Source organism: Leguminivora glycinivorella, chromosome 16 (genome assembly GCF_023078275.1).
Source record: "Leguminivora glycinivorella isolate SPB_JAAS2020 chromosome 16, LegGlyc_1.1, whole genome shotgun sequence".
Lineage (NCBI taxonomy): Eukaryota > Metazoa > Arthropoda > Insecta > Lepidoptera > Tortricidae > Leguminivora > Leguminivora glycinivorella.
This window is the reverse complement of record NC_062986.1, coordinates 19,581,038-19,725,216: the sequence shown is the minus strand read 5'-3', so window position 1 is coordinate 19,725,216 and position 144,179 is coordinate 19,581,038. Positions and strand designations below refer to the sequence as shown.

General features: G+C 38.6%; 6 protein-coding genes across 16 annotated transcripts; 4 read left to right on the top strand and 2 right to left on the bottom strand.

The window, feature by feature from the left end:
* Positions 1 to 2,708: 2,708 nt before the first annotated feature.
* On the bottom strand, positions 2,709 to 20,839 carry LOC125234615 (3-ketoacyl-CoA thiolase, mitochondrial). The gene is made up of 8 exons (XM_048140939.1): positions 20,702 to 20,839; positions 18,787 to 18,953; positions 18,411 to 18,542; positions 9,720 to 9,984; positions 6,399 to 6,574; positions 5,674 to 5,868; positions 5,052 to 5,206; positions 2,709 to 3,403 (listed from the first exon to the last, which is right to left on the bottom strand). The coding sequence occupies exons 1-8, from the start codon at positions 20,718 to 20,720 to the stop codon at positions 3,322 to 3,324; spliced, it is 1,191 nt and encodes a 396-aa protein (XP_047996896.1). The 5' UTR covers positions 20,721 to 20,839; the 3' UTR covers positions 2,709 to 3,321.
* A 668-nt stretch (positions 20,840 to 21,507) lies between these two features.
* LOC125234600 (probable methyltransferase-like protein 23) lies at positions 21,508 to 22,424 on the top strand. The gene has a single exon (XM_048140913.1). The coding sequence runs from the start codon at positions 21,586 to 21,588 to the stop codon at positions 22,279 to 22,281; it is 696 nt and encodes a 231-aa protein (XP_047996870.1). The 5' UTR covers positions 21,508 to 21,585; the 3' UTR covers positions 22,282 to 22,424.
* Positions 22,425 to 22,565: 141 nt separating this feature from the next.
* Positions 22,566 to 23,412, top strand: LOC125234598 (acyl-CoA-binding domain-containing protein 6-like). Its single transcript, XM_048140911.1, has one exon. It carries the CDS (start codon positions 22,576 to 22,578, stop codon positions 23,332 to 23,334), a length of 759 nt encoding a protein of 252 aa, XP_047996868.1. The 5' UTR covers positions 22,566 to 22,575; the 3' UTR covers positions 23,335 to 23,412.
* Positions 23,413 to 24,463: 1,051 nt separating this feature from the next.
* Positions 24,464 to 52,282, bottom strand: LOC125234597 (CCR4-NOT transcription complex subunit 11). Of its 3 annotated transcripts, none has more exons than XM_048140910.1 (10): positions 52,079 to 52,282; positions 51,912 to 52,003; positions 49,001 to 49,224; positions 48,141 to 48,301; positions 46,983 to 47,124; positions 44,999 to 45,112; positions 44,295 to 44,483; positions 42,860 to 42,999; positions 37,544 to 37,709; positions 24,464 to 25,158 (listed from the first exon to the last, which is right to left on the bottom strand). In XM_048140910.1, the coding sequence occupies exons 1-10, from the start codon at positions 52,120 to 52,122 to the stop codon at positions 25,030 to 25,032; spliced, it is 1,401 nt and encodes a 466-aa protein (XP_047996867.1). In that variant the 5' UTR covers positions 52,123 to 52,282; the 3' UTR covers positions 24,464 to 25,029. The 3 variants fall into 3 exon arrangements, with proteins under 3 accessions (XP_047996867.1, XP_047996866.1, XP_047996865.1); XM_048140909.1 differs by lacking the exon at positions 42,860 to 42,999 and adding an exon at positions 42,242 to 42,381 and having other exon boundaries at positions 46,983 to 47,127; positions 52,079 to 52,280; XM_048140908.1 differs by having other exon boundaries at positions 46,983 to 47,127; positions 52,079 to 52,271.
* A 5,044-nt stretch (positions 52,283 to 57,326) lies between these two features.
* LOC125234596 (nose resistant to fluoxetine protein 6-like) lies at positions 57,327 to 70,366 on the top strand. 3 transcript variants are annotated; one of them, XM_048140907.1, is made up of 12 exons: positions 57,327 to 57,557; positions 58,114 to 58,253; positions 58,741 to 58,995; positions 59,344 to 59,446; positions 59,563 to 59,650; positions 60,297 to 60,463; positions 60,812 to 60,991; positions 65,263 to 65,442; positions 65,911 to 66,061; positions 66,961 to 67,141; positions 69,659 to 69,801; positions 70,058 to 70,366. In XM_048140907.1, exons 4-12 carry the CDS (start codon positions 59,358 to 59,360, stop codon positions 70,214 to 70,216), a joined length of 1,338 nt encoding a protein of 445 aa, XP_047996864.1. In that variant the 5' UTR covers positions 57,327 to 57,557; positions 58,114 to 58,253; positions 58,741 to 58,995; positions 59,344 to 59,357; the 3' UTR covers positions 70,217 to 70,366. The 3 variants fall into 3 exon arrangements, with proteins under 3 accessions (XP_047996864.1, XP_047996862.1, XP_047996863.1); XM_048140905.1 differs by having other exon boundaries at positions 58,677 to 58,995; XM_048140906.1 differs by lacking the exon at positions 57,327 to 57,557 and adding an exon at positions 57,965 to 58,042 and having other exon boundaries at positions 58,677 to 58,995.
* Positions 70,367 to 70,903: 537 nt separating this feature from the next.
* On the top strand, positions 70,904 to 128,216 carry LOC125234595 (E3 ubiquitin-protein ligase NEDD4). 7 transcript variants are annotated; one of them, XM_048140898.1, is made up of 19 exons: positions 70,904 to 71,230; positions 82,052 to 82,131; positions 86,719 to 86,800; positions 88,152 to 88,354; positions 90,008 to 90,140; positions 94,400 to 94,521; positions 95,207 to 95,318; positions 97,609 to 98,355; positions 103,196 to 103,277; positions 104,356 to 104,454; positions 108,634 to 108,756; positions 111,378 to 111,502; positions 112,072 to 112,213; positions 113,249 to 113,458; positions 115,566 to 115,672; positions 116,936 to 117,069; positions 117,738 to 117,966; positions 126,393 to 126,562; positions 127,045 to 128,216. In XM_048140898.1, the coding sequence occupies exons 1-19, from the start codon at positions 71,066 to 71,068 to the stop codon at positions 127,145 to 127,147; spliced, it is 3,168 nt and encodes a 1,055-aa protein (XP_047996855.1). In that variant the 5' UTR covers positions 70,904 to 71,065; the 3' UTR covers positions 127,148 to 128,216. The 7 variants fall into 7 exon arrangements, with proteins under 7 accessions (XP_047996855.1, XP_047996854.1, XP_047996861.1 ...); XM_048140897.1 differs by having other exon boundaries at positions 88,152 to 88,360; XM_048140899.1 differs by lacking the exon at positions 70,904 to 71,230 and adding an exon at positions 77,379 to 77,536 and having other exon boundaries at positions 88,152 to 88,360.
* The last annotated feature ends 15,963 nt before the right edge of the window (positions 128,217 to 144,179 follow it).

Genomic DNA, 144,179 nt, shown 5'->3' with positions numbered 1-144,179 from the left:
ATAGAAACAGACAATACCGAAAATTATGATTTGATGGGTGAAATGAAATAAAAATATGAACTCGCTTTTAGAAATAAGATTTAATCTTATAACTTGATTCACATTGATTTATTAAAAATACAGTATTCACAAAAATAGTAACATGTATCACTGCAGATTCCACTTAGTTGGTTAAATTGAAATGATTCACCCACACACGCAGATTATTAAGTGCACTAGTTGTTTCCACCAGTTTCACTAATGATGAGGAATTAATCACATTGGCGTTATGCTGGCCACCAGGCGGTCACAGACAGGTCTCAAATATAATAAAATAGGCTTCAAATAACGGTAGGAAGCTTAATAGCAGCGTTTTACCTTACAATAAAACGCATATTAAGCGAAGTACCTTATTTGAAGCCTATAGTTTTTAGGCCGCCAGTGGCTAAAGTACTCCGTTGCAATACACCACTTTACTTTTATTACACCCATGGAGGGTAGGTTTAACTCACTAATGTATTTTATCACCTTCACCATTCAGGTTGCAAAATCCAACACCTATACACTCCAATGTATACTGATATGTCCCTGTTTTTATTTAAAATGTACATAATTAAAATAATTATTGCAACCTTTTTAGTAAATTGTACACTTATTGCAACTTTGTTTTGGTTATAATTTGAGAACCAATGAGGCAAACGGCGCCCGTAGGCGCCACCGCCCGGTGGTGAGGGGATAAAACTGGAAGGGTAAAACTGGTGGTGGGGATAATGGCGACTACTGTCAGCTAATATGTGAACCGCTACGTCATCTGTTAACAGGATTGCTCTCTCAAATATAATAAAATAGGCTTCAAATAAGGTACTTCGCTTAATATGCGTTTTATTGTAAGGTAAAACGCTGCTATTAACTCATTGGTAATCGATAAATGTCGTTTTTATAAATGTGACACCATAAAAATCTAATATAATGTCATAAATAACTTGATGATACTTCGCGGTTGCCGTCTTGCCGCGATTTTGCGTGCACTGCTGACATACGAAATTTGCGACAGTAATGAATTAATTTTCTACCAATTAAAACAATACATAGCTACAATTTGAATCGAAAGAAAAATAAACAAAGATGAAAATGTGACCAGTAGATTTTTTTGAAATGTATGTTCGCCACAGCGAACACTGTCCAATTAAGGGTTAAACTCCTTTGACCAGCGTGCCACTGTAGAATACGGCGGAGCGGACTCCCCCAGTGTTCCCACTAATTCAGCGTATATATCTTTAGTACACATTTTTTTCAAACAGAAGTATTTAATAACCGCTCTCACCTCAGTTTTCTCCATTTTTGCGATATTGTTCCGACTGCTCGTGAAAAAACAAATGCAACTCTCTGACAGATACATATTTTTTATTTTTATTTTTTTTTATTTACTAAGGAGTCTTTGTGGACAGTAACGGCATACCTATTTATTTTAATCCGATGCAAAAAGTATTCAGTTATCATTACTTTTGGATCACCCCTCGTAGATGTGCCAGTATTCCGAATAACATTTACTTTTTATGTGAAATTACTTCCAAAAAAACTAAAAAAAAAAAATTCCTCAAAAAAGTATTTTTGGCGAAATTTGGTTGACGTCATATAACATTTTTATCTTTATTTTGACCTCAGAAATGCGTAGATAAAATCTTTCGGTTTCCTTATGTTACATACCTACCGTGTATAGCACGTTTGCGGCACGAAGAAATTACCTCGCTCTGTGTGGATCCTATTGAGAGTGAAGCTAGGAACATACTACGCGGACGTCCGTCGTAAATCGACCGCGACCGCGACCGATCAGTGTGCACGGAACAAAACATCCAGCGAGCCAGATTTCGATCGGACGTCCATGCGCTCAAGGCCACGTCCACGTCCGTCGACCGATAGTTTGCACGGTTATGTGTAATTTCATTGTCCAGATTCCCGTCCGCGGTCGATTTACGACGGACGTCCGCGTAGTATGTTCCTAGCTTGATGGCTATTTAGGTAGGTAGTAGCGTCATGTCTTATATTCTTGCTAAGGATGGTCTAAAACCAAATGTGCGACATTTTATCATTGAACTATGAGCAATAATTGTATTCTCAAATGACAAATATGTATGTCTGAAACACTTTGCCTTCCCCTTTTCTAGTTTTGTATTGGAAATTTCTAATATGTTAACTCGTTAATAAGTAAAATGAATAACTATATCTCAGAGCATATGTTGTGTTAACTACAAGTGGAAACTGTTCTGGCCGTTGTGTTAACTACATTTGTTAAACTGTATGTGTATGCTGTTTATGCTGTGTGATGTTTCCCTGTGCAATAAATTAAATTGATTATTCCATATAAATTTATCTCTAAGAAAAAAAAAACAATGTAATAAAATAGTTTTATATGATAAAGCCCGACAACAGTTATTTGGGATTAGTTATATCCACCGCAGGTGGCTTTGGCATCCAGAGGTGAGAATTGCTGATAAGATAAATAACTACATGAATATTTGCCATAACAAAATCATAAATAAAACTAGACAGGTACTGTTGGAGATATGGCGTTTATTATTTGGCGGCAAACACATTTTTATGTGTATACCTAGTTTTTATCTGATATTTTAAATAAGCATTTTGTAGTAGATATATATCTCTATATCTCTAAATAAGACTGAGATACAACTTATAAAAATATGTCCATAAAGATAAAATAAAACAAGGCATTTAAAATAGTTGATTTATTAGTGATGTAAATTGTACACACAATAACAATTTAAAATATAGAAATACTTCCAAATCTCGTAAAACAGCGTATTAAAAATATAGCTTAATTTACAATATGATATAACTTTGATTTCAGCCAATTTATACATTTGCAGGCAGTGAAACATTTATACAATATTATTAGGTACCTTTTATTCTTAACAGTTTAAGTATACTTACTTATTAAGATATAATTCCAACTTAACCCTATGAACGTCATACCTCTTATTTCTTGTCATCGTAAACGAATGAACTCGCTTCAATGGTACATGACGTGTGCAACGTGGGGCGTAAACATTGCAAAAAAAGAGGCTTGCAGGAGCGATTTAAAGACTCGAGTTTGCAATATTCTTAAGTGCCGAGTTACCACACAATATTTCTCATCACTTAATAAAAAAAAATAAGTTAATATTGGTACCAGGAATTTCATAACTATCTATTACGTTCGTACAATCACACACTTAGTGAGCCAGAGTGATGAAAAGAAGGTCATTGGCAGTAAAAGGGTATAAAAGTAGTAGGTAATTTTCACTCATTTGTTACTGCACTATTTTATCAGTCTCATGGAACAGTTTAGACGGTCTCGATGAGGAGAGCGATGCCTTGACCTCCGCCGATGCAAGCGGAGCCGATGCCGCGCTTCAGGCCGCGGCGTCTGGAAGCAAAAGTTCTATAAATATTGATAGTATTCATAAAGCATTCAAAAAACATATTAAACATGTAAAATCGGGTATAGTATGAATTTTCTGAAATGGTTTTTTGGCTTTTGCCGTAATCTGTTAAACAAAAGCCTTTGTTTCTATTATTCACGGCTAGCTCCCGTTTAAACGGCACGCGCTAAAGTCTCAGTGTAGTTAAAAAGCAACTATCATGATAGTAATAAGGTTCAACTCCATAAAAAAGCCCTTTCGAAGATAACACGTTTTGTCATCTTCAAAAAAAGTTACCTGCATGCTGCGAACTGTTTCATAAATTTGAACCTTCAATTCTAATTAACACAAGTCAAATTATGTATATATTTATTTTCGGTTTTAATTTGAACTTTATCGCTATCATGATAGTTGCTTTTTTAACTACGGAGACTTTAGCGCGTGCCGTTTAAACGGGAGCTAGCCGCCGTGAATAATAGAAACAAAGGCTTTTGTTTAACAGATTACGGCAAAAGCCAAAAAACCATCTCAGAAAATTCATACTACAACTCACGTAAAATTGTCGCTCGACATGTTTCGCTCCTTAACGAGGAGCATTTTTATTGAGCACACGCAAAGAGTACGGGAGGCCATTGAAATTAGTCGTCATCCGAATTTTAATCGTGATTGTGGTTGGTCAGTGCCGCCTAGCTGGAAGACGGTATTACGTACTACGCCGATAGTCCGTGTGGATGAGCCCTTAGCGAATGACGTAGTGAGTGTAGTTTACAACCCAACAAATAACAATTAAGCCGAAAGTGAGGGTAGTTTCGGACCGCCCCTGCAGACGCCGACCCCCGCGCTGAGTCAACGGTCGCAGAGAGCTGCGGCCCGCAGTCTGCGTCGAGATACCATCGGCATCGCAAGTGCTCAATGAAAGCGAAACATGTCGAGCGACCTTCGACAATTTTACATGTTTAACATGTCATTGTCTCACGGTAGTTTATTATTAAAATAGCATTCAAAGAACTTACTTAAAAACCCTGATATCTATCGAGAGTATATCGAGTACCAAACCGGAATGTTTTGAGAACTGACTGTTTGAAATCGATTACCAAGACGCTGCGAATTAGGTGTGGCCTGAATGGTCAAAAAACTTACTTGAGCACCCCGAAAATCTTAACATGGACTACTAACCCAGAATGGTCTAACTTACTTGATTCATGTACATACTAAATGCCACAGAAAATATAGGACTACGCACAAAATCCTCAGTCATTTCTAATGCCCTATTCTGAGCTAGCATTCTATTCCGAAAATCCCGAAATTCCTATCCGAAAACCTAAAATCGAATTCCACGTCGGTAAGAATTTACTGGGTTGGATAGTCTAAGAACTTATTTTAACAGTTAACACTCCGAAAATCTTCAAATCGTCTTCCAAGCCAGAATGGTCTTACTTGAGGCCACGCACTAAGCGCCACAGAATATATAGATTACAACAAAATTCTCTGTCATTTCCAATGTCCTATAATGAGTTAGCATTCTAAAATTCCGAAAACCTATAAATCGACTTCCACGTCGATACGAATTTAACTTACTTTAATACCCCGAAAACCTTCATATTGACTCCCACGTACAATTTTTCAAGAAACAGTGATTCTTGTCTAACTTACTTGAGTTCATGTACTAAGTGCGCCGTGATGCGGGACCCGGAGGCGCCGAGAGGGTGTCCCAGGGCCGTGGCTCCGCCGTTCACGTTCAACTTGGAGGGGTCCAGTTTAAGGGCCTTGGCGCAAGACAGGGTCTGAGCGCAGAAGGCTTCGTTGATCTGGTTAAACATAAATAAACGTATTTCGTTTTAAATTTGGACCAAGATAACGTAGAACTTATTTTTTGAAACATTTTAACCAGTCCAGTATACCGGGGTGTGTCTTAAAGAATCACGAGCGTAACAAATTGTTCTACTCACCTCAACTAGGTCGACATCGTTAAGGCTTAATCCTGTGGCCTTGAGCACGCCCTCAAGAGCGGGCAAAGGGCCAATACCCATGATGGAGGGGTCGACACCAACGAAGACCCAGCCCTATATCCTGGCGTGGATCTCACAAGAACATCCAGCAAAACTAATGGTTCTCACCTCAACTAGGTCGATATCGTTGGCAGTCCTGTGACCTTGAGCACGCCTTCAATAGCGGGCACAGGGCCAATACCCATGATGGTTAAATCTAAACCAACTTAGGACCTACTCAGTGTCCTGTAACCGATCTCATAACAATAATAAATGGTTCTACTCACCTCAACCAGGTCGATATCGTTAAGGCTTAATCCTGTGGCCTTGAGCACGCCTTCAATAGCGGGTACAGGGCCAATGCCCATGATGGAGGGGTCAACACCAACGTAGGACCAGCCCACGAGACGAGCGAGGGGCTTAAGCCCCTTGGCGGCTTCTTCGCTAGCGAGGACAATGGCGCCCGCACCGTCGCTGATACCCTAGCGAGATAAATTTAAATCATCATTGGCTTTGTCCATCTACTATGTAGGTCAAAATTTTTTTTTTCGAAAATTTCGTTATTTTTTTTTTTCTATTTGGACATTATTGTACTTTTTTTACTCAGAATCATGAGTTCTGAGCGATTCATGAGCAATCCTGATGGGAGACAAGTGTCCCATCATACAATTTTTAACTTTTCCCGGAGTTACGGCCAATACACAAGTTCTATGACAAATTTTAGCTCAAGTGGATAAAATGTAAGATCATTTTTTCTCGTGAAAAATTGAAAGAACTCATGATTTTGGGTAGAAAAAGTATTACATTCCCACATTAAAAAAAAAAGTAAAACGGGCAACAAAATAATAATCTGTCCAGCAGACAAAAAAAATAGTGTACTACGTCAGAAACCGGTCGTAATCTACATCCGCCCGCTTATATGGCGACAACCCGCCCAGCGGGTTCTCCGGCATCTGAGCAAAGTTCACGAGTGCCCACAAGGCGGGTTCTTGTTTTCAAAATGTCAACTTACAGAAGCAGTACCAGCAGTGACAAGCCCCTCCTTCTTAAACACAGGGGGCAACTTCTTGAGACCCTCGATAGTGGTCTGAGGTCTTGGGTGCTCGTCAGTGTCGATCTTGACCTCCTTGCGCTTGATGGTCAGGGTCACGGGTTCAATTTCGGCCTTGAACACTCCTGCGTCGTGGGCTGGGGACAAAGAATTTGATTGGGAACTTTTAGCACAATAGGCTTGTGTAGGACCAGAGATGGGCATCAATCGATTGATTTTTTAGTTAACTAATCAATCGACTAAAAATATCAATCGTCATTATTCAATCGCGATTGATTTAGTTGCGATTAAATTAGTTGTGGGAATGTTCGACTAACAACTAAATTAGTTTTAGTTTCAATCGACTAAATTCCACGAATAAATCATTAAAACTACACAGTCGGCCGTTTTTGCATTTATATCTTATTTGTAACTACAAGTAGGTATGTATATAACATTGGAGAATGCACAGGAGAATTTTGTGGATTATTTTGAAGTAGATATATTCGACCGATTGAGCTAAAATTACGTATACACGTTTAATTTGTAATGCTTGAATGACAATGCAATATTATAACGATATATCGGTAACGAAAAATAGCGAAAAACTGCAGTGTTCACAAGTAGCAAACAAAACAATTAAGTATGTTATTGCAATACTTTAAATTATACGATACTGAGTAAATCTTAGACATAGAAATTACCAGTATTTTGCTGTCTCTGTCGATAGTAAAACTCTTTTTAGTGGCACGTGGTGACAAAACATTGGGCTAAATGACTAATCCTACTTACCTAGAAATAATTTCATTTTGGTGCAAGGGCCGACGCATCTTCTAAAAATAAGACGTTCTATTGAATCAAACATCTGCATATTGTTTATCTATTATCTACGCGCACTATTTTGTTGTCATTAAAATATTTAAACCTCTTTGTAATGTAAAGAACTCTCAGCGTTAATTATTGTTCATCTTCCTTGCGGCATTCTACATTCAAATTTATATAATGGCAACAACGAATTTCACGATATTTGGTATATACTATACACCATGTTTTTATTGAATTCCGTTAATTTTAAGGGAAGGTTCCGTAGGTCAAATACAATGAATTGCTCTAAAAAACTAGCGACTTAACTCTTACGGTTGTAGAATCATTCAAAAAATAAATCAAACATTTTTTTTTTTTGGAAATGTATTTAAACCAGTCAACCGGGTACTTTTATTGTGTTTTTTTAATGTTATTTTACTAATGCACAAACAAAGTACCCATTTTTTATTTACCCTTAGATAAGAGAAATTTAATCCAATTTCAAAGTGACTGTAGTAGCAAAATAATAGTTAGAACACCGATCTAACTCCTTAGAAATGGTTAAAATATCTTAAGTAGGTAATACATGATGATATGTTTAAACATTCGTTAAGATGTCCTAATCAGTCTGTCAACATTAGTTGCGAGAAATAAGTCTAACTAATTAGTCGATTACAAAATTTAGTTGTCCGAAATCAATCGGCAACTAATTTAGTTGCAACTAAATTAGTCGCGCTCTATACAACTAAGATTGATCATTCGTGGTTTTCAATCGTCAGTCGCAATTAAATCTTGTAATTTTAATCGTTAATCGTTAGTCGATTACATTTTGCCCATCTCTGTGTAGGACATGTACTAATAGTACAAAAGACACGATTCCCTGCACTGTAGATACTATTTAGACCGAACGACTCCCAAATGATTCTGCTCTCTAGGACATTTAGTACACTCACACACGCGCAATAGAATGGGAACGAAAGGAGCAAAGAGCCGAGGAGTGACAATGACAGCAAAGCGATCCGTGTGATCCGACCGCAACCGAACTAAAACCGACTGACTCGGACCGAGAGCGCGCGAAAACGGCCGATCAGCTCTCGGCTAGTACGAGCGAGCGTTACGTCTCAGCCACGACATTGGTCTAAGCGCGACAGCGGTGAGCGGCGGCCATACATTGGAGCGAGACACAGCGATGGGACTTTTCATTCACACGTATGGCTGCCGCTCACCGCTGTCGCGCTTAGACCAATGTCGTGGCTGAGCCGTTACTGTACGCCATATGCACAATTTGTCTTTCGCTCTCTCGGTGTACTACTGTCCTAAATGTCCTAAAAGAACGAACTAGTACACTTCGGAGATCGTACTAGTTGGGAGCGATCTTTTCAGTGAACGAGCAGGCACAACTCTTAGCACAAGTAGCAAGCTATAGAGAGATGAACAGAATTCTTAACTCTGTAAGTTATTTTTTACTAGTTAGGAGGAAGCTATACTCAATATTGCAAATGGGAAAGCGTGTCTTTTTTTTTTTCAATACTACGTCGGTGGCAAACAAGCATACGTCCCGCCTGATGTAAAGCGGTCACCGTAACCTATGGACGCCTGCAACTCAAACAGTGTCACATGCGCGTTGCCACCCCATTAGAAACTTGTACACTCCCTTTTGCTAAATACACAGCAAAAAGGAGTGTACAAGTTCCAAGGAGGGATCGGGTTGCCAACGACGCAAAGGACAATAAATCTCTGTCTATTTCTTTGTCCTTCTTTCACAGCCAAATGGAGCGACGAATTGACGTGATTTTTTAAGTTGAAGACATGGAAAGTTACATAGGCTACTTTTTGTCTCTTTCTAACTCTCCGCTTCCCTAAAATGGGGGGGTGGAAGTTTGCATGGAGCATTCGGCAATTTTAGAATTTAAAGCGAGCGAAGCCGCGGGTAAAAGCTAGTATTTCATAAATAAATAAATAAATATTATAGGACATTCTTACACAGATTGACTGAGGCCCACGGTAAGCTCAAGAAGGCTTGTGTTGCAGGTACTCAGACAACGATATATATATAATATATAAATACTTATATACATAGAAAACATCCATGACTCAGGAACAAATATCTGTGCTCATCACACAAATAAATGCCCTTACCGGGATTCGAACCCGGGACCGCGGCGTAGCAGGCAGGGTCACTACCGACTGCGCCAGACCGGTCGTCAAGACATGGAACTGGTAAAAATCTTGTCTAGTAGTATTTAACCTAGGCTCGTCTTAAGAATTCAACATGGCACCCATCAAATACTAACCTTTCTTCCACCTTTGTTGTGACTCCAAAGCAAATTTCCACTTCATCTCTGGTGACTTTAAACTGAGCTCCAAGTTTCTCAGCAGTCACCCCCATTAGGTAACCCACAGAAAGAGTCAGTTAGACCATCCCAGTGTATCTTCGAAGACATGGCATTGATAACATGATGCTAGAAGAGTTTAACCTTTTTACCAACAAAAACTAACCTTTCTTCCATCTCTGCTGTGACTCCAAAGCAAAGTTGTCCACTTCATCCCTGGTGACCTTGAACTGAGCTCCAAGCTTCTCAGCAGTCATTCCCATAGGCAGTCCGCAGTAGGAGTCAGTCAGACCAGCCCAAAGAGTGTCTTCGAAGACATGGGATTGTCCCAGCATGGTCCCGAAGCGAATGTTGCGGACGGCGAAGGGGGCTTGTGACATGTTTTCCACGCCGCCAGCGAGAGAGATCTTGGCTGCGCCAGTCATGATATCCTGGTAGAAACGGTGGTATCATCAGAACGAATTAGTGCATTTTCACATTATCCGATCCGATATCGGATGCAGGACCGATATCCCATACATTACAGGCGCCATCTTGGATTTTTTCCATTGAAATCCTTCCGACATCCGATATCGGATCGGATAATGTGAAAACGTACTTGGGCCATTTTTTTCAAAGTTGTCCACCCCACTTTTTTTTGGATTTGGAATTTTTTATGTGGTTTCCACTCAGAATCGCGGGCTCTTTCAATTCTAATGGGAGAAAAAAAGTGTCCCAAGGTTTTTTCCCATTCCGTTAAAACAACTACCATTTTCCATTTTTCCATACATTTTGTATGGCGGTAACGGAATGGAAGGTTCGAAAAAATGTATGGAAATCTTGGGACATTTTTTTTCTCCTATCAGGATTGAAAGAGCTCGCGATTCTGAGTATTAATCGCGTAAAAAATACCCATGTTACAAAAAAAGTGGGGTGGACAACTTTGAAAAAAAATGGCCCACTTATATAACGAGCGATTTTTGATCGGCGAAAGACAATTCGGTGTCGATGGATTTGGGGAGACCCTTAATCATCACAAGTTATAATTCATATTCCGAAAACGGCTAGGAGGAGATGATGATAATTCATATGGCGTAAGAATGGTAGTCTATTACTATTGATTAAGTCTAGTCATCATCAGGTACATCTGAGCAGACAGGGTGCGCAAAAATACCTGAACACATCTTATTGCCTTGGCAATAGAGGCATTTTCAGATATTTGTGAGCAACTATACTTGTAGTTTCTCTTCTTATCGTAACTATAATCATAATCTTAGTTTATTAGTTTATAGTCATCATAATCTTAGTTTATTAGTTTATGTGTTTCCCTTGATGTGTCGTGACTATAAAATAAAATCATGTTGTTACCATGAAACACAATAAAACTAAGTTCAAGAAATATTTTACACATTGACATGACTGCTTTTTAAATTCATAAGATTAGATTCCCTAGTTCATAAATGTAATCATGTTTCAAATATTATCTACTTCTGATAACAGTTGGAAAAATAATCCCTCGACCATAAATAACATTATTTTTAATCAGTCTTAGACTAACTTTCTCAATCCAGTAGTCCTAACACACGAATGGGGCGATAGACTATCTGTCCCTCTTTAAGAGCGTTATAACATTTCGGCGTCGGGCGAAATTAGGTATTTTACCCGCCGCGCGAGCCCAATATGCCGACCCTTTCTAGCACGTCTTATCACTCGCTCGCACTACAATAATGGACAAAACAATCTTGATCCTTTCTATGGAATTTTGATAACAACCACAATCTACTATCTCGATATAAACTTTTGGTTTCTAATAAACATTATTTTGTACGAAAATACGAGAATATAGCGCGAAATAATATCAATTATGTTAAAATTTATTTAAAAAATTAAAGTAATAATTATAAAAGTAGATCCCATCCCAAATATTTGCTTTTGTTATATGATAAGTATTAGAGTAAAGTATATATTAATATGATGATAAAATAAGACAAATACAATTCTAATTACTTCAAGATGGTGCTCAGGGTCTGATGATGGAGCCAGATGGTGGTCACCAATACCAATGAACAATATGACTATACAACTTCGTGGTTTACATGTCATTCTAGCATTTTCACTTTCACATTTCAAGTGCATATACCACGAGTATAGGTTTTCGGGTGTGCTGATTTAAAAATTAATGACCGATTTGGAATCTGACATTGCTGACTGTCACTTTGACACAAAAGTCATCATGGGTGTCGTAAAATAGGTTTTAGGGGTGCTGATTCCAAAATTAATGACCAATGTGGAATCTGACATTGCTGACTGTCACTTTGACACAAAAGTCGTCATGGGTGTCGTCAAATAGGTTTGCGGGGGTGCTGATTCCAAAATTAATGAACAATGTGGAATCTGACATTGCTGACTGTCACTTTGACACAAAAGTCGTCATGGGTGTCGTAAAATTGGTTTTAGGGGGTGCTGATTCCAAAATTAATGACCAATGTGGAATCTGACATTGTTGACTGTCACTTTGACACAAAAGTCGTCATGGGTGTCGTCAAATAGGTTTGCGGGGGTGCTGATTCCAAAATTAATGAACAATGTGGAATCTGACATTGCTGACTGTCACTTTGACACAAAAGTCGTCATGGGTGTCGTAAAATAGGTTTTAGGGGGTGCTGATTCCAAAATTAATGACCAATGTGGAATCTGACATTGCTGACTGTCACTTTGACACAAAAATCGTCATGGGTGTCGTCAAATAGGTTTGCGGGGGTGCTGATTCCAAAATTAATGAACAATGTGGAATCTGACATTGCTGACTGTCACTTTGACACAAAAGTCGTCATGGGTGTCGTAAAATTGGTTTTAGGGGTGCTGATTCCAAAATTAATGACCAATGTGGAATCTGACATTGCTGACTGTCACTTTGACACAAAAGTCGTCATGGGTGTCGTCAAATAGGTTTGCGGGGGTGCTGATTCCAAAATTAATGAACAATGTGGAATCTGACATTGCTGACTGTCACTTTGACACAAAAGTCGTCATGGGTGTCGTAAAATTGGTTTTAGGGGGTGCTGATTCCAAAAATAATGACCAATGTGGAATCTAACATTGCTGACTGCCACTTTGACACAAAAGTCATCATGGGTGTCGTAAAATAGGTTTTAGGGGGTGCTGATTCCAAAAATAATGACCAATGTGGAATCTAACATTGCTGACTGTCACTTTGACACAAAAGTCATCATGGGTGTCGTCAAATAGGTTTCCGGAGGTGCTGATTTGAAAATTAATGACCGATTTGGAATCTTGACATTGCTGACTGTCACTTTGACACAAAAGTCGTCATGGGTGTCGTCAAAAAGGTTTCCGGGGGTGCTGATTCCAAAATTTTGGAATCTCACAGTGCTAATTGTCATTTTGACACAAAAGGAATCATGGGTGTAGTCAAATAGTTTTTAGGGGGTACTGATTCCAAAATTAATGAAATGATTTAAAAAGTAATGACCGATTTGGAACCTGACATTGCACAGTACCCCTGGAAACCTATTTGACGACACCCATAACGACTTTTATGTCAAAGTGACAGTCAGCAATGTCAGATTCCAAATTGATCATTAATATTGAGATCAGTCAGTACCCATGAAAACCTATTTGAAGACACCCATGATCACTTTTGTGTCAAAGTGACAGTCAACAGTGTCAGATTCCAAATTGGTCATTAGTTTTCAAACACCTCCGGATACCTATTTGACGACACCCATGACGACTTTTGTGTCAAAGTGACAGTCAGCAATGTCAGATTCCAAAGTGGTCACTAATTTTGGAATCAGCACCCCCTAAAACCTATTTTACGACACCCATGACGACTTTTGTGTCAAAGTGACAGTCAGAAATGTCAGATTGAACATTGGTCATTAATTTTGGAATCAGCACCCCTAAAACCTATTTTACGACACCCATGACGACTTTTGTGTCAGAGTGACAGTCAGCAATGTCAGATTGAACATTGGTCATTAATTTTGGAATCAGCACCCCTAAAACCTATTTTACGACACCCATGACGACTTTTGTGTCAAAGTGACAGTCAGCAATGTCAGATTCCAAATTGGTCATTAATTTTGGAATCAGCACCCCTAAAACCTATTTTACGACACCCATGACGACTTTTGTGTCAGAGTGACAGTCAGCAATGTCAGATTGAACATTGGTCATTAATTTTGGAATCAGCACCTCCTAAAACCTATTTTACGACACCCATGACGACTTTTGTGTCAAAGTGATAGTCAGCAATGTCAGATTCCACATTGGTCATTAATTTTGGAATCAGCACCCCCTAAAAGCTATTTTACGACACCCATGACGACTTTTGTGTCAAAGTGACAGTCAGCAATGTCAGATTCCAAATTGGTCATTCATTTTGTAATCAGCACCCCCTAAAACCTATTTTACGACACCCATGACGACTTTTGTGTCAGAGTGACAGTCAGCAATGTCAGATTGAACATTGGTCATTAATTTTGGAATCAGGACCCCCTAAAACCTATTTTACGACACCCATGACGACTTTTGTGTCAAAGTGACAGTCAGCAATGTCAGATTCCACATTGGTCACTAATTTTGGAATCAGCACCCCCTAAAACCTATTTTACGACACCCATGACGACTTTTGTGTCAAAGTGACAGTCAGAAATGTCAGATTGAACATTGGTCATTAATTTTGGAATCAGCACCCCCTAAAACCTATTTTACGACACCCATGACGACTTTTGTGTCAGAGTGACAGTCAGCAATGTCAGATTGAACATTGGTCATTAATTTTGGAATCAGCACCCCCTAAAACCTATTTTACGACACCCATGACGACTTTTGTGTCAAAGTGACAGTCTGAAATGTCAGATTCCAAATTGGTCATTAATTTTGGAATCAGCACCCCCTAAAACCTATTTTACGACACCCATGACGACTTTTGTGTCAGAGTGACAGTCAGCAATGTCAGATTGAACATTGGTCATTAATTTTGGAATCAGCACCTCCTAAAACCTATTTTACGACACCCATGACGACTTTTGTGTCAAAGTGACAGTCAGCAATGTCAGATTCCACATTGGTCATTAATTTTGGAATCAGCACCCCCTAAAACCTATTTTACGACACCCATGACGACTTTTGTATCAAAGTGACAGTCAGCAATGTCAGATTCCAAATTGGTCATTCATTTTGTAATCAGCACCCCCTAAAACCTATTTTACGACACCCATGACGACTTTTGTGTCAGAGTGACAGTCAGCAATGTCAGATTGAACATTGGTCATTAATTTTGGAATCAGCACCCCCTAAAACCTATTTTACGACACCCATGACGACTTTTGTGTCAAAGTGACAGTCAGCAATGTCAGATTCCACATTGGTCATTAATTTTGGAATCAGAATAGAATAGAAGTGTTTATTTGCTAGAATACGTCACAATATAGGTCTTAAAAAATAGATACAGAATCAGTATTCAGTCGACATATAGCCAACATGCAAAGTGTTTACATTGTATATTACATTCCGTAACGGTACATCAGGTACATGCATATCATTAATAGCCTAGATCCTAATATATAAAACAATTTCATAGTCATTATAAATAAAATAAAATATTAACTTACACATGAATTATTGCACATTACAAATTAGAAATAAAATCAAATAGTTAAAAAATAAATAAATTATATATTACAATTTGAAATTTAAATAATCCTTAATACTATAAAAGCAGTGGTCTTGTAGCCATTTAGTCAGTGCTTTCTTAAATTCATTTCCATTCAACATTCTTAATTCAAGCGGAAGGTTATTAAACAACACTATACACATATTATAAGCATTTTTCCTATAAATATCAGATTTACAAGCTGGCTGGTATATCATATTTGTGTACTGGGCACGTAGCTCTCTTGCAAACATTTCTTCTCGCTTTTTAAAATATTCTGGATGGCTTTTGGTAAATAGGCATGCCTTTAGGATGTACATACAAGCTAAGGGAAGAATTCTGAATTTAAGGAATAAAGGTCTGCAACTGTCATCAAATCGAACACCGCCTATTTCTCGTAAACATCTTTTCTGGATAATAAATACCCTCTGAACGTCAACGGAATTTCCCCAAAGCAAGAGTCCGTAATTAAGGGTGGATGCCACATATCCATGGTAAGCAGTTAACGCCGCCCTAACAGAAACTGAATCCTTTAGTCTTCTTAATGCGAAAACAAACCTCGATAATTTGGAGCAAACTTGGTCAACATGGTCTTTCCAATTTAAATATTTGTCGATAACTAAACCTAAAAATCTAGACGTTTGAGTTTCTTCAACAGATGTATTGTGAACGTTAACATTTATGTGTACTGGATTTGAGTTATATGAATGGAATTGTAAGAATGCAGTCTTATTTAAATTAATTTTGAGGTCATTATTTTCTATCCATGTGTTAACATCGGTCAGTGCTTGATTTATGTTCGATTCATACATGCTTTTGTCAGTTCCTTTTATTATTAATGTTGTGTCGTCTGCGAATAATATACACTTTTGCGATGTTGCTTGCGGCAGGTCGTTGATATAAAGCAAAAACAATAAGGGACCTAGATTACTCCCTTGAGGTACACCTGAGCCATTAACACGACCCTGAGACCTGAACTTCTCCATTATAAGTTTATTCTCCACAGTAACTGTTCTTGAGATTTCAGTACATTGAGTCCGATTAACTAAGTAACTTCTCATCCAGTCAAGGGCATTACCCCTAATACCATAGTGACTAAGTTTGGAAATGAGCTTCGAGTGGTTAACACAGTCAAAAGCCTTGCTTAAGTCGAGGAATATTGATGTCACTGGTAATTTTTCATTGACAGCTTCTGTTACATCTTTAACAAAGTCAAAGCAAGCTAGTTCAGTGGAGCGCGACTTTCGAAAGCCAAATTGTTCAGCCAATAGGATGTTATGCAAACTTAAATAATCGATTAGTCTTACGAACATGGCCTTCTCAAAAACTTTTGATAAAACTGGGACTAAAGTAATGGGTCTATAATTATTGGGGTCCTTCCGGTCTCCTTTTTTAAAAAGCGGCTTGACAATAGAAAATTTAAGCTGTTCAGGAAAAACACCTTGTATAAACGATAGATTTATCAAGTGTGCCATAGGACGACATAGGAATGAAGCATTATTTTTAAGTAAAATCGTTGATATATCGTCATAGCCACAAGATTTACTACTTTTTAGTGACATTATTAACTTAAAAACTTCATTTTCATCAACGGGTCTCAAAAATATAGATTGTACTTGAGAGTTGAGCACCCCCTAAAACCTATTTTACGACACCCATGATGACTTTTGTGTCAAAGTGACAGTCAGCAATCTGAGGTACTACATATTCGTAATCTGAAAGTAATCAAGTCAATAATTTCAGTTATTTTGAATCGACTATGATTCCGAATTATTGGTAATAGTAATGATTGTATAGATAATTAGTGATTCCTTTACATGTAATGGTAATTTACCGTTTCACTTGATTACATTACAAGTAATCTGACACCCAGTAGTGTCAGATTACAAAGTAAAATCAAGTAATCGTGTAATCCGGAATCGATTACGATTTCCCCATCTCTGGGTTTAGTTATATGGTTCATTGGTACTGGTGACCACCATCTGGCTCCATCATCAGACCCTGAGTACCACCTCTTGTCAAAGGTCTTGTTGAGACGAACCCAACGAGCCTAAACACGAAGTCGTTTACTTACATGGTTCACTGGTACTGGTGACCACCTTCTGGCTCCATCATCAGATCCCGAGTACCATCTTGATGTGTCTTATCATCTTGACCGTATTGGAATTTAAATTGTAATACTTTAACATTCAAACATAACAAAGTATTACAAAAGCAAATATTTACGGGTCTAGGATCAAATTCGTTGGTCGCTGTTTACACACACACAATGCGAGGATAGCCCGTGTAGAAACAAGGCGTCCGACCCACACAACAATAAATATTCTCGACGTTTGCGATGAAAACTCGGAGACCAAAGCGACATACGTCTTACCTGCTCGAGCTCCGGCGCGGCACTGAAATCGCAGGCGTCCGTCGCCGGTAAAATAGCGACAGGAAGGCTAGTTTTCAAAAAATTGGCAAAAAATCATGATAAAATATTATAACGACAAATGGATAACAGCAGTTTAAGCACATTGTGCAGATTATTTATATACTAAAATAACTTCGATAACATGTAGATTTTCGGAGAAATGATCACTTGTTTCGATGTATTTTCAAGACAAAATTGAGTTCGTTTTACTTTCAATTTCTCAATTTCAAAGGATTAAATGATAAATATTGTTTAATGGGCCTTAAGTACAAGATATTTGGAACTTAAATTTACCTCATTTATGAGAGTGATCTTATCAAATTGTACATAATAAGAGCTCCGAATTCTCTGCTTCACGCGGTTTTTCCTAAACGAGCATCAGAAAAACAATCATTACTAATTGAAAAAGCTTTTTTTTTCATATGTTTTTTATTTAACCGACAGTTAATAAGATGTTCTAACTGAAACAAGTACTTTCACTGTCTTTTAGTATGAGTAAAGTGTACAATTTTGTCGATAAATATTGTGCATTTTACAATATATCGCCTTTTTTTGTCATAGCGCTCTTAATCAATACAGTTAAAATGTGAACATTTCTAGTAAAACGTCCCACTTTGTCGATTGCTATAAAGCCGCTGTTTCAGTTTATTCAATATAAAGATAGAATCTCGTCTTTATGGTTTTACTACACAAATAGACAACTACTGTTGCGTACATACTATACGATCTAAGTCTCACTCAAGAGTACGCTCACGCCTTGCGTCCATGTTACTCCAATGGCTTACCTGGGCACTGTTAACAACGGACTGGAATCCGGAGCCACATAGCCTGTTGATGCCAAGAGCGGGCTTCTCCTGAGGAATGCCGGCCTTCAGCGCCGCGTGACGGGGAGTGTAGATGCCGTCTGTTTGGGATGCCTACAAAAATAAAAAGAGTTAGTTTTAGGGACTATCTACACACAGGCGACGCACGTCGTAAGACGCGGAACGGACGCCGCGCCGCCCGAGTGTAATTTAAAAAACGTCTCCTCAGTACATTTTGTATAGGAAAGACGTAAGACGCGCCCCAAGCGACGCGGCGCACGCCAGGGCAAAACAGATTCTACATTTAATTAAAAAAATGGAGAAACTGCACAATTATTTAGTAATATTTCTCACTTACCGACATGACCTGTCCGACTACAACCGAGTCAACCTGCGCAGGGGCAACACCGGCCTCCTTCAATGCAGCATTGAATGCATGTGTCTGCAGTTCTGTGGCCGATGTGTTCTTGAATACACCGCCGAATGTGCCGAATGCTGTGCGTTTAGCACCAACAATGAAGATACCTGTGGAGTAAGAAAATGGTGCTATTGGTGAAATGTTAAACAATGAAATAGTAAAACATTATTATACATAGTATGATATGTTACGCCGTGTCTTGCGTGGGCGACGGTCGCGCGACCGTCGCGCGACCATCGTCGTCACGTCTCATACTTCCATATCGATAAGGTTTGATTTCATGCGCGGATCCAGGGGGGGGGTCATGGGGGTCATGATCCCCCCCTGGAGCCTAAGTTGGCCATACAAATAGACCACGTGACCCCCTCCTGGGGCCCCGGGCCTTTACCACGTGACCCCCCCCTGGGCACGAAGCTGGATCCGCGCTTGTTTGATTTCGTATGTGTCGCATCGCCGTCGCGCGACCATCGCGCGACCGTCGCCCACGCAAGCCACGGCGTTAGAATTAAGGTATTATGCAATCTTGATGTGTATCCATACTAATATTATAAATGGGAAAGTGTGTGTGTCTGTTTGTTTGTCCATCTTTCACGGCAAAACGGAGCGACGAATTGTCGTGATTTTTTAAGTGGAGATACTTGAAGGGATGGAGAGTGACATAGACTACCTTTTGTCTCTTATTAACGCGAGCGAAGCCGCGGGCAAAAGCTAGTTTTAAATGTTTGAAATATAAACATAGCAAATATGAAACAATTTTAAACAATATGCAATTTTAAATGGTAGGTAAGGCACAATTGAAATAGGTTAAAATGTCTCTAAGGCCTTGACAATAAAGGTTTGTTAAAGGTGTGTGTGTGTGTGTGTGTTTGTGTGTGTGTGTGTGTATTTGTGGGAGCCTTGACTGCTCTAATATACCTGATGGTAGGTCTGATAGTACCTATTACTCATTTGCTTCAAACAGTAACAGATGCAAATTAAAAACGTTTTCCATATTGCTTTCTTTCTAACGGGGTGTCATTATTTTGACGTGTCTGTCTGTGTGTGTGTGTGTCTGTCTGTGGTATCGTAGCTCCCGAACAGATGAACCGATTTGGATTTAGTTTTTTTGTCTGAAAGCTAAGTCGGGAGTGAACACTAGCTATGTTTCATGAAAATCGGTCTACTAGGTCACGGTCGGGTAGGTTTTTTCAAAATTTTAATTTTGTGGTTAGGTTATTACCACAATGACTCTAAGGAAGTGAAGGAACCTGTGTGAAAAAATGAAAAATGAAAAATATTTATTACACTAGGTTATACATTTATACATGATTAGCTTTAGTACCCGCACTAGGCAAGCCTGTATCGCGAGGACCAAAAAACATAGAACTTATATTATTTTTTCTGTTGATATTAATATGCTCCAGTAGATAAGCAGATAAAAATTACTTGAAAATCACATCCCCTGATCGAAATTGTACCAATTAGGCCTTGACCTATGAATTTAACAAGGTTCCAAACTTGGCACTGGCTGCAACTAAGTATTTCTTCCCATAATTGCAGCCAAGCGTGACTCTGTTATATGTATAGTATAACAGTAAAAAGTATATTCAAATATTTATTACTAATTTTAATTAGCGCGATTAAAACTTTCTCAATACTACCTACGTAATACTACAGGGTAGAGAATCTTAAAAATTGACGAATACAAGTTTCCTTTAGATAAATATGATGTAGCAGAAAGTTTAAAACTTAAGTTTAAAGAAAAACAAAGTAAATTACAACTCGATGAAAGTTTGGAGTTTGACCCCGCACCGGCCAAGTAAACAAGTCATTCAGTTTTAAGGTAATACGACAAAAGTACACAGTAATTGCTTACCTTTCGTTGCTACAGACATGGTGTATTACACTAAATATTAAACGGTTCTAAAATAATATATTTCGAATCTAAAAAACAGTTTTTAGCAACGCGGCACTGTGCACTCCGCTGAACAACTCGGAAGAGTGGAAATGAGTGGAAAAAAAAAGTTTTTTCATTGTGAGCGAATGAATGAAACAGAAAGAACGGAATGAAGTAATAAAATTTCTGGCAGGCTGTTTAGGATATTATTTATGACGCTGAATGTCTTTGTGGTGTACAAGTGAATAGCTGATAAAAGTTTTATTATAAATATGTACTTTATTATTAAGGCTCCCCACAGACAGTCTTAAAAATTCATAATCTTAAAAAAAACTTGTATGCAATCTGACAGTTCAGATCTGTCAGTGTCTTGTCAGTGTCAGTTTGAACTGTCAGATTGCATACAAGTTTTTTTAAGATTATGAATTTTTAAGACTGTCTGTGGGGAGCCTAAAACGATGTGTATTTTTACAGTATAAACATTTATGTAATGTATAAAAACTATAAAAAGATCTGTGCTTGCCTCAAATTTGTGTTTACCTGTAGCTCAAACAGCTTTATGCCCTGATATTGCCCATGCAAAAAAAATGTGTACATAAGGGAAATTTTTTCCGAGTTATCATAAATTGAAGCCAATGGTCTTGTTTATAGATTTAGCATTATACATTTTGCTAAGTCAAACATGGATGACAGAAACTTTTGGCTTGCCAAAACAATTTTATGTGTTGCATAGCTCCAGAAATAAAAACTATCATAGGGACTTTCATATTCATTTGTGTGGCAACACAAAATTTGACAGCTAAAAATTCTCAAGTCTCGCGTTGTCGGAAAAATCCTGTGTTTTCGTTGGAAATGCTTATGCAATGAGCGATGCCTGTCCTGTTAACGGCCAATTGAAGAAATTCGTATTTCGTGGCAAATCCAACACTAACGGCGATACCCGAGGTGAATACTTGGAGATAGTAATACCGGAGCTTCTGTCCGCTGGCTACTCGTTCTACACGTGGCCATCTGCGCCGCTATTGGCTTGGTATTTGTGGACGCAGAGGCGGCATTTGCGCGATCTGAGAGTGCTAGAGTTAGGCTGCGGAACGGGGTTGCCTGGTATATTAGCTGCCAAGTGCGGGGCACAGGTTACGTTAACCGATAGCGTTGCACTGCCGCGATCTTTGCGTCATCTATCCGCTTGTTGCGAAGCCAACGGGTTAGTTCCCGGGCGTGACGTGCAGCTTCTCGGGCTCGCTTGGGGCTTGTTCCTAGCCGACGTCCATTCCCTTCGCCCTGTAGACCTGCTCCTAGCGTCCGACTGTTTCTATGAGCCGTCACAATTTGAAGAAGTCCTGTCCACTGTAGCTTATCTCTTGGACGGCACTGACGCTAGATTTTTGTGTGCTTACCAGGAACGCAGCGCGGACTGGTCCATTGAAGCTCTGCTCAAGAAGTGGGGGCTGAAGGGTGCACTGCTCGACCTCGACTCGCTCAGCGAGAGCTCCGGCGTGGATTACAGGGCGCTCATCGGCGACAGGTCTTTGCATTTGCTCGAGGTGGTCGCTGCTTAGGGTATGGCCAGCACAGCTCGCGCCGCGCGTCTCTATGTCGGCAACTTACCATGGACGGTAGGCCATCGTCAGTTGAGAGAATATTTCGCTCAATTTGGGCCCGTTCAGACCGCCCGAGTCATCTTTGACCGCTCAACTGGTTTGAGCAAGGGCTACGGCTTCATTGAGTTTGCGAGCCCATCTGGGGCTGCTGATGCTACTAACAAACAACACCACAGCTTAGAAGGCCTCACCTTGACCGTTCAAGCTCAAAATAGCCAGTAAACCCAATAGACAGTATAGATAGTAATTAGAATGGCAGAAGCACTTGATTATCCTGATTCTGACTTCTCTGATGATGACCAGTCACCTCTAGACATATCTTTCAACAAGGCAGCTGACCATGTCCGCAAGTTAACCTCGAAGCTTGGTAACAACCAGCTATTAGAGCTCTATGGTCTGTACAAGCAAGGTACAGAAGGTGTTTGTAACACGCCCAAGCCGGGTTGGTTGGATGGACGGGGCCGCAGGAAATGGGAGGCCTGGAGGGCTCTGGGAGACATGCCATCTACCGAGGCCAAAGAAAAGTACATTGCATTAGTCCAGAAATTTGATCCGGAATGTTCAGACTTAATTGACACAAAGACTAAAGAAGCTTGGGTTACTGTATCATCACTTCGATATTCTCCCGAGCCGGAATTAAAAGAAAATGAGCTGTCTCTGCTTGAAGCAGCCCGTGAGAATTGTGCGGAGCGTATCACAAAGTTATTATCACAAAACCCGGAGCTGAAGCACGAAAGAAGTGAAGATGGCATGACAGCGTTACATTGGGCTGCTGACCGAGACGCCACAAAAGCTTTAGAGGCTGCTCTGAACGGGGGTTGCTTCATAGATGCTGTAGATGAAGGCGGACAGACTGCCTTACATTATGCTGCGTTCTGCGGGCATCTCAAGTCGACGATCCTGCTGGTGGAGGCGGGAGCTACCTTAGTGAAGGATAGCGATGACTGTACTCCGTTGGACTTGGCGACTGACGATGAAGTGAAGAAGGTTCTGCAAGGTGCTAAGTCTTAATGGCATTTATATTTAGTGTTGCCAGTTTTAGTTTATACAATGGGTAGTTTAAATAAACATATTATAATTGTGAATTGTTTTTTGATTTTCTGTTCATTTACACAGATCAGGATCAGAGAAGAAATGCAGAAAATAAGGCTAGGGAAAATCTGCCATTTTTTTTTAATACTGCGTCGGTGGCAAACAAGCATACGGTCCGCCTGGTGGAAAGCGGTCACCGTAACCTATGGACGCCTGCAACTCAAAGAGTGTCACATGCGCGTTGCCACCCCATTAGAAGTTTTTAATGGGATGGCAACGCGCATGATGTGACCGTGTGTGTGATCGAGGTTGCCGATGACTCAAAGGACAATAGACGGAACAAATTAGTTCCGTAAAGTCCTCCCGTCGCCAGCACACCGCACCCTCGTTGAGCTCTGGCAGCCTTACCGGCAGGAACACAACACTATTAGTAGACCATACTCTATTATAATTGGATCCCACAGATTTTGTACACATTTACAATTAAAACCCAGTTTAGTTTGTAAGTATTTATTCTATAAATCACATTAGGTAAGAAATCTAAGTCCTCCTCTCTGAATGAAAGATTATAACATTACAACATGTAACATACCCTGTTAGGGTAAAAATACCTTTTCGGCACCCTTTCCAACTTGTGGAATAATCAACATGTGTCAAAGCTAAAGGTCCCAGTTTGTCGATTACGATAAGAACTAGATTTGCTTGTGTTTTTTTACTAATAACTTGTAAAAGCTTCCTTATTGCAAGCGAAAAATGGGACTTTTTAGGAAACTACACACAATGTATAATAATTCAAGTAAACTGGAAGAGATCCCTATCAGGGATAAGTTTGCCTTTGTACTGCCTCCTTTCTTTTATATTTGATGTATTGTATATTTTTTCTGGTGGTACAATAAAGAGTTAACTAAGTAAGAGTAAGTACTAGTAAGTAGTAGTAGTAGTAAAGAGTTGGACGACCGGTCTGGCGCAGTCGGTAGTGACCCTGCCTGCTGCGCCGCGGTCCCGGGTTCGAATCCCGGTAAGGGCATTTATTAGTGTGATGAGCACAGATATTTGTTCCTGAGTCATGGATGTTTTCTATGTATATAAGTATTTATATATTATATATATCGTTGTCTGAGTACCCACAGCACAAGCCTTCTTGAGCTTACCGTGGGCCTCAGTCAATCTGTGTAAGCATGTCCTATAATAAAAAATAAAAAAATCCTGTAATGAAAATTTGAATTTTAACACAGTTATAACCTTTAATGGCGTTATTCATAAACGCTTTATAAAGCTGCATTAATTAGCTAATAATCGTTTGTCTTTATCTGTCCTATCGACTTTTGTATTTGTGAGAAAGGGCTAAAACACAGTAAGTCTTCTTGGCATCCTTTTGCAATAAATTACATCCTGGTGCCGTATCCGAATGGCATTTCTGCGACGCGAAACGAAAACGAAACGCCGCGAAAGGTAGTCTGGCTCTGTCGCGCCAATACGCAAGAGATATCTACGAGCGTTTCTTTTCATGAGCGTTTGTGCCATTAGCATTCGGCTATTACGTATCCTGAAATCTTAGCAAATTGTCTAAGTCTCCTTAGTATATTTATGGTCGGCGTCGCGTCGCCAGAGTGAGGTTGCTATAGTAACCACATCAGAGTGTATTAAATTGTATCCTAACAGTTGTTTTAAGCTCTAAGTCTCCTTAGTATCTTTATGGGCGGCGTCACCGGAGTCTAACTGCTTGAGTAACCGGAACAGTGCTGCCGCCTCGCGGATTCGACTGAACTCGACGCAGAACGCTTCCACTTCTATAAACAGCTCCTGCGAAAAAAAATCGGTCTCAAAAATATAAATGGTACACCGTGTCATTCAGGATGACGCGCAAATGGATCAAACATAAACTTTAACCCCCTTAAATATGGCGCACTTTCATGAGTCGATAGGGGCCTGCGAGAGATTTCTGGAACGCATGCCACAGGGCCCGCATTCGGGAAATTAAATAGTAATAGTAACTTTCGTTGATTGTTATCTCGCCTGCGGGGAGTCCCCGTATGCTGTATACCGAACGAGTTATCAACTAATGAAATTGCGCCATTATTCATACGTCCACTAAAGTTATCAAGCTGATAAAGTTCGTTTGTCATTTCTATCGCACCACAACGAACTTTATCGGCTTGATAACTTTAGTGAACATTTATGAATAAGGGGGTAAGGCACTGGTCCCACTGTAGTGTGTGTGTATCGTCTATGTGTCTAGCTTATTATACAGGGTGTAACAAAAATAGTGGTGATCCCTTTAAAGGCGTATTCAGTATCGTATTCTCATCAGGAAAAAGTAGAAGAAAATTTACCAAAAAAAAAAAGAATACAGGCCATACAAAAGGATACAGGCCATATCAGTTGTTTTTTCAACTGCCTGCCTGAATTATATAAATAATAATAATAATGGCGTAGGGATGTGACGACCCCATCGCCCATTGGTTTTACCAGTGCAATCAGTCAACGCAGGGCAGCTTGTGGCGAGCTGTTGGGGAACAGCGACCCCACGTACCCGAGTGCTCCTGGGGAGTTCTGTTACCCGTAAGGCGGGTGGGTGGGACAGTACTCTCTACCTCTGGCTTGCCTTGGCTGGCCGTCCAGAGTGGAGTCGTTAGGGCTACATGCCCCAGGGGTGGAAGTGAAAATTTGCATAAGACGCGAGTTGGTACAGTGGGTTCACAGCCACTGGGCAGAAAGCGGTGTACACCTCTCGACACCCTTGAGTTCTCACACCGATGTTGCCCTTGAGCCATCTTGGATGTCGCTTTTTGTGGGGGCCCATCTTGTGGGGACGAGTCACCGTCTGCCGGAAATAAAATTGTATACCGTTTTATTAGGCAGGCGTCCGGTTTTTTATCCATAGCCCAGTATTTAGTCCATCACTTTCATCAAAATAGACCAGTTCATTTTAGATTCCATTAACTCTCAAATAGTCCTTACACCCTGGCGGGTGTTGCCTCTGCGTGTGTCCCATGATACGGGCAAGGGCAACATCCGCTCGGTGTACCCCTTACATTTCATTAAAGTGTCGAAAGGGCCTCTACGCGTTGGCTTCGGCCCCGCGCACGCCTCCCAAAGGTCCGGAACACCATTGTTCCGTGATGGGAAAGACATACAAATAATAATAATAATAATTTTTTTTTCGCGAAAAAAATTTTTACCTTTGTATGGCGGTTCGGCCGATTCTCGCGGCCCGGCCCATACAAAAATGAAATTTTTTTTCGCGAAAAAAAATATTTCTTCTACTTTTTCCTGATCAGAATACGATACTGAATACGACCTTAAACGGATCACCACCATTTTTGTTACACTCTGTATATAGAGGTAACCTAACTGTGCGATAATGTTTAAGCGGACTGTAAATTTTGGGTTTTTTAATTTTGATCGACACAAGGTTATGAACACGAAAAAAACAGTTATGAGATTACTTCGAAAAAACACCTTGAAATTCAGAGGAAGGCAACTAACCTGGGCTTGTAGGATGTAGCTCCTGTGTCAGGCGGCGAGGTCCTCAGAGACCAGATCGTACTCACCAATACTCCAAGGTTACCTGCACGCCTGATATACCACAGCTCCAGTGTCTTCTTCTTCTGATCTCAAGGCACAGAATCTATTTCTAGCAACTTTTGACTAGTTTAAACACAGATAATACGAAAATTAGATATTCGACGAAAGCGGGCTACAAAATGCAGCTTACCGCGCGGAGCTTTTACGAGCAAGAGGGAATGACTTGACGCTAATTTAGAACCAGTGTTCTATTGGTGTTGCCATTACGAAATATATACATATATTTTTTTTTAATTCTGAACATTACCGCCCACCAAAAATACAGTAAGTTATTTTTTTTTAAGTTTATAAGCTATATGGAAAGTAATTATATCTAAATTATTGCTAATTTTTGTCACACACTTGAGTTTTATTCAGACTCTACATGAGTGACGCACCACGGGGACGTTAGTTATCGTTAAGAGGTAAAGGGCACAGTTTTACAACTGGGCGTTTATACTGTCCAGAGGCTGTGCGAATGGTGGCGACGCGACAAATCCCGTCGTTCCCAGGATGCAATTGCACGATACGGCCTAAAGGCCAATTAAGTGGGCTGCATTGCTCATTAACAATGAAAACAAGAGTCCCAACTTTTAAGTCAGGGTGTTTGTTGAACCATTTTTGGCGTTGGTGCAAGGTGTGCAAGTATTCCAAGTGCCATTTGCGCCAAAAATCTTGGTGTATTTTTTGAAGTAGTTTCCACCTTTGAAGTGGACTAATCTTAACATCAGTGAAATTGCTTTCTGGTAATATCGTTAAAGGTTCGAGTGTGAGGAAATGACCAGGAGTTAGTACCGATAGGTCGTTAGGGTCTGAACTGACGGGCGATAAAGGCCGTGAGTTCAGCATAGACTCTAATTGGGTCAGGACAGAATAAAATTCTTCATAAGTCAAACGTTGTAAACCTATTACCCGTGACAGATGAGTTTTAACTGATTTGACCCCAGCTTCGGCCAAGCCCGAGAAATGTGGACTACCCGGCGGGTTGAAAACGAATTCAATTTGCTCCTTCTGGGAAGCATTCGCCATTAAATCTTTAAGTATATTGCTGGCGCCAATAAAATTTCGGCCTTGGTCCGATATAATTCTTGAGCAGCGGCCGCGACGCGAGATGAAGCGGCGCAGGGCTGCCAAGTAGGCTTCTGAAGTGAGCTCAGAAACGAGTTCAAAATGGACTGCCTTGGTGGCAGTGCAAACGAAGACACAAATATATGCTTTGTAGGATTTGCTGCCTCTTGCCCTACCCAACGAAATTGTGAAAGGCCCTGCATAATCCACTGCAGCAGAAGAAAATGGTTTCAACTGGCTAATACGAAATGACGGTAAGTCTCCCATGAGAGGAGGTGGGGCCACTTGTGGGCGCACGCGAAAGCATCTGATGCATGACGAAACGACAGAATGGATCGCCCGCTTAGGCGAGAGAATCCAGAAATCCTGAACAATAAGGTTGTGCAGGGTTTGTAACCCCGGATGGGAAAACCTACGATGATATTCTTCTATCACCAAAGCCGTCAGCCGATGTTCACGCGGCAACAGCATGGGGTGTTTCTTATCGTAGTCGAGCGTGTGATTATGGGTCAACCTGCCGCCCACCCTCAACAAATCCTCTTCATCGATAAACAGATTTAATTTCCGAAGAGGTTTGTGCAGGGAGTTAGTTAAACCCTTTTTGATGAGACGAATTTCGGTCGAAAAGACATGCTCCTGGACATGCCTTACGAGAAATCGTATCACCGAGTTGGTTTCACACGTCGACAGGGTCAGAACCGAGGCTTTCAACGAAGGGTTCATGAAATTATGAAGAAAACGAAAGCAATATGCCAAAATATTTACGATACGACGAAATGACGAATATTTCGAAAGGATTTGCTCGATAAAACTCGAGTTCATTGCGCTAAACAATGTTAAAACTTTTTCTTCCTCGAATGCCGCTCCGTCACTTTGCACGAGGGACTTTGGCCAATCCTTTTCAGGACAAGACAACCACGTAGGCCCCGCCCACCATGACTGGCACTGCAATAAGTCAGCGGGAAGCAACCCCCGAGATCCGTGATCCGCTGGATTATCACCACTCGATACATGGTGCCAGCAATCAGGAGCAATTTGCTCTTGAATCGCCGCGGTCCGATTTGCGACAAACGTTTTCCATCGCGACGGACATGACCGAATCCATGTCAAGGCCACGGTGGAATCAGACCAAGCATAAGTTTTGACGTCAAAATGGAAGTCCTTTAATGCATGACGAACTGACGTTACAAGATCAGCTAAAAGCACAGCAGCCAACAATTCCAAACGCGCAATGGACAACCGTTTAAGTGGGGAAATTTTACTTTTGGCGCAACAAAGACGAATGATAATGTCTTCGTCATCATTAACCATACGAAAAAACACTATTGCGCAATACCCTCGCTCCGAAGCATCACAAAAGCCATGAATCTGAATGTCATGGGACAAAACCATGCGACGAGGTATTGACAATGCGCTCAAACAAGACAGTTGAGATTTTAACTTGAGCCACTGTTCAGCGATGGGTGCTGGAGCATCCGCATCCCAGTGGAGTCCGGAGGCCCACAACAACTGCATAAAATATTTTGCCAGGAAGACCACTGGCGAAAGGAACCCCAAGGGATCAAAGATCCTAGCGATCTCTGAAAGTATCGACCGTTTTGTGCAACGGCACTCAACGTTGGAGGTTTTAAACGAAAATGTGTCAGATTTAGGTTGCCATAACAAACCTAAAATCTTTAAGGAGACGTCGTGAACGTCTTCGAAATTACGAAAATGTTCCGAATATAAATCGGAATCTGACAAATTAGCAAGGAACCCTTGATCGTTGGAAGTCCATTTCCTTAAATGTAACCGAGCAGAAGTTAAGATTTCTATTAACTCATCACGAATAAGTATGGCATTTTCTACCGAATCTGCGCCTGATACGATGTCATCAACGTACGTGTCCCTGTTGAGAACGGCGGCACCCAGGGGAGCAGTATCGCTAAACTCCTGCGCCAGCTTCGAGATACACCACAATGCTTGGTAGGGTGCACAGGAGACGCCGTAAGTTACCGTAAGCAGGCGAAAGTCCTTAACAGGTTCAGAAGGAGACGGACGCCAAAGTATGCGTTGATAATCACAGTCTTGCTTATCCACCAAAAATTGGCGATACATTTGTTTAATGTCCCCAGTGAACACGACAGCATGCCAACGAAACCGAATTAATAAATCGAAAATATTCTTTTGTAATTTTGGCCCTGGCAGCAGAGTGTCATTAAGAGACTTTCCCTGACTATCCTTGGCGCTAGCATTAAAGACCGTCCTCAAAGGGGTAGAAACCGAATCGGGGCGTAAAATTCCATGATGAGGTATATAATAAAAAGGACCTTCAGCCGACGAAGGAGCCTTGACCTCCTCCATGTGACCACACTCCAAATAGTCATTCATAAAATTGACATATGCTGTCCGAAATTCAGAGTTAATATCAAACTTCTTTTCTAAATTTAGAAGTCGCCTAAGTGCGATTTCACGAGAGTTGGAAAACCGGGGGCGATCCTGAAGGTTATTGAAAGTCAATGGGACCACCATTCTTCCTTCAGGATTCCGACAATATTTCGCACCCATAAGGTTTTCACACGACAAATCATCTTTGCTCAAAGTAACAGAGTTTGGGCTAACGACACTTTCTATTTCCCAAAACCTTTTGATACTATTGTCCAAAGACACCGACGAAACGAGAAGACACATCTTGGGATCACTCAAGAGGCCATCGCCACTACGACACGATAAATTGGTTTTAAATAAATCAGTACTAGGACTTACGACATTTTTAATTTCCCGAGTCTGATTATTATTTTCTCTTAAAGAGAGCGACGAAACATGATAACAATCCTTTTTGTTTTCAGGAGTTGTTCGAGAACGAGAACGATAACGATAACGAGAGGACTCAATATCTACGCCACAGTCACCCATGACTAACCAACCAAAGACAGTGTTGATCGCTGCGGGTTGACCTTCCTCACCCTTCACTAGTCCAGGTTGAAGGGCTGACACCAAAAGACCCACATTCATTAGAATGTCAACAGGCCCTGGGTTATAATACTGAGGATCAGCAAGATCAAGATCCTTCAGATGTGTCCATGCCGAAGAATCCAATTCACTATAAGGCATATTCGGACAAATTGTCGACAGAACGAAGGCTTCGAAAGAAAATTTGTTATTTCCCTTAGTGGGAAATATTTCACAAACTGTGGACCCCAGTGGTGCTGTTGATATATACTCGATACCGTTGATAGATCGGTGACACTTAGTTATTGGTAGCCCAAGTCTCTCTGCAAACGGCTTAGTTATAAAATTACAAGCCGAAGCGTTGTCGAAAAGAATCCGTACAGGCACCAGACGACCCATACCATCTTTAATGCGGGCGAGAGCAGTAGCAAAAACTACTGGTGTGTCATGAGTGTGCACGGACAATGCAGTCAACTGTGTAGTGGGTTTGGACTCTTGACCATCCTCAACCACCTTTTCCTTTTCGAAATGAAGCAGGGAATTATGTCGAAAACTACATTTATTGCAGCGAACAGCTGATCTACAATGTCTCATACTATGAGAGGGCTTTAGGCATACAATACACAGCCTCTTCTCTTTCACTTTCGAAAATCTATCAATGGGAGATAAGTTTAAAAAACTGGGACATTTTTCCAACTCATGACCAGTGGAAGCACACACTGGGCAGTTTAGAATAGGCGCTGAGGGCACCATCAGTGAAGTTTTATTTTTAACTATATGAGTAACGGGTTTATTTGATTTAGTATTTACCGCAGGTACTTTTATTTTACTATTGGAGTTTTCCAAGGCTTGACCTCTTTTTTCTATAAATGACTGTAAGTCTTCAAATTTGGGAATATCCACATTAGATTCCAACTGTAACTCGAAGGCCTCGCGTGTACTAACATCCAATTTGGACCACAAAAGATAAAACAGCATAAAATTCTTGTCAGGCAATTGAAATTTAGACAAAATGTCAAGATTTTCACAGAAAAGACGGCTTACTCTGTCAATATCATGCTTATTTTTCATCGACTCGCAATTTAATAATTTTTCATAATATACTATAGCAATTTGTCGCTTTTTATTGTAATACTTTACTAATGTTTGATATGCAACATCATAGTTGTCATCAGACAACGGAAATCCTTTTATCAAATCATAAGCATGACCCTGACAGCTGGTTACTAAATAATGCAGTTTTTCTACCTTAGGTATGTTCCGCCGATGAATCAGGGAGTCAAACAAATCACGAAATGCAACCCACGACTCAAGTTCTCCATCGAAGGCTTTTATCGAAATTTTGGGCAAATGAGCCAGGTTCAACGGGGTCGCGACCTCTACTGGTTTGATATCACTCAGTAACTGAGCGCGCAATCTAGCTTGGACAGCTTTCAATTTAGTCTCAAATTCTCTTGTTAACGCACACTCCGACTGCCTCTGTACAGCGCTTAAACTTGCTAATACTTTGATTTGAGCTTTATGAAACTGATTACTTAAATCAATCAAGTCTTGTTCAACATAACCAAGAAGATTGGAGGCTTCTATGTGTTCTAATCTAAACACAGCATAGTCACGCGCTACCCGCGAATTGTCAGCACATCCCGGTTCATCGTCACTCATTGTTGATGAATATAAAACTAGGCACTACACTACGAAAAGGTTTGAAAACTTCGAAAATACCAAGTTGTTTACGATAATATGACACAAGACAAGTCTAACGTCAATGTCACTGTCACTAATGTCTATGGTAAAGTTGCGTTCCGTTTCACACAATTTCCACAGACCTATACAATTTCACGTATCTGTGGAGTCACACACGAAAGAATTTATAATTTTATAAGCTTACCCTCTATTTTTGGTGGGAACACGAAACGAAATATTTTACACCAAATTAATGAAGAATAGCTTAAAACACGACAAAACTAAAGCTCCACAGGCTCTTTCCAAGCTCCGGGTCGTAGGACCAAATAATAAATGTGCGATAATGTTTAAGCGGACTGTAAATTTTGGGTTTTTTAATTTTGATCGACACAAGGTTATGAACACGAAAAAAACAGTTATGAGATTACTTCGAAAAAACACCTTGAAATTCAGAGGGAAGGCAACTAACCTGGGCTTGTAGGATGTAGAAGCTCCTGTGTCAGGCGGCGAGGTCCTCAGAGACCAGATCGTACTCACCAATACTCCAAGGTTACCTGCACGCCTGATATACCACAGCTCCAGTGTCTTCTTCTTCTGATCTCAAGGCACAGAATCTATTTCTAGCAACTTTTGACTAGTTTAAACACAGATAATACGAAAATTAGATATTCGACGAAAGCGGGCTACAAAATGCAGCTTACCGCGCGGAGCTTTTACGAGCAAGAGGGAATGACTTGACGCTAATTTAGAACCAGTGTTCTATTGGTGTTGCCATTACGAAATATATACATATATTTTTTTTTTAATTCTGAACACTAACCATAAAATTAACATACATACATACATACAATCACGCCTGTATCCCATAAAGGGGTAGGCAGAACACATGAAACTACTAAAGCTTCAGTGCCACTCTTGGCAAATAAGGGGTTGAAAGAAAACGAAACTGTGACATTGCAGTGACAGGTTGCCAGCCGTCGGTTTTTTCAAAATTAAAATTTTGAAAAAAAAACCCGACCGCGACATAGTGGACCGATTACCATAAAACATGGCTAAGAACACTCCCGACTAACTCAGCTTTCAAACAAAAAAAAACTAAATCGAAATCGGTTTCTCCGTTCGGGAGCTACGATGCCACAGACATACAGACACGTCAAACTTATAACAGTCGTTTTTGCGTCGGGGGTTAAAAAGCATATGTAACCTAATTTAGTCAGTAATTAAACACATTTACTCCTGAATGGTTGTTTCTTTATGATCCGGCAGCCGCCTCCCTTATACCACCGCGAGTGGGAACAGTGTCTATCAATATAACAATGCGAAGCAATGCCATGCGTCTTCATGAGTGATATGGTTTTATCTTATTTTCTGTCTGGTGGCGCCTAACTACTATATTACATCATATATATCTATTATATATTTGTTACTAGCTTTTACCCGCGGCTTCGCCCGCGTAATAAAAGTATTCTTATTAAAACGTTTACAAAAAATAAGATTTTCATTTGGATCCGTAGGTTTCTTTGTAGGTACATCTGTCCGCGATTACTTCGATTAAGGTAAAGCGGGACAATTCTGGACTGGGGGGCCATTGTAACTGATCTATTTGCTGTACGGTCAGCCAAGAAAGTGGTTTACCACTTTTCGACTCTATTGATCGAAAAGTGGTACTTAAACCACTTTTTTGGCTGACTGTACCTTACACATATTACTATTGTTTTAAAAGAAATTCTTGCAATGATTGTAGAATTGTTACACAGCGACCACAGCGTAGGTAGTAGGTACGAATATGTTTGTATTTTACCTATATAAATATTTATACTGGGGAAACTTCATACAACCCACATAGCCAGTATCTCGACGCTATGGTCGGTAGGGTAAAAAGTACTTCCTTGCATTATCGCTTACAATGTTTTCCATTTTCCTTATACTTATTGCAAACGTAAACATATAAAAGGCAAGCAAACAACGATCTTCTTACAGTTCATTGAATGCAATAGTTATTACGGATGCAGGATACTCGCCGATGCCTACTTACTAATCCCTTCGCACTGAGCCACCTGCATTTTACACTGCCTAGATATCCATTGCCGACCGATTAGTCCGACCCCAATCCCTATTCTTATTCCCGTCCCTATCTCTATCCTTGTCCCCGTCCCCGTCCCCGTCCCGTCCCTGTCCCCGTCCTTCCCCTATCCCTATCCCTATCCCGTTCCTGTCCCTGTACCTGTCCCTGTCCCTGTCCCTGTCAAATTATCATGCTAGGAGGTGAACTTTGAAAAATCCTTTCTTAGTGCTCCTCTAAGGAACTTCCGTGTCAATTTGAAATCTCTTGAACCAGAAGTAAAGATAAAAACTAAACCTATACTTATGGCTATTTTGGATATTTTAACCCCATTGCACAACAACAGGGGAGAAAATTTCTTTTCCACTTCATTAGATTTTAAAATCGTTGTATTTATCGTGTTCAGCGACCCGATAAACCATAAAAACGATACCCATATTGTGTTTTTGACTTTACCCCCTTTGCACCCCTTTAGGGGTCAAATTTAAAAAAAACCTGAAACATGTATTTAGTCATTTGTCTTTAGGAATCCTCCTATGAAGTTTCGAATAAAATAGTCAAACTAATCTTCTTCCCCATACAAACTTTGAACCCCCATTTCACCCTTTTAAGAGAAGAATTTTGAAAAATCCTTTCTTAGTGCTCCTCTACGCCATATAAGGAACCTATGTGCCAAATTTGAAATCTCGAGGACCAGCGGTTTCGGCTGTGTGTTGATATATTATGTCAGTTAGTCAGTTTCTTCTTTTATAATATATTTTTTGATATTTAAACCCCATTGCACTACAACAGGGGAGAAGGTATTTCACTTCCGCTTCGTTAGATTTTAAAAACGTTGTATTTATCGTGATCAGCGACCCAATAAACCGTAAAAACGATACCCATATTAGTTTTTTGACTTTATCACCCCCTTTTCACCCTTTTAGGGTTTAGATTTTCAAAAAAACCTGAAACACGTCTTTAGTCATATGTTTTTAGGTTCTCTCCTATAAAGTTTCGAATAAAACAGTGAAACTAACATTGTTTCCCCATACAAACTTTGAACCCCCATTTGACCCCCTTAGGAGACAAATTTTGAAAAATCCTTTCTTAGTACTCTTCTACACTATATAAGGAACCTACGTGCCAAATTTGACATCTCTAGGACCAGCTGTTTCGGCTGTGCGTTGATATGTTAGTCAGTCAGTCAATATCTTCTTTTATATATTTTTTTGATATTTAAACCCCATTGCACCGGAACAGGGGAGAAGGTATTTCACTTCCGCCTCGTTAGATTTTAAAAACGTTGTATTTATCGTGATCAGCGACCCGATAAACCATAAAAACGATACCCATATTGATTTTTTTACTTTATCACCCCCTTTTCACCCTTTTAGTGGTTAAATTTTCAAAAAACCTGAAACACGTATTCAGTCATATGTCTTAAGGAATCTTCCTGTGAAGTTTCGAATAAAATAGTCAAACTAATTCTGTTTCCCCATACAAACTTTGAACCCCCATTTGACCCCCTTAGGAGGTGAATTTTGGAAAATCCTTTCTTAGTGCTCCTCTACACCATATAAGGAACCTACGTGCCAAATTTGAAATCTCTAGGACCAGCGGTTTTGGCTGTGCGTTGATATGTCAGTCAGTCAGTCAGTCAGTCAGTCCAGTCAGTCAGTCAGTCAGTCAGTCAGTCAGTCAGTCAGTCAGCTTCTTCTTTTATATATTTAGATGTATTGTTGTGTGATCTGCAATAAGACCTCCTGTTGTTTACCTTTGTTCGTGTTGATTCCTTGTTTTGTATTGTATTTTTTCTACTCCCGTACTGTTATTTGTGAGTTACAAGGTCGTGCATAGAACTTAAAAACCCTACATAAAAGATGTCAGGACAAGTCTATCTAGTCTATACCCTGAAAACATTTAGTAGAAGTAGCACGATATAGCTGTTACAGTTCAGTAAATACATTGCTACCAACTTAACAAACCAATTCGCAGAGTCGAGACTCCTTCGTTTTCTGCTGCGTTCATTGGCGACGCGTCGAATCGCATTCAAATGTACGAGAACTCGATTCAACTCGGCTCGATTCGTCTTAGTGGCCAGGCTTCAAAGAACCATACCATAGACAGTTTTATTTTCATGTTTGCACTCAAACTGCATATTCAAAATGGTAGGCGGTCCACTAGATAACTAATTAAGATGACTGAAAGTAGGTATTTGTTGATTTATAATTTTCTTTCAAAATAAGTGCTTGGTCGTAGAAAAAGTATTGTATGCAACGGTGTTTAACTGAGTCAAAAAATGCTCGTGGCGTCTTTATTAACAATTTTCGGCTTCGCCTCAAATTGTTACCCACGCCACTCACCTTTTTTGACCTCTTTTAACCACCAGTTGCATAATAGTTATTTGTTATACAAGGGGGCAAAGTTGTATTTTAACGCCGAGTGTGGAATTAAAAAACGAGCAAGTGAAAGGATTCTATAGTTGAACCACGAAGCGAGTGGTTCGAGAATAGAATCCTGAACTTGCGAGTTTTTTAACACACGAGAAGTAAAATACATTTGCACCCGAGTGTAACACAAAACTTTTCCCCTCACTATAGCGAGGAAACTACAACGCAAAAAATGCGCTTATCACTGCTTCCAATAGTTCCACAGGTGGTAAATCATCTTTATTACTAGATTCACCTACTTTTATCAATTTTAAAGCAGTTATTTTGACTTTATTCAAGGTCAAATTACTTTACCTACTAGTGGATAAAATGCGTTTTTACCCGCTGGTATTAAACGACAATACTCGTGTTTCCGAGCTAGTGAGGGGAAAAGAGTATTGTATTGTATTGTATATGTCTATGATATCTTATGGTATGTATGTACATAAAAGCACACTCAACTCACCTTAACGTTAATAATCTTATTCCGTATAAGCGACTGCAGGAACACACACACTAGTCGCACCAGCCGGTTTTGCATGTACCGGTCGCGTATAGTCTCACACGTCGATATACAGTTGCTTATGTACAGGTGCACAAATTCTACCGGCAAGTCCACTGATGTTGTTAACCTGTGGAATTATAAGGTTATTATTGACATTATTGTCTGTCTATAATACGATACAAGTGCGAAAAATAGGAAATATCGAAAAGAGTGGCAATAAATTAAGTCACGAATGAAGAATAGTACGTTGTGTATTAAGGGTGGAAAGTGAAGGATTAGGAACGAGAGGCTGTTGTAGCTGTAGCGAAGGGCTTTAATAACGCGAGTTTGTAATCCTTCAGCCGGCCGTGATATACACAATGTTTTTCATCACACTCGCGAAGTAATAACCAAATTTTAACTTGTATTTTTTCCCTGTACAGAATTTTTAGGACAACAGTAGGATAGCGATGAGGTTTGAATTCACGATTTTTTTTAGTCTTGCCCGTTAAAGGGTTATTTTATTAGTTAAATATCATACATAGTATACATACATATAATCACGCCTGTATCCCATAAAGGGGTAGGCAGAGCACATGAACTACTAAGTTTCAGCGCCACTCTTGGCAAAAAGGGGTTGAAAGAAATCCAAATTGTGACATTGCAGTGACAGGTTGCCAGCCTCTCGCCTACGCCACAATTTAACCCATATCCCACAGTCGACTTCTATGACACCCACGGGAAGAAAGGGGGTGGTGAAATTCTTAACCCGTCACCACTATTCTATTTGTGTGTCTTACCTATTGACAACTTCCATGGAGTGCAGAGACATTTCCATGTTGCGAGTGGATCAGTTTAAGCAGGACGGATATAGCCACCATGGGGTTGCTTTCTACTGGGGACGCTATTGCTATGTCTTGTATGGGAACCCTGCATTTTATGATTAAGCACTGAGACTTGGCACAGTTGTTCATTTGGTGGCCCTGAGTAGATAAAGATCGGGAGGCATCGAGAGCCCCCCTTAATTTAGGAGGGAGGAGGGGGGGAAGGCTGGCGCCTCCGCGCTTCCTTTGAAACCATATTTCTCTAAAACTATACAAAATAGGGCATGCGATATATCATTTTCGGATAAATAAAAGATGAAAAATTCATTTTTGGAACAAAAAAAATGTATTTTAGAACAAAAATACAAAATAAAATGGGAAAATCTGAAAACGAGATTTTTTTTTATATATATTATTGCACATTTTATAAAAACCGTAATAGTTATTTTAAAATAAAAAATATTATTAATTAGCTACATTTATCTAGTTTTAGAAAATGTATAATTTGTTATAGAATAATATTATACGACAAGTGATAAAAAATAATTTACATCGCCCGATAGGGTGATTTGAATGCTCATTTCAATAAGTTTAGTCAATGATTTCAGGTATAATCACTATTTTTAACACACGAAAGCCGTAATCATTGTATTTTATGGCTATTTTAGTGATTAATGTACTTAAAATAAAAAAAAATACAAAAATTAAAAAAAAAATTAAATGTGATAATTTTTTTATAACATTATCCTATTTTGTTCTTTTTGTACAATATATATCTAAAAGCAATAAATATAAATTAAAAGTCACATTTATGTAGTTTATAAAAATATATAGTTTATTGTATAAATATATTACGAAACGCGAGATAAAAAATAATGAAAGTGACGTGGCAGGGCGATCTTGATGTACGGTACGGGTCAGCTTGTATGATTCGATGAGGTGCGGTAAAGGTAATCAAAGCTTTCAAAAAGTGTAGTTATTTAGAGTACTTCAAATTAAACAACATACTCCTATATAGTCTGAATTTAACTATTTATATTACATGAAATGATCGATTGATATGATAGGTCAGATATATACATCTGATCCTAATACATCTTGTGAAATAGTAGTTATCTATATGATATGCATAATTTATGAATAATTCTTACTTGACATATTTATTATTCCAGATCTGCGTTACTTTGGTTAACGAGTGCCAAAAATAGTTTTTAACCAAAAAGACCGCCAAATTAACAGCATTTCACCGACAAAAGCTGCCTTACACCATTTTTGTAAGGGGTATAGGTATATCAACCCAATTCATAATTTGCCATTATTTGCTACTTGTGCAACCGTAAAAAAAGACTTTTATATTAAATGTTCGGAGCTGATGTGCTTATGCAGTGGATGTTGTGATATATACATAATTAAATTCAAACTATTCATGTTGTTTTATTTGAATAACTCAAAATAGCTACACTTTTTGAGAGCCTTGAGTACTAGCCCCGATACACATGTTTTCGTCTAGTCAGACCATTTTTTGAGGTTCTCCTTTGTACAAAAGCAATGTCTTAGTTAAAAAATCATTAATGTTTAATGCGATGTTTAATACGAATCTAGTTTATTTTTTATGGCACTATTGCGCAATAACTAACTATCATTGACACTGAAAGAAAGAATATGACAATTTTATTTTATCTCTTATGGATGGGTAAAACCGATTTAAAGGGGCCCAAAGGAAGTAACTAAATTCTGCTAGTAAACTAAAAAATCTTCAAGCCTATATGCATGCAGAACTGCTTTAGGAGAGGAGAACGTGATTAAGACATTTTTTTGCAATATAAGTGACATGCAATTTTATTTTACAATCAAAATAAACTATATTATAGGACTTTTACAATTTTCTGTACTGGGTCGTGATATACATACATGTGTAAACGTTATTAGAATAAGTATATTTCTGTATTACTAGACGAATTCCACTGCATAGCGGGTAGTACCTTTACCTCACCTCATCGAATAATGCAAGCTGACCCGTACATTAAAATTTTCATTTTCATTATTTTTTATCTCGCGTTTCGTAATATAACAAACTATATATTTTTATAAACTGCATAAATGTGGCTTTTTATTGATATTTATTGCTTTTAGATATATATTGTGTAGAAAGAACAAAATAGGATAATGTTAAAAAAAATTATCACATTTTAAATAAAAATAAAAAAAATTGTATTTTTTATTTATTTTAAGTACATTAATCACTAAAATAGCCATAAACTACAAAGATTAAGGCTTTCGTGTGTTAAAAATAGTGATTATACCTGAAATCATTGACAAAACTTATTGAAATGAGCATTCAAATCACCCTATCGGGCGATGTAAATTATTTTTTATCACTTGTCGTATAACATATTTCCATAACAAATTATACATTTTCTGAAACTAGATAAATGTAGCTATTAAAAAATATTTTTTATTTTAAAATACCTATTACGGTTTTTATAAAAAGTGCAATAATATGTATATAAAAAAAATCTCGTTTTAAGATTTTCCCATTTTTTTTTGTATTTTTGTTCTAAAATACATTTTTTTTGTTCCAAAAATGAATTCCTTGTCCTTCATTTATCCGGAAAAGATATATCGCATGCCCTATTTTGTATAGTTTTAGAGAAATATGGTTTCAAAGGAAGCGCGGCGGCGCCAGCCTTCCCCCCCTCCTCCCTCCTAAATTAAGGGGGGCTCTCAATGCCTCCCGATCTTTATCTACTCAGGGCCACCCAAGGAACAACCTGTGCCAAGTCTCAGTGCTTAATCATAAAATGCAGGGTGTTGTGCAATAGCGTCCCCAGTATTCTACTAGCTCTGGTATCTGAGCATCTCTTTCTTTGCCATTTTTTTATTTATTTTAGGTCATTCTACTTTGAATCACGAGCATTTTCTATCTCAATAGGAGACAATCGATCAATCAAAATATTCTTTATTCAAATAGTCTTACAATAAGCCATAGATTTAGAATTATTAAACTAGATTGTTTAGTTAGGACAAAAAGTGTGTCCACATGAGAGGTAATTGTTTGGGCTGGTGTCCCCCTCGCACTTGCTGACAATGTCAACATTATTCAGTGACGTCATCACTGTCATAAATTGGGGATACCAGTCAATTTTCAAAGTTACTACTAAATCTACAACACCCAATTGAAAGTATTTTTTAATTATACAAATCTTTGATTTACTGGCATCAAAATAATCACATTATAATTATTTTCAATTTTTTTGAAATATATCGAAACCCAAGTTTGAATATAACATTAAAATAAAATAAGAATTTATAAAGTCAGGTAATATACAGATAAAAATACTACTAATATGGGAACCTCATTAACACTGGCAACACGTGCGAGAGGGACACCAGCCCAAACAATGCCCTCTCATGTGGACCGTTTTCGCTAGTCTGATACGATCGACTTTCTGTTTCAGTAATAAGGTTTAATTTCGTATGGCAAAAAATGTGATTGAGCTGTCCCCTGTAAAGGTCTTTGCAATAAGCACTTTTAAATCGTCAACAATGTACAATTTTCATCGTATTCTAAATATCAGAGCAATTTATTGGTGCAATAGACAAAAAGTGTCCCAGAATTTCCATACATTTTTGTTACTTTCTCTTTTGTTACCCCATACAAAATGTATGGAATGGTAACAAAATAAGAAAAAAGCGTATGCGACAGTTTTTTTACCTGTTAGGATTGAAAAAGCTAGTGATTTTTAGTAGAAATAACATAAAATTGATTAAAAATATCACATTTAAAAAAAAGTGGCAATTAAACCCGCTCAACTGGGATAACAAGAGCTGGCAGCTGTGTATCGCTGCATCTCACCTATTGACAACTTCCATGGAGTGCAGAGACATTTCCATGTTCACCAGAACGCTGAAGTACTCCGTGATCTGCTGCGAGTGGATCAGTTTGAGCAGGACGGATATAGCCACCATGGGGTTGTTTTCCACTAGCTCTGGTAACTGAGCATCTCTTTCTTTGCCATTTTTTATGAATTTTAGGTCATTCTACTTTGAATCACGAGCATTTTCTGTCTCAATAGGAGACAATCAGTCAATCAAAATATTCTTTATTCAAATAGGCTTACAATAAACACTTTTAAATTGTCAACAGTGTACAATATTCATCTTATTCTAAATATCAGAGCAATTTATTGGTGCAATAAACAATATTGGTGCAATAGACAAAAAGTGTCCCAGAATTTCCATACATTTTTGTTACTTTCTCTTTTGTTACCCCATACAAAATGTATGGAATGGTAACAAAATAAGAAAAAAGCGTATGCGACAGTTTTTTTACCTGTTAGGATTGAAAAAGCTAGTGATTTTTAGTAGAAATAACATAAAATTGATTAAAAATATCACATTTAAAAAAAAGTGGCAATTAAACCCGCTCAACTGGGATAACAAGAGCTGGCAGCTGTGTATCGCTGTATCTTACCTATTGACAACTTCCATGGAGTGCAGAGACATTTCCATGTTGACCAGAACGCTGAAGTACTCCGTGATTTGCTGCGAGTGGATCAGTTTGAGCAGGACGGATATAGCCACCATGGGGTTGTTTTCCACTAGCTCTGGTAACTGGGGATGAAAATATTATTATGAATTAGTTGGGACGATGGAGCATCAAATCGAGGTTTGAAAAACCGGCCTAAAGCGTGTCGGGCCACGCTCAGTGTAGGGTTCCGTAGTTTCCCGTATTTTTCTTAAAAACTACTCAACCTATCAAGTTCAAAACAATTTTCCTAGAAAGTCCTTATAAAGTACTACTTTTGTAATTTTTTTTTTCATATTTTTTAAACAAAAGTTAGAGGGGGGGGCAGACACTTTTTACTTCAGGAGAGATTATTTCCGAAAATATTACTTTTATCAAAAAACGATTACAGTAAACCCCTATTCATTTTTAAATACCTATCCAACAATATATCACAACGTTGGGATTGGAATGAAAAAAAAAAACAGTCCCCACTTTACGTGTAGGTACCCTAACAAAGCATTTTTTCCACTTTTTATTTTACCACTTTGTCGGCGTGATTGATATACATATTGGTACCAAATTTCAGCTTTCTAGTGCTAACGGTCACTGAGATTATCCGAGGACGGACGGACAGACAGACATGGCGAAACTATAAAGGTTCCTAGTTGACTACGGAACCCTAAAAATCATTGTGTATGGAAATAAAGTTTTAAGTTTGTTAATCATATGTGATCTGTCTGCCTTATTACTACGTTTTAACAGTACATTTATTTATCGATGACTAATTGTAAAACCTACTAGCAAAACCAATGTATAAAGTTTTGACGATTTATAGTTACGTTAAATCAATAGATAGGACCAGGTTCGTTGTTGTTTCAGATACCAATACTAAACTGCTTAGGAATAGAAGCCCCGCGGTGAGGGGCTTGGTCAACTCAGAACGAATTTTCCGGTTTCTCAATATGTCTATATTTGTATCAGTTCGTTTTTTTCTCTTTCTTCATCATGTATATTTTTTCTTTTTTTTAGAGACTATACATCTGTAAAATCTCTTATTAATCATAGTAGCTTTGTACTTTGTATAATTTATTGAAATTAATTTCCATAGAGTAGGTAGGTACCTACTCTGCTAATTTTATTTTTTATTTTTAAATTGTATCTTGTTTTCTTAATGCATGTTAATTATAAGATGTAATGTTTTGAAAAGAAGTTGCCCGCCTAGTTTCTTGCCGGTCCCATAGTGGATACCCCCCTCCAACTGAGGAAGGACTGAAATCTTCTCGAGGTTGAGGCGTAGGGTTAGAGCCGGCGTAGCTTTATTTGACGTTCATATGCCTACTTGGAAAATAAATATTTAATTTCATGTCTAGAAATTCAGTGATTTTGGTGGATGTCTGACCTGGTAAGGCGTGACGCCTATCTCGTAGACGACGTTAGGCTCCCGGTCCAGCAGAGCCAGCAGGCGCTGCTGCTGGGACACACTGAGCGCGCCGCGCAGCGCCATCTGTGTTAACTGTTTGGCTTCAGACACGGGGCTCTCTTTGCCATCCTCTTTCTTGTCTTCTGGCTTTTCTTTCTTTTCTTCTTGCTGTAGGTGTAAATATTTGTGTTAATAAAAAAAAATACATGAAATTTTCTCATTTCAGAACGATGGTGAGGTGAGCTGACGACGGGAAGACCTACGGAACTAATTTGTTTTGTCTATTGTCCTTTGAATCGTCGGTACCCCGAACCCTCCTTAGAAATAAGTACACACACAGCAAAAAGGTGTGTACAAGTTTATAATTTTTTGAAAATAAATTATTGTTTGTTTAATGTGTCGGCAACGCGCATGTGACACTCCTTGAGTTGCAGGCGTCCATAGGTTACGGACCGCTTTCCAGGTGGACCGTATGCTTATTTGCTACCGACGTGGTATAAAAAAAAAACTCAGTTTAGCATTCAACATTTGACACAATATCGCAACATTTGTGAGTGTGTTTAGTAAAACGTCTTTATATGAATAAACCGACAAAGCGGCTTTATAGCAATCGACATGACGTTTTCCCGCGCACACTCACATTTGACGAAGAATATCTAAAGGAATAAGGGTGCGAGGCTGACCTTAGGTTTGGGCTGGTCCTTAGCTTTAGCAGGTCGTAGGCCTATCAGTCCATCTTGGGCTGTGTCGAACATAGGTATATGTGCACCGCGGTTTACTAAATTCTTCCATACCACCTGTAAATAATTATATGGATTTTTCTGTAAAAATATGAATTTGTTAATCCACAAAGACATCTTTAGTAGAAAGATCAAAGAGGAAGCGTACCCCTAAAATGTATGGGCCTTTTAGGCTTAAACTAGATGGCGCTGTTTCGCAGCCGGGCAATTCCACGTAACTGTAATGTAAGTGACCACTTCATTGCATGTTTTTTTATTTATGATGCAAATTGAAGTCTTAATTTATCTCTAGATAAGCCTACTTTTAATCCTTAGATATATTGATACTTAAATTAGCACCATGAATAAAAAAACATGCAAATAATTGGTCACTTATATTACTCTGTTACATGGAATTACCCAGCCTAGAAGTGGCCAAAATCATATTTTCCCGAAATATTTTTGCGTGTTTTTTTTTATAAGAATAAATTACATGCTTCTTTATTTTAATATTATGATATCACGTCAATACAAAGTTTGAAAAAAAAAAATGTAGGCATCATCAGTGTTGTTATGATAGTATTTAATAGGTGGCGCTAAAAAAATGAGGTACGATTCTTAGTATGGAGACTGTAAATCCATACTAATATTATAAATGGGAAAGTGTGTGTCTGTTTGTTTGTCCGTCTTTCACGGCAAAACGGAGCGACGAATTAATTGACGTGATTTTTTAAGTGGAGACAGGGGCGGCCCATTCCGCGATTCTATCGCCGCGCTAAAAGTACATGTTGGCGGCCGCGAGTTCGCGGCCTAATCAAGGGTGGCGCACGTTCTCACGGAACGCACGTTCGCACTTTCTATTGTTACTTTACGTCGCGAGTTTTTTTAAGGTTCATCTGCGATGTCCGGTGGAATGGCTAATAATGCTTAATTAGTTTAAAAGACATCATGAATAAAATAGGACAAATCTTACACAGATCTACTATTGATTAAGTCCCACGGAAAAGTTCAATAAGGCGTTGACGTTGAGACTTAAAGAAAATATATAAATACTGTATAATTATATACCCAGAGAGTACTCAAGATTTGAATATAATAGTATAACATTTTATCTGAGTATTAATTCGATTTAATCCATAGGCAACCCTATCGTCCGACGCTGCGCACATGCGGCTCGTTTCTTTGTAAGCATTTAAAAAGGCGGCATTTCGTGAACATCAAAGCAGTGGGCCTTCTGTACTTGTACTATTATATATTCTGTGGTGGAGATAGTTGAAGGGATGGAGAGTGACATAGGCTACTTTTTGTCTCTTTCTAACGCGAGCGAAGCCGCGGGCAAAAGCTAGTCCTATATAAATTATCCTTGGTGAAAGTTATAGTTCCATCATCATCATATCAGCCCTTTATCGCTCACTGCTGAGCATAGGCCTCTCGCCACTTCTCCCGGTCCTGGGCTAATCTCATCCAGTTGTGACCCGCAGTTCTTCGGATGTCGTCGACCCGTCGACCCAACGAGCCAACGGATGCCAGGCACTTCTTACATTTGTTAGCGGCCACCATTCCGTTAACATTTTGGTCCACCTGCCATCACTCTGCCTAGCAACATGTCCCGCCCAACTCCATTTTTAACCCCCGACGCAAAAACGAAGGGGTGTTATAAGTTTGACGTGTCTGTCTGTCTGTCTGTTTGTCTGTCTGTCTGTCTGTTTGTCTGTCTGTCTGTGTGTGTGTCTGTCTGTGACATCGTAGCTCCCAAACGGATGAACCGATTTTGATTTAGTTTTTTTTGTCTGAAAGCCGAGTTAGTCGGGAGTGTTCTTAGCCATGTTTCATGAAAATCGGTCCACTATGTCGCGGTCGGGGGTTTTTTCAAAATTTTAATTTTGTGGTTAGGTTATTATAGTTTAGTAAGAACGAAATCTACGTCTTGCACATTATAGTTCCATACCTCGTCTGAAAAAGGTATTTCATCCAGTAGAAACGCTGGTGGCGGGATCGGTCCCCTGGCCTGCAGGGTTCCGTGTAAAGGGAGATAGTCCGTAGACATCAGGGCTTCGATCAGCTCTTTCATCGCTATCCTGTTTGGGGGGCTTCTGTAATAAAACGAAAATGTACATGAAATAACCTAACCTAAGGGAGCGTTCAAGTATTACGTAACGCAATTTGGGGGGGAGGAGGGGGGTCTCGTAAAACGTTACGATGCGTTACAGGGGCGGGAGGGGGTCTTTCTTACAACACGTTACGTAACATTGTTTTTTTTTTATTAGGAAATCAAAACTCCAAAATTGGCAACCCTTTCCATTTACGTTTTACGAGGAATCCCTCGATTGTATTTTAGTCCGGTCGTCATTTTTAATGTGTTCTCGCAAGTTGGAAAACCTTTTCGTTTCAGTATTATTACTGCTAATGCAATTAAAACTATACCAAGGATAAATAACTTTTTGCGACTTTTGGGTAAAAATGGTCACTAGAATGTTACGTAACGTTTAGAGGGGGGGGGGGGGTTACAGTAAAACGTTACGGTGCGTTACAAGGAGGGGAGGGGGGGTCAAAAATCTTCAAAAATTGCGTTACGTTACTTGAACGCTCCCTAATCACAAATTTTGATAAAACCCCCGACTAGTAGGGGGTCGGGCATAGCGAATGATATTCTCCGCTTTGTGTGGTAGGGCGTAACAGACAGACACGTCAAACTTATAACACCCCGTCGTTTTTGCGTCGGAGGTTAAAAGTGTTGCACGTTTGCCTCGCCCAAGCAAAGCTCAGGTCAGCTGTTCAAAACAGTTCTGCACATTTTTATTTCCGTGGCACGTAATTCGTGGTTTTCGCATTTTATTTTGAATAAGGATTAAAAAGAAAAGTAAATCATTCAGGATTCACGCTAATAATAATATAATCGCTCCGCCACAAGCAACTAGTCTAAATTATCAAATTTTACCCCTAATGCTAATTGAGGACCTACAGGAACTTTCAACAAAAGAGCTCCAATGAAAACCTTCATCGTTTGTAGGTACTTAAGAATTCTACATTGACACATCGCTAGCGCGTTGTAGAAATCATCTTAAACCTCGCGAAGCGACATCTACCGACCAATGGGTAAACTCACCCGTCAGACAAAGGAATGAGGGCGGGCGCGGTTGCTCTGGCCGTGGAACTCATATCCGCTAATCGCTCCGCCACAAGGGACTGAAGCGGCGACAGGTCGATTTCCAAGTCTTTGGCGTTCACTTCAGTCATTATTACTTGCTTTGCGGTCTTCTTCATAACCTGAAATTAATAGTTATTTGTTATACAAGGGGGCAAAGTTGTATTTTAACGCCGAGTGTGGAATTGAAAAACGAGCAAGTGAAAGAATTCTATAGTTGAACCACGAGCGGCGCGAGTGGTTCGAGAATATAATCCTGAACTTGCGAGTTTTTTAACACACGAGAAGTAAAATACATTTGCACCCGAGTGTAACACAAAACTTTTCGCCTCACTATAGCGAGGAAACTACAACGCAAAAATGCGTTTATCACTGCTTCCAGTAGTTCCACAGGTGGTAAATCGTCTTTATTACTAGATTCACCTACTTTTATCAATTTTAAAGCAGTTATTTTGACTTTATTCAAGGTCAAATTACTTTACCCACTAGTGGATAAAATGCGTTTTTACCCGCTGGTATTAAAGGACAAAACACGTGTTTCCGAGCTAGTGAGGGGAAAAAATTAAAATTTTGAGAAAACCTCCGACCGCGACATAGTAGACTTATTTTCATGAAACATGGCTAAGAACACTCCCGACTAACTCAGCTTTCAGACAAAAAAACTGTTGTTGTCGTTTACTTCATTCCTTCATTCGAAGGAGCTACGATGACACAGACAGACAGACAAACAAACAGACAGGCAGACAGACAGACACGTCAAACTTATAACACCCCGTCGTTTTTGCGTCGGGGGTTAAAAAGGTGATAAAGGATTCGCTTACATCTCTCACATTGCCGCTAGTGAACCCATGCAGTTGTCCCACAAACAGCCTCTCCTGCGGCGTGAGCGGCGTCAGCCCAGGCTTGGACTCCAGCAAGTGCAGGAACAGCGGGCTGAACGGACTGTCCACCTTGTATATATCGTGGAGGAGCGCGAGGGCAACCACTCGCTGGCCGGGGAGGGACAGGTCTCCGCCGGTGATGAGGGATGATAGGAGGAGGCATACTGAAAATAAATTTTGTTTAAAAAAGTCAAAAGTCTTCACCTCGACAATGGCAAATTTAGTGAGCTTGCTTGCTTAGCGAGGAGTAGAAGCCATAACGGAGAAAAAAAAATTTTTGATATGTTAGTATAATTTTATTAGCTATATAATTTTTTTTTGGGTAGGCGAGAGGCTAGCAACCTGTCACTGCAATGTCACAATTTTGATTTGTTTCTACCCCTTTTTGCCAAGAGTGGCACTGAAGCTTGAGTTGTTCATGTGCCCTGCCTACCCCTTTATGGGATACAGGCGTGATTATATTATGTATGTATGTATAATTTTAACTGAGCCATTTTTTTTAAAGATGTCCACCCCACTTATTTTTTGGATTTGGAAATTTTTATGTGGTTTTCACTTGAGGAGTGCCTTTTCAAAAGGACTTATTTCTATAAGTCAACAAAGGTTATTTCTCTAGGAAGACATCGATAAAAATAACCTCTGTTGACTTATAGAAATAAGTCCTTTTGAAAAGACACTCCTCACTTAGAATCGCGAGCTCTTCCAATCCTAATTAGGAAAAAAAGGTGTTCCCTTCCGTTACCATTTTTTCATACATTTTGTATGGCGATAACGGAATAGAAGGTTTGAAAAATGTATGGGAATCTTGGGACATTTTTTTTCTCCTATCAGGATCGAAAGAACTCGCGATTCTGAGTATGAATCGTGTAAAACACAACAAGTGGGATGGACAACTTTGAAAAAAATGGCCCAACTATTACTTAGGTACCGAGCCCCATATATTTACATTGTTTACAGACTTCTAAATTATCTACCTCCTGTGTTCATGAGTTTCCGTGTACCATGATATTGCATTGTCACCCAAATTACATACAAATGTTAGAGAAACCAGGAAGTGAGTCAAATCTGACTTGTAGACTTATAGGCTTACACTTTCTTAAATAATTAAATACAAATCACCAAAAAATCACTGATAATTACAGGGTGCCCGGTAATTAATGGACAACCTTTTAACTACCAAGAGGGCACCTTATACTGGTCCAGAAAATCGACTTAAGGTTTAGTAAAAGTCGCCTGGTTTTCGAGATTTTCACACTTTTTAAAATTTTAATGGATATTAATGGACAACCTTTTAACCGCCAAGAGGGCACCTTATACTGGTTCAGAAAATCGACTTTAAGGTTTAGTAAAAGTCGCCCGGTTTTCGAGATTTCACATTTTTTTTTAATTTTAATACTACCTAAAATTTTAAAAAGTGTGAAAATCCCGAAAACCAGGCGTCTTTTACTAAACCTTAATGCCGATTTCCTGGACCAGTATAAGGTGCCCTCTTGGTGGTTAAAAGGTTGTCCATTAATTACCGGGCACCCGGTATATTAAAGAAGAGAGGTGTGGGACAGATAGTAAAACATACATACATACAATTTATTTTTATTTACAAAAACAAAACATGCTAACAGCATAACAGTCGAAACTAAATCACTGCTAACTACATGGAATAAAACATACAACACAGCAACAGTAAATAACAACAAAAGATATCTAAACACAATTTTACATTTTAACTGTAGTAGGCCTTGCATCCATCCTCTCACAGAACTTCAGACACTCATCACGCATAACAACCTGTCTGCTTGCAAATAAGTCGCACTGAGGGGCTGATGCGAGGAGCGCATTCAGGAGGACCAAGGAACGCACCAGAGGGGAATTCCTGCGCGATACAGTGCGTGAAGCCGGGACTGCCAGTAGGCAACGGTCTCGAGGTCTAAAATCAATTCTGGTCTTTGAGGGGACGTACAGACGGAAAATTTGCTCCACCAGTTAGGGGCAGTCCGACTCCCCATGCAGAACACTACAGGCAGTAGTGAGAAGTGCATGATTACGTCTTAGGATATAAAAACGGGTAGTACCCATAATTTTTTTTATAAGGGAACGTAAGAACACTTTTTGCACTCTTTGCACAATCACGCCTGTATCCCATGAAGGGGTAGGCAGAGCACATGAAACTACTCAAGTTTCAGTGCCACTCTTGGCAAATAAGGGGCTGAAAGAAAACGAAACTGTGACATTGCAGTGACAGGTTGCCAGCCACTCACCTACGCCACAATGTAACCCATATCCCACAGTTGCCTTCTACGACACCCAACTTAATGATTCTTAACCCGTCACCACAAAATTACTAAATTTTGTTGGATAAGAAGGTTAATACTTACTAGCTTCATCTGTATGAAAGTAATGACCCTTTGCCAGGCAGAAGCTGTATTTTCCAAATATCAAATATTTATTTGGCTTTAAAATGTGGTACAGGAGATGTATGTGGATGTGTTGTGGTGGATGTTGCGCATTTCAAGCTAGTGTTCTATTTTTCAATACATAAGGCACTGGTCCCACCGCGAGCTAGTAAGCTATGAGCTCGGCTATAAAAACGAACAAAAGATAATCACTCCCGTGCAAATAAAAGAGACACGGCGATTTTGATAGCTCACCGCTGGGCGAGTAACTATAAACATCGCCGTGTCTCTTTTATTCGCACGGGAGTGCTTATCTTTTGTTCGTTTTTATAGCCAATAGCTCATAGCTTGCTAGCTCGCGGTGGGACCAGTGCCTAAGATGGATATTCGTTTGTTATTTTTGACACAGGCTGACAGTCAGCCTTATAAACAGAGGGTACTAGATATTGTGTATTACTTACAGTTAAAATGCTCGGTTTTTGGAAACCGTTTCTGTACTTGAGCACATATTGAATCCAAGCTTTGTTGATCCACTGTTTGTTCCGAAAATAAACTGAAAAGGAAAGGTAAATCGTCAGAAAAATGATTTTCGTTTTACTTTTACCAGGTTAGGAATGTTTGTACTTACTCTAAAATGTATTTGCTATTTTCATTTATTAACTGCTGCGTCATTATTGCAGTCTTAATATATTACTAAACCTAACGAACTACAACTATTTATTATCTAGAAATAGTTACAATCTTATAAAGCTGTGACAATAAACATTTCTATCGTGTTACAGAATATTTCTTAAAGAAAGTTTCGCTACGCACTAAAAAAAATACAACAATTTGTTTGTTTAATATCAAACTCAATTGCAAAAACATAGAGTCGGTTATAGCTCAAATTGAAAATAAAAAATTGATTCAATTGAGTCGTATTCGCTTGCATAGCAATAAAACGCTAGAAACGTCAACATGACAAGGGGCGAGGATGACATCGATGTAGTGATGCGCGTAGTCCCGATTATGTACTTCGAAATTCTAAATATTTTAAATAAAAGTTTGTCAATTAAAATAAAATTACTCACTAATAACCATTTTACACATCAAATGAATATGCTCTCATGTAAAGATCAGATAAAGGTACTTTAAAATTAAAGGTCTGCTAAATGTATACATACTGAAACTTGAAACAAAAAACAGTTAAGTAGAAAACAGCGCGAACTATAAAACTTTCAATCAATTTTGTTGAATTCGCTGTTTTATCTACTGCAAAGGTAACTCTTAGGTAAAGTAACACATATTTAAGCTTTATACTAATGTAAAATACCCTATAATGGACGGTGATGCCATTATGGACAAAAAAACATAAATCCTTAAAAATAAGTATCTAAAATTAGTTTCTAAAAACTGACGGCAATGTACCATAAACTAGAGTTGTAGAGCTGTTTCATTTTGAAGTTTCAATTAATTCGGTTATTTCTAAAGGATTTGGCGACAAGATAAAATTCACCAGTTTACTGAAGAAAATATCAAGACGAATTCTTAGTAATATTGCTAAGAGAGTTGAGTTCACGTATAAAATAATAAAAAAATAATACTCGGTGTAAACTTGAATGAGTTTTACTTACCGCATTAAGCATGAGATAAGGTATAAAACATACTAGTTTGTTGCTCCAAAGATATAAAAAATAGCGTCATTTTGCGAGTGTCCATTAATTACCGGAACCGAAAAACTGCGTACCTCCTATGATGGACAAGGAACAATTTACAAAACTAAAATTTACAAGCATTTTTTAAGTGTCCGTGTGGTGACGAGTTAAGAATTTCACCACCCCTTGTCTTCCCGTGGATGTCGTAGAAGTCGACTGTGGGATTTGGGTGAAATTGTGGCGTAGGCGAGAGGCTGGCAACCTGTCACTGTAATGTCACAATTTTCGTTTTCTTTCAACCCCTTAATTGCCAAGAGTGGCACTGAGACTTTAGTAGTTTCATGTGCTCTGCCTACCCCTTTATGGGATACAGGCGTGATTGTATGTATGTGTATGTGTAAAATTTACAAGAAATAATCCTATGTTGAAATAACCCAAACTAATTTTATTTATGATATATAAAATTGACTTATTGAGGCTTTAAAAGTAAAATTGTAAACTTATTTCACTGTCCATAATGAGGGATCCATTACTGGAGAACTGCCGTCCATAATTGGAGAAAAAACACCTAGTTTTAATTTGTTAACTATGAAGAAACCAATAGGAGTATCTATTCTGCAATACGCTTGAAATGTTAAAGAAGGATAGGACATTCAAGATTTAACACGCTTAGCGGTAGAATTTTTAGATTTATCAGTGAAATATCAAAAACGGGCGAAAATTTTTCTTACGCCGTGGCTTGCGTGGGCGACGGTCGCACGATGGTCGCGCGACGGCGATGCGACGCATACGAAATCAAACCTTATCGATATGGAAGTAGACGATGCGATGAGACGCGACAAGACACGACGTTAAACTGTCCATGATAGGGTCCGTTACCTTATAGGATCTTCTTAAAACATTAAAAAATTATAAATATAAAACTAAATAATATGCAAAACCGGATTCAAGGCGGCTGTCCCTTTCGTCTTCCGAAATTGTTTATTTCGTATATTTATTGACGTGATAACGTCTAATAACTCGTTACTACGGGCAGCATGCACGAAAAAGATGACGTCATTGTCCCGTTTCGCAATATAGTTTTTGCGCCATCTATTGGCGCGTGTTGGAACTAAGCGGCTGATCGATGCGCTCGGTATGGTTATAGCGTGTGGCCTGAGTAAAGCACCACAGCTGGGACAGATGGCGCGCCCGTGTGTTGTTCTCGTTAAGCAAGTTATTGCTGCAAGTTTTGAGACGCAACTATAGGTAAGAGTGAGTGGCAAATATCTGCATCTCTTTCTAGCATATACTTCTGTCTCAAAACTTGCAGCAGCGCCGCAGAGATGGGCCAATCGTAATCGATTCCGGATTACACGATTACTTGATTTTACTTTGTAATCCACTACTGGGTGTCAGATTACTTGTAATGTAATCAAGTGAAACGGTAAATTACCATTACATATAAAGGAATCACTAATCATCTATACAATAATTACTATTACCAATAATTCGGAATCATAGTCGATTTAAAATAACTGAAATTATTGACTTGATTACTTTCAGATTACAAATATGTAGTACCTCAGATTGCTGACTGTCACTTTGACACAAAAGTCATCATGGGTGTCGTAAAATAGGTTTTAGAGGGTGCTGATTCCAAAATTAATGACCAATTTGGAATCTGACATTGCTGACTGTCACTTTGACACAAAAGTCGTCATGGGTGTCGTAAAATAGGTTTTAGGGGGTGCTGATTCCAAAATGAATGACCAATGTGGAATCTGACATTGCTGACTGTCACTTTGACACAAAAGTCGTCATGGGTGTCGTAAAATAGGTTTTAGGGAGTTCTGATTCCAAAATTAATGAACAATGTGGAATCTGACATTGCTGACTGTCACTTTGACACAAAAGTCGTCATGGGTGTCGTAAAATAGGTTTTAGGGGTGCTGATTCCAAAATTAATGACCAATTTGGAATCTGACATTGCTGACTGTCACTTTGACACAAAAGTCGTCATGGGTATCGTAAAATAGGTTTTAGGGGGTGCTGATTCCAAAATGAATGACCAATGTGGAATCTGACATTGCTGACTGTCACTTTGACACAAAAGTCGTCATGGGTGTCGTAAAATAGGTTTTAGGGAGTGCTGATTCCAAAATTAATGAACAATGTGGAATCTGACATTGCTGACTGTCACTTTGACACAAAAGTCGTCATGGGTGTCGTAAAATAGGTTTTAGGGGGTGCTGATTACAAAATTAATGACCAATGTGGAATCTGACATTGCTGACTGTCACTTTGACACAAAAGTCGTCATGGGTGTCGTAAAATAGGTTTTAGGGAGTGCTGATTCCAAAATTAATGAACAATGTGGAATCTGACATTGCTGACTGTCACTTTGACACAAAAGGCATCATGGGTGTCGTAAAATAGGTTTTAGGGGGTGCTGATTCCAAAATTAATGACCAATGTGGAATCTGACATTGCTGACTGTCACTTTGACACAAAAGTCGGTATGGTTGTAGCGTGTGGCCTGAGTAAAGCACCACAGCTGCGACAGATGGCGCGCCCGTGTTTATTATTTTTGAGTGTTTGTAATTTAAAAACATGAAAGATTGCATTAAAATAAGCATCTTTTATAGAATGAAGTTGTTTGAAAAACCTACTTATTTAGGAGTTAGAGCAGTACGAAGTTGCGAATTTTCCCATAGTATTTACTAAGGCGCCAGAGATTTTTTTTACCAATATAACCAATTTAAATAAGGATGTTTTGTTATATAAACTTTTTCTTCTCCATTAATATTTACTGAGATATTAGGGTTCTAAGATTAGTAAATGGCACTAGCACTTTAATAAAATTAACGCGTGTCTCGCAAACGGTCTAGGATACAAAATGACGACTTTTATATAGGTATAGGTTAGGTTCGTTAGGTATCTTCAAACGGACGAAGGCTCCTATTCTGTGCAGTTTCTGTAATAAGCGGGGCTCCGTCGATATCGCTTTCTGTCTCTGGCGCCTTAGTAATGCTACGGGAAAATTTTGCAACTTTGCACCACTCTAACTCCTAAATTAGTAGGTTTTAAAAAAAACTTTAATTTATAAAAGATGCTTATTTTAATGCATTCTTTCTAATAAGAACAAAACACTATGCTAGAAAGAGTGCAGAGGAAGTTCTGTAGGCACATTTACAAACGACTGTACGGATATTACCCATATATGTATCCATCTCTATTCGTAACAGGAATGGTTGGTCTTCAAACTCTAGAAACCAGACGGAAACTGCTGCATATTATGCATTACCGCCAACTGTTTCACCATAGAGTAGATGACGCATCCGTGCTTGAGAGAATGGGGCTGCAAGTGCCAAGAGCGAATGTGGTGGTTGGCATGCCGGGCGCGGTGCCGGCGCGGCGGCGGCGGCGCCTGTTCGCGGCGGCCGGCGCACCGCTCGAGCCCGAGCTGCTCTTAACCGCATCATGTTGGAGACAGACGATATTGACATATTTGCTGATAGTGTTGGTGTGTTTTACAGAAAACTCTTAAGGTTCATAGACTCTACACTCCTTAGGTTATTAATGTAATAACCATAGTTTAACTTTTAAGTGTGTTTGCTTTTATTTATGTCAATTTAACATGTACATAATTATATTACCACATAAGTGCTTTGGTGAAATACTGTTAACTTTTGTGTATTTTTAATAAATAAATAAAAAAACGTGAAAAAAGTCCCAGAATCGGGCCCCTTTTGCTATACTCTGACCGCCCCTGTCTATACTACTGTAATGTTTGACGTTATCACGTTAAACTACCGTCCGTAAACCGACTTTACAGACAAACAATTTTTTTTTAAGTTAATCTTTATTGCTCAAAAGCAAAATATGATAGTACCTACAAAAAGTCAGACTTAATGCTTTTCTCTACTAGTTAACCTCGAGGCTAACCCACTAAATGTAAAAACAACCGGCTATGATCATCATGTGTAAGGTTTCGTAGTCAACGTGAAGTTTTTGCAACAAAGCTAAAAAATGGTTCCAACTATCATGTTTCCTATGTGTATGTATATCGTGTTTGCTTTAGTTGTCCAGAAATAATTATACTCGGTATGAAAAAATATTTCCCATATATTCATTCATACTTAACTATGGAACCCTATACTTCGGCTCAAAACATAGACTGGTGTGCAAATCTTAAAATCGATTATCTAATTAAAACTCGCGATCATTAGGGTTGACACATTGTTTATTGATGGTTACTTGCCATTCGCCGGCGCGGGCGCCGAACGCTTTACTCGCTTAAAGGATCATACTTTAAAATAATGCTCAATGTATAAACGAAACATAGATTTTAAGAAATAGTAAATTTGTGAATAATTTCCCTCAATAAATAATAAATCATGGAAACTATTCATAAAATAGTTTGTTGTGTTTTGCTTTTATGTGCGTGTTTTTCAGAATTGTCGTGTTTTAATTTATCATATACAATTTCTGGTAAGTTTCATTTTTTTTACTATAAATTACTGTGTAATTTTGATTCAGAAAATATAGAGATATACCTACATTAATAGTGTATGAAGTAAATATTTGACTGTACACCTGCTAGGTAATTTTAGGTAAAAATATGCCTTAGCTTAGGATCTAGATTACCATTTGCTGTAATGTCGTATTGAGGAGCTATCATAATATGTAGAGGTACCCTTATAAGTTCATAATTAAATATAATATGTATACTCTGTCAAACAAGTCTGTCAGTAAATAAGAACAAAGAAAACTATATGCATCCTTTTCTTTAGGGTGCTAGAGAAAAGGATACCTATAGTTTTCTTTGTTCTTATTTAGTGACAGACTTGTTTGACAGAGTATAATTATGATGTTGTTTAACAATATTATATTATTCTAATAAAACTTATATAGTTCCACACTGTCCGCAGCCAGAATTCATTTTATCAATTACATCACATAATTCTACTTTTTAAGTATATTACTGTTATTTATTTATAAATGAATAGACTGCTATACAATGATTAAAACTTTTACTATTTTTTAGATGAAGATTATTATAAATTACCAGAACTCTTCGCCTTAGACAACTACGAAAAATGCTTATCTCAAAAAGATACATTTTACTGTGTGGGTACTTTTGAATTACATGCATCACAACCTTCTCAAGTCTTTGACAAATTAAAGGTAAAATTATAATTGATATACTTAATTTTATTTATTTTAACTCTTCGGCTAGGCTATTTATAATATTAATAAAAAAAAAAACAAATAAATATATTTCTTGCAACGCATTGCCTTAGCTATACAGCGAGGAAACGCTGCCAGCGTAATTGCCACCATGCCACAGGCGAAAAAGCTAGATGGGGTGTTTTTTTTATGATTGAGCTGCTGTAGTTTTTTTTAGTGTGTAAGTACTTTTGAAGTTTTAGTTTATTATATTATCATTATCAATACTTTGTTAAACTAAATAAACATATTATAAAAAACCTAACCTAGGGTGCCGCCAGTAGCGGGCTAGGGCCTAAGGCCCAATATTTCATTGATTAATATTACATTTCTTAAAGACTTATTTTGGGTCCTCTATGAAAAATGACTTTTTAATTTCAGAAACTCACCGAATACAGTATTGCAAATTTTAATCATACAAAAATATACAGAGGCGTTTGTTTAGGTAGCATCGGGAAGTGTGCTATCAATCAAACAGTGCCGTTGGAAAAGTCTTTTGAACATTGCATCGACCAAGAGGTTAGAAAAGAATTCAGTCTTCGTGCTCATTTATTAGAATTTGATTATTGCAAACACCGAGGGGACAAAAGAAAATTCGATACATTAGACCGAATATTCATATTGTATATTTTTTCTATATTGCTCTTAAACTTTATTGGCACGACTTATGACGTATGTCACAAGGATGGAAGGTCAACAGGTGAGTTTATAAGTGCATTTTAAATGTAGGTAATTAGAAAAGCCATAAGTTCAAAGATTAAGTTCAGTGACAATTGTAGGTCATAATCGGTAATTGTGTTTATTATCTAACTGAGATCTTAGCCGATATCCGGATTAGAGGGCAATAATAAAATGAAAATTATTTTATTACAAACCATTTTATGGTAAAAAAAAATTGTAGTATCAAGAAATTTCTGACACGAATAAAAAGTTTGATTTAAATGGCCAAAATTTGTTTCATTTTGTATTCAATTTAATTTTACAGCTGATGTAGCAATTTATTATTGTCGGTAAAAATTAACCTACATATTTTACCTCTTCGTTACAGAAAATTCGTGGGTTATGGCGTTTTCTCTTCGCAATAATTGGAGGAAGTTAACAAATAATGTAGACTCGTCTGAACATACCTTTCAGTGTTTTCATGGAATGAGGTATTAAACTAACCTATTTATAATTTAATACTACTATACTTACTTTTAAAAACACAAAGTAGCAACACAGAGTGAATGTGTTAATAACTGTTTTTAATGTCTTTGTTTTTTTACAGAGCTATATTAACAGTATTAGTACATTTTGCTCATACATTAATTTGTATTGTTGCTGGTTTCATTCCAAATCCTCGATTTGTAGAAATGGTAAGTCAATTCAAAATCTCAATCCTCAATATAAAAATATCTCAATTTCATAATTCACTATACTAATCATATGCTGATAAAGGACCTATAGTCAAACATTTTAAAAATACATACGTAGATTGTTTTGAAAAACATGTGATGTCTAATAGGCAGTCCCTGTAATTTTATTAAATATTGACGCAAGACATCAAGGATAAGGCCCACTTGGCATACAGCCACTATTGAATTCAATTTAACAAAGTTATTCAAACAATTCACATTTTCTACTACAATACATGTAAGTCACCACCAATTTGATTTTAATTGAGTGTTTTTGGCTACTAAACAAGTAAACACTTAAGTAAATTTGATCATGTTAGCAGTCCATGAAGTATTAATTAACAGAAAACCTATGTCATGCATCATTTTGCTTTTTAATCAATTAACCATAAATAAAAAACCTTAAGAAATAATCCTATCTGAGGTATTTCTACCGGCGGCGACTAAGGTTGCCAGAGCTCATCGAAGGATGCGGATTGTCAGAATAGGCGAAGCGTATAGAATATGTTACTCCTCAGAAGTTTCAGACGTCAATAGGCCCTCATACTGCATAGGAGGAGCGATTGCCTGTTTGCCACCAAACAAAATGAATATCATCTACTTTCAGATTGGGAACAGACCAGAATTTGTAATATTCTATAATGGTACTGTTGTTATTCAAACCTTTATCGTGATGACCAGCTTTTTAAGGACAATAAAAACGTTCTGGCTCGCTGATAAGGGAAAACTAAGCTACAGCACTATCTTGGAGGCTGTTGTGGATAGGTATATTAGGTAGGTATTTTTATTTTTTATAAAATACAATTTATAATTCTTTGTTATATGTATGGCTAACCAAAACACAAGATTTTGATATAATGATTTAGTTACACAACTTAATTATACCACTTACTTATGCTCACACTCAATAGATTTATTACATTAAATGGAGGTATCCAAGCATTTAATAAAATTATTCTAAGAAAGTAGTCAGTGTTGTCACTAAAAAAAATTATATATCCTAATGGATTCTATTTATTTCGAAAATAAAGGGCAAGTAAATACATGTTCGTACTTTAAATAAATAATAGTTAGACATACATATATGTTTTAATAAGATATATTTTCGATATTGATTTTTAGAATAAGCCCATCTTTTATGACAGCTGTTGGTCTATCAGCAACGCTCGTACCCTATTTAAGCGATGGTCCACTATGGAAGAAGCATGTGGACGGTGAAGCTGAAATTTGCAGGAACACTTTTTGGCGCCAATTTTTCCTTGTGCAGAATCTCTATCCACCGAGCTGCCATCCACAGGCATGGTAAATGAATTTACAGTTCGTAGATTTTTCTATTACTTACCTTATTTAAAAATATACCGTAATTTAACCCCAAAAACAAAGCTCAAAAACGCTTTCATACTTTTTTTTATTTTTCCCCTTCACTAGCTCGGATACGTGTTTTATCCTTTAATGGCAGCAGGTAAAACGGAATTTTATCCACTAGTGAATAAATTAGTAATTTTTCTTGAAATTAGTCATTTTTAACCCCCGACGCAAAAACGACGGGGTGTTATAAGTTTGACGTGTCTGTCTGTCTGTCTGTCTGTCTGTCTGTCTGTCTGTCTGTCTGTCTGTCTGTCTGTCTGTCTGTCTGTCTGTTTGTCTGTGTGTGTGTCTGTCTGTGGCATCGTAGCTCTCGAACGGATGAACCGATTTTGATTTAGTTTTTTTTGTTTGAAAGCTGAATTAGTCGGGAGTGTTCTTAGCCATGTTTGATGGTAATCGGTCCACTATGTCGGAGGTTTTTCAAAATTTTAATTAGTTTTTTTTTAATAAAAAAAAATTACAATGGTATGTGGCTGATTCTCAGCGGCCCGAAATGTATTACAAAAACACCTAAATACTATTTTTTTCAGCCTTCTAGCTCAAAAAATAAAGATTTTACACCGGGTTAGATTTTTTTGAAAAAAAAAATTATCCAAATCGGTCCAAAAAAATGTCTATATATACGAAAATATAAAATTCGTGTGGCACTATTGTGCCACCGAAAGCCCAAATCTGAAGTCCATTTTGGTCTATCTCTTATCGTTTCCGAGATATAACGTCTTGAAAGTACGAAATGTACTAAACTTCTACTATTTATTTGTGAAATCGTTGCTATCACATTCCATCAGGCGCTCATGACTAAATTGTATGGAAGAGTCGAAATCCGACTCGCACTTGACCAATTATCGTAGAAAGTTGTGTTTCGACGTAAAACGATGAGGTGTTATAAGTTTGACGTGTCTATCTGTCTCTGTGTGTGTGTGTGTGTGTGTGTGTGTGTGTGTGTGTGTGTGTGTATGTGTGTGTCTGTCTGTGGCATCGCATCGTGTCGTAGCTCCTGAACGGATCTACCGATTTTGATTTATTTTTTTGTTTATAAAAGGTGAATTAGTCGAGTGTTTTTATTTATATTAGCTGTAGGTGAGGGCCTTTCTTCCCGTGGGAGAAGGCGACTGTGGGATGTGGGTTAAATTGTGGCGTAGGCGAGAGGCTGGCAACCTGTCACTGCAATGTCACAGTTTCGTTTTCTTTCAACCCCTTATTTGCCAACAGTGGCACTGAAACCTGAGTAGTTTCATGTGCTCTGCCTACCCCTTCATGGGACACAGGCGTGATTGTATGTATATGTAGCTGTAGGTGATGGCCGCTGGTCCAAGATGGTCGCCGCCACAAAAAAAATATTTATTTATTATGGATTACAGAGGCAAGCATGATCGCGCGATAAATGATAAAACCAGCAGGGTTAGCACATGATTGCCGCGAGAGTATGTCACCGCGAGATAGACTACCGGTTCTTATGTCATTAATACAATTACGACAAAGACGTGTCATCCCATCTATCTCGCGGCGACATACTCTCGCGGCAATCATGTGCTAGGCCTAAAGGGGCGGCTCATTCTGCGATTCTATCGCCGCGCTACATGTATATGGCGGCGGCCGCGAGTTTCGCGGCCCGTTCACTGGTGACGACCTTCACGCGGCGCAATAGAATTCTATGTCGGCTGCTCGCGTGCGGTCTGTTTGTTAATGTAGGTAAGAATTTAGAATGGCGGCATTTAATGAACATCAAAGGAGTGAGCCTTCAGTATTTGTACTATTATATTCTGTGATATTCGTACTATTAGTAAGTGCGAAAAGGACGGCCTGGCGCGACCATGCTATCGGTGCTGATTTTTAACCGCCGCCTCAAATCTCAAAGGAAGGGGTTCTCAATTCGTCTGTATTTTATTTTTTATGTTTGTTCCTCGATATCTCCGTCGCTACTGGACCGATTTTGAATTTTTTTTTTTGATAGTATATGAATACAGATTGGTCCCATTTTTCTCAGAACCCAGTTCTGATGATGGGATCCTGGAGAAATCGAGAGAACTCCTGAAAGGCATACATATGGTGATTTTTGTGTTTTTAAAGGAATGGCATGCATTTACTTACGGAACAGTGACATTTGGTGCAGTGGAACTGCTGATGATGGTCAGAACGGAACTCCTCAAATCTGAACGGCACGCTTATAGTGACTTTGGTATTTTTATAAGATCAGCATGCCCTTACGTCCAGAACAGTGACATTTGGTGCACTGGAACTTCTGATGATGGTCAGAACGGAACTCCTCAAATTTGAACGGCACGCTTATAGTGACTTTGGTATTTTTATAAGAACAGCATGCACTTACGTCCAGAACAGTGACATTTGGTGCAGTGGAACTCCTGATGTTGGTCAGAACGCAACTCCTCAGATCTGAACGGCACGCTTATAGTGACTTTAGTATTTTTATAAAAACAGCATGCACTTACCGCATGCTAGAACATCTTGAACGTAAAAAATGTAGGTAAGTACTTAACATACAATTCGGTACTTGAATTCCAAAACGCAAGAAATATGACAAAAGAAAGAGCCCCCTACAAAAAGAAAGAAATAAAAACCTTAAATTATAAATTTAAAAAACCCCCGACACAAAAAAAAGGTGAATTAAATTAAAAATTAAATAAAAAAAGGGTGAAAAAAACTAAAAGTGCGAGCTTTCAAAAAGTAATAAAATAACTAAATAAGTAGCTCTAGGAATACCTACCTTCCTTCTTACGAAATACCTACTTTCTTCTTCTTAGGAATATCTACCTACCTTCTACCTTCTTACGAAATACGTAAGATGAAAACCTAACTACGAAATTCTTGAACGTAAAAATTTTGGTACTTAAACATAAAATTACTTGAATTCTTAAACACAAGAAATATGACAAAATAAATTATTAATTATTATTCTCTTTATTGATTTCCATTATTAATTAATGGTAAAGTGTTGTCGCGTCGGGGGACCGCTCTTTGCCTGTCTAACTTGAAACTTAAAAACTAAATATTTACACAGCTAAACTAACTTAATAAATGTTTAACAAAAAATTCACTAGGTACATACATTAAACTAACTACCTGAACATGAACAATGTAACTATACAACCAAAATGTCAAAGGAAGTATTAGAATTACAAGTAACGTATATGTTTACAACCAAACAAACTAGATAAGTGCTGAGCAAAAATTTCAACACCCAATCTTAAAATAAGACTCTAAAGACTGCATCGGAAACACAACCGTCAACGACGTCTGCCCTCGCGCTAATATTGAGAGCGGTCCCCCGACGCGACAACACTTTACCATTAATTAATAATGGAAATCAATAAAGAGAATAATAATTAATAATTTATTTTGTCATATTTCTTGTGTTTAAGAATTCAAGTAATTTTATGTTTAAGTACCAAAATTTTTACGTTCAAGAATTTCGTAGTTAGGTTTTCATCTTACGTATTTCGTAAGAAGGTAGAAGGTAGGTAGATATTCCTAAGAAGAAGAAAGTAGGTATTTCGTAAGAAGGAAGGTAGGTATTCCTAGAGCTACTTATTTAGTTATTTTATTACTTTTTGAAAGCTCGCACTTTTAGTTTTTTTCACCCTTTTTTTATTTAATTTTTAATTTAATTCACCTTTTTTTTGTGTCGGGGGTTTTTTAAATTTATAATTTATTTGCTTCAAAATCGATAAATGTGGGTGAATCTAGTGACGAAGATGATTTTACACTTGTGGAACTCTGGAAGCAGTAATAAACGCGTTTTTTACTTTGTATTTTCTTCGCTATAGTGTGGGGGAAAAACTTTGTGTTACACACGGGTGCAAATGTATTTTACTTCTCGTGAGTTAAAAAATTCGCAAGTTCAGGATTAATGATTCGTTTCGCTCGTGGGTCAATTAGTTTGTAGTTTTGCTTGCTGGCTTTTCAATTCCACACTCAGCGTTAAAATACAACTTTGCGCCCTTGTGTAACAAATAACTATTACTTACGCTTTAGGAAAAACACCAATACTAAGATATTTTCCCATTTATTTTCAAATTGGAGATTCTTGCACGCTCCAGCTAAAGGGTTTTAATTTGTTTCGTTCTTTTTTTATTATGATATTTGAATGGTTTAAATATTAATCATTTTAATTGCTATGCAATACTTTCATTTCATTAATATTGTACAACGTAGGTATAATTTTATTGTAATATTTTTTTCAACAGGTATTTAGCCGTGGACTTCCAAGTATATATTTTAACAACTGTTATTACTGTATATTTAGTCCGAAGAAAAGATAAAATACTGAAAATTTTGACACGTCTACTAATCACATCATTGGCAGTATTGTTTATTATAGTTTACTTCCTAGAACTCAAGCCAAGTTTACAGATCATGAAACCAGAGTAAGTAAATGCTTTGGGTAAATACTTAAGTAAGTCAATAATAATGCCTTGTAAAGTATATGTAGCTATTTGTAATTGTCTGTAATACATATACAACATATAGAAATAGTAGAAATATATATTGTTTTTTTATTTAATAAAATTGTTTATTTTCATATGTATAAAACAATCAAGAAATATATTTATTTATGGCAGTCAACGCAAGTCAACGGAATCGACGGCGTATGGCATTGGCACCTACTTTAATTTAATAGTCTACAAAGCATACTTTAAAGAGTTTAAAGTTAATCCAAATATCAATTTTATTTTTACTTTAAATAGCTCTTAATTAAAAAGAAAATTATGTAATGCAGTTGCGAAAAAAACTTCCTTTTCTCATCCTAATTATTGAAATTTATTGAAAAAAATTACCATTTACTTTATATTTACAGTGTTTCGTATTTTATTAACTAACATCATGTTTTCTAGGAACCTTCTGAATACCTTCAAGTTCGAAAAGTCTTTTCACCTGCTGTATCAGTCTTTGTGGGGCAACTTACCTTCGGCCATCATTGGGGTACTAACTGCATGTATTTACATGCATGTTAAATCTTCGAAAATTGATCTGAAAAGCAATAAGGTACGTTAATAATTATTATGTTCTTTCTTAGAATTTATTTGGTAGTAAAGACAGTCCACGATAAGTTTGCAATAATTTTGTCAGCTTCACCTGTGAAACTATTATTTTAAACGTCAAACTTCGATGAAATGATAACGTTTACTTAACCCTTACAGAGGCAGGGCTACATACACAACAACAACACAACATATACAACATATTATTATACGTAATAAACCTGTAATAGCTTATAAATAGGCTTAGTTATATGACAAGTGCGGATCCAGCTTCGTGCCCAGGGGGAGGGTCACGTGGTAAAGGCCCAGGCCCCAGAGGGGGGGTCACGTGGTCTATTTGTATGGCCAACCTAGGCTCCAGGGGGGGTCATGACCCCCATGACCCCCCCCCTGGATCCGCGCATGTTATATGAGAGCATGTCTCTGCCAACAAACTGTTTTTATTGTTACAACTTGGCGGGCACCTTAATAAATGTAGCTAGGTTATTTTTTTCTGAATAAATGACTTAATTTTTTTTTATCAAAATCGTTGCAAACTATTTGTGGGCTTACTCTAACATACGCCGTGGCTTGCGTGGGCGACGGTCGCGCGATGGCCGCGCGACGGCGATGCGACGCATACGAAATCAAACCTTATCGATATGGAAGTAGACGATGCGATGAGACGCGACGGCGACGGTCGCGCGACCGTCGCCCACGCAAGACACGACGATACATGATGTGGGTAACGAAAATCGTTCGGTATCGTGATATCAGATATGATTAGGACAAAGTAGAATTAAATTGTATGATTGGTGCGTGCGTGCGTGCGTTACAGCAGACTCACGCCCTTTTTATGTTTAAAGATAAGTTTATTTTTTTATTTTTTGTATTAAATTAATTTACCTTCTTTTTATTTTTCAGTTATTCGTCTATGCATTTAAGCTGTCTATACCTGTAGCCTTTGCCTATGCTTTTTTGGGACTGTTTTTGACGTTTACTATGTCGTCGCATTTGACCGTGTCGGCATATGCTACCATCGATAAACCGACGTATGCTGTCATCATGGCAGTCTTTATTTTAGGATGCGTCTTTAAAGTTGACGGTGTGTATATATAAATATTTTACTGCCTTATTTGGTAAACTAATCATTTTTTTCTAGTTTTACATGTCTGTTTGTCTGTCGATCTTTTTATTTCTGCTTATGAGATAATTACAGCAACAAAAGAGAGTAGGATGCGTGTCAGGGTAGGTGGGGAGCTGACAGAAGAATTTAAAGTGATGACCGGTCTAAAGCAAGGAGATGCCTTATCACCTGTGCTCTTCAACTTGGCCCTTGAACATGTTGTCCGAAAAGTGTTGGCGTTGGACATAGGGTTGGAGTTGAGCGGCAGGGCAGGCACAAAGTGATAGGGTACGCGGACGACATTGCTTTATTAGGGAAAAGTCGAGGGGAAGTAGAGCTGGCAGCTAGTGTCCTCGAACGAGAGGCCTCTCGGATAGGTGAGACCTATCCGAGAGGATTAACCAGTCCAAAACTGAATACCTTCACATGAAGCGCTACAAAAATACGCGAGTTAAGCGCGCAACTCTTCATGTTGGGGGTACCGTCTACCATGGAACTGACAAATTCCGGTATCTTGGATGCACCATCACCGACACAAACACCAGGGAAGAGGAAATTATATTTCACATCTGGAGTGCGCTGCGGTGCAGTGCAGCCCTCCATAAAGTGTTGGTGTCCAGGCTTCTCAATAGAAATACTAAGCTGAGAATATATAACACCGTAATTCGACCAATCCTAATGTATGGCTGTGAGGCCTGGGGGCCGATTTTTGAATCTCACGGCGTTCGAATTCAGAAAATTGTCACCGAAATTGCCTACTATTTTCAGTGACAATTTTCTGAATTCGAACGCCGTGAGATTCAAAAATCGGCCCCTGGACACTAACACAAAAAGGGGAAAGTCAGTCCTTGTAGCGGAAAGGAAGATATACCGGAAAATCCTGGGACCTGTCAAGAGAGATGACGGCACGTGGAGGATAAGGAGGAATGCTGAAATAGAGGAGTTGGTGGGCGAAGCGAACATCATCGACGTAACCAAATCCCACAGACTTCGCTGGTTCGGCCACCTACTAAGAATGGGAGAGGATCGGGCTGCCAAGAGGGCGTATCTGGGAAGACCAACTGGTGGCCGCCCGGCGGGTCGGCCCAGATACCGCTGGGGAGACAGCGTGATGGTGGATCAGTGTCAGCTGCAAGCCGATAATTGGCAGGAAGTTGCGCAGGATCGGGATAAGTGGCGTGCTCTCGTTTTGGAGGCCAAGATCCTCTTTGGATCACAGTTAGTTAGTTATGAGTAATATTTTACTTACGGAGCCGTACACCCTACTCTAAGCATGGTCAAGCTATTGGCCGGTTTTCTACTTTGCTTTTGTAAAAGCTCGAACTTTAGGCAGTTGATTTTTAATTTTATTTTTAGTACTGATCATAAATTAAATATAACAAGATCATACCATCCCATACATCAAAATGCGACCGCCTACGAACGCGCTTACACTCCACCACACATAGATGGCGCCACAAAAAAATGCCTTGTTGCCACCGATTATTTTTAGATTGGCATCAAGTGTCAATTCCGAGCCGTAAATCTATGTCAAAAGTGACACTTAACGCCATCTACAAGTATAATAGAAAGCTACAAGACATTTTTTTGTGGCGCCATCTATGTGTGGTGGAGTGTAAGCGCGGTGTTAGGCGGTCGCATTTTAATGTATGGGATGGTATGATCTTGTTATATTTAATCTATGTACAGTCAGCAGCAGAAGTGCCGTAGCGGGCAAGGTGTTCAAAATGAACTTGACACGATCTTATTTTTAAGTCAATAAGAGCGTGTTAGGATAACACCTTGCCCGCTACGGCACTTTTGCTGCTGACTGTACTGATAGAAAAAATAATTTTAAGCTGATACAAAATCATATTGTGTATTATCAATAACAAAAATATATCTATGAATAACATGAAAAATTACACAAATCTGAACCCTTGTGATGCAAAATTGTAATCATATCACGACTAACTAGTTCTTCATTGTTTCTCTAGGCGAGACGTTACATGTCTCGAATTTGTGTTTAATAGTGTGTCGGCAACTCGGCACTGTTTTCGTAAGCTAAACACGTACGTTGTCCTCACGCAGATTACATGCCAAATTGGGTTGTGGCCGAGGTTCAGAAAGAGTTCAAGTACGAGGCACCGATAATTGATTATCTAAGATTTGATCTGACATGTAGCACAATTTTTTTTCTAACTTTTCTTAATTTTTAATTTAGAAAAAGGGCAACAAATTCTTCAGATGTAATAAAACTTTAAGTTTGCATGAAGTGGTTGCTACCTATCATTTTTATTTGATAGCAACCACTTCATGTAATATAGTTAATTCAAATATATTGAATTATGATATATTATGGTAAAGATAAAAATATTTAAGTATTTATTTACATAATAATGCGAGTTATAGCTCATAGGGTATCCATTTTTTACATAATTTGATATGCAACAGCTAAACATCCCATTAAATAAATTAGCTGAACTTAGAAAATTTTACACAATTTTCACTTTTCAGATATATGCCGCAGTGTCATAGAATGGCCCGGATGGGTAGTGTTAAGTCGCCTATCTCTTTCTGCTCTACTAATGCATGTCATGGTAAATAGGGTCTTGGTGGCAAACAGACTCTATCCTCTTAACGCATCTATAGCAAACGTTGTAAGTATATTAGAAAATTAAAGTAAACATAAGTCGCGCGCGAGTCCATACTTGAAGTCGCGCTAGATGTATGGTCTCGCGCGTGACAAGGCAAGTTGTGCTAAAGGGTCAGATATATATGTACTTCTATAAAATAACAAAGTTTAGAATGATAATTGCACTTCATGTGCTATTCGTAACTGGTTTGCTCCACAGTTAAAGTAACTATCAACGTAACAGAAGACATTCTCATATTAATATAATTTCCTTTTTTCAGATGGCAGACGGAATCAGCGTGTCAGTACTAACTTTCTTATTGTCTTTGCCGCTATGCCTGATGGTAGAATACCCATTTATACAGCTGTATAAAAAAGCTACAGAACAAACTAAATCTCAAATCGTAGCCAATGGCAACAGTAGAACAAAAGATAATTAAATTTATGACGTAGGTACTAGTAATTCCAGGCGTCACGCGTCATGGGGTAATTTATATATGGCCAGGGTAACACATGCATTGTTATAAAGTGGGTAAATTTAATTTTTGTATTGTAGTGGCATGGCATATTTTTATTAAAAAATGTTAGTATTGGTTTTGTTTTATTTTTATAAATTAATATACTAGTACTTTATATCATGTCGAAGAATGAGTCTATGTATAATTACTACCTATACTTATTGACAAAATAGAAATATGAAGGTTTATATTTCTTAAACAAACACAAATAATAAATAAAAATGATTTACCTAAATCTAAAACAGAGTACCTCCATCTCACAGATACGGGCTCAAAAGTCTCCATAATGCATGCAGCGATTTTTAAAGTTAATCTATTAATGGAGACTCAGTTACTGATACAGACTGTATACTCGTAATCATAAGTGTCCGCTAGACACTCACACACAGTCCTAAAAAACCTTTTTTTTCATCTTCAATCACTTATATTATAAACAACAATAATTGCTGCAATATGTGTATGTATTATATCAAGGGAAAATGTATTTTTTATTGAGCGACATAAAGTTCAGATTTGATTAATCCATGTAGTACGTAGGATATACTTATCACTGCAATGCTAATTGTAGACGCTGTCTTCTTTTATCGCCCATTTCTTGTCCTGATAAGATACGAACAGTCATATGGCTCACTCCACGTCTTCAGTGTTTTTCGTGCTCTTTATGATAGTGAATTCATTGTTTTAATTGAAAATAGAGTTCCTAGTGCCTAAAAGTAATGGTGCAGTGTTTTGGTGTGAGTTTGTGGGATGTATTAAAATTTGGAATGCGACATGAGTGACATGGCTGGAGTTTTGCACGCTGCAAGGTTCACGGAGATGGCTGGGAGTGGGGTGGGGAGCGGTGAGGCGCATCGCAGCCGCTCCTCGTCTTGGTCGTCGTGGCGACGGCCTAGCCGACTGCCTAGACCTGAACCGCGGTTATCCTTGCAGTATCAGGTACTTCTAGACCATTAAAGGATAATATAGGATAGGCTTGGACCACAATTAAAAGTGAAATGTTAAACAAACGGAATGTAATTATGGTGATGTACCCTACCTACACACACTGTATCTTATAGTGCTCACTGGGTGACTTTAATACCATTTTCCTCATAAGTATATATTATTATTCGTACTTACATAAATATAACATATGTAGATAATGAAACAAATGATTATCATGACGTTCTTCTATTGATTGCGTAGACACATATATATCAATGTTAATTATCATTTTAATTAATATACAAGTCACAACTGAAATTGTCAATCGTGATTGACATTTCTATGATACGGCGATAATGAAAAGATAACGAGATGTTGTTTTGATATAAGCTAAGCGTATGCAAGTAGGTATATTGTCTTAAAAGATCACATACAAGGAGCAACCCGTTTTTAGGGTTCCGTAGTCAACTAGGAACCCTTATAGTTTCGCCATGTCTGTCTGTCCGTCCGTCCGTCCGTCCGTCCGCGGATAATCTCAGTAACCGTAAGCACTAGAAAGCTGAAATTTGGTACCAATATGTATATTAATCACGCCAACAAAGTGCAAAAATAAAAAATGGAAAAAAATGTTTTATTAGGGTACCCCCCCTACATGTAAAGTGGGGGCTGATATTTTTTTTTATTCCAACCCCAACGTGTGATATATTGTTGGATAGGTATTTAAAAATGAATAAGGGTTTACTAAGATCGTTTTTAGGGTTCCGTAGTCAACTAGGAACCCTTATAGTTTCGCCATGTCTGTCTGTCCGTCCGTCCGTCCGTCCGTCCGCGGATAATCTCAGTAACCGTTAGCACTAGAAAGCTGAAATTTGGTACCAATATGTATATTAATCACGCCAACAAACTGCAAAAATAAAAAATGGAAAAAAATGTTTTATTAGGGTACCCCCCCTACATGTAAAGTGGGGGCTGATATTTTTTTTTATTCCAACCCCAACGTGTGATATATTGTTGGATAGGTATTTAAAAATGAATAAGGGTTTACTAAGATCGTTTTTAGGGTTCCGTAGTCAACTAGGAACCCTTATAGTTTCGCCATGTCTGTCTGTCCGTCCGTCCGTCCGTCCGTCCGCGGATAATCTCAGTAACCGTTAGCACTAGAAAGCTGAAATTTGGTACCAATATGTATATCAATCACGCCAACAAAGTGCAAAAATAAAAAATGGAAAAAAATGTTTTATTAGGGTACCCCCCCTACATGTAAAATGGGGGCTGATTTTTTTTTTCATTCCAACCCCAACGTGTGATATATTGTTGGATAGGTATTTAAAAATGAATAAGGGTTTACTAAGATCATTTTTTGATAATATTGATATTTTCGGAAATAATCGCTCCTAAAGGAAAAAAAAAGGGTGCGCCAAAGTTCATATAAAATTGTTATATAGATTATTGGTAGTCCGAAAATGTTTCTCATACAATTTTACATTATAACGATCATTATTTATAACAATTTTATGTTAATAACCAGCGTAACTTCGAATGACTTATGTTCATAATGTCATTCATCATAAATACGTTTTATACTAATGTTTATGTTTATATACTTATTGATCATAACGATTGCGAGTAATATAATTTATCGTTATATTATTGTTAACAGAACAGACATCACATGTGACAGTCCAGTTAGGTGCGACGACGAGCGTAGCGAGGAGGAGCGTGTTAGGTTGACCGTGAGCGAACCAGAAACGAATTTTTAATGTAAATTGTATATGTCACTGTAAAAGCTGCAAGCGCGCTTCTATAAATGGCACAAGTTTTTCATAGAAGTTCCCCAAAACTTAAATAATTTTATGATGAATGATTTTCTTAAACACAAAATTATGAATGTTAGTAAATATTTGTGTAGAATTTATGATTAAAAATTTTCGACTAAATGATTATTATGAACAGTGATAGTAGTACTATTGATAATAATGAAACAAAATTATGATAAGTAAAATTATGAGAAATGATCATTCGGAGCACGAATCGGTATAAACAATAATTTTATAACAAATAATTTTATATGAGCCAATATGGACCCAAAAAAAAGTGCGTCCCCCCGTCTAACTTTTGGACCATATGTTTAAAAAATATGAAAAAAATCACAAAAGTAGAACTTTATAAAGACTTTCTAGGAAAATTGTTTTGAACTTGATAGGTTCAGTAGTTTTTCAGAAAAATACGGAAAACTACGGAACCCTACACTGAGCGTGGTCCGACACGCTCTTGGCCGGTTTTTATTTGATAATATTAATATTTTCGGAAATAATCGCTCCTAAAGGAAAAAAAAGTGCGTCCCCCCCCCTCTAACTTTTGAACCATATGTTTAAAAAATATGAAAAAAATCACAAAAGTAGAACTTTACAAAGACTTTCTAGGAAAATTGTTTTGAACTTGATAGGTTAAGTAGTTTTTGAGAAAAATACGGAAAACTACGGAACCCTACACTGAGCGTGGCCCGACACGCTCTTGGCCGGTTTTTAATTGATAAGTAAATCTAAATATATAAAAGAAGAAGCTGACTGACTGACTGACTGACTGACTGACTGACATATCAACGCACAGCCGAAACCGCTGGTCCTAGAGATTTCAAATTTGGCACGTAGGTTCCTTATATAGTGTAAAGGAGCACTAAGAAAGGATTTTTCAAAATTCACCTCCTAAGGGGGTCAAATGGGGGTTCAAAGTTTGTATGGGGAAACAAGATTAGTTTGACTATTTTATTCGAAACTTCACAGGAAGATTCCTTAAGACATATGACTGAATACGTGTTTCAGGTTTTTTGAAAATTTAACCCCTAAAATGGTGAAAAGGGGGTGGTAAAGTCAAAAAATCTATATGGGTATCGTTTTTATGGTTTATCGGGTCGCTGATCACGATAAATACAACGTTTTTAAAATCTAACGAGGCGGAAGTGAAATACCTTCTCCCCTGTTGTGGTGCAATGGGGTTTAAATATCAAAAAAGTATATAAAAGAAGATATTGACTGACTGACTGATATATCAACACACAGCCGAAACCGCTGGTCCTAGAGATTTCAAATTTGGCACGTAGGTTCCTTATATAGTGTAGAGGAGCACTAAGAAAGGATTTTTCAAAATTCACCTCCTAAGGGGGTCAAATGGGGGTTCAAAGTTTGTATGGGGAAACAAGATTAGTTTGACTATTTTATTCGAAACTTCACAGGAAGATTCCTTAAGACATATGACTGAATACGTGTTTCAGGTTTTTTGAAAATTTAACCCCTAAAATGGTGAAAAGGGGGTGGTAAAGTCAAAAAATCTATATGGGTATCGTTTTTATGGTTTATCGGGTCGCTGATCACGATAAATACAACGTTTTTAAAATCTAACGAGGCGGAAGTGAACCTTCTCCCCTGTTGTGGTGCAATGGGATTTAAATATATAAAAGAAGATATTGACTGACTGATTGATATATCAACACACAGCCGAAACCGCTGGTCCTAGAGATTTCAAATTTGGCACATAGGTTCCTTATATGGCGTAGAGGAGCACTAAGAAAGGATTTTTCAAAATTCTCCTCTTAAAAGGGTGAAATGGGGGTTCAAAGTTTGTATGGGGAAACAAGATTAGTTTGACTATTTTATTCGAAACTTCACAGGAGGATTCCTAAAGACATATTATGACTAAATACATGTTTCAGGTTTTTTGAAAATTTGACCCCTAAAGGGGTGCAAAGGGGGTAAAGTCAAAAACACAATATGGGTATCGTTTTTATGGTTTATCGGGTCGCTGATCACCATAAATACAACGATTTTAAAATCTAATGAGGTGGAAAAGAAATTTTCTCCCCTGTTGTTGTGCAATGGGGTTAAAATATCCAAAATAGCCATAAGTATAGCTTTAGTTTTTATCTTTACTTCTGGTTCAAGAGATTTCAAATTGACACGGAAGTTCCTCAGAGGAGCACTATAACAAAGGATTTTTCAAAGTTCACCTCCTAGCATGATAATTTGACAGGGGCAAGGACAGGGACAGGGACGGGGACGGGGACGGGGACGGGAACGGGATAGGGTTAGGGATAGGGTTAGGGATAGGGATAGGGATAGGAATAGGGATAGGGATAGGGGTAGGGATAGAGATAGGGATAGGGATAGGGGTGGGGGTGGGGGTGGGGGTAGGTGTGGGGATAGGGATCCGGATCGGGATCGGGATCGGGATAGGGATAGGGATAGGGATAGGGATAGGGATAGGGATAGGGATAGTGGTAGGGGTAGGGGTAGGGTTAGTGGTAGGGGTAGGGGTGGGGGTGGGGGTGGGGGTAGGGGTGGGGATAGGGATAGGGATAGGGATCTGGATCGGGATCGGGATCGGGATAGGGATAGGGATAGGGATAGGGATAGAAATATGGATAAAAATAGGGGACGGGGACGGGGATAGGGATAGGGGAGGGACGGGGACAGAGACGGGACGGGAACGGGGACGGGGACAAAGATAGAGATAGGGACGAGGACAAAGATAGAGATAGGGACGGGGATAAGAATAGGGATTGGGGTCGGAATAATCGGTCGGCAATCGATATCTAGGCAGTGTAAAATGCAGGTGGCTCAGTGGGAAGGTATTAGTAAGTAGGCATCGGCGAGTATCCTGCATCAGTAATAACTATTACAATCAATGTGCTGTAAGAAGATCGTTGTTTGCTTGCCTTTTATATGTTTACGTTATGTTTGTATAAGCAAAATGTACTTTTTACCCTACCGACCATAGCGTCGAGATACTGGCTATGTGGGTTGTATGAAGTTTCCCCAGTATAAATATTTATAAAGGTAAAATACATACATATTCGTACCTACTACCTACGCTGTGGTCGCTGTGTAACAATTCTACAATCATTGCAAGAATTTCTTTAAAAACAATAGGTGTAAGGTACAGTCAGCCAAAACCGGACCGTACAGCAAATAGATCAGTTACAATGGCCCTCCAGTCGAGAATTGCCCCGCTTTACCTTAATCGAAATAATCGCGGACAGATGTACCTACAAAGAAACCTACGGATCCAAATGAAAATCTTAGTTTTTGTAAACGTTTCAATAAGAATACTTTTATTACGCGGGCGAAGCCGCGGGTAAAAGCTAGTTAGTAATAAGAAGATACTTGCCCAAAAGTTAACTGATTAAAATATATAAAGACTTTACTTGACGCAAAACATTGAATTGAAATTGATGTCAGTCTAAGTATGTAGTGATTTATCGTAACACACTACGATTGTGGAATACTCATAGTCTAATTACCGGTCAAAAGTGTCGGAACAATCTTGTGGATATATAACGTCCCGCTCTTTATAAGTGACGTTCAGAAGAAAGAAGTACTACATTGGTGCTTACCATAAGGAAAAGAAATACTTGTATCTTTATAGGAATTAGCTGCTTGAGCGTCTGTATACTTAATCGATAATACAGTACCTTTTTCTTAAGAATGTTACATTAAAATTCAGCTGTGCAAATTATAACTTAAAAAAATATTTATAAAAATCTGTTTTAAAAATTGTGTCACGTCCACTGTCCACTAATGGCCTGGTGACGCTGGTGATTTTATGAATTTTATGATCGTTTTCAAACAATCAATTTTTTGTATTTAATTTAGGATTATGAATAATTCTACAATACTACACGTAGAATAAAAAAAAACAATGTTTATTTAAATATTATGAGTTATCATTGTTATCTTAGCAAACTGGAATTAAAAGGTACAGAAGATGAGCTAGACGCATTAGACGTAGGTATTCATATTACAAGTGTAGGCCTCAATAATTCAGCACAATGATAATTTCACTTTACTTTCTATGATAATTGTTTGAAAGAATCTGTCATTCGCGCTCAGGATTATGCATATTAATCATATTATGCATGACATAGGTCATCACTAAATCTGGATTATGTTTTATCACAATCGAAAACTTTCGTATAACGGAACGTAATGCGTAAAAAAAAAACCAGTGACAAAATATTCTGTCATTCGGTTGTCAGAAAGAGAATAATTTTCACAATTTTTTAGTTTTTTGTTTGTATTTTTACATGATTCTGTTGAGAATTAGTGCAGTTTTGATGTTTAGGTCTTACAATTGATAATTATAAAGTAATTTCATATGTTATTACCGTGTGAACTGAGTTGTGAGGAGTTGCCGATCAAACGACGTGTCATAAAACAGATCGCTTCCAACCTTATGACTTACAAGGAATGTGGATTATTTCTCATTTCGTTTGAAAATTAGTTTATTTTCACATGGGTGATGGCTTGGCAGTCGGACACGCGTGTAAGTAGCTTATAAAAGTGTTCCTTAGAAAAATCACAACTGTAAACACGATGACACAAATTTTGTGACTAATTTATTTGTAGTAAACACGTTTTTTCGATCAATCGCTATAGCTGCCTGTACAGAATATACTTTTATCATCTGTGTAGATATATTGAGAGTTTTTCATCGTAAATATCTATTTTTTGATGGAAATGAGCGAAGGGATTGTCTATTTCAGCTGTTTTGAACTATTAAGTGTGTAGGTGTAAGCAGATAAGCCATTTAATAGGATTTGCCTTTTAACTTTGGCCTTTTTGCTAAAGCTAGAATCCCTGCTCTATATCTCTGTCAGGTAACACAATTACTTCATAACCTTTAGTATTTAGTGTAATAGAGAGTATATATATTTTTATTTACTAACAATGATTTGACCTTGATGTTCATGTTATCATTGGATTTGCTAGAAACTGACATTTTTGTTTGAACAGCTGTGGATTTGAAGACTTAAATAGTTCTGTTGTTAATATTTGTAAAATAAATGCTGTTTCTTAGTATTTAACAATTGAACAAACAGTTTTAACCATTTAATACTATCCTTTAGATTAGATCAAAATGGTAGAATAGCATCTTTGATTCAAATAAATAAAATAAATAAATAAATAAATATTACAGGACATTCTTACACAGATTGACTGAGCCCCACGGTAAGCTCAAGAAGGCTTGTGTTGTGGGTACTCAGACAACGATATATATAATATACAAATACTTATATACATAGAAAACATCCATGACTCAGGAACAAATATCTGTGCTCGTCACACAAATAAATGCCCTTACCGGGATTCGAACCCGGGACCGCGGACTAAATAACTTTAACTTAACTAACTAAACAACTAACTAAAAATAACTTTGCTAGACGATTTTATTTAGCCTCCTGACACTCTGCAGTTATATATATTTGATTTTACAAATAAATCTTGCAAGTAAAGTTTAACCTGCTTGCTTATTTCAAATGAGGCTTAAAATTTGCACTCATGTAAATTGGATGACATCACAATTTTACCATTCAAAGACTTATCCCTGTATCAAAATGTTTGTTTTCTTTTTACCCCTTAGTTTGCCAAGATTGGCACTGAAGCTTACAGTTTCACATGATTCGCCTACCTTACATACAGGGTGTAACATTAATGCTGGTGATCCATTTAAGAGCATAACCGGTATCGAATAGCGGTTACGAATACCACTTCCTTTTTTTAAAATAAACACCATGAAAATTAAAGGTACTATAGAAGGTAATGTATAAGCCGTAGGATTTATCTTCGGCAATTATGTTACATAGTGTATGTATGCTAAATTTATCTCTTTTTTTTCTCTACAGAAATAAAGGTATATTTAAAAAAAGAAATTAAATGAAAACTATTTACATTTATATTTACATCAAAAAATACTAACCAACTCCAGTCCGTACATGCCTGTTACAACAGTGGACTATGTACGGGCAGTCTAGACGGTCAGCAATCATCGCCAAGACGGTGTTAGAACTGGCCCTCACGCGCTGCACCATTGCAGCGGCGCACAATCGCATGGTGGTGCGGAAAAGTGTTGCGAGATATGTTTTTAAAAACCAATAAAATCTTTTTATTATCTGTCATGGAAATAATTGATAATGCTAAAGCATAGTTAATTTAGAATTGGTACGCGATGGGAGGAATTAAATTTTTAAATGAAAAGAAAAAAGTAAACAATATTTTTTATTGCAGAATATAAAAGATCATTTATTAATTTATAGCGTGTCACATATATTTCAATCATTCAGTATGTTTATGCACAAAATTACGGACTTTTCTGAAAATAGTATTCATCATCCTCTGAACAAGATTTTCATCCATCTTTTTTGTCTGTTGATTCCGTGTGGACCGCAAGGAGTGGATATTTTGAATTATTTTGCCACTATTATTTAATTGTCCTTTAATGAAATAATGATTTGGGCAATAATTATTGCCTAGTAGTTTTCTGGAAATTCAACAATTTAGCAATCATTGACCCAGACCAAGGGGATTTTTCACGTATTTGTTCACAGTGCATTTTCGCCGGTCAACGTCCATCATCAATAACTTACAAACGCAAAAAGTTAGATCAACCAAATTTCTAATATAGAGTTATCAACGTATTAAAATTAAGATGTGATTATCAGTTTTTTTTAATTTTTAAATATATTTTTTTATTCGTCGCTAAACGCGTGCCAATACTATGTTAACTATGCTTTATATCTTAATGTCTATTACTTGCTCTTTAATCTCTGCTAGATCTAAGTAACTTGCTTTAGTTTTCCAACTGTTGAGCCAAGTTATCTATTCAAATTATCTAGTCATGGTTATTATTTCTTAACATGTTCAGTGTGTTCAGGTCATTGACCCTGTACAAATATAATTAACTACAAGTTACTTAATTGCAGCGTTGAAGGTTTTAAAGACACCTATCTTACAATACCTCTGGTTGAAAAAATTAAAATTTTGAAAAAACCCCCAACCGCGCCATAGTGGACCGATTTTCATGATTTATGACTAAGAACACTCCCGACTAACTGGGCAATTCCACGTAACTGTAATGTAAGTGACCACTTCATTGCATGTTTTTTTATTTATGATGCAAATTGAAGTCTTAATTTATCTCTAGATAAGCCTACTTTTAATCCTTAGATTATATTGATATTTAAATTAGCACCATGAATAAAAAAACATGCAAATAATTGGTCACTTACATTACTCTGTTACATGGAATTACCCAACTCAGCTTTCAGACAAAAAAACAAATCTAAATTGGTTCATCCGTTCGGGAGCTACGATGCCACAGACAGGCACACACACAGACAGACAGACACGTCGAACTTATAACACCCTGTCGTTTTTGCGTCGGGGGTTAAAAAAAGCCTAATCCAGAGCATTTCTAATTATTAAATAAGATAAAAAAAAATTTGGAACACTCATCAAAATCAACTTGACTTGGAACTCTGATACCTAATTTAAGTAGTACACTCTTGAGATGTAAGGCTCCTTTATGCCAATATGGTAAATAGTTTTATATGTAATATGGTAAAAAAAAAAGTCAAAAGTCACCACGACATTGGCAGAATCCACCTGGCTCAAAATAGCAAGGAGTAAAAGCCATGATAGGCAAAAAAAAATAGTTTTACTAGATAGCTTGGTAGCTCATATCATGTAGGGCACTGGGTCCGTCACTACAAATTCAAGCCAAAATCACCAATTTTTCCACTTTTAAATTTATTCTAAGCAAAAGAAATATTATGCTTGAGGTAGATATTATAATATACGGTATTATTGTTAAATAAAAAGTCAAAAACTTAATCTAAACAATCATGATAATAGGCGAGACGACAAAAAAAAAAACTAATTAGTCCGTCAGTTAGATTATCAAAGAATTTTAGACACGTATTTTTTCTTTTTTCTCGTAAATGAAAAATGACGACGGTACAGTGCGTTGAAGTTTCGCGTGACGTCACGCCTAGGTACAATTTTTACTTAGAAGTGACGTCACAAGCCCCCACTCCGGAACTTTGATGCCTATATCTTTGTATTTTTTCATTAATTAGAAAAAGCGAAAAATATGTGTTCACTATTTTTGGACGATCTAACTGATGGACTAAACAGAATGCCAATTTTTTTATGTAGTCGTCATCCCTATTGCACCACTGAGTAATGATGTGCAAGTTGCGGAAACTTTCCAAAAAAATCTTAAATTTCACGAAAAATTCACGAAACTTTCATGAAAAATAAAGGGAATATAAATTTATGAAATGGAAAGTTTCCATCCATACAATTGTCCATACAAAGTATGGAAAGTTTCCGAAGTTTTCCTATGTGAACATTTCAGAATTTTGGAAACTTTCCATCGGCACATCAGTACCACTGAGCATACACATCAGACTTGCTTATGCTTACATTTAGTGAAAAAAAGTGACTCACTGCAGCAGTACTGATAATTTACGCTAGTTGGCGCGTGATTGACGAGTGAATGACGATAGATGTCACTACAAATAACTCGCATTTACTGATGTATGGAGTTACAACTCTTCCCTTACTTATTCCTCTATGATAGGTACTTATGAAGTGTTTTAAATTTAAGGCGATATGTATAATCCATACTAATATTATAAATGGGAAAGTGTATGTGTCTGTTTGTTTGTCCGTCTTTCACGGCAAAACGGAGCGACGAATTGACGTGATTTTTTAAGTGGAGATAGTTGAAGGGATGGAGAGTGACATAGGCTAGTTTTTGTCTCTTTCTAACGCGAGCGAAGCTGCGGGCAAAAGCTAGTACAGTCGAGTTCATAAATATGTGTACATTTTTTCACCTTAATTCTTTGCAATAAGGTGAAAAATGTACATATATTTATGAACTCGAATGTAGCTCATATTTCCCACCAAATTTTTTACTTTATTTCAAACTGATAGTGGTCTTTTGCATAACTCTGACTGTATCTTTGTGCCTAAGGTTGTTAATTTTTAATTTCAGACTGATGAAAACAGCTTCTTGCTTCGCTTGCGGATCATAGGAGCGTATTCATTGGCCAAAAAGGACATCTTCGGTGCCAGGTAAGCCTTTTTTTAGGGTTCTGTATGTCTCACAGTCCGTCCATCCGCTCTAGCCGGATAATCTCAGTGACCATTTAGCACTAGAAAGTTGAAGTTTGGTACCAATATGTATTTGGTATCAATCACGCCGACAATGTGATATATTGTTGGATAGGTATTGCTCCGCCACACATAAGCGTTTTGAGAGCGCAGCGTTAGGTAGCGCAATGATGGCGGAGCACCGAACGGAGCAGAATGCGCGCGCATTCTGCACATGACAACTTCTAAGCATATATTTTGCAAATGTAAACTGCTGATAAGTATTGAATGACACATAAGAAATCAAAACTAAAATTTGGAATAAAATAATTAGCCAACATTTAATCCATATACAGACAAGTCCGCTCAAAACACAACGCTGTGTTATGTGTGACCGCGCGAGCGCATTCAGCGCGCATTCCGCTCCGCTATCAAAACGCCCTATGTTTGGCCGAGGCTTAAAGGTTTACTAAAATATTTTTTTGATAATGTTTATATTTTCGCTCCACCTCTAACTTTTGAGCCATACCTCCGTTTAAAAATATGAAAAAAATCTTAAAGTAGAACTTTTAAAGACTTTCTAGGTAAATTATTTTGAACTTGATGGGTATTACAATAAAATACAATACTCTTTATTGCACGCCTCACATAGTTTACAAGTAATGCTCAAGAAACGAAAACAAATTAAACAGAGATAACAACAGGCGGTCTTATCGCTTAAGAGCCATCTTTTCCAGACCACCTTTGGGTACTGGAGTTAATATAATTAGAATATATATTTGAAAAGATGTTTTGATAAATCGGCACGAGTTATCAATTCCATCTTCGCACGTATCGACGTTTTTCAGTACATAAATATGGAGTTTGAGTTTTGCGCACTAGTGCGGAAAAAACACCACATAATTATGTTCTGAAAACTAGTAGTAGGTCCCCTGGTTCAGTTAGACCAGAGAACAAGTCTTAAACATTATTAGTTATCTCTAAGGACAGCGATAACACACGATGTGACTCACATCCGCCTAACAATGCTTAGCGAAGCGTTCACGGGGCTACCCCTGTTATTGTCAAGTTATATAGGCTCTGGGTTGATGCTATATACCGGTCTGGCCTAGTGGTTAGTGACCCTGCCTGTTAAGCCGTAATCCTTGGTTCAAATCCCGGTAAGAGCATTTACAGAAGTTTGTATGGAGATTTTCGAGCGAAGCCGCGGGCAAAGGCTAGTATTATAACATGTGTAGTTGTCTGAGTACTCACAACACAAGCCTTGGGCTTACCGTGGGACTCAGTCAACCTGTGTTATGTGTAATGTCCTATAATATTATTATTTATTTATAATACATTCTCGGAATTAAATTCTCGAGTAAGAATATCTTTAAAAACGCAGACACGTCTCGTCTCATTCATTGATAACAGAATTCTAAGTACCAAGATTCACTTGCAACCTTGGACGTGTTTTTCCTCCGTATTATAGTTTTTAAACATATACAGAGTGGGGCCTGTAACAAAGGCGAATAATTGAACTGTAGGCTATTCTCCTTATACTGATCAACATTTGTTCAGTGACTTTTAAAAATTATGAAGTCTCTAAATTTTTAATTTTTCATACAAAATAAATATTAGCTTCAATGTACGCCATTATTGTTGTCATTGACGTTGTCTGTCACAGTTTAGACAACAGAATTCGCAATACATTACCTCTTAGAAAAAACTTTCAAGGGTGATAAAAATCAAAATACAAGTTATTTTTAAAAGTCGCCGAACAAATATTGATCAGTATAAGGAGAATAGCCTAGAGTTCAATTATTCGCCTTTGTTACAGGCCCCACCCTGTATAAAGTTAGGAATGTAACTATTTGGCTACTACCTAAATAACTATTGTTAGTGATAGCCGTGAAGTGTGGGTACTATTGTACAACTTGTATTATGTAGCTACGTATTTTGTTTTGACGTATCTACATTTAAAAAGTTTGTTGTCAAAGTCTGATATATATTGAACAAGGGACCTGCTTCGGCCGCTGCGCTAAACGAAGTTACCGCTTCCCAGTTCAGATGAACAGAAAAATATTTTTCACCACACCAACTGGTAAAGGCTTACTTTGCTATTCGAAAACAGATAGCAAAATTGCATTTTATCCACAAGAGTGCAAAGTAATTTCATACAAATTTTAACTTGATGTGTTGAGAAATTTTAACTGGTAGAATTTACCTATAAATGATGATTTTGAATCATAAATATTGGATAGATTGATGGATTTGATTTAGTTTGATGTTTTATAGTCAGTATTTTGCTCGTGTTGGTGTGGTGAAAAATGTTGTGTTTCACTCGGTAGCAAAGTTTGTTTAACTTTCGTGCCTTGAAACACTCGCAACGCTCAAGATTCCATTTTTTGAACCACTCGCTACGCTCGCGGTTCAATATTGGAATCTTTCGCTTGCTCGGGTATCAATAGTGGCACGTGCGGTTAAACAACAACTTTGCCCCCTTGTAAAACAGATAACTAATACACACCTTGGCCATTAAATAAGAAAGCCTTAGGGTATGGGCATTTCTGCGCGAAACGAAAACGAAACGCCGCGAAAGATAGTCTGGCTCTGTCGCGCCAATACGCAAGAGCGATAGAGATAGATATCTACGAGCGTTTTGTTTCGTGAGCGTTTGTGCCATTCGGCTACGTACTAGATCTTTGTTATCTGTTGATCGGCCCAGACATTTTTTACTTTACTGGCCTAATGTAATCTGCTATATTATATCTTTCGCAACTTTCACGCAGGGCGCCTTATCTTTTCTCCCTTTCTAATCTCCTAGTATTACGCATCTTATTGTTCCTACATCCTACATTGTATTTCGTTTGGTCGTGGGTTCCAATCAAGATAAATTTGGGTATGCGTCATGATCAATCAGAGTAGACTTTGGTACCGTATGTACATATGTACAGATTGTAGGTACACTCGTAGTATTAAAACGGGTACAGATAAAGTGCCAGATATAAGTATACACTACTTTAGCGCGTAGGAATAAGCTCGTGTATACATATTTTGGGCACCTTACCCGTGTCCATATTTATAATTAAAACTGTACAAGTGTACATGCAGTAATAGGGTTGCGACGTAGGCGATAGGTCGCGACTTTTTCTGGGGCAATGCCATCAGATAATAGGCTAGTTTCCTATACTTCAAATAAAATTTCGAATTACGAATTCGAATTTGCGAATTCAATATTAAGAAAATACAGGAGGGGTCAATTCTTCATACAAACGCTCTCGACTATTTCCTCCCTGGTTTTTGAAGATAGAGCAATGATTTTTTCAACACAGATTATTATTATTTTTATCTGTGTCGGACCGTTTTGATTTTTTTGATATTCTCATTTTTATAGACGCTAGAGCCCATCAAAAATTACCAAAAACGGCCTTATTGATTATGGCGCAAAAAGAGGTTTGTTATTCAAAATTGGTAACAATTATCCAAGAAAACTAAACGGTCCGTCACAGACTATTTTATTGTTAATCAGATTCTCAAATTTCGTTACGATTGATTAAGTTTTGAAGGAGGAAACAGTCGAGAGCGGAACCTCGATTTTAAAGATTTTTTCGCAATATCTTTGAACTGAGTTGTTCTGGATGGACTATTTTTTTTCTATAAATCTAATTAAATAATTAATAACACTAGTATATTGAACTAAAATTCCCAAATTGAAAGGGGGGCTCCTTTCTGTCTTAGCATTTTCGCTCCTGTATCGTCTTAATCCGACCGGTCTTACGACCGGTCTGGCTCAGTCGGTAGTGACCCTGCCTGCTAAGCCGCGGGTTCGAATCCCGGTAAGGGCATTTATTTGTGTGATGAGCACAGATATTTGTTCCTGAGTCATGGATGTTTTCTATGTATATATGTCCAAACGGCAGGTCCAAAATGGACAGAGACAGCTCAAGACAGAGAGGAGTGGAATTCCTTGGGGGAGGCTTTTACCCGAAAGGGGCCCACATATTTATTTTAAGTAAATTTTTTTTTCTCTTATTGTAAATTATTTCTTATTATTTCTCATTTATGTTTTAAGTATGTGTGGTTTTTTTTTTTTTTTTTTTATAAGTATGTATTTATCTATTTAAGTATGTATATCGTCGCCTAGCACCCATAGTACAAGCTTTGCTTAGTTTGGGGCTAAGTTGATCTGTGTAAGGTGTCCACAATATTTATTTATTTATTTAATTTTAATCGCCCGGAACACCCGTTCAGTTAAAAAAGCACTACCTGAATACATTACCTTAATATAATTTGTTCTATTTTTGTTAAACTGTTATAATATGTGTCATACTGTAAAAATGTTTATAAAGTAAATTATTAAGATTAAGTATTATAGATATGAGAGACTGCTGTTCCTGCAGTCAAACTCTTTCCAGAGTTTTGCGGGGCAATATTGTAATTATAAGGTTACAGCTGTATTTAATAATAAATAATAATAATAAAAAAATAATAACCCGATCTCTTTCCTTCCTTTATCTGTGAGGTTAACTGAGGATGGCGGGTCGAGTTGAACATATTTTGATGATGTGTTTGTCTGTTTGTTTGCAGCGACCCTTATGTCCGTGTGGAGCTACAGAAGGTGGACGGTGACGTCACCATAGAGACGTTCCTTACTAAGACCAAGAAAAAGGTATGTCTGTCTTTATTATAAAAAAATACGACTATAAGGTGCACCAGCACAATTTTAACTAATGGAAATATTTTCTGTTTTACTATAGATTAAATATAAATTAAGAAAATCATACCATCCCATACATTAAAATGCGACCGCGTAAGAACGCGCATACACTACACCACACATAGCTGGCGCCACAAAATTGCCGTGTTGCCATCGATTATTTGTAGATTGGCGTTACACGCGATTGGCGTCAAAATGGACACTTAACGAACTCTAGTTAATAGTCAAACACTTCGGAAATACTTCTATTAGAAAATAGTAGTGAAATAATCTCCAGTTGAATGGCCCCGGTACATTTTAAACTAAAATAGATAACACCAAAGAAAAAGCGAACAAGTTCATTGGTGGCCTAGCCGGTAATCGAATCCTGGTCTCAGTTTACGCGGCTATATAATCTCCGGCCGTCACCACCTTAAAAACCGGCCAAGAGCGTGTCGGGCCACGCTCAGTGTAGGGTTCCGTAGTTTTCCGTATTTTTCTCAAAAACTACTGAACCTATCAAGTTCAAAACAATTTTCCTAGAAAGTCTTTATAAAGTTCTACTTTTGTGAAATTTTTCATATTTTTTAAACATATGGTTCAAAAGTTAGAGGGGGGGACACGCACTTTTTTTTCCTTTAGGAGCGATTATTTATTTCCTAATATATTAATATTATCGAAAAACGATCTTTGTAAATGCTTATTCATTTTTAAATACCTATCCAAGAATATATCACACGTTGGGGTTGGAATGAAAAAAAATATCAGCCCCCACTTTACATGTAGGGGTGGTACTCGAATAAAACATTATTTTCCATTTTTTATTTTTGCACTTTGTTGGCGTGATTGATATAAATATTGGTACCAAATTTCAGCTTTCTAGTGCTTACGGTTACTGAGATTATCCGCGGACGGACGGACGGACGGACAGACAGACATGGCGAAACTATAAGGGTTCCTAGTTGACTACGGAACCCTAAAAATGAGAGTTTTTAAAGATTCACAGTTATTTTCATTAGACTTATATTGAACGGGATATAGAGCGTGATTACCTTTTTGATTTTTGTCGAGCTCCCAATATTTCGACGCAGTTGCATGCATCATGATCTTGATCACGCAACTACGCAACTTTGACATCTACCCGCTTTCTTCAGTTTTCCGTTATATTATACTTCAGTATTCCATATAAGTCTAAGTCCAAAAATATTTTAAATTTAATTTTTCTTTCTTGAAAAATGCAATTATTTTTGGTGTTCCTAAAGCTAGAAAGTTCGATTTTTTCGGAACCTATTTAAATTTAAGACAGAAAAAATTGCAATTTCAGACACTGAACCCAGTATGGAACCAAGAGTTCGTGTTCCGCGTCAAGCCGGAGGAGCACAAGCTCCTCATCCAGGTGTTCGACGAGAACCGTCTGACGCGCGACGACTTCCTCGGCATGGTGGAGATACCTGTGTCGCAAGCCCCGGCCGAGACGGCGGCCGCGCCCCGGCCGGCGCCGGTCAAGTACGCGCTCCGTCCGCGCAGGTCCGTGTAAGTATATGTGGCATGGCTTCTTTTTTATTATTTTACTTTTTTTTCTTGTGTGTGAAATTATTTAGGGTTCCCGCACATCAAGAACAGATATTCTGTCAGGGTAGCAGCTGTTAGTATTATACTATTTTTCACCTTAGATGAGTTCGGTGACACTGCCAAAAATTCCGAATTACTCATACTTTGTTCGCAAAAAATTATTTGTACTTTGACGAAAAATATTTAAAAATACTTTTTTGAATATATATGTTATTGCATTATCAATGCTTATTAAATAGATTCCATCACAATCGTATTTGACGAAATTTAGTTAATAGACCTTGATAATGCAATATATTAAAAAAAGTATAGTTTTTATATATTTTTCTTTAATTTACGCAAAAATATAATTTAGTTCGCAAGAATGTTGAGCGAACATAGTATGCGTAATTCAGAATTTTTGGAAGTGTCACTGAACTCATCTAACTCTAAGGTAGTATAGTAAGTGTGTTTGTGTATGACTTTAAGTTCAGTTCTAATAAGTACACCCAGGGTTTCTTTATTTTGTTTAAATTCTTACTCTTAGTTAAAATGCTTGATAATGTGTTTTGTGTGTATTAGTTGTCGAGTTCATTGAAATTGATGTTCTTAAAGTCTCAAACTAGGTTTGTGTTAATATTGACGATATTTTAATCTTTATAAGTACACTAGACTTAGTAGTCACTATAGGTATGTGTTGATGTTGACAATATTTTTATCTTTTTAAGTACTTACACTAGACAAACTAGTAGTCACTATAAAATGTATGCGACAGAGCAGACTATGTAAAATTTGACTCCTTATTTTATTAGTAAGTTTTTACGCAAATAAATACTTCAACGCAATCTTAGGCACTGGTCCCCGCGAGCTAGTAAGCTATGAGCTATTGGCTATAAAAACGAACAAAAGCTAAGCACTCTTGTGTAAATAAAAGAGACACGGCGATGTTTATAGTTACTCGCCCAGCGGTGAGCTATCAATCGCGGTGGGACCAGTGCCTTACTTTTGGAAATATTCCCCCTCACCTGTTGACTACGATCGTTGTAAAGGATTCAAAAGGTCCGAATAAAGATCTTGTATTGTAAGATAAAATATTGTGTAATCTGTTTCCCCATAGTTTTGTTTTATGTCAATTCACAAGTACTAGCACGAATGATACGAATGAGTGAATGAAAAATCTGCACGTGTGTGACAGATTAATCAATATAATGGACGTTCTTGACAGTTGAGACTGTATAGCAATACAGATGTCACTCATACAATCAATGTTTCGTTTATTTCGTACGTGACTAATAAATTCGTGGCTTCAAGAAAGTTGTAATCGGGTGAATCAACTTTTTCTTGCCTGTTTTTGCCATGGTTACGGTCCCCCGAGTCACGCTGGTTTTATGCAAAATTATGCTACGAGTACTTAAACTATGCAAACATACATTTTTCTGGTGTTAACAAGCCCTTTCCTTAATTTGCCACCTACAAACATGGACTACATGCATGCTTGTATAATTTCAGTAGCATTTATTGCATAAAACCAGCGTGACTCAGGGGACCGTAACCATGTCAATAACCGGCAAGGTTATCGCGCTGACCAAAAATAATAATTTTACTATATCATTTATATTTTGTCCACAGCGCTCGCTCCAGAGTCCGTGGCCACATAGAAGTGTACATGGCGATCGTGGGCCACGGCGCAGAAACAGAGGAGCAACGGCCAGACGACTGGGAGATGGTCGAACCCAGCCCTCAGGTCGGCAACGTGCAGCCGGTCAGTACTGATGCCATTCATTCAGAGTAGGCCACGGCGCAGAAACAGAGGAGCAACGGCCAGGCGACTGGGAGATGGTCGAACCCAGCCCTCAGGTCGGCAACGTGCAGCCGGTCAGTACTGATGCCATTCATTCAGAGTAGGCCACGGCGCAGACACAGAGGAGCAACGGCCAGACGACTGGGAGATGGTCGAACCCAGCCCTCAGGTCGGCAACGTGCAGCCGGTCAGTACTGATGCCATTCATTCATTCAGAGTGGGCCACGGCGCAGACACAGACGAGCAACGGCCAGACGACTGGGAGATGGTCGAACCCAGCCCTCAGGTCGGCAACGTGCAGCCGGTCAGTACTGATGCCATTCATTCATTCAGAGTGGGCCACGGCGCAGACACAGACGAGCAACGGCCAGACGACTGGGAGATGGTCGAACCCAGCCCTCAGGTCGGCAACGTGCAGCCGGTCAGTACTGATGCCATTCATTCATTCAGAGTAGGCCACGGCGCAGACACAGACGGGCAACGGCCAGACGACTGGGAGATGGTCGAACCCAGCCCTCAGGTCGGCAACGTGCAGCCGGTCAGTACTGATGCCATTCATTCAGAGTAGGCCACGGCGCAGAAACAGAGGAGCAACGGCCAGGCGACTGGGAGATGGTCGAACCCAGCCCTCAGGTCGGCAACGTGCAGCCGGTCAGTACTGATGCCATTCATTCAGAGTAGGCCACGGCGCAGACACAGAGGAGCAACGGCCAGACGACTGGGAGATGGTCGAACCCAGCCCTCAGGTCGGCAACGTGCAGCCGGTCAGTACTGATGCCATTCATTCATTCATTCAGAGTGGGTCACGGTGCAGACACATAGGAGCAACGGCCAGACGACTGGGAGATGGTCGAACCCAGCCCTCAGGTCGGCAACGTGCAGCCGATCAGTACGTTGGCACCGTGTAGAGTGTAGACTGTTAGTATCAAGCCGATAAAGTTCGTTTGTCCCTTTCTATCACACCAATACTGGTTACAAACGAACTTTATTGGCTTGATAACTTTAGTGAACGTTCATGAATGAGGGCATTAATCGAGAGTTGTGTGACTCAACCTCGTATAATTAACACATTCGTCGACGGCACTGTTTTGCTGAAATCCTACTATGCCGGTAGAAATTACTAAATTTTCATTCCTATGACACTGGCATAAGTAAATTTCTTACTTCTATGAACGTTTTGATCACACATACGTGTCACGAACACGAACTGGCAAAAAAATTCAATTGTTTTGATCACAGACCTTGTGTCACCGGCATAGGAGAAGATTTATTATGATCACAAACCTTGTGTAGGGGGCAGCGAACGTGTTAACTGACATCGTATGGTCGAATCTGCATACTAAAGTGATTCCTATACGGATACGCGTTTGAGTGGTAAGCACGAACATAAGTATACGGGGTTGAGTCACGTAACCATCGTAATATAAGACTTTATGTGGTCGATATAAATCGTTTTGACTGCGTTTATTGGTAAAAAAATCTTCAAAATATACACGAAGGTAAACCTAGAATACATAGTAATAGGAATAGGTAAAGTAACAGAGGAGCATCGCCTAGACGAATTATTGAGGGATGTTTTAGGACATCGTCACTACTTTGAAAAAATCTCGTATCTCACACTGCTCCTCAAAGTTAAAACGCATTAAGTCTATATGCATTGCATATATACTTATTACATTTTTCTTTTCATTGACAGAAGAAGATACAAGGTTTTTTCAAAGTAGTGACGATATATATAGTTGAATACAGACAAACTTTTAGAACACCTGATATCGCCTTTCATTTTTAATGAACTTGCATGATACTAACAGAAAGGGGACTTGTTTTGTAAAAATAGTAGTTTGCTGAAACTAAAAGTAGGAACGCAGCATGCTATGGATTCACCGTTTTGAGTTGCTCGTGAATAGGTAAGTCCACACAAAGAAAGCAGCGTTGCTAGGCAAAACACTCATCCGACAAATCGCGAATATAGACGTAAGGTACAGCGGTCCAATTTCGACTGGGGCCAAATGCAAATGCACATGCAATTTTTTTCCATGTTTTACAATGTTTGCATTATTAATTAGACTGTCCACTGGTACGTGTGTTCAGTGGATATATGTGGCACTCAACTTAATAGTGTAATAATGGAAAAGATGGATCAGTTATAATTGCCCCCCAGTCGGATTTTGCCCCGCGGTACCTTAATTAAATTTATGGGTGACAATCTGCTGAGGGATACGCGCGCGATGCCTCGGCCGAGGCATGTCTTATTTATTTATTGATCGCTTGGCCTTGTACGTCACTGGAGACAAAAGAATACGGCTTTATATACTCTGTCAACCAAGTCTGTCAGTAAATAAGAACAAAGAAAACTATATGCATCCTTTTCTTTAGGGTGCTAGAGAAAAGGATACCTATAGTTTTCTTAGTTCTTATTTACTGACAGACTTGTTTGACAGAATATACCTTGGCTATTCGCCGCTCGCTTTGTGTGGACACGACATACCTACATCAGTGGTGGGCTAACTTTTTTCACTGGGGGCCAAATATGTATGTAGTATACCTAAAGAAATCTCAGAGGCAGGCCAGGCCAGACTTACACCTAAAATGCATTTTTACGAAGAGCCAGTGGCGGGGCGGATGCAATTGGTCCCTTCGCGGGTCTAAGTGCGTATTCACATTGTCTGATCCGATATCACATGTCAGAATGATTTCAAAGTCAAAAATCAAAGATGGCGGCGTAAATGTATGGGATATCAGTCCTACATAAGTTATCGGATCGGATAATATGAAAACACACTTATTTGATTTGGCCCACGACGGGCCGTTTGCCTACCACTGACCTATCATCAGGGGCGGCTCACTCCGCGATTCTATCGCCGCGCTACAAGTACATGCTGGCGGCCGCGAGTTCGCGGCCTAATCAGGGGTGGCGCGCGTTCTCATAGAACGCACGTTCGCACTTTCTATTATTACTTTACGTCGCGAGTTTTTTTTTAAGTTTTATATGCGATATCCACGTGAGAATGGCTAGTAATGCTTAGTTAAATAGACATCATGAATAAAATAAGACAATCTTACACAGATTTACAATTAAGTCCCACGGAAAAGTTCAATAAGGCTTGTGATGTTGGGACTTACATAAAAATATATAAATACTGTATATATACCCAGAAAGTACCCAAAACTCGAATATAATAGTATAACATTTTATCTGAGTATTAATTCGTTTTAATCCATAGGCAACCCTATCGTCCGACGCTGCGCACGTGCGGCTCGTTTCTTTGTTAGGATTTTATAGGCATTTAAAAGGCGGCATTTCGTGAACATCAAAGCAGTGGGCCTTCTGTACTTGTACTATTATATATTCTGTGCTATCATGTAGTTTTTTCATTTTGTGTAAGATTTTAAAACAGTTAACTATAGTTGTCGTAATGTTGACAACAGATGATGGTTCCATCGTCCACGGGTGAGCCCTGGGAGCTGGTTCAATGGCCTGAGGACACGGGGGATGACGATTTCGTTGTACGTTTGTTTCATTTTTCATGCTTATGGTGGCTGAGCTGACTCTTTCTTGCTCATATGGGTGACTTGGTGTTCAAAAGGCTTGTTTACATACATACAATCACGCCTGTTTCCCAGAGGGGTAGGCAGAGATCACGGATTTTCATTTACTACGATCCTGACAAACCACTTTCGCTTCACACACTTTCATAACGTTTCTCATACAAAGTGTCAGTTTCTCATATAAAGGCTTGTTTTCTCCCTTAAATCAGCTAAAAAATGTTTCTATGTTTTGGTATGAGAAACGTTATATGCCCGAGAAAGGCTGAATGAGCTGTCGATAACTTTAAACATAAGGTAAAGCGGGTCAAATCTCGACTTTGCAATTGTAACCGATCCATTTTTTCCATTATTACATTATGATGTTGAGTACATGTATCTCACTACGGATACATGTACTAAACACGCCTACCATATATAACCGGTAGACACTCTATTTATTAAAGCAAACATTGTAAAACATAAAAAATGGATCAGTTACATTTGCCCCCCAGTCCTTGAGTAGCGCTCGGGTAGAGCGCTACTCAACGACAAACCGCGCGGCGCAAAATTTGTTAGAAGAATTATTACTGGTTTTATACTGTGCCCAAGAGATTGAGACTCAAACCAGTAATTTTCTACTTATTGTGAGTCTGTCCACAGACTTAATTAAATTTTGTTTACGTTTGTCTTAGGTGGTGGGAGGAGATCCGTTGCCGCCGGGCTGGGAGGAGCGTCAGGACGCGAACGGGCGCACATATTACGTGAACCATGTCGCCCGGTCGACACAATGGGAGAGGCCTACATTGGCACTTACGTAAGTCTCTTTTAAACTGGAAGAGGGAAAGGAACTGAACAAAAAAGTGTTTTTTAAATGTTACACAGCTCCATCGTTAACGTACAGTTTAAAGACAACAAAATTTACGATCTAGATTGGTTTTGACTCATCCTGTACAGTCGTCAAGATATATCAAAGCTGCCGAAGATCTAATTTGATCTCTATTTGATGGCGACTGTACAATGTTGCTAAACTGTAGTTACTGTTTACATAAAAAAGTAACAAAGGCACATTTGGTATGGATATGACACAAGTGACACAACAGATAGGATGGTTCTTTGAAATTCTATCTAAGTATGAGATCCTGGTCACGGCACCAAATTGTAACAGGCCCCCTTTGGAATTATAATTTCGATATGACCTTTTTCACTATTTTTTTTCCTACATCAACATGAGTCATCGGAAGCAGAGGTATGAAACGCTTTGTGTATATTATCGCCTGAAACATCTTTGAATTTGTAACTGATTGGTAGGATAAGGCATTTAAAATGTTTCCCTTCCCTAAGGCGTTTAAGAATTGACGGAAGCTATGGAAAAAATCGCACAAATCAGCTCGTGACTCAGTTGGCTCAGAGCTAGACCGACATCCCAGAATGTTCCATTCCAGAGGATTTTTTCATTTTATAAAATCATTAAAATGTGTTTAAATAAACATTATCTACAGGCGTAACATGAGCACGGAATCGCAGAACGAACGCATGGAAAACGCAGCCACTGAGTTCCAGCGTCGTTTCCATATCTCGCATGACGACGAGCGCGGAACACAGCGAGCGCAGGTACGCTATAATAATGGGTTGGGGTTGAATTTGACCTGGCGTCGGTCAAAGGCAATTTAGGATCGGAGCTCCAGTGTGCGAGCGAGATAGTAATATATAGTGTATAGTGCCGTCTCGCTCATAGATCGGAGCTGCCTTCTTCCACAGGCCAGGATGTACTGAAGGGTTCCAGTGTGTGATCGAGATGACACTATATGTATAGTGATGTCTCGCTCACAGATCGGAGCGGTGTGACGATTCGTAACATAACAGTATAAAAACAGTTAGATGTAGGTTGTAGGATTTTGGGAACTCTGTTTGCCTTAAAATAGGTATTGTAATAAAATACTATTTAAAGAAAACTTTTATATACGCTTAGAACATTCTTGCATTGCCTTTTTTTGTATTGGGAATTTGTTTATTATTTATGGGCTTTTGCGATTCATGAAAATTTCGTTCTAATAAATTTCTTATTAATCTTCGTTCATTAATGTTTACGAGTATTTCATTCTTAATAATTATGAGCAATTAGGATTCGATATTATGTGTTCCGTTCTACGTTTAAGATTTTATTTTAGTGTACGTAATATAAAGGAACATTATCTTGTCAAAATGCTTGATTGAATTATTCGTTATCAGAATCAATACGATTTTGGATTTCATCATTAGTTCATTTACAAAAGATGTCGAGTCATATCGATACTATTTTTTTGTTCACATTCGCTTCCCGAAAGTTCCGTATAAACTTCAAAATGTGTTAGAATATGATTTGGACACTGACTCTTGATAAATTCATACAAAAAATATTTATAAAACTTTGCGTGTCATGCCCCGCTTGTCGCTGTAGCATTTTGATTCTTATGTTGTATGAATTCAGTCGATTTCAGTACAATACCTGTGCATGAATGTTTTATGTAGTATTAAAGATTATCCATAGTGCATGTTTCTCGACGAAGTAATTTTTATTATTTAGGTTTCTGGGCCATAGATATGTTTTATGGGTAAAATTAGCATGTTAGTTTATTTTAGTATTAAGACACTTTTCTTTATATTAACGATCTTATATATCTTTTTATTTAAATATCAGATGACCAGGAAAGGAGCCAATTATTTGAAAATAAAATTATTTTTTTCGGCAAATAAAACATTTATTTAAAGCGAATAATTTTACGTGAAGTAATTGAAACACATTTGGACATCTATATAAAACTATGGGGTTTTAATTTAGTCATACATTATTTGTTATGTAATTATAATCATAGTTTTAATTCCCATCTCATGACTTAATAAAAACGCCTGTCGTTTTGTCTGACGTTTTTTGAACATAATAATATGTCTTATGAATATGTCTAAATAGTAATTTCCATCATCATTGTACGTTTTATTACATATTTTACAATTAAGAAATAAATGTATGAGTCAAAGTTATTAAACCATTGGTGTAGTTTCAAAGAAACACAATATCATCATGCATTGAATCAACTGTAACTTTATAACAGAATTATCTCATTGGTCGAAAGATTTCTAATATTTAAAATATTTGACTATAAATTCGCTATTAGCCGGGTCCACACAAGCGGGGCACGCCGCGAGGCAATGTACTCACGCATCAAAAGTCCAATGTAGACGTGCCTTGGCCGAGGCAGGTTGCTCGGCCGAGCAAAACGCGCGCATGCCTCGGCCGTGACACGTCTAGGTACATAGCACGCTTGCCGCGTGAGTTCCAGCGTCGTGCCTCGCTCTGTGTGGACCGGGCTATTGGCATTTGTTTTTCTAAAAACAAAAAGTTTTACGTCACACAAAACGAAAGAGCCGACATTATACTAATTTCAGCAGCATGGGCTTCCTCGCTCAGACTAACTCCAGCTTAATCCGGTGATAACTGGTTTCAACCAGATTTCTGAAAAAAAAAATAGTGTTGTCCTCACTTGTCATAGACAATTTATAAAGTTGACTTAATTCTTAAAGATATAGTTCTTTTTTGCGTTTTGATTGTAGTTTTTGCGTGAAAGTTATATTAGTACAATTATATCCAATACATAACATTGTACTGATATGAAAACAGTCACGGCTACAATGTAAACGTATGTCGTTAACACTGAAAATGTAGGATTTTTCTAACGGTTAATTAATGACTTTTAAAAAGTAAATAAGGGCGCTTCCCTACGTTATTTTTCTGTGACAGGTTGTAGAGTTGATTTTATTTGAGATGAAATCATAAAAACTATCAAAACAAACTTCTACAAAACGAACGAATAAATAATCGAATAAATTCATCTCAAATGATTTCAACTTTAAGTTTTTTCAACAGGATAGCAATAGGAGCGACGAGAACTCCACAGAAGGGACGCCATTTTCATCCCCCGTGCGTTCCCTCGACCGGGAATCGAACCCCGAAGTGCCTCAATCTAGCTTAAGTAATACCTGTGATAGTAATTTAAGAGAGGAAGACGATGTAGTATGCGCGAACGAAGTTAGACAGAGAGATGTAGACAACGAGAATGTTGCTCAAGACTGTGATACGATCTCTAGTCAAAACGACCAATCAGAGGACGCAGTAGCGGGCCAATCAGAGAACGCGGTAGCGGGCCAATCAGAAAATGCTGAAGCTAGCCAATCAGAGGAAGCTGAAGCTAGCCAATCAGAGAATGCCGAAGCGAGCCAATCAGAGAATGCGGAAGCGAGCCAATCAGAGAACGCAGAAGGGAACCAAATAGATGATAATGGCGAAGCAAGTGCAGTAGAACAATCAGAAGCTAAAGCAGAAAATGAAGAAACAGCTGATCATACTGAAAGAGAATCAAATTTAGAAAACGCAGGAGGCGTAAATACAGAAACTGACGAAAGAGACTCAAACGTAGAAGCTAACGCAACAAGCGTTGATGAAGCCGAAAGAGAAAGACAACAGGATGAAAGAGACGCAGATAGTATAGAGATAGAGATAGAAGAGGCGCTGACGTTTGATGAGAATCACTTCAGTACACCGACCGGGGGAACGACTCCGGAGCGAGGGGCGTCGCGGCGGAGAATGACCAGCAGTTCCATGGACGATACTGAGGTAAGAACATGTGTGGGTGCATACGTTTATGTAGGAGCTAAAGCGTGGTAAATATATACATGTTTCAAGAAGCCCACTATCTCACCGGACGGTAACGGTATGTCAGTTAGAAGCAGAAATTGACGAATGACTGGCATGCCGTTGTCGTCAGAATTGATAGTCAGTGGGCTTTAGATTTGGAAGGTTTTGTGACGTCCTAAATTCATGTTTTGCCTAAGTACTACCGTCAAAGGTAAATAAGATTGCGTTTGGTTGTGTGCTAATATCCTACATTCAATTTTATTAAACAAAAAATATGAGACAAGAGATTATTTTAACGTAGTGCCCTATTTAAGCTACATTAATCATAAAAAGAACTTACAATTTACTTTGCGTAGCGTTAAACGCATGTAACGCTAATGACCGACGTGTCGAGGTTTGAGTGACTCAACCTTGTATAATTAAGTGACTATTTATGTCTCAAGACTCAACCTAGTATCGCAGACTAAAGCGATTATTATTTGAGTTTGAGTGTTAATTATACGGGCTTGAGTCACACAACCATCGATATACATTCTGTTATTGCATGCGTTGAACGCTGCGTGTATTGCATAAAACAACCGTGCGTATGGAACTAAATCGAACTGTGTGGATGCATACACAAACAAAAAAGAAACACGCACAGTACAAACACTACTGGAAAACATTTAAATAGGTATATTGTATCATTTGCCTATATCATGAAATTTGCACGATGTAAATATATGAGGGTCATTCCGAAACTAAACTAAAATCTAACCTCAGAATTCATTGCCAGTACAATATTTCGGGTATTTCTCAATGCAATTTTTTAAATAATGCTACTGGAAAGTACCTACCCTATTTTTACCCAACTACCGAAAGTTTTGGCTTAAATTGCACCTTCATGTAACAGCTTGCAAGCATCAGCCCAGCTTTGCTAACCATTGGCTGATATTCATGCCTGAGTTTTTAAGCAAGGTGCAAAATGCAAAAACCTAACATAAATACATATACACATCATTATACACCGTATCGTACGCTTTCATGGTGTATTCCTATCAGTTGGGAATTATTTCATTACAGAAAGATCTATTCCCATTTGACCCGGCAAGAAGTTGGAGACTAAAGGGAAATGCCGCTTGAAAGCAGGGCTTTACATACACACAGACCGAGCAACGTCGCAAGGCAATACCCTCGCGTTCCAAATGTTGAATTTTGGTGTAGAAATGCCTCGGCAAATGGGCATTTTCGCGAAAAAATATTTAAAACTTTTTTTTTCAAAATAGATAGAGTTCATGTTTTTCCCACTCAGAATCACGAGCCCTTTCGATCCTACTAGGTAAAAATAAGAGCCCCTAATTAAATTTTTCCACTTCCTCACCATTATTCAAACACTGTGTATATCGGTTATAGAGTGGAAAATATGCAAAATAATAGAACATTTTGGGACCATTTTTTTGTCTCTTGGTTTTTGTCCTAGATCGAAAGGGCTGGTGATTAATTATGAAGGGTAAGAAAAACATAAAATTTACCTACCTACCTTAGAAAAAATATTTTTGGTGTTTGTTTTCTCGAAAATGACCAAATCTAAACTGGCAATTTGCCTCGCGATGCTGCTCGGTCTGTGTGAATCCTCCAAATAAAGTTATTGATATCGTGTATTATTCGATCGAGAGGGAGCGTTGACTTAAGTCATACAGAGCCGTCACTTTCGTACTTTGGTGGGATTTCGGGAAAATTGTCTATGAGGAGTCGTGAGGTACAACAGGCTAATGTGATGTCCAATGCATAGAGAAACAACGAAATATTTTATATTGTAAATAATTTTCGTTTTCTCTCTTAAGCAATACGTGCTTATTGTGGCTAATTTGTGTAGAAAAGCTTATTCGCCCAAATTATATTTAATTCTAGATTACAATAAAATCTTCTTTGCGTTGGCTAGTTTTAGCCTTTTGGTGTCCTGGGAGTAGGCACCTGTTATTTCATATTAACTTCCCTTTATTTTCAAATAATACTTTCGTTAGCAGTTTCCGCGTGTAAATATGTCAGACTCAACTGTGTGACTCAACCCCGTATAGTAATGTTCGACCTTACCACTCACAGTTGTATAATCGCTATCGCTTGAGTACTAAGTAGATCTGCGATACAGTGTGTGACCTTTAGGGCTTTATAATTTTAGTGTGGTTTGAAGTCAGTGTTGTTAGAAGGCCCTTTTGAAATCTCACAGATTATACGAGGTTGAGTCGTATCATTTAACTATACAAAATTGAGTAACTCAACGCCCGATATCGTTTTTAAAGACGTTACTTGATATATTTTTGAGCTCCGATATTTGTAATGGCGACTGTAAAAAACCATATGATTGTCTATATTTCTATGCAAAAATATCTATGGTAAGGTAGGGTAAGACAAACATTTATAGGGAATCTACTATTGCCCCGACCTAAGCTATGTCAGGGCCAGTTGCATCAACCACAGTAATCCGACACATCAACGTCACGCAGCAGTAGTCTATGGGAATTTCTGTAAGCGTGTTCATATTATTAACGAGTGATTTTTTGGTCGTCGAAACCTGATTCCGCGTCGTTAGGTTTGGGGAGACTTTTAGTCGTACCTTACCTTACCTTAGATGTTGTTTTTGAATTGAATGGCGAGTACAAGGTAGGTTACTAAGAATATTAAGTTATAACACGGTTTTCAAGCTTGCCATATCACTGTTGATTATCATTGCTTGTTGCTTGTGCGTATTGCTTGCTTGTAGTTGTATGTATGCATATACTGCATGTATTGATATGTATGTTGATCGTATATGTTCCCCTCTACATAACCAAGTTACAGTAGTTACTAAATCGGAATATTGAAAGATTAGGTTCGTTGTGGTCAGAATAATGAATTAAATCGAAAATAATATTAAATATAATTCGTTACAAGAGTATACTACTAACAAATTTCCCATATGTTTCGCTCCACGAGAAAAGGTATAGTCAGCAACAAGTATATGAATGTAACACTTTAAGCACTCACTTTTTGTATACGTTTAAAGTCACATGCATGTCGAATACGATTAAATATTATTTTACCTTTTTTTAGACGTTTCGGCCAGGTTGCACTGGCCGTGGCCACGGAAGAGATGTCCCAGCAACCGCCGTAGGTATAACTCTAGCGCGATGAGAATGGGATTAACGATGACATATTTACCATATATGTACCACTGCCTGTGTGACTCAACTTTGTATAGCTACGTTCGTCCTTACCACTCAAACTCGTATAACGATCGCTTAGTATGCAGATTGATATGCGATACGGATTGAGTCATACGATGTCATTCAATTATACCACTCTGAGTCACACAACCCTCGATATGTGAAAGTTTGTATAAAGGCGGGGTCGCTACTCTTGAGAAAGATCCTCGAAAATGGATCGAAAATTCGAAACATGTCGAACGCTATATCGACTTAACACGTGAGTAACCCGCTTAAAATATGTTTGAGTCTCACGGGAGTTTTATAGTTAAAATCTCAAACTTCTTCTTCGTGTAAAGGGATCAAGTAAAACTAAATTTTTGTTTGCCAATGCTTAGCCACTTCAAGCCCTCGAGGGGTAGTTCTTAAGAGATCTTCTTCAGTACACGTTCAATCTCAAACTAACGCGGTTCAGTAATACCATGACCTGTGGGACGTCACATATGGGTATGGGTATATGTTTATGTAACTTGAGTTATGAAGAATAGGGTATTTGTCACTAAGCATGTTCGTATTTTCGCTTGTATGTTTCAAACATTTAGAGTATTTATGGCCTGCATTTTGTTATGAAAATAAAAGGATGCAATTAAACTAAATTAAAAATGTACGTTCTTGAAATTTGTCGAACAAGGCACATCAGCTAATAAAATTTGTGTATACTCTTATTTTGGTTTATCGGGAAGTTATGGCCGCCAATATGTCAAAACTTTCAAGAAAAAAAATGAAGAAAATCGTCACAGTTACGAAAACTCGTTACTAAAAAGCCTGCGTGCGTAGCCGAATGCACAAACGCTCACGAAACGAAACGCTTGTAGATATCTATTTCTATCGCTCTTGCGTATTGGCGCGACAGAGCCATACTACCTTTCGCGGCGTTTCGTTTTCGTTTGGCGTCGGAGAAATGCCATTCGGCTACGGGGCCTGGCCCCGTAGCCGAATGGCATTTCTCCGACGCCAAACGAAAACGAAACGCCGCTGGCTCTGTCGCGCCAATACGCAAGCGCGATAGAGATAGATATCTACTAGCGCTTCGTTTCGTGAGCGTTTCGTGAGCGATTGTGCCATTCGGCTAGCCACCCTGATCAGAAATAGTCGCGCCATGTTGCAGAATTTCATCAGAACTTTTTTTATACTACGTCGGTGGCATACAAGCATACGGTTTGCCTGATGGCTAGCGGTCACCGTAACCTATGGACGCCTGCAACTCAAGGAGTGTCACATGCGCGTTGCCAACCCATTAGAAACTTGTACACTCCCCTTTGCTGTGTTATAGTCACAGCAAAAAGGAGAAGTCCCAAGGAGGGTTCGGGTTGCCGACGACACAAAGGACCATAAACGGAACAAATTAGTTCCGTCACCAGCACACCGCACCCTCGTTGAGCTCTGGCAGCCTTACTCACCGGCGGGAACACAACATTATGAGTAGGGTCTAGTGCTATTTATGCTTAGCTCTTGCGTATTGGTGCGACAGAGCTAGATTACATTTCTGCGGCGTTTCGGTGAAACGCCATTCGGCCTGTACAGTAAAAGTATTTGTAAATGATGCCTTAAGTCGCAGCATGAGAGTCGACGTTAGTCTAACCCTTAGTTTTCCGCAGGACGAAACGGACAACCAATCGACTGATAGCTCGAGGAGTACCGCCAGCAGTCAGCAGAGCCAGAATATTCCTAATAGTGATGGTAAGACTACCTAATAATTATAAGAACTTTAAAAACGCATTAAAAACTTACCTTGTGAATAAAGCATATTACACATTAAAAGAATTCTTTGGTGACACAACCAGTGTAGATGAATAACTTTACCGGCACAGACAGGCTTAAGATAAACCCATACACCAATCCATACAAATTGGAATTTGTTAGCTGTTCGTCCAATACGCAGTTCGTCCAAATGATTTTTCACTAAGCATTTCGCCCAACACGCATTTGGTCGTCCAATAGCATTTCGTCCAAATGCGGCACCAATGAGTTTTTCGGAATTTATGTGCGAAATATCAATTGATATTTGCCAGTCGATTTTCGGTAAAGGAAGACATCGTGAGGAAACCGGACTAATTCCAATAAGGTCTAGTTTACCCTTGGGGTGGGAAGGTCAGATGGCAGTTGCTTTTGTAAAAACTAGTGCCTACGCCAAATCTTGGGATTAGTTGTCAAAATGGACGCCAGGCTCCCATGAGCCGTGGCAAATGCCGGGATAACGGAAGGAGAACGATGAGTCCTTTAACAGAGGAACATCATTCATAACAGTTCGGCACTTCTCACTGCAATTTGTACCATCCTACGCGGTGACTCTGACTGTGTCGAGTTGACAACACAAGTAGTACGGCTGCTTGTCCCGATACCGTCTAAATTTGAGTTTCGGCCTTGAAACCGCTGTCTTCTGTCAGTGCCAAGTTCCCGAACAGTGTCGAGAAGGAACTCTCGTTTTGTTCGAGCATTACACAGCTTGAATTCACTCCTCGCATCAGCGCCTGAATGTGATGAGTTTGCTAGTAGATGGATGATGGATGTTCGCCCTTCTTCTGTGCCATATTAGTGTTAATTGTATGTTAACTTTTTCCCGTTATGTATATATAGGGATCATATATGTATTTTCACAGTGCTTTGGTTTATCTGTCATGCTGTGTTAATTATTATGAATAAAAATAAAAATAAATAAAAATCATGTCACGATCCTCACCATTGAGGGAACGACTGAAGAAGATGATAGCCCTCTCTCTAATATCCTCGAAGAGTTAAAGTTAATTCTTCTGTACAGGTCTACCGCAAGGCTGGAGTATGCAGCGAGCGCCCAACGGCAGGATATTCTTCATCGACCACAACCAGAAAACCACCACATGGATAGACCCCAGAACAGGTACATAAAATAATATTCAAAAGAATATAGCATATTCATTTTAGATTTGTAGTTTTATTTTTTGCGTATCATAACATGTTTTGAGCAACCTTAATGTTATGTATACTGTGGTTACGGTACTCTCATATTGGGTATTATAACATTTATAACAGCTAGTGTTGGAGCACCATTATAAGTAATATTATATTGACACATACTGAATAACCTAACCACAAAATTAAAATTTTGGAAAAACCCCCGAATGCGATATAGTAGACCGATTTTCATGAAACAGGGCTAAGAACACTCCCGACTAACTCAGCTTTCAGACAAAAAAAAACTAAATCTGAATCGGTTCATCCGTTCGGGAGCTACGATGCCACACAGACACACAGACAGACAGACAAACAGACAGACAGACAGACACGTCAAACTTATACCACCCCGTCGTTTCTGCGTCGGGGGTTAATAACCACAAAATTAAATTTTTGAAAAAAACCCCGACTGCGATATAGTAGACCGATTTTCATGAAACAGGGCTAAGAACACTCCCGACTAACTCAGCTTTCAGACAAAAAAAACTAAACTAAACGAACAGAATAGTGCAAGCTTGGAACAAATTACCCTCTGAAGTTGTGAACTCTACCAGTGTTAATCAATTTAAAAATAGACTAGACAAACTATCTAAGGAGTGAAATCGTGCAAAGTGAACTATGATTTAGACGTACCAGCATCAGCAGCCTGTCTAAAATGAAATAATAATAAATCGGTTCATCCGTTCGGGAGCTACGATGCCACAGACAGACACGCACATACACACAGACAGACAGACAGACACGTCAAACTTATAACACCCCGTCGTTATTGCGTCGGGGGTTAAAATTAAACAAACATGGTAGGTATATATTTATGGAACTACGAGAGAACGCTAAAATTATAAATAGGCTAGTTTCCTATCATCATCATCATATCAGCCGAAAGACGTCCACTGCTGGACATAGGCCTCCCCCAAAGATTGCCACAATGACCTGTCCTGCGCCACCCGCATCCAGCGGACTCCTGCGACCTTCACCAGGTCATCAGTCCACCTTGTTGGGGGCCTACCCACGCTTCGCCTTCCGGTACGCGGTCGCCACTCGAGAACCTTTTCGCCCCAACGGCCATCGGTTCTACTCTACGTGCAATGTGCCCCGCCCACTGCCACTTAAGTTTAGCGATTCGGAGGGCTATATCGGTTACTTTGGTTGTGTTGCGGATGGTCTCATCTCTGATACGATCTCGCAAAGAGACTCCTAGCATAGCCCTCTCCATTGCCCTTTGGGTGACCTTGAGCTTTCTTATGAGGCCCATTGTAAGCGACCACGTTTCAGTACCGTATGTCATCACTGGCAACACACACTGATCAAGCACTTTCGTCTTCAGACACTGCGGAATATTGGACGAAAGTTTCCTATACAAATAAAATATTTTATGCAGTGCACGAAATAAAGCACCACATAATGAGAAGAAAAATATGGACCGTAGTTATGTTTAAACATAATTTCTATTTAATCAAAGATATATAGTCAAAGAGAAAGTTATAAATTAAATGAATTGACCGTGACGTCACTCCTCAGTATTTCATAGTAATTCCATATTAGCATATCGTTTTGAGTTTTGACAGTTCTTAAAAGAGGCTGATTACTATTGATTATTATTGTACTTCTGTAAGTTTGTTTATCTTGCCTACTTTAAGAGCGTTATAACATTTCGGCGTCGGGCGAAATTAGGTATTTTACCCGCCGCGCGAGCCCAATATGCCGACCCTTTCTAGCACGTCTTATCACTCGCTCGCACTACAATAATGGACAAAACAATCTTGATCCTTCCTATGGAATTTTGATAACAACCACAATCTACTATCTCGATATAAACTTTTTGATTTCTAATAAACATTATTTTGTACGAAAAGACTAGAATATAGCGCAAAATAATATTAGTTACGTTAAAATTTATTTAAAAATTTAAAGTAATAATTATAAACTGTGATCATATTTAAGTAGATCCCATCCCAAATGTTTGCTTTTGTTATATGATAAGTATTAGAGTAAAGTATATATTAATATGATAATAAAATAAGTCAAATATAATTCTAATTACTTCAAGGTGTTACTCAGGGTCTGATGATGGAGTCACCAAAAATCAACTCGCATATTTGAATAACATACAAAAACGAAGTGGTTCAGTTACATGGGTTTATTGGTACCGGTGACCACCATTTGGCTCCAACATCAGACCCTCAGTACCACCTCTTGTCAAAGGTCTTATTAAGAAGAAGTAAGAACCCAATGAGCCTGATTACTAAATGGTTTAGTTACATGGATCACTGGTACTGGTGACCACCATCTGGCTCCATCACCAGACCCTGAGTACCACCTCTTGTCAAAGGTCTTATTGAGACGATCCCAATGAGCCTAAAGACGATGTGGTTTAGTCATATGGTTCATTGGTACTGGTAACCACCATCTGTCTCCATCATCAGACCCTGAGTACCACCTCTTGTCGACGGTCTTGTTGAGACGATTTCAATGAGCCTACATACGAAGTGGTTTAGTTCCATGGTTCATTGGTACTGGTGACCACCATCTGGTCCCATCATCAGGCCCTGAGTACCACCTCTTGTTAAAGGTCTTATTGAGATGAACCCAATAAGGCTAAACACAAAGTGGTTTAGTCATATGGTTCATTGGTACTGGTGACAACCATCTGTCTCCATCATCAGACCCTGAGTACCACCTCTTGTCAAAGGTCTTGTTGAGACGAACCCAACGAGCCTAAACACGAAGTCGTTTACTTACATGGTTCACTGGTACTGGTGACCACCTTCTGGCTCCATCATCAGATCCCGAGTACCACCTCTTGTCAAAGGTCTTATTGAGACGATCCCATTGAGCCTAAATACGAAGTGGTTTAGTCATATGGTTCATTGGTACTGGTGACCACCATCTGGCTCCATCATCAGACCCTGAGTACCACCTCTTGTCAAAGGTCTTGTTGAGACGAACCCAACGAGCCTAAACACGAAGTCGTTTACTTACATGGTTCACTGGTACTGGTGACCACCTTCTGGCTCCATCATCAGATCCCGAGTACCATCTTGATGTGTCTTATCATCTTGACCGTATTGTAATTTTCGCATATTTATCATCATAACGTTGTAATACTTTAACATTCAAACATAACAAAATATTACAAAAACAAATATTTACGGATCTAGGATCAAATTCGTTGGTCGCTGTTTACACACACACAATGCGAGGATAGCCCGTGTATAAACAAGGCGTCCGACCCACACAACGATAAATATTCTCGACGTTTGCGATGAAAACTCGGAGAGCGAAGCGACATACGTCTCACCTCCTCGAGCTCCGGCGCGGCACTGAAATCGCAGGCGTCCGTCGCCGGTAAAATAGCGACAGGAAGGCTAGTTTTCAAAAAATTGGCAAAAAATCATGATAAAATATTATAACAACAAATGGATAACAGCAATTTAAGCACATTGTGCAGATTATTTATATACTAAAATAACTTCGATAACATGTAGATTTTCGGAGAAATGATCACTTGTTTCGATGTATTTTCAAGACAAAATTGAGTTCGTTTTACTTTCAATTTCTCAATTTCAAAGGATTAAATGATAAATATTGTTTAATGGGCCTAAAGTACAAGATACTAGGAATTTAAATTTACCACATTTATGAGAGTGAGCTTATCAAATTGTACATAATAAGAGCTCCGAAATCTGTGCTTCGCGCGGTTTTTCCTAAACGAGCATCAGAAAAAAAATCATTACTAATTGAAAAAGCTTTTTCTTCCATATGTTTTTTAATGAACCGACAGTTAATTAGATTTTCTAACTGAAACAAGTACTTTTACTGTCTTTTAGTATGAGTAAAGTGTACAATTTTGCCGATAAATATTGTACATTTTACAATATATCGCCTTTTTTTGTCATAGCGCTCTTAATGTTCCTCTCATCTAATCTAAGGTTAGCTGGAAGAGATCCCTTATAGGGATAAGTTCGCCTTTGTACCTCTGTTCCTGTAAACTGTATATGAATCTGTTGTACACAATAAAGTGATTACTACTACTACTACTACTACTACTGATTTGACTAGTAGGAAACTAGCCTATTGAGTTGACATTCGTGTTCTGTTTCAGGCTGCGCGTCTCACCTGCCCGCGGTGGCGGCGGCGGGGGCGGAAGCGGACGAGTTAGGGGCGCTGCCCGAGGGCTGGGAGGAGCGCGTGCACACCGATGGAAGGATCTTCTTCATAGACCACAGTGAGCTATTAATTATCGGCTTTTCTATAGGGCCTAAGAGAACACATTTCGGACACTGGCTGAGGTTTTCACACTTTTTAAATTTTAGGTATACTGTGTCAAACAAGTCTGTCAGTAAATAAGAACAAGGCATCTTCTGGGCGAGCTCACTCCATCGTAGGCCACGTCTTTGCCTTTGGCTAGTCTGTGGTCAAGAGTAAGCCCATTTATAATAATAATAATAAAAAAACAAAAACAAAGAAAACTATATGCATCCTTTTCTTTAGGGTACTAGAGAAGAGGATACCTATAATTTTCTTTGTTCTTATTTACTGACAGACTTGTTTGACAGGGTATAGTATTAACATTTTAAAAAGTGTGAAAATCTCAAAAACCAGGTGACTTTTACTAAACCTTAAAGTCGATTTTCTGGATCAGTATAAGGTGCCCTCCTTTTTTTTTATTATAAATGGGCTTACTCTTGGCCACAGACTAGGTGGTTAAAAGGTTGTCCATTAATTACCGGGCACCCTGTATATGAAAGAGTCGTGTAGCACACATTCTAAGCTCGTGTAGGTGAACGCGTACCATGCTTGTATGAGTGAGATATGACAGGTCGACTGGTCGCGTTTTTGACAGGCGGTAACTGTGAGGTCCGAGAGCGGGTGGGTGACTCTTCCGACGGGGAGTGGGAGTGGCCATACTGTACGATAGTACCATTTATTATACTGTGATTACACGTTATAGCAGAATTACAGTTTCTTTTTTAGAAATTTCGAAATACGCGAATTCGATTCTCGAATCATATCACTGAGTTTTTCAAAGTTTACGTAAGATATGTCAATTGATATTTTGCCAGTTCTGTTTGCTCTTGAGCACACTCCCCGAAGTGCAATCTGTAAATCACCGACAGAGTCATGTGTGTCACCTTTCACTTCTCCCCTTTCTGGCTGGTCCCTTTTTGGCAGTATCAGTCGCATGCCGTAATGACGGCATGGTCTTTGCGCCCTATTTTAAATAGGGTTACCCTTTTCTTGCTCTTCTTCATTTCGGGAGTCGAGTCCAATGCGCGCAGCGGTGCAGACGCATTGATGGTTTAATTAAATTATAATTGCGAAATCAGCGCGCGCGCTTTGCCGCGACCGGTAATCGACACGATGGCAGATTCCAAACCGAATCAAACCATCGTAAATGAATTCCTCGCTTTCCTTCAAGAAAAAGACAAGCTGTTACTGGAAGGGGCGATGGATGCGGCAGCTGCTTTCCGGATGTCTTCGCGTGCGTCGAAGTTTTCCGTGGACGACATCTGTGAAGCGAAGAGAGTGTTGTGCGAGTCCCTTGGGATTGCCGGCACCTATGTACCTCACCGGAGAGGCGACGAAACCGGGAAGAAAAGTCTCGAGGACATTAAGAAGATCCTGAAGGAGTACAAAGACCGGATTCCGGAGTTTGTTGCGACGGATATCATCGTTCCGCCGTACGATCCGGATAACGTCGACGTTCGCAGCTTGTTTAGGGAAATCGTGGCCCTAAAAACAAGTTTAGCCGCAGTTATCTCGAAGTTTGAAGCTAGCATGGAAACGATTACCGAGTTACGCAACGAAATCAAATGTTTGCGTTATGCTCCAGCTCGGTCAGCTGTTTCAGACTTGGAGTGCGATCATCGACCTACGGACACTCGTGTCGTGTCGGTTAGTTTGCACGCTGCTGACGCTGTAAAAAGTGCTGCACGTGCCGCCGCCCCGCGCGCGCCCCTCCCTCCGCGCGCGCGGCCGACTCCTATTTCGTCGAAATCACGGTGTCAGCGTGCATACGCTGACGTCACCGCCGGCCAGTCTACTGCAACTAGCCGGGTCAATGCACCAACTACAAAGGGATGTGAAGTACGGGCACCTGCCAAGGAAAATACTTCCCGCACCAATGTGGATGAAGAGGGGTTCACATTGGTGGAAAAGAAGAGCAAGGCGCGCAGAGCGGCTCGCAAGACTATGTGTGGCTCTGCGGAACTGGTGAATTCTGGTCTACGGATTGCCACACCGAGTAGGGCGCTCTACGTGTCTCGCCTGCATTACTCCGCCATGGCTGACGAGGTGGTGGACTACGTTCGTCGGAAGACTGGCTACACGCTGAGGGTGCAACAGCTGCAGTCGCGTCACTACGTGCACTTCAGCTCGTTCGTTGTGCGCGTGCCGCGGCCGCTGCAGGACACCATCGCGAGCGCAGACTTCTGGCCGAAAGGTGTGGTTTTTCGGCGGTTCCGGGGCAACCTGCCAAATCCCACACCGGGGCAAACGACGCAACGGAGCCACGCTGTGACGTCATCGCCCAAATCAATTGTTTAATTTTATTTTTAATTTTGTTCTATTTATTTTCTCTCTTTTTTGTTAAAATCTAAGTTTCGTGACGCATTGGTTTTACTGTAATGTCATGTAAACATGTTTTTACTAATAAATAAATAAATATGTTGGCCATCCTGGCCATCTGCGGCTTTGTACCACCGACAGACTGGTGACTTTCTCCTTAAGTAATTTCTAGATCTACCAATCGGACCCCAGGCTCCCAGGAGCCGTCCTAAAATGCCACAACGAAGATTTTATTTCACTTAGCCTTTTAGCTTTTTAAATTGTATATTTCTTCCACAGATACCCGAACAACGCAATGGGAGGACCCCAGGCTGTCCAACCCGCAAATAGCGGGACCCGCCGTGCCTTACTCCAGGGACTACAAACGCAAATACGAGTACCTGAAGAGCCAACTACGCAAACCGGTATAACCATATTATACACCGTGTTTTTTTCGTTTTCCGTTAAATTCGACACGTAGCTAGGTTCATTATCAGGAACCACCCTGTATATCACCTTTAGTTAAATTGGCAAGAAAATTTTATTTCATCATTTTCACATACATAGTAAATGAAATATTAGTGTATAACATTCAAGTTAGTGTCAAGTAATTGACGGCACATGTCAAAACAAATAACATTATGAATTGGTAAAAGCTGTCCTGTCAACTCCTGTCATACACGTGTTGTGTAATTCTATTTATTTTTTTAATAATTTGATAACCGTAAGAGTGAGGACGGTAGTTTCTTAGATAAAGTAATTGAAAATGAAAATGAAATGAAATATTTATTTTTCAAGTAGGCATATTACAATGCACATATGAACGTCAAATAAAGCTACGCCGGCTCTAACCCTACGCCTCAGCCTCGAGAAGATTTCAGTCCCCCCTCAGTTGGGAGGGGGGTATCCACTATGTTGTAAATCAATCAAGTATGTATATCAAGTGTTTTCTAAACGGGTGTTTTAAGTATACTCGTACTTATTATGTTTTCAGAGCAACGTTCCCAACAAATTTGAGATCAAGGTCCGAAGGAATTCCATCCTTGAGGATTCATACCGCATCATCAGCTCCGTCAGCAGACTCGATTTGTTGAAAACCAAGCTGTGGGTAGAGTTCGAGTCTGAAGTCGGCCTGGGTGAGTTCGACTCTATAACCTAAAGAAATAATTCAGAATACTTTCTGTCCCGCATCACTAAACTGTTTAATAGTTGAAAGGAAAAGTACTCTCATTTTAAGGGACGACAACGCACTTGTAACTCCTCTAATGTTGCAGGTGCCATGGGCGGTAGAAATCGCTTACCATCAGACGATCAACCTCAGCCTGCTTGTTTGCCTCCTTATATAAAAAAACCGGCCAAAGCGTGTCGGGCCTCGCTTAGTATAGGCTTCCGTAGTTTCCCGTATTTTTTTCAAAAACTGTTCAACGTATCAAGAAAAAAGGGGGAGCGGGGGGTACCGTAACAAAACATTTTTTCCACTTTTTTTTACCACTTTGTCGGCGTGATTGATATTGGTACCAAATTCCAGCTTCCTAGTGCTAACGGTCTCTGAGATTATCCGCGGACGGACGGGCAGACGGACATGAGAAACTATAAAAATAATGCATGCAGACTGTTTGGGAATAGTCAAGAGGGTATTTTACCATTCGACCACTGTAGGCTCAAACGGTTTATAAAACAAAATTACTCGAAATTCAAATTGAGAAAATGACTAAATAGCTTTCTTTGAGCCGAAAGGAAAAAAAAATTGTTTTAATAATATTTTCACCACACCAACTGATAAAGGCTTACTTTGCTATTCAAAAACAGATAGCAAAATTGCATTTTATCCACAAGAGTGCAAAGTAATTTCATACAAATTTTAACTTGATATATTGAGCTGGCTGGTAGAAATTATCTATAAATCATGATTTTGAATTATAAATATTGAACAAATTCATAGACTTGATTTAGTTTGATGTTTTATAGTCAGTATTTTATTCGTGTTGGTGTGGTGAAAAAATTTGTGTTTAACTCGGCGGCAAAGTTTGTTTAACCTTCGTGCCTTGAAACCCTCGCAACGCTCAAGATTCCACTTTTTGAACCACTCGCTACGCTCGCGGTTCAATATTGGCACGTGCGGTTAAACAACAACTTTGCCCCCTTGTAAAACAAATAACTATTTTTTTTAGATTACGGCGGCCTGGCCCGAGAATGGTTCTTCCTCCTCTCTAAAGAGATGTTCAACCCCTACTACGGCCTCTTCGAATATTCCGCCATGGACAACTATACCCTACAGATCAACCCCAACAGCGGGGTCTGCAACGAGGAACACCTCAACTACTTCAAGTTTATAGGGAGGGTCGCTGGCATGGCGGTTTACCATGGGAAACTGTTAGACGGTAAGAAATTTACCCCCATACCATTTACACACCATAAGGTTTAGTGAAGTATATCAACAATATGAAGTAGAATGTGTATATAGCTTGGTGTCCATCTCCTTCCTAGAATTATCCTGGCACATTACTACGGATCGTGAGAGGGCTGATTCTTTGGCAACTAATCCCAGAATTTGGCGTAGACACTAGTTTTTAGGTACGAAGCCGACTGCTGTCTAACCTTCCAATCAAGGGGTAAACTAGGCCTTATTGGGATTAGTCCGATATATCAAAAAAACTACTGTCAAATATCAAATTACATTTAGTACATATAAGTTCCGAAAAACTCAGGTAAATATCTCCTTAAGGCGATACAGGAGGGGTCAATTCTCCATACAAACGCTCTCGACTATTTCCTCCCTGGTTTTTGAAGATAGAGCAATGATTTTTTCTACACAGATTGTTATTATTTTTATCTGTGTCGGACCGTTTTGATTTTTTTGATATTTTTATTTTCAAAGACGCTAGAGCCAATCAAAAATTTCCAAAAACGGCCTTTTTCATTATAGCGCAAAAAAAGGTCAGATACTCAAGGTTGGTAACAATTAGCCAAAAAACTAAACGGTCCGACACAGATTATTTCATTGTTATTCAGATTTTCAAATTTCGGTGTGATACTATACAGCACGACCACGGATGATTTTATTAATTCTGATGCGGTACAAATTCACGAAAAAAAATGTACTTTTTTGTACTGACGTTTAAAAAAAATGTACCCTTATGATTTTGGAGTTTCGACATAGGGCCCGTGGTCGTGCTAGGTAGGTACTCCCTGGCACGACCACACTATATTTAATGAGATTTTAAATTTCTGTTGCAGTACAAATTCACGAAAAAAAATGTACTTTTTTGTACTTACCTTTTAAAAAAAATACCCTCATGGTTTCGGAGTTTTGACATGGGGTGTGGTCGTGCTAGATAGGTGGTACTTCCTGGCACGACCACACTATATTTAATGATTTTTTTAATTTCTGTAGTGGTACAAATTCACGAAATAAATGTACTTTTCTGTACTTACCTTTTTATAAAAAGTACCCTCATGGTTTCGGAGTTTCGACATGGGTTGTGGTCGTGCTAGATAGGTACTCCCTGGCACGACCGCACTAAGTTTTTGAAGTAATTTACATAGTACAATTTCAAAACACTTGTTTAGTATTCATTTGACCATCAAATTAAACATAAATATAGTGTGGTCGTGCCAGGAAGTACCACCTATCTAGCACGACCACACCCCATGTCAAAACTCCGAAACCATGAGGGTATTTTTTTTTAAAAGGTAAGTACAAAAAAGTACATTTTTTTTCGTGAATTTGTACTGCAACAGAAATTTAAAATCTCATTAAATATAGTGTGGTCGTGCCAGGGAGTACCTACCTAGCACGACCACGGGCCCTATGTCGAAACTACAAAATCATAAGGGTACATTTTTTTAAACGTCAGTACAAAAAAGTACATTTTTTTTCGTGAATTTGTACCGCATCAGAATTAATAAAATCATCCGTGGTCGTGCTGTATAGTATCACACAAATTTCGTTCCGATTGATTAAGTTTTGAAGGAGGAAACAGTCGAGAGCGGAACCTGAATTTTAAAGATTTTTCCGCAATATCTTTTATTTGAGTTGTTCTTAAAGGACATATTTTTTTTTCTATAAATCTAATTAATAACACTAGTATATTTAACTGAAACTCTTAAATTGAAAGGGGGCTCCTTTCCATTTTAGCATTTTCGCTCCTGTATTGTCTTAACGCCTAATATTTGTATTGAACAATGTTAAAGAGTTTTGAATGATTCACGGTTATTTTCATTAGACTTGTATCGACCGGGATATAGACCGTGATTACCTTTTTGATTTTTGTCGAGCTCCCGATATTTCGACGCAGTTGCATGCATCATGATCACGGAAAACTGACGAAGGCGGGTGGATGTCAAAGTTGCGTAGACAGCGCGCGATCTACCCTCCTTCGCGCGCGTCGGCTGCGTTCACTTTCAGCGTTACCACTGGTCGCATTCACACTCGATGGCCTATATTCCGGTCAATATAAGTCTATTGAACAGTGTTGTCTTTTGCAGCTTTCTTCATCCGTCCATTCTACAAAATGATGGTGGGCAAGACCATCGAGCTACAAGACATGGAGTCCGTCGACCTCGAGTATTACAACTCACTCATGTGGATCAAGGTATGATCGATCTTGGGAACGTCTACCATCTAATGGCGCTTAGTCCTGTTTGACCACAATGGCACTTCGCCGTTCATTGCATGTTCAACAAGGAAATATTGACGCTTAGTAAAGCCAGGGTGCATAGCCGAATGGCTAACGCTCACGAAACGAAACGCTCGTAGATATCTATCTCTATCGCTCTTGCGTATTGGCGTGACAGAGCCAGACTACCTTTCGCGGCGTTTCGTTCTCGTTTCGCGTCGTCGAAATGCCATTCGGCTACGGCACCAGGCTTTAATAAAATTATCAATCCAGAAATACGCACAGAATTGTCAGTGTCAATGTCACTGTGGTGAAATATGCCACTGTATCCTTGTCTGTACCACAGTATAATAAAGAGTACTATCGTACAGTATGGCCACTCCCGCTCCCCGCTGGAAGTGCCACCTACCCCCTCTCGGTTACCTTACAGTTACCGCCTGTCAAAAACGCGAACAGTCGACCTGTCATTTCACTCATACAAGCATAGTACGCGTTCACCTACACGAGCTTAGACTGTGTGCTAGGAACGCGCCTCTTTCATATGTTTGATCGCCAGTGTCCGAGGTGTGTCTGTACGTAAGCTGTACCCCTCGCAAACTCTCTTACTAGTAGAAGTACCTATAATCTGACGACCGGTCTGGCGCAGTCAGTAGTGACCCTGCCTGCTGCGCCGCGGTCCCGGGTTCGAATCCTGGTAAGGGCATTTATTTGTGTGATGAGCACAGATATTTGTTCCTGAGTCATGGATGTTTTCTATGTATATAAGTATATATATATATATATATATTATATATATCGTTGTCTGAGTACCCACAACACAAGCCTTCTTGAGCTTACCGTGGGCCTCAGTCAATCTGTGTAAGAATGTCCTATAAAAAAAAAAATCTAAAAACGTTCCTGTCACCAGTATCCAGTTCACGAAAATCGGTTTATACTGTATCGGTGATACGAAACAAAACGGAGATGCTTTATTTTATGATCGTTCGTAAATTAAGAAAATATCATGGGGTTATGTTCATTTATTTAAGCAAAATATACATCCTATGAAGTTGGGTTCGAATCCCGGCGAGGTCTCATGTCATGTAAGAAGGTAAAGCTTTCCTCCGTCCCTCTTTTTTTTCTTGCCGGTCCCATAGGGGGCTGAAATCATCTCGAGACTGGGGCGTAGGGTTAGAGCAGGCGTAGCTTTATTTGACGTTCATAAGTGCATTGTAAATAAATTATCTCTATCTTTTACAGGAAAATGACCCATCAGAACTATACCTAACGTTCTCCGTAGACGAGGAACAGTTTGGGAAAACTATCCAACGCGAACTGAAGCCAGGGGGCGCTAACATCTCTGTCGACAACGATAACAAGGACGAGTACATCAAGTAAGTTTCACCCTTTGACTGCTACAGACGGCATATGACGTCAACAAGCCCTATTGACGGTCGCAGCCATCATTTGTTCATGAAAATACAGATTTTTAACCCCTTTTCAAAAATATTGAAATCATATTTCATATTTTCTTATTTAGTTTTTCTGCGAATTTCAAGCTAAAACTTCACGTTTTCACCGTGTATAAACACCGTGTTTTTTTTCGTTAAATTCGACACGCAGTTAGGTTCATTATCAGGAACCACCCTGTATATCGCTTTTTGTTTAATTCGACTAAAATATTTTTTTTCGTTTCCATACATAATAAATGGATTCATTAGTGTGAGAGGGCCTTAATCATAATATTAAAGTCATTGTCAAGTGTTTGACGGCACATGTCAAAACAAATAACATTAGGAAGTGGTAAGGGATGCCACACACGTGTTCAGTAATTAAATTAATTTTCTTAATAATTCTCAAGAGTAGCGACCCCGCTTGTCGAGAGCGCGACGCATACTGTGGGCGCTTGCTCGGTATGCGTCGCGCTCTCGACATGTAAAAGCGGGGTCACTACTCTTGAGAAAGATCCTCGAAAATTGGATCGAAACATGTCGAACGCTATATCGACATAATACGTGAGTAACCCGCTTAAAATATTTTTAAATACCTATTTGTTTCCCAGATTGGTGATCGAGTGGCGCTTCGTGAGCCGCGTGCAGGAGCAGATGTACGCATTCCTCGACGGCCTCGGCGGCCTAGTGCCCCTCCCACTCCTCAAGATATTCGACGAACACGAACTAGAACTGCTACTGTGCGGGATACAACATATCGACGTGCGAGACTGGCGCGCGAATACGCTGTACAAGGGGGATTACCACGCGAATCATCTCGTCGTCCAGTGGTTCTGGAGGGTAAGTCCATTGTTACTGCTCGTTTGCTTGCTGCGAGAGACGGAGAGAGACTGAGAAAGACAGAGAGAGCACGAGTTAGAACTGTTGCTGTGCGGCATACAACATATAGATGTGCGCTACTGGCGCGCGAACACGCTGTATAAGGGCGGTTACCGAACCATCTAGTCGTTCAGTGGTTCTGGAGGGTAAGCTATTTTGTTCAAAACTTTGCTTTTAGAGAGGGCTCTATTGCAAGCTTCAACTAAATATTAAGAACTGAATCCCCTCTGAACTTTGCCGGTGTCTACTAAACCCCATAACGCAACTGCGTGGCTGAACGACTTACGAGGTGCGGTCCAAATGTCTCCGGCCCGACAAATATGGCGGAAGAGTTTAAAAAAGTATGGATATCATTGTGTTCGTCATTTATTCCACTTTTTTGGTGTATAGTTTCTTTAGGTGTCTGTTGGCTGTAGGTTTTTTTACGGTGTTTAGTGCTAGGTTAGTGCCCAAACTTTTATCGTGCTTACAGCGAGATGAGTGAAAAACCGTGAGTTCATGAAACTTGAGACCAGCATAGACACCGCGTAGCGAGTTTTTTTGAATGCAATTGCTACTGTAGATGAAACCATGGTTATGTAAGACGATACTCTGTACAAAAGAAAATTAATGGAGTGACAACGTCATGGTGAAAAGGCGCCTAGAACAACCTCTGTCACAAAATGCACGAAAAAAGATAAAGGCTACGGTATTCTAGAGTTGTCACGAAATTCTAACGATTTACATAAAAGAAGGGTAGTGTAATGAAAATGAAAATGAAAATGAAATATTTATTTTTCAAGTAGGCATATTACAATGCGCATATGAACGTCAAATAAAGCCTAAGTGTAGACGACAGAACCTAGGAGAAAGACTTAAAACTAATACTTATATCTATACATACCTTTTTTACTTACCTATTCTGTATTATATTGTGCTCCTTATATAAATAAATATATACTTACTCTTGGAATAGTGAGCGCGAGCGATATGCCGTACTATATATACATAGATACATACGTACCTGTACCGAACTCGAATCAGTTGCTAACTGACCACTGTCACACATACACGCTGTCCCTCGCGACCGCTACCTATTGTTACTTTCATTTCGTAAACTAGTGTTTTTCTTCTGCTACTGTTCTACCCTGTACCCCTACTCACCGTCTACAGTCTACAAAGTGGTCTTCGAGCCGGATCTAGGAATTACCTGATCGCCGCGCAAGATGGTGAATACCCGCAGAAACCTAAAAAGAGAACGTGAAAAGCAGGAACGCGAATTGAAACAGGCGGACATGGAGGAAAGTGATGTGAAGCAACTCACTAAGGAGTCCACTGATGAAGACTCGAAGAAAAAAGTCAAGGAATGCGACAAGACTTACGTAGCACCTGATCCAGGAGAGGGTACTTCAAAAATGTTTTTGGACCCGGCTGATAAAGAGCCTCACCACCCGTCCGGTTCGCGCAGTAGCAATCGCTCGAAGTCTGCATCATTTAAGAGTACATTAGTGGACGAACGCAAACAATTAAAAATAAGAGCTGCAGAGGAATTAGCTCGCATACAGTCTGAATTGGTTCAGAAAAAGCTAGCGGCAGATCTAGCAGCCTTGGAAGAAAAATACAGTCACATATCGTCGTCGAAGTCAAGTGAAAAGAAGAATAATGGAAGTGAGATTGAGAAGTGGATCGACCAAGGTCAACAAGTGCTTCAACGTGCTCGCGAGGAGGGTGACGTCACCGGCCGCCCGCCGGCGCTAGCCGCCAATGATGCAGAAGCCACCGTGTCTATGCTGGCACACGCCCTTAAGGATCTCACAGCTTCCACCTGCAAACAAAACAATAATTTAATTAGTCGTTTGAGTACACCACGAGAGTTACCTACCTTTTCTGGTGACGCCCTGGAGTGGCTAAACTTCAAACAATCCTTTGATGAGTCCACAGAACTCTGTAACTACAGCGCGAAGGAGAACATGTGGCGCTTGAGGAAGTGCCTCGTCGGAGCGGCACGAGAGGCAGTAGCGGCGCTACTCACGAGTGGTTCGTCGCCCGACACCATCATGGCAACCCTTCAGCTACAATTTGGAAACCCAGAACTGATTATAAATAAAATCATGAATGATATCAAGAAAATACCTACATTGCCTCAAGACTATATTGGGGACATAGTGAAATTTTCAATAAAAATTAAAAATTTCATGGCAGCAGTAAAAACGCTCAACCGAAACGAGTACCTAAAAGGCGTCAGTGTTTGTACGGTCGTCTTATCTAAGTTACCTACTGCTCTGCTAACTAAGTGGTCTGACTATTATTATAAACATAAGGATATAAATGTTGACGTCAAGCTGACCAAGTTGGAATTATTATCGCAGTTCCTCTCAGAAGAAGCTACAAAAATTACCGAGTCTGGCATTGGTCTACTAAACATGAAGCAAATAAATAATAGTGCTGATAAAAGTTCATTCAAACAACATGCAATATGTGCTACAAGTCAACAAACGGAAAGGTGCAAGTTTTGCAAGTTATCCCCTCACAGCCTAATAAAGTGTAGACTATTTAAAAAGTCATTACGCAAAGAGCGTTGGAACTTTGTGAGAAACAACGGAATTTGTTTTAAATGCTTATCAGCTGATCATGACAAGGAAACGTGCCAAGCGCCGATGTGCGACAAGGACGGCTGCGCGCAGCCACACCATGCACTGCTCCATTATCCTATCAACAAACAAGCCCCCAAGCAAGTTCACGCCGTGGATGTTATCTCTGAAGACAAGGACGAGGATGATGATGATGATGACTCTCACTCCTCACAGCCAGAAAGTGAGCCCGCGTCTGAGAGAAGTATCGTTGCAAGTGTTAGTGATATCAACAGCAAAGTACTTTTAAAAGTTGTCCGTGTCAATGTTCACGGTCCTAAAGGCATGATCACAACGCACGCCTTTTTAGACGACGGTGCAGCAGTATCATTAATTTCGGACAAAGTGGTAAATCAAGTGGGGTTAGTTGGAAAGACTCGAAATATGCGTTTACATGGTGCCTGGGAATCTGGAGAAATTTGGTGCAAATCTGAAATAGTGGACTTAAAAATATCAAGCATGGACAATAAATGTTTTAAATTACGTGCGCGAAAAATGTCAGAACTGAATATACCTGTGCAAAAACTATCAAAACTAAATATTCAAAACTATGAACACTTGAGTGAATTAAATAATCAACATTTTGTGAACGCGGATGTGAAACCGGAACTATTGATCGGACAAGATTATTATCACCTAATTATGCCTCGAAAAATAATTTCGCGTAAGTGGAACGATCCTTGTGCTACATTGACTGTATTAGGATGGTGTGTGCACGGCCCTACAAATCAAACCTCGCCCAGGCAGCGCACTGCAAGCAACGTCCTGTTCGTGTCACACTCACCTGCGCGCGCGCATCGTTCTCGCTCGCTCCCTCCCGCCGGCCGCCTTAGCTGTGATAACAGCGGTGCGCCCGCCCGGCCCGCCGCCCCTGCAAGCACATGCGCGTCAGCTGTGTTGCCACCGGCCGAGCAAACCTGTTTTGATGAATCTGCAGTCTTATTTATTGATGCGAACGAGCCTACTGATAATTACAACGCAGATGTGTTATTGCACGAAACGGTGAGAAATTATTTTAACTTGGAAAGTGTCGGCGTAACTGCAAAAAAGCGGGAAAATAAAGAAGAACAACAGGCGATTTCTATTTTAAATGATACGGCAAAGTTAAAAAATGGCAGATGGGAGGTGGGGCTTCCCTGGAAAAATGAAGAAAAATTAGTGGAATCTTACTCGACTGCGGAAAGAAGATTAAAATCTGTTGAAAAGCGATTGCGAATGCGAAGTGACGAAGAAAATGCTTCACGATACCGCGAGCGAATAAGACATTTTTTTGAAAATGACTACGCGAGAGAAGTAAGACCCAACGAAAATGGAAACAGAATTTGGGTAATTCCCCATTTTGGGGTAGACAATCCCAGAAAGAAGAAATTGAGATTAGTCTTTGACTGTGCTGGTATTTCTCACGAAAAAAGTCTAAATGATTATTTACGTCAAGACCTTGACTTATTAAATTCACTTTATGGGATTATGTTACGCTTCAGAGAAAACCCCATAGGAATAACGGGGGACATACGTGACATGTTTCTTAAAATACGAGAAGAAGATCAAAACGCCCTCCGTTTTTTGTGGCGAGATAATCAAGGTCAACCGATAAAACAATATGTTATGATGTCACTTTTATTGGGAAGAAATTGTAGCCCGTTCGTTGCACAATTTATAAGAGATAAGAACGCTCAACAAATCATCGAAACGAAGCCTAACGCCGTCCGTGCTATCATGCATAGTCACTACGTAGACGATTTCATAGACTCGCTGTCCACAGAAAGCGAAGCGATAAATATCATTGACGATGTTTCAACGGTGCATAAATTCGGTGGATTTGATATACGTGGCTGGACAAGTAACAATAAAAATGTTTTGTTACACTTACCTAAAGACCAATTAAGTACTAACGGAGAAAGTTTGCTGGTAGATGGCGAAAATAAAACTCAGCGAACCTTGGGAGCAGAACTAGGGCAGTCGATGTGTCTTTTAAAACATACCTAAAGACATGCTGGAATTCAAGAAAACGCCGACTATTAGCGAGAAATTTTACGCATTACTATGTCAAATATATTTGGTATATTAGCACCTGGAACAATAAAAGGAAAAATATTGCTGAAGTTCATCTGGAACACAGCCCTATCCTGGAACAAAAAAAAATATCTAAGGAGCTATTTATTGAATTTAAACAATGCATTGCCGACCTTAAGAGTGTTATGCATCTCAACATGCCAAGATGGTATTTTTCTACGTCTGTGAAACCCATAACGAGTGCGAAAGAGACAACAAGTGTTCTGGAACTTGTTTTGTGACGCAGCGCCAACCGCCTTCGCAGCCGTCGCATAGGTACTGGAGACTTGTGAATGATAACGGAGATGTGTCGTGTCCCTTATCGCCTGCGAAAATAAAATATCGTCAATGAAACGATTATCTACCGTACTAGCATGCGCAGAATGCCTAATATTGAGATACTCACAGATACAGTCGTTCGGTGTGGAGATAGCCTTACTAACTAAAGAGAAAACATTAAAGAAAAATAGCTTACCTGTACTACATACCTTGGCTCCATACCTGGATGAAGATGGACTGGTGAGAGTTGGTGGCCAAATAGACGCGGCGCCTGAAATTTCATTTCGTAAAAAAAAAAAAAAACCTGTAATTTTAAATCGAAGAAACTATGTGACCAGATTACTAGTAAAGTTTTATATGAAAATGCTGCGGTGCTCCGGCAAGGACCAAATGAGAAAGGACCATCTGAAAACAAGATCACGAGTGTTGTTGGTGAGCCCTGCAGCTCGCATTGTACGCCTACCAGTGTGAGTACTGCCGAAGCAGTACTGGGCGGGAGGTTGTAGACGACAGAACCTAGGAGAAAGACTTAAAACTAATACTTACCTATACTTATATCTATACATACCTTTTTTACTTACCTATTCTGTATTATATTGTGCTCCTTATATAAATAAATATATACTTACTCTTGGAATAGTGAGCGCGAGCGATATGCCGTACTATATATACATAGATACATACGTACCTGTACCGAACTCGAATCAGTTGCTAACTGACCACTGTCACACATACACGCTGTCCCTCGCGACCGCTACCTATTGTTACTTTCATTTCGTAAACTAGTGTTTTTCTTCTGCTACTGTTCTACCCTGTACCCCTACTCACCGTCTACAGTCTACAGGTAGACTACGGTAAATAGCAGATGCTACGCAATATTTTTTGTCCAATTACGATAGCAGATTATGCAGAATAGTCTTTAAAAACTTACAAGCGGATACAGATACCGAAATTTTTAAAATTGCCAAGTCAAGACATAAATCAACGCAAGATATTAAAAGTAATAAATTTATTAGAAATAGTGAAAACATGTTACTAACGTCCAATGAGGACATAACAAATAGATGGTATGAATACTACAAGGACTTAATGAATCAAGAGTTCCCGAGCCAAACAATGCACCTCCTACCACCAACCGAAGGACCTATACAGGAGATTGGTATCAATGAAGTTAAGATCAATGTAAGAAAAATGAAGAAGAATAAAGCTACGGGCCCCGATGAGATCCCGGCAGAAGTATGGAAGTTACTTGGGCCTACGGGATTAGAATGGCTGACTAGACTTTTCAATCTGATCCTTACCACTAATATGATACCAAACTCGTGGCGTCTTAGCCACTTAATCCCCTTTTACAAAAACAAGGGAGATGTAACGGAGTGTGGAAACTACAGGGGAATTAAATTGACGTCTCATACATTCAAGATCTGGGAACGTATTCTAAATAACCGCATCCATTCGCTGACATCAATATCCCCTAACCAGTTTGGATTCACACCTTCAAAATCCACCACCGACGCCATACAAGCTGTGCGAATAATAACCGACAAGTATCGCCTAAACAAAGAAGATCTGCACTTTGTATTTATTGATCTGGAAAAGGCGTTTGACCGCGTACCACGTATACTCGTAAGGCAGGCGCTAAGGGCACAACACCTACCCGAAATGTATGTACAACTTATACAGGACATGTATCACAAATCATTCACAAGAGTGAAAAGCCCAGCAGGCCTCAGCGAAGCGTTCGAGGTAGGAGTAGGAGTACACCAAGGCTCGGCAATTAGCCCACTACTCTTCAACCTAGTCATGGATCTTATAACCAAAGAAATCCAAGCTCCTCTGCCGATGAATCTTTTGTATGCCGACGATATAGTACTCATGGCTAATACAGCAAGCGAAATGCAGAACTTCTTACATCTCTGGGTTAACACCTTAGAACAAGCTGGACTTAAAGTTAGCCGAACGAAAACCGAACATCTGCAATGCAGGTTTACTGCCAAACATCAACCATCAACGGTGTGTTACCCAGACTCAAAACCGGTACCAAAGGTGACACAGTTCAAGTACCTGGGCTCAGTTATCACAGAAGATGGGACCATAGAAGCTGATGTAGCGCATCGAGTCAATGTCGGCTGGCAGAAGTGGCGCACGCTGTCTGGAGTACTGTGTGACACTCGCATGCCCGTCCGAACCAAAGGCAAGGTCTACAAGATGGCTGTCAGGCCAGCTATTCTTTATGGATCGGAGTGCTGGGCTAGTAGAGCAACAAACGTACAAAAACTTCATACAGCCGAAATGAAAATGCTTAGATGGTCCGGGGGGGTTTCACGACTTGATAAAATCAGAAACGAGTACATTCGCGGCAGTTTTAAGGTGGCTCCCATACCCGAAAAACTTACGGAAAACCGACTCAGGTGGTACGGGCACGTGATGCGAAGAGGCGAAGACTACGTGGCCAAAAAAGCTTTAAATCTCCCGGAAAAAACAAGAGGCAGGGGACGCCGTCCGTCAACATGGTGGACCAGCATGGCCCAACTAACTAAAATAAATAATTTACCCGACCCGACAACCCTCGACAGAATCTCGTGGCGCAAGATAATTAGGAGAGCCGACCCCACCTAAAGTGGGATGGAGCAAGGATGAAGAAGAAGTCTTTAAAAACTTAGCAGAGGCACAAGGGCATCTCCGCGACAATTTCCCCGTTCACGCTGCTTCATTTTACAAGGTGCTATAACGAAATGTGTCTTCAAAAATATTCGGCACCTACCTTATATTCGAGACGTGACCCCAAGTGATTATTATTTGTTCTAAAAACTTAAGGTAGACTGAAGTAGAAAAAAAATCTTCGTTTGACGAAGTGACCCGTGCGGTTTAGGGCGATTTTAAGGACAAAAATCTTTATTATTTTTATTAGGTGATGGAGAAGCTTATAAAGAGATTTGAAAAGTGCGTTGTGACAGAGGAAGACTATATTAAAAAATAAAAATAAAATTGTAAAGATATGTAAGCCCTTTCTTTGTTAGGCCGGAAACTTTTGGACCGCACCTCGTAACACGACTGTTAAAGAAAGGACTCTTATTGTCTTAGAAAAAAGTTGTAGTTCCGCTTTTGAAGATATGATGGAGAGTGACATAGGCTACTTTTTGTCTCTTTCTAACGCGAGCGAAGCCGCGCTCAAAAGCTAGTACCTTATATAAGGGAGATTACCACGTGAACCATCTAGTCGTTCAGTTGTTCTGGAGGGTAAGTTCAAATTTTGCCGCCAAGCGATGGGGTAGACTAATCGCAATATACTAGGTGTTCGCATAACTGATTGATTGATGATTATGACCCATAGTGTCATCATAGGCATCAAATCACATTTAGTACTAAGAAAAAAAAAATAAAGTGATATGCTGTCAAATTTATTCGGTTTCCTCATTTCAATTAACTAATTTTATGTTGTTTCAGGTGGTCCTATCTTTCTCTAACGAAATGCGCTCGCGACTACTACAGTTCGTGACGGGCACTTCTCGTGTACCCATGAACGGCTTCAAAGAGTTATACGGCTCAAACGGACCGCAGCTCTTCACTATCGAGAAATGGGGAGCTCCTGATAATTACCCCCGTGCCCATACATGGTAAGTTCTCAAATAATATTTTACTTTTGGTACAAACTTTGATAGCCTACTGTACTTCTTTCTACAAGCAATTGATACATAGAAGCAATTACATTTATCCCCAAGTACAACTAGGTTGCGTAGTTTTATTACAGAGTGCCCATGGCGCCCGGTCTAAGTTCGCACCTTGTCAACATTTTACGATATCTCAATCACACACCAAAATAGCACTAGAAGTGTTGTGTTCCTGCCGGTGAGTAAGGCTGCCACAGCTCAACGAGGGTGCGGTGTGCTGGTGACGGAAGGACCTACGGAACTAATTTGTTCCGTCTATTGTCCTTTGAGTCATCGGCAACCCACCACCCTCCTTAGAACCCACCCACCCGGCACCCTCTTTAGAACTTGTACACTCTTTTTTGCTGTGTACTTAACATAGCAAATATAAATTAATAAAAACTCGCCACAGACGTTTCAAACGAATACTTACACCACTTTTTCTCCAGTTTCAACCGCATCGACCTGCCTCCGTACGAGAGCTACCAGCAACTGCGCGAGAAGCTTGTCAAGGCCATCGAGGGCTCGCAAGGATTCGCCGGCGTCGACTAAACCCCACAACACAACGGCATGACTGAACGGTTTAACACGACTGTTAAAGAGAGGATTCTATTTTATTTTTAAAATTATCAAAAAAATATTATTATACTGACTGAGGGCCGGCTGGTGTCAATTAGACTCCACAACTCAACGGCATGACTGAACGGTTTAATACGACTGTCAAAGAAGGCTATATTGTAATTTGAAGTATTGGAATTATAAATAATAATATGTATTTACGGACTAGGGGCCCTCAGGATTGCCAGTGTCAACTAAATTCCACAACAAAACGCCATGTCTGAACGACTTAACACGATTGTTATAGAGGTCTGTATCGGAATTATAAATAATAACTGAGGGCCCTCAAAACTAAACCCGACAACAAAACGGGATGGCTGAACGACTTAACACGACTCTTAACGATGACTTATTGTATGGGCCTCATGAGTCATTACTTTCGATGTGCAACATAGCGAGTCTTCTGAACGACAGAACAATAGTGTAACATGGGGTTATGACCCAAAAGCAATAATAACCCACAACATAACGGCACGACTGAACGGCTAAACGCGACTGTCACATGCCTTTGTATCTCTATTCCTACAAATTGTATATAAACTGTTGTACACAATAAAGTGATTACTACTACTACTACTACATCAAGAAAGTACACTATTTGATATCAGTGCAAATAAAACAAAACATCGATTTATGCTCAAATCTTCAGCACAGCACTTCTGTGTCGTGGGATAAAACTGTCACACAATGAACTATGTAATTTCAAAAAGTGGGTTGACGTAAGAAAGCTCAAGTGGCGCTATCGAATGTTCATATTTTACCTACAATTTCTTTCTTCGAATACTCTTATCTCATGGATACGCTTTTCTCCATATAGCCATTTAAGTGCCATCACACATTTTACATAAAATGATGTATAAACATAATAAACTATTTACTTTAGGCACACAGACACCCGCTCAATAAATGTAGTTTATAACTACTGTTCATATTACATGAAGATTTCACTCACTTGCCCCATGCTAGGACTATGAACATTCTTTAGCTAGAAGTATGAACATACTTTAACCACAGTATAAAACCAGTAATAACTCTTCTTACAAACTTCACGCCGCGCGGTGTGTCCCCCTCCCTCCCCTCGCATGCGGCGAAAACATGCGAAACTGGTGATTATTGGGCTGGACAGTCGGGGCCGCGTTTGCGCGCTGTGTTGACGTGTTGAGTTCGGGAGAAAATGACGTCAGCACCGAAGACATATTTTCGTTACTGTAGTGTTTATGGGTGTATGGAAAGTTCTCAAAATGCGGAAATGTCATTCTTTAGAATTCCTAGACACCCAGAAAAGTAAGTGGTTGTTATATATTTGCAGTGTTAGGTACATTATTGCTTACGTAAATGGCGTAAAAGTGAGATTTAAAGCTAGAATGACACATTAAAATCAATAAGGATTTATCTGTAACGACATTTAGGTAGATGCTGCGATCTATCTAGCTCGAAAGTTTGGTACCTACTTAAATATTGTGCAAACATCTATTCAAACATTTTATGTAAATATGATTTCGTCAGTATTTAAGAAACAAATACGTACTTGAATCTTTATTAGATAAAAAGGTAGAAAGAGCGTTGGTACTAGCATAGCGCCATACACAGTTACTAATACGAGTAGGACAGTAGGTACCTACGTTTCTAGTTCAAACGAATCTTTTTTTTATTGTGATGGATTGGGTGTATTCTAGAGAAAACATATAAAATGAACACTTAAATTAACGCTTTTGCAATTATTGTTACACAATCTACTATTGCGCGTATGAGAGTAATATATTTATAATGATTTTTTGTGTCTTCAATACTGACTAATGTGGTGTCATGACGTGGTATTGTTATACTAAAACCTACTTACAGTTAATAGTACCTATTAGATTTACAACAACTTACATTGTACGAAGTCGATTATAGTAACGTTGTACATGTACAACCCTGCGTGACCTTGCGCAGTAGTAACGACCGCGCCGCCGCTGCCGGAGATTAACTACTGATATATCCTTATACTGTGCTTTAACATTAAATGTACAAAAAGCCTTACTTTACAGTGAGTATTAGTGACTTTTACTATTATGTAAGTCAGAAGAACTAACAAATGTTACTTCGTAAAAAGTAAGAATGGGATGCAACATTGTGTCTCACTCTTAAATTACACGAGGTCATTGACATCGATATTTGGTATGAATTCAATTTAACATAGGGCATCTCGCTTTAGGGCCTTTGTATATGCACATAGCCAGCTAGATAGCTTATAATAAAATTGTTTAGGTTTTATTCCATTTTATACCCCAAAGTTTGTTGACTAGAGAATTTGCTAGAAGTCTGACCTTCAGCGTCAACAAACTTTTCCTTTCTGGCTATTTTTGTATGTTTTTCAGGAAATACTGAGCAGATATTAATCAAGGTGAATAATGTATTTTTTAGGGTTCCGTACCAAGAAGGTACAAAAGGAACCCTTATGGTGCCGTTGGTCTGTCTGTCTGTCTGTCACATTACTATTTTCACACTATTTAGAACACTTAACTGTTTTTCAGTATCGCCTTATAATAGAAAATTAAAAAAAAAACTATTAACTATTTTTTTTTTATCTTTTAGCCATCAAGTCAGACATTATAGACATCCAATTTTCAGGTTCAATTTTAAATCAAGTCTTTCAATTCCGATTATTTAAATATTTGAATATGTCTCACGGAAGTTTAACGTCCATAATTTTCCAGCTCCCGTCAAAACTGTAGCTCTTATAGCTCATTGGAATTATTATTAAACGATTGTCAACAACCCTGTCATTTGATATTTGCCAGTCGCTTTTCGGTGACGGAAAACATCGTGAGGAAACTGGACTAATCCCAATAGGGCCTAGTTATCCTTCGGGTTGGAAGGTCAGATGGCAGTCGCTTTTGTAAAACTAGTGCCTACGCCAAATCTTGGGATTAGTTGTCAAAGCGGACCCCAGACTCCCATGAGCCTTGGCAAATGATTGTCAACATCCTTATCTCAAATAACAGTAAACCCTTAACTGACATGTTTGATAAGTGATTTTTATCTACTTAAGTATATTCTTCATTTTAATCTCTGTCTAAATATTTTTTTCTTCTATTACACTTCTTTAAATATTTTACTACTCACTTATTTATCTTTAATTGAATTATACTCAAGCGATACCTATTTATTCTTATCAGCCGTCTTCGTTAAACAGTAGATATTACCCGTCAATTTTTTTAAGACATTCGAGATTTCGAGATTTTTGCCGTCCAAAAGATATGCAACTGAAATCCTGTAGTGTCAAATTTGTGCTCTTCAAAGTGAATAGATATCTGGGTTTCCATTTGACATACTAATAGGCACTTATTATAGCCCTATGCCATTGTATGTTCTGAAGATACATAATACTTGAGGTTCATAACTTTACATTCAATTTTTGTGTTGCAAAAAATTGCATTTCATCTGCGAATAATCATTCCTCGACCGAGGCAAGTTGCAAGCTGAGAAAAACGCGCGCACTGTCTCGGCCGAGGCATATCTACAGCACATTTACTGCTCAAGGAAATTGCCTCGGGACCTGTTTCGCTCTGTATGGACCCAGCTATTGAATTTGTTAGTTAAAGGACAGATTAAATATAAGATCATACCATCCCATACATTAAAATGCGACCGCCTAAGAACGCGCAATCACTACACCACACATAGATGGCGCCACAAAAAAATGCCATGTTGCCATCGACTATTTGTAGATTGGCGTTAAGTGTCACTTTCGAGCTATAAATCTATCAAAAGTGACACAACACCATCTACAAATAATCGATGGCAACAAGGCATTTTTTTGTGGCGCCATCTATGTGTGGTGTATGCGCGTTCATAGGCGGTCGCATTTTAATGTATGGGATGGTCTGATCTTATATTTAATCTACGGTTAAGGTATGTTTCCAAAACGTTGCGCTTTGTTTAAAATACCATATAAAATAGGGCTTTTCGAAACGTTTCATGTACAATAGAGGTAAAGATTACGCTATGTTTCATAGATCCAAATAGTTGAAATAGTCCTAAGCAATATGATTATTTTGGGGGCCTTATACGATCTTATGACAAATTCTCTAATAAGAAATGAGTACTGATGTGCAAGTGAAGGAAGATCGCCAAAAGAAAACAATATCCAAAATTTCTGGAAACTTAGGAAAAAAGTTTCCGTTAGACAGATGAAGATTTCGTGTCTTCCGTCGGCACAGTATAAAAGGTGCAATCCACGAGAATGTCGCTTACGACATGCAATTCTTCTAATACTTCTGAAGACGCTAAGAAAGCGAAGTTGTGTCTGACAACCTTTCATGACTTGATTAACCAATTGGCAGTATTTTCTCGAGCTTTACGGATTTGTTTGATATAGCTGCCATACAAGGCAAAAGCATGTGGTAAGCGACTTTCTCATGGAATGCCCCAGAAATGAGACAGACCTGGAGGTTATATAGGACTTAACTTATTACTAGTTATCAGTAAAAATATTTTAATTTCAAGACAGCGATGTTAAAATTCCGGTAAAATCATTAATAAGGTTAAGATAACCTTTTAAGAACCATAATTTTGGCTGTCTCTTTCAGAAATATTACGTTCTCGTAATCTAATGTGACCCTGACTACGCTGCCATGAAATTAAAATGTTGTTACTGATTACTATGTATAGTGGATGACCTGTAAGTTCTCACTAAGAACTTTGTCGCTTTAACATTATTTTAATGATTCCATTGCCTTGATATAGCCTGTAATTGTAACATAAGTTAGGTAAGGTACTATATTCTTGACTTGTCACTTAACACTTTCGCTACCAAGAACCCGACTGTCGGGCACACCGCTCGTAGAAGCGTAGCCGATTACATGGGTTTCCCCGTATGTAGCGAAAATGTCGTAGCGCCGCGTAGAGCCCGGTTTCGAAAGTGTTAAATATTACTATGTTATTACATATTTTGCGTCCTCTTTAGATTTGAGATCGTTTTTGCTTTTTAGATATAAATAAATATATTTTCATATTAAATAAAAAAAACAATGTACATAATCTGTATAAGGTGTAAAAAATTGCTTTGACTTTTTTTTTGATTCCCGATTTTGAGTTTTCCATGAAATGGACTAAATTATGTAAAGAATTAGTGTAGTAGGCAGTTGTTTACACCCTGTATTGTAATTAATTTACTAAGTCAATAAGATATGTTTATTATATCGATGATTACTTAATTATTATTATATTTTAATGCTTGTGGATCCTTTACAAGTATTTTGTTATGAATATGTCAGGAGGATAAAGCAAAGACATATTTATCACAGAAGATGTATGTTCTAATACGTATTCTTGCTTCGAATTGGGTAACTAGTGAAGATGGCGCTGTTATCGCATACTACAGATAATATACTAGGTACATAAAACTGAATTTCACAATTCAGTGACACCAAAATTCACTCATGAATAAAAAATGTGTTAATAGTATGATTCGTTATATCTAAAACATTCTACAGTACCTATGTAATTAGTTTTATAATATGTCATCTGACTATATCATTCTTAAGCGCCATTTAGCTCAGGTGTGAAACTAGACGCCATATTTTTTTTATAGACCAGACATCTCTATCCTCGTCCTGCCCAATGTGATTTATAAAGGACATATTCCATTTTTACCTAAATCGTGATGCAAAGGAAATCTATCCTATTCATTCAATAATTCGGTTTAAATTTCAATGGCTCAAACTGTATATGGTGGGCAGGACGAGGCTATAGTCAATAAGTCTTTGCTTTATGGGTTTTATCATACGGTCACGTCTAAAAATGTCAATACGGACAATGTGTCAGAAATATCTCTACACTATTAAGGGCGATGATGTTGTGTATAAAGATTTTTGACATTATATCCGTATCGACATTTTTATATGTGACTATACCAATTGATCGTCGTTATTGATTCGTCGAACATTCAAAAAAATATAATCGAACGGTCATTTAAAATGGGTCACTTTCAATTTTATACACAGTGAACCATTTTTATTCGACGATGTTTTACTTTTAATGCAACGTTATATTTTGCTCACAAAACACATCTGTACGACTATGTAGTGCACTGAGCAGATCCGTTGTAAATTTACTATTTTAATATTTTTCAAATATATTTTCCATTAATTTGAATACTTCATGTAGTATAAATGAATTGAATTTGATCGTGTCATTAATGAAGGCGCTAAGTTCATATTGTCATGCCATTTAGATTTGTCAAATTCGTGCGTCATTGTGAATGACACGATGTAATCGCCAAAACTAACTGAACACACAACTCCTTAGCAAGAGAGAGAGAGAGAGACAACTATCTGAACAGTGTGCGTATCAAAATGCACAAATGCTCACGAAAAGCTCACGATAATATCTCATTCGTAGCTATCTATCTCTATCGCTCTTGCGTATTGGCGCGACAAAGCCAGTTTACTTTTCTGCGACGTTGCGGTGGCGTTTCGCGTCGCAGTAAAGCCATTCGGCAATGGGGCCAGATAGTTGTGAGCTTGGCCGCTCGGATGTATTTCGTCACTACTTTTAAAAAAACTTGTATCTTCGTCTGTCAATGAGAAGAAAATTGTAGTAAGTATGTATGGAATGCATATAGACTTACTGCGTTTTAACTTTGAGGAGCAGCGTGAGATACGAGATTTTTTAAAAGTAGTGACGATTTGATTGTGTTGTATGTATTCAAAATGCACGTGTGAAGTACAGAAATGTAGTGATGGATATTAAAGAATAAAATTATTCAGATTAAGTTGGAGTAAGAAGATTTCCAAAAGAAAACGTATACGTCGATCTGTGGATTTTTAATCGATTTTACAGATTATCATCGACAAATCAGATTATTATAATCACGTCGATATAAAGCTGTACTTACACTGTGGATAGAGATGGTTTGACGAATTGTAAAGTGAGTAATCGACTTTATATTTCGTCAATAATATCTGCACATCACTCATCTCTTCAATGATAAGTTTAGTATGATCGATAGAAGGCGATAGGGCTGTAGCCAAGATAACAATCGTATGAAAAAGTATGAACGTATTCAGGTGAAAAAAATGATTATTTGAATAAATTATTTATTAGTGTCAATTAGTATTTTATCCAAACGATTGTCACTTGTCTATGCCCATAGGCGACTGTTTCACTAAGCTGATAATTGGTTCTGACACTGACAATTCTGTCTATGTCTGGGTGGGTAAGTAACGACAGTAAAGGCTCATTGAGACGGCAAGAACTCGCATGCTATTTTAGACACTGTGGGCTGTTGAGGTTACATTCAACTCTGCCGATGGATCTCTTACTAAATCAGCCCTTAACGCCAATATAAATTGGTAAGAGTCTCTCCAAACCTATTGACACGAAATCGGCTTTCGTCGACCAAAAATCGCTCGCTAGTATGAACATGCGTACCAAAGACATATGTAACCTCAGAACCATAAAGAAAAAGGTACGGTGGCCTAGATGGCGTTACACCTTTGGGGGACGCTCGGCTAGATGGCGCTAATATTAATATTTGACATTTTAACACATATCAAGCCACAGATGTCATATATACCATAGATCAAGCAAACGTATCTACTTAGCGTGTCAAATGAACTCAGTGAAATCCACTGAGTTGTCCGTCTTTATTCGCAGCTTGCAGCTTTCGGGCGTCAATTTTTGTAAGTTGAAGTCAACCAAAACATAAAAAATGCCTCGTTACGTGATATTCAATTGCAACAACACAAAAATTATGAACAATCAAGAGCCTGAGACATATTTAAAATTACAGGCAAGAATCAACTTCAGTACAAAATTTGACACGCTCGGCCCCTATACAAATATATGAATTTGTTTCTTCTATGTAAATTAAGTTCTGTGTATCAAGCTAAGAATATGGGCCATATTGTCAAAACTAAGGTTCAAAAGTTTTAAGCCTGTGTCGACAGATGGCTGTCTATGCACTGTGATTACACACTTTGACAGTAACTCTCTATAATACTCGATCCTCTTAGTGCGTACCTACGGCTGCGTTCAGTGACGACGACGCTTCATACTAACGACCGATTTTTAGTCAGCTATTTTTAGCTCTAAGAGCCGATACAGCGTCGATAGGTTTAGAGAAACCCTTAGTCCAGCAACGACGAATTGTCATTGTCAGTTGACAATAGTCAAAATGTTGAATTGTCTGTGCACTGAGCATATATTTAAGTTTGGCAATAAGATATGGAAAGCAATGAACAAGGAATAAGGTTGCTGTTATAATAATGTTTTTATCTTATTATGAATATTATCCTGTACATATTATAAAAACGATTGAAAAATTCATGCAAATAAAAAGTTATCAATTAATTTGTGCTGTTTTCCTACCTGTAGGCCACCTGAATTCGCAAGAGCTGGCACGAATGGAACTAATAAGTGAATGGAATTATCTGTGTGTGACAGACTGACCAATAAAATGGTGGTTCTTGAGGGTTGCAGCTGTATGGGCATTTTAAGAATTTGGGTCACCCCAATTAGCAAATGTTGTTAACAAAAATTAACTCGCTGCGCTATTAGATTTGTGACGATAATTAAGCATAAAATCTGTTTAAAAATTTACTGTTTTCGCATTCTGAATGTATATTATGGCTTAAAGTTTATGTAATTAACACTAAAACAATATTTTTATTGAAATTTTATGCTTAATTATCGTCACAAAACTGACAGTGAGTTAATTTTTGTAAACAACTTCGCTAATCTTATTATCGATATCGATATCACTCAAATAATTTTTTCTTCTCGCCAATCGTGTCAGCTTTTGTGAATTGTCCTATATCATAGGCATCTCATTATTTAAGGTACTTATACGTTTCACTGCAGTATCAGGACAATTTCAATAGAAACATTTCAATTTTCATACAAAAACATTTCAATTTTAATTTTATCTTCCCACATAGAAATTTTGCAATTTTATGATGAGAATAATGTACTGTTGATTAATGAATCTACAGTTGTAGTTGTACTCACATTATTATCTAGACACGCGGTAGCGTCTCAAGCCAAGTTCAAGTAAAAGAACTGGCGAGCAGCACCGTGTGTAATATTACACGATCGCTATTGCTGTGACATGTTTCGGGACGGAGTTTAGCCGCAACGTGAGCTCCTATATGCCTGAAGAGGGGCTCCAAAATTGGCCTGAAACATGTCGAAAGTTTAACGTGTATAAATGTACTGTTATATAAAAAAGTGTCTGTTCACGACGGACGGCTTGCGATCTGTATGTGAATACCCTAAACGTGTTTTTAGACCTACATACCCAAAAGGAGCGCCCGGCCTCAAGGTCAAGGCGAGAGGGAAAGTTGTATGAGGCCACTTTTACATGTCAATGTCACAGTTTACAACTGTTTTTCGGAATCAAGATTTTGCGGAGGAAATTGATTTTGTTGGGGCTAAGTGAATGGACTTGTTTAATCTTTCGAAATGGCAAGAATGAAAACATCATCGGTGAAGGAAAACATCGCGAAACCTATACATACATCAGCGAATAAATTCAAGGGTGTATGTGAAGTTCCCCAAGCGCATGTAGCCTAGCGGTAAGTACGTGCGACTTTCGTTCCGGAGGTCGCGGTTTCGAACCCCGGCTCGCACCAATGAGTTTTTCGGAATTTATGTGCGAAATGTCATTTGATATTTGCCAGTCGCTTTTCGGTGAAGGAAAACATCGTGATGAAACCGGACTAATTCCAATAAGGTCTAGTTTACCCTTCGGGTTGGAAGGTCAGATCAGATGGCAGTCGCTTTCGTAAAAACTAGTGCCTACCTAGTGCCAAATCTTGGGATTAGTTGTCAAAGCGGACCCCAGGTTCCCATGAGCCGTGGCAAATGCCGGGATAACGCAAGAGGATGATGATGTGAAGTTCCCAATCCGCATTGGGCTTACGTGGCGACTTCCGAGCCCTTGAGTGAGAGGCCTGTGCCCAGCAGTGGGGCGTATATAGCCTCAATTATTATTATTGACTAGACTACAGAGAGACTGCCACTTGCCCATGAGCACAGTATAAACCAGTAATAAATTTTCTAACAAACGTACGCCGCGCGGGGTGCACACAAGTGCGTCGCGTACGTACGCTACACATGCAAGCTGATTTGGATAAACGTGGATAAGAATAATATGCATAATGATATTTTTGTGTTTTCTGACTGATATCATCATAAGGCCTCTTACATCTTGACAGACGATTTAAGCAGCGTCTGAATGCGAGAGACAGCGACTCGTGACTATATAGATTATAGACCTATCCGGGCGCGACATGCACGTCCACATTTCCTACACGTAAATTGAGGCCCCACCCCGCCGAGGAGAGAGTATCGCGACTGTGTCTTTTTCAACGTTTTACGGCTAAGTCTGACTGATAATGTGGTATTATTATATATAGGTACTAATACTTATAGTTATTAAATAACAACATCTTACTTTGGACGATGTCGAGTAACATTTATAGTTATTTTGTTCAACCATGTATTTTCAAACGAAAGGTACCTTTCGCGTCGCCGCTGCCGAAGAGTAACTAATTAGTCGTCTTTATACTGTGCCATGAGTCAACGCGGGCACACACATTGACCACGTAACCCATTTCATTAATTATCAACATTCATTACACCATAGGTACCTAGAATATTAGGCATGAGCCAAATAAGAAAAAAATTAAAAACTCATTAAAACTGTACCTCTTGCAAACACTTAAATGACAGTTACAAACGTGTAAATGTCATTTAAGTGTTTAAATATGTAATTAATATTTTTTAAATTATAAGTACATACATAAGTAGTTTAATCTACATATCTGCTAAATAGAGACTCACACCTGCAGACAAACTGTAGATGCAGTTTTGCAGGGATATGTTTTAATTATAAGTCCTATACTGTAACTAATAATAACAATTACGAGATAACCGCCATGTGGGATGCTGATTCGACGATCATTGTCCCGATAGTCGTTTCAGCGAACGGTCTCATAGCGAAGAGTCTCGACCAACATCTCGAGAGACTCTCGCTAGGTGGTTGGATCAAGGGTCAGATGCAGAAGGCGGTGATCTTGGACACGGCGCGTATAGTCCGACGGTTCCTCTCTCTGCAGCCCTAACCACCGGCAGCTTGGGCCCTTCCCCGCTGCTGGCGGCACTCTAGGTTAGGTTTTTTATAATGTGTTTATATATTTTGTATTGTTTTGTATGTGGTTTTGTATTTTACTTTTATAATCATATTATAACAAACCTAGCCTAAGAATTAAAATAAATTAAGAGAACAATAAATAATAATATAATCCGTCTTCACAGATTTATTTCCTGAATCAGTTAATTATACCCCTCACCTGCCGCTGACGTCTGAGATTTAACGATGGCCTTTCGGTCCCGCTCTGAATGCCGGTAAGTGTATCTTTTCCTGCTTCAGATCCAATTCGATGAAATGCGGATTCAATTATATGCAATGCGGACAATGAAGCTTTAATGGATATACGAATTTACCATAATATTAATAACGCCTACAATACAGCAGTCCGGCGACCTTCAAATCAAGGGTGAACAGGCATCTTCTGGGCGAGCTCACTCCATCGTAGGCCAGGTCTTTGCCTTTGGCTAGTCTGTGGTCAAGAGTAAGCCCATTCATAAAAAAAAACAGTTGGAATTAAAACTTTGGGTGAGTTCGCAACGATTTTGATATTTTTGATAGCCCCGCCTGCTGCGCAAGCGATACAGAAATAAAAGTTATAATTTCATAGAAGCGTATTTCCGGGACATTTAGTGCGTTTTCACATTATTCGATCCGATATAAATAAAATCAATAAGTTTCTTTGCAAAAATTAAATTTTTGGAACAAGCTTTTATCACCGACTGTACCTTTCTTTCAACAGTCATCTGCTGCTTTCCGAGGCGTTTCTAAAAACCCCTTACTCGATGGGGATACTACGTTTCATAATAGAGTTCTTACGGTCACCTTTCTGCTCCATCATCAGATCAGCTCCATGATACCACAATATTGCATTGTCACGTGATATACATATGTGTGCAAAATTTCAGATCAATCAGAAAACGGGAAGTGGATCAAATTTAGCTTCTACGTTTTGACCCACACTAACATACTAACAAGGCAAGTTAAATAAAAGCTTGTAATAAAGAAATAAATATTGGGGACACCTTACACAGATCAACTTAGCTCCAAACTAAGCAAAGCTTGTACTATGGTATCGATATACCGATACCGATATTTAAGCCGCTATCTTTGATTTTTGCAATCCTTCCTACATCCGATATCGGATCGGATAATGTGAAAACGCACTTACGCTACCGAGCAACGTATTCATAAAAAAATAATATTAGATAGTCACAATAAAAGTTTTTATACAAAAAATTGCATCGGCAATTTTCGAAAAAAAACGGTATTTGCTTAGCTGTCGTTTGTGTAAATTATAACACACAGTACTAGTTTATTAACGAGGGCAATCATCAACCCCTTTAGTTCCTACTTATTACGAAATCATTATCTGAGATATGATCTCTGGCTTGTTGCTGAGGTACCAATTTTATGCAATTATGCAAATCAATTGTTCAAGTTCGTCTGAAATAGTTTAACAGGTTATAATTCTTTTGTTACAGTTACGATTAATTCTGTAAAGAGGAGTTAAAAATTAAGTTTGGCAATTAGTAGATACCGTACAGTCAGCCAAAAAAGTGGTTTACAACATTTCGACCTTATGTGTTTGAAATAGAGTCGGAAAGTGGTAAACCACTTTCTTGACTGACTGTACCTTCAAGTAGGCAAATTAGATGTATCACAATAAACATGATATTTTCCCCTCACTAGCTCGGAAACACGTGTTTTGTCCTTTAATACCAGCGGGTAAAAACGCATTTTATCCACTAGTGAGTAAAGTAATTTGACCTTGAATAAAGTCAAATTAACTGCTTTAAAATTGATAAAAGTATGTGAATCTAGTAATAAAGATGATTTACCACCTGTGGAACTACTGGAAGCAGTGATATTTAAACGCATTTTTGCATTGTAGTTTCCTCGCTATAGTGAGGGGAAAAGTTTTGTGTTACACTCGGGTGCAAATGTATTTTACTTCTCGTGTGTTAAAATACTTACAAGTTCAGGATTCTATTCTCGAACCACTCGCTTCGCTCGTGGTTCAACTATAGAGTCCTTTCACTTGCTCGTTTCTCAATTCCACACTCAGCGTTAAAATACAACTTTGCCCCCTTGTATAACAAATAACTATTTTGAATGATATTTTCTAGGATTGAATAATTTTATGATGACATTGTAATTAGATTCTATTTAGTTTTGACTTGCTATATAAATTGGTATTATAATTATAGTGTGAATTGTGTGTATCGTCTTATAATGTATGTATGTATGCCGGTAAAGGTAGAGTTTGGTGAGACTACTTGAATAGCAAATATAACCTAATATGTAACCCATTCTCCACATGCATAAATAAATCATTTCATTTCATTTCAGATTTAGAAACAATTGTTTATTTGTAGGGTTTTATTTTATAGGTAGTTTTAGTTTAGTTATACTTAGTTTTATTTATAAGGTCATAGTTAAGTTTTTTTTAATGCCCTGTTACTTTAGTTTATTTTCAATAATAATGTACTGTATTAAATTACTTACATAAAAGTTACCATTGCTTAGGGCTCATTTACCAACTTACTTTTTATTATACACCATGTTTTCAATAACAACGTTTAAAATTCCGTTAACTTCAGTACATAGTTAGGTCTATTATAGGAAACAGAATAGCAGTGTTTTCTAAAAAACACCATACACCTGCGATATATGTTACATCAATTGCTGTTGACTGTTGAGAAACGGGCTTTGTGTGTTCGATATGAGATTGACATGTCATAGTTTTGACACTTACTTAATAAAGTTAATTCTAAAGCTCGTTACTCAACAGTAATTGATGTAACATCTATCGTAGTTGTATGGTTTTTTTTTAGAAAAAAATACGAATTTAAGAAAACTAACTATGCCATTTTGTTTTCTATAATGGACATATTTATCTATATGCCGAAGTTAACGGAATTCAATAAAAATACGGTGTATATTATATTCTTTAGTAGGTATACAACGTGTTTCCGGTATCACTCAAAACCTCAGACACCCCAACTGATTTTTATTTTTTTAAACTCATCTAGAGTATTCATCTTTTAATCTGATGGTTACTTTTTTAGGGTTCCGTAGCCAAAATGGCAAAAACGGAACCCTTATAGTTTCGTCATGTCCGTCTGTCCGTCTGTCCGTCTGTCCGTCTGTCCGTCTGTCACAGCCGATTTACTCGGAAACTATAAGTACTACAGTGATGAAATTTGATGGGAATATGTGTTGTATGAACCGCTACAAAATTATGACACTAAATAGTAAAAAAGAATTGGGGGTGGGGCCCCCATACATGTAACTGAGGGATGAAAATTTTTTTTTCGATGTACATACCCGTGTGGGGTATCAATGGAAAGGTCTTTTAAAATGATATAAAGTTTTCTAAAAAACATTTTTCTTAAAGTGAACGGTTTTTGAGATATCAGCTCTCAAAGTCGTAAAAAGTATGTCCCCCCCCCTCTATTTTAATAACTACGGGGTATAAAATTCTAAAAAAAATAGAGGTGATGCATGCTAATTAACTCTTTCAACGATTTTTGGTTTGATCAAAGTATCTCTTATAGTTTTTGAGATAGGTTGATTTAACTGTAATTTTGGTTTGCTGCTACGGAACCCTTTGTGCGCGAGCCCGACTCGCACTTGGCCGGTTTTTTTAAATTGATTTTTTAATTTTCTGTACAGCTCTACTTGACTTTTAGCTCTACACTCAATAAAATAATTGCTAACTACCATCATAAACCATAAAACTATTCATTTGTGTACGTTACTGCAACGACATAAGGTTTACCAATAGACAGCTAAGATGTCACTGTAAAACACTTTAAAGCTTTGTCACAGTAAACTTCAAATTGGACAGGTAATCGCAGTAGGCAAATTTAAACCCAATATTCAAAATGACAAGGTTGTGATTATGTACGAGTTCAATTTGTTATGACTTATGATAAACATTAAGATTAAACTGACAAACAACGTCAAACTCGTAGCGGAAAAAATAATCGTCCAAGTAATCAGCCAGTATTAATACCCCCAAATACTGAAAAAGGTAAACAACCTCTAGCAATGCGATATATACAATGTTGTATTACGAATACAATAGAATAGGCACATAAAAAATAACTAATAATAGGTACTAATTTAAATAAAAATATTACCTCCATCAAGATATAGCTCAATCGATTCTACTCTCGATTCTGAACAAACGGTTTTCAGGTTTTTAGTGTTAAGTGAAACACGGTGTATGTTCTGTTTTACGTTTTGTTTTTTGTTTATGACCTATATTATATTATGACCTATTTATTTCTCTACTAGCTTTTACCCGCGGCTTCGCTCGCGTTAGAAAGAGACAAAAAGTAGCCTATGTCACTCTCCATATCTTTAACTATCTCCACTTAAAAAATCACGTCAATTCCTCGTTCCGTTTTGCCGTGAAAGACGGACAAACAAACAGACACACACACTTTCCCATTTATAAAATAGTATGGATATGGATATTAGTATTTATTATGGATATCAAAAGGGGCTATTTTTCTGTTTTATTCTGGATGAAACGACATTTAAGTATTTATTTAAAAAAACCGGCCAAGAGCGTGTCGGGCCACGCTCAGTGTAGGGTTCCGTAGTTTTTCGTATTTTTCTCAGAAACTACTGCAACTATCAAGTTCAAAACAATTTTCCTAGAAAGTCTTTATAAAGTTCTACTTTTGTGATTTTTTTCATATTTTTTAAACATATGGTTCAAAAATTAGATAGTCTAGAGCCAATTTGGCCACAAGTCGTCTCCTTCACGATTTTCGTCGACATCTCTTCTAAATACCTAAAACAGGTATGGATATGTTCCTCGTTCTCTCCAGATTACGAATTGACCTGTTTTAGTTTAAGGAGGGGGGGACGGGTCGAGAAAAAGGGGGGGAACGATGGCGACCGACCATCATAGATATTTATTCACATCTCGAATACTATGGCACCAATCTGTTCGTGCGAGGTGTCATTTGAAAGCTTATTAAACCTATTTTAATTGTTTTCAAATAACTATGCTCATAAAATTAACCATTTAGGAAATATTTGAAAATATGTGTTTTTTTATCGCGCATGAATTGCACAAGTACTAGTAAAAAATGCGTCTAACTCAATAAACAATAACTTTACCGCAATTGATGTTATTATAAAATTTTTGCGTCTATTCATGCTCTTTCTAAAAATATCAGTTTCATTGGTATATGATAATATATAACCATGTAATTAAGAATTTTGTTTGGCAGGGGTTATCCTCCAGGTCGCATAAACGGGCGCTGACCGTAGTAAAGTATTCAATATTTTTGAGGTCTTATTTTACGGATCCATATGTGAGAGGTATCGTTTGAAAGATAATTAAACCTACTATAATTGTTTATACATAACTATTGTATTAAAGGTAGCTGTTTACATAATATTTGAAAATATGTGTTTTTTATCGAGCATGAATCGCACAAGTACTGGTAAAAAATGCTTCTAAGTAATCTAAGTCAATAAACAATAACGTTACCGCAATTGATGTTATTATAAAATTTACGCGACTATTCATGAGCTTCCTAAAAATATAAGTTTTATTGGTAAGTGATAATATAACCATTAAATTACGAATTTTGTTTCGTAGTGGTCACTCCGCCGGTCGCATAAAAATGAGCGCTGACCGTAGTAAAGTATTCAATATTTTTAAGTTCTTATTTTACGGATCCATATGTAAGAGGTATCATTTGAAAGCAAATTAAACCTACTATAATTATTTTTGAATAACTATAGTTATAAAGGTAGCTGTTTACAAAATATTTGAAAACATGAGTTTTTTTTCGA

Excerpts from the sequence above, each read along its gene's own strand:
- LOC125234597 (XM_048140909.1), bottom strand. The coding sequence starts at position 52,122 with ATGACGCAGCAGTTAATAAATGAAAATAGCAAATACATTTTAGA. Across the intron at positions 49,225-51,911 it reads AAAAACCGAGCATTTTAACT|TATGCCTCCTCCTATCATCC; the intron begins GTAAGTAATACA and ends ATTTATTTTCAG. Across the intron at positions 48,302-49,000 it reads CTAGCGGCAATGTGAGAGAT|GTTATGAAGAAGACCGCAAA; the intron begins GTAAGCGAATCC and ends TATTAATTTCAG.
- LOC125234598 (XM_048140911.1), top strand. The coding sequence starts at position 22,576 with ATGGCAGAAGCACTTGATTATCCTGATTCTGACTTCTCTGATGATGAC.
- LOC125234596 (XM_048140905.1), top strand. The coding sequence starts at position 57,464 with ATGGAAACTATTCATAAAATAGTTTGTTGTGTTTTGCTTTTATGTGCG. Across the intron at positions 58,996-59,343 it reads CAAGGATGGAAGGTCAACAG|AAAATTCGTGGGTTATGGCG; the intron begins GTGAGTTTATAA and ends TCTTCGTTACAG. Across the intron at positions 59,447-59,562 it reads CAGTGTTTTCATGGAATGAG|AGCTATATTAACAGTATTAG; the intron begins GTATTAAACTAA and ends GTTTTTTTACAG.
- LOC125234615 (XM_048140939.1), bottom strand. Across the intron at positions 5,869-6,398 it reads TCACTGCTGGTACTGCTTCT|GGTATCAGCGACGGTGCGGG; the intron begins GTAAGTTGACAT and ends TTATCTCGCTAG. Across the intron at positions 3,404-5,051 it reads CACTTAGTACATGAACTCAA|ACGCCGCGGCCTGAAGCGCG; the intron begins GTAAGTTAGACA and ends TTTTGCTTCCAG.
- LOC125234595 (XM_048140897.1), top strand. The coding sequence starts at position 71,066 with ATGAGTGACATGGCTGGAGTTTTGCACGCTGCAAGGTTCACGGAGATG. Across the intron at positions 103,278-104,355 it reads GAATATTCCTAATAGTGATG|GTCTACCGCAAGGCTGGAGT; the intron begins GTAAGACTACCT and ends TCTTCTGTACAG. Across the intron at positions 112,214-113,248 it reads CGAGTCTGAAGTCGGCCTGG|ATTACGGCGGCCTGGCCCGA; the intron begins GTGAGTTCGACT and ends TATTTTTTTTAG.
- LOC125234600 (XM_048140913.1), top strand. The coding sequence starts at position 21,586 with ATGAGCGATGCCTGTCCTGTTAACGGCCAATTGAAGAAATTCGTATTT.